The following is a 144179-nucleotide window of genomic DNA, read 5'->3' on the forward strand; positions in this document are numbered from 1 at the left end:
GCAGTATTTTGCTTTTAACTTATGATTCTATGATACCCACTCAGTACACCTCCCCTGCCCCTTCCCCTTTGTCCTCCCACTCCCCTCTTAGCCCCCCCCTCCCCCCATCTCTTTGCCCCCCCCCCCCCCCCCCCCCCACATGCCCTCCCTACCTACCGATCCTTTCCCATTCCACCTTTCTACCCACTCTTCCACTTTGTCTCCTATAAACAACGCAGTAGCTAATTGTACACAATATGATCCCTTAAACAGCAACTTGTTAATGACCAGATAATTGTTTTTTTTTTGTGGTGCTGATTGCATGTTATATAGGTTTCCCAGATGCCAGTGACAATTTCAAAATAGTGCCACAATTTTTTACATTCGCCTGAAAGGGCAGACGGGGCCTCGAATTAAAGACATCACCTCCTACAATGCAACACTAAAGCATCAGCCTGGATTTTTGTGCTCGTGTCCCTGGAGTTAGACTTGAATCCACAACTTTCTGACTCCCACGAGAGTGCTACACAACTGACTTTGAGGGCTTCCAGCACTGAACTATCACCTGGAGCACAGTTTTGAGAGAGCAGGACTTACAATTTGAGCGTCAACACTCAACCATAAAGTTCTTCTACTCTCAAAGAAACATGTATTTAGCGCATATTTAGAAATGTTGACTTTCACATAAATAGTTTTACAGTAGATGAGCTATTCACAAAATAGCAGGTAGCCACTTGTTTTCTCTTCCTAGTCGCAATCTTGTAAACTAGAGAGATATTGGTCCATTTTATTGGAGGAATATGGATGACTAGTTCTGAGTTTTGTGCAAATTTATCCTGCCCTATACAGGTTTTCTGCTGAGAAATTACATTGGAATTAGATTGCTGGGAGCTATGGATTTGTTTCATGTTTATACCACTATCTTGCAATATTGAGCATAAGCAAGAAGCCATTCATTTAAAAGATCTTTTTTTTATTTCAAAAGATAAAGATCTACAAGGTACCGATAGCTCTGGATGTCTGAGTGGCGTTGATGTTCGAAGGCGAATCCCCATCAAGTTAATCTCCAAACAGTCTAACCGAAATAGAATCTCATCTCGTGGTCAGAGGAATATGAGCAGAAATTCTTCAAAGTCACTAGCTACAGATGAAGGTGACGAAATGATAGCTTCATTGCATAACAATGATTAAAAAGTGGAGTGGATCCTGTTAGATGCAGTTGAATGGTATTTCACATAACTGACTAGGCTGGTATTGAGCAAGAGAAGAATGACATAAATGGAGAGAGTTAAAAAATGGTCACAGCATAGAAGGAAGCTATTCAGCATGTCAAGTCCTTGCCAAAGAGCAACTCAGCTAGTCCCACTCCCCCGCCCTTTCCTCATGGTCCTCCTAATATTTTCCTTCAGGTGCTTATCCAATTCCCTTTTGAAAGCCACAATTGAATCTGCCTCTACCATCCATCAAGCAGTGCATTCCAGATCCTTACTACTCACTGCATTTTTTTTTTTTAAAAATCCTCAACCCACCTTTTTTTTCCCAACTACTTTAAATTTGTGTTCTCTTGTTTTTGATCATTTCACCAATGGGAAGAGTTTCTCTCCATCTGCTCTGTCTAAACACCTCATGATTTTTGAATACCTCGATGAAATTTCTTCTCAACTTTCTTTTAAGGAGAACAGCCCCCATCTTTTCCAATCCTCCCACTCAAGCCCACCATCCTTAGAAACATTCTCATGAATCTTTTCTGCCCCCCCTCTAAAGCCTTCACATCCTTGCTAATGTGCGAGGCCCAGGATAGGCCTGAACAATTGAGGGTGAACCAGTGTTCGTGTCCATCAGAAGCTTTTACTCTCTGTCCTGTACACTACATACGAACATATGATTTAAAAGCAGGATTAGGCCATTCAGCCCCTCGAGCCTGCTCTGCCATCTAATAAGATCATGGCTGATCTGATTGTGGCCTCAACGTCACTATCCTGCCTGCCCCCAATACCCTTGATTCCCTTGTTGGTCTATATACCTCTGCCTTAAAAAAATTCAATGATCCTGTTTCTACCTTACTCTGGGGAAGAGAGTTCCACAGATTCGCAACCCTATGAGAGAAACCATTTCACCTCATCTCTGTCTTAAATGGGAAGACCCTTATTTTTAATCTGTGTCCCCTTGTTCTGGTCACTCTGACAAGGGGAAACATCCTTTCATCATCCACTTTGTCAAATCCCCTCAGGATCTTCTTTGTTTCAATAAGATTACCTCTCATTCTTCTAAACTCCAATGGATAAAGGGTCAACCTGTCCAACCTTTCCTCATGAGATAACCCCCCCCTCATCCCAGGAATTAGTAAAGTGAACCTCCTCTGAACTGCTTCTAAGGCAATTATGTCCTTTTTAAAATAAGGAATAAAATTATAAAAAACTGTACACAGTACGCCAGATGTACTGGCCCTGCACAACTGTAGCAAAACATCCTTACTTATATGTTCCAATCGCTTGCAATAAACAACAACATCCATTCGCCTTCCTAATCATTTGCTGTACTTGCATACCAACTTGTGATTTGTGTACAACCCAGATCCCTCAGTACCTCAGAGTTGTGCAATCTCTCTTTATTTAAATAATATGCTGCTTTTCTACTCTTCCTGCCAAAATGGACAAGTTCACATTTTCCCACATTATACTCCATCTGCCAAATTTTTGCCCACTCACAATCTATTTATATCCCTTTGCAGACTTTTTTTTTCATTCACTCACAGGATGTGGGCTTCGCTGGCTGGGCCAACATTTATTGCCCATCCCAAGTTGACCTTGAGAAGGTGGTGGTGAACTGCCTTCTTGAACCGCCGCAGTCCATGTGGTGTTGGTACACCCACAGTGCTGTTCCGGGATTTTGACCCAGTGAAGGAACGGCGATATATTTCCAAGTCAGGATGGTGAGTGACTTGGAGGGGAACTTCCAGGTGATGGTGTTCCCATCTATCTGCTGCCCTTGTCCTTCTAGGTGGTAGTGGTCATGGGTTTGGAAGGTGCTGTCAAAAGGTGCTGGGTGAATTATGTCCTCTTCACAAATTTCCTACCTATCTTTGTGTCATCAGCAAATTTAGCAACTATTACTATCCAAGTCTCTATTAGGAGAATTGAAGGGTTCCAATGTCACTACTCTTTAGCTGTAATCTGTAATTACTTTTCTATAATGTCCCTGCAAATGTGTTAGTCTATATCTTTTCCATGAGATAGTGGCCTATAGAATACACCCATTAGTGTAATGGCACATCTGTTGTATCTTAATACCGTGCTCGCTGATCTATATGGCTTGTGTCAAAGGATATCTTAATTTTAAAATCTTCATAATTGTTTACAATCCCTCAGTGGTCTCATCCCTCCAGATCTCTGTAATCTCTCCAGTCCCAAAACCTTCTGAGATATTTGCGCTCCTCTAATCCTGGTCTCTTGTACACCCCCAATTTTAATTCTCTACCATTGGTGGCCTAGGCCCCAAGTGCTAGAATCATATCTGTACACCTCTCTAACTCACTTGCCTCCTTTAAGACACCTCTTAAAACCTACCACTACAACCAGGTTGTTAGTCGTCTCACCTAGTATCTCCTTAATGTGGCTTGATGTTATATTTTGTTTATATTGCTCCTGTGAAGTATCTTGGGAAGATATATTCTGTTAAAGGTGCTGTATAAATATAAATGTGCTTATACAAGATGTCAGGTTGATAATACAGCCAAGAACCAGGCTAATTATAGTAATAGGGTGATAAGAGGAGGATTGGGGCTGATTAGAGACCAAAGAGGGGATTTACACATGGAGACAGGAGGCACAGCTGAGGTATTTACTTTGCATCTGTCGTTACCAAGGAAGATGCTGCCCTGGCTATGGTGAAAGAGGAGGTAATTCAGACACTAAAATGAGTTAAAATTGATAAGGAGGAGATATTGGATAGGTTATCTGTTTTTTAAGTTGATAAGGATCAGGTGAGTTGCATCAAAAGATACTGAGTGGAACTTGTGGAGGCACTGACCATAATTTTCCCCTCTTCCTTAGACTCAGGGGTCATGCCAGAGGACTGGAGAATTGCAAATGTTACACACTTGTTTAAAAAGGGATGTACACCCTAACCCTAACTCTACAGGCTAGTCAGTTTAAGTGGGGAAGCTTCTAGAAACAATAATTCCAGGACAATAGTAATAGTTAGTTGGGCAAATGCAGGTTAATTAAGGAAAGTCAGCACAGATTTGTTAAGGGCAAGTTGTGTTTAATTAACTTGCTGGAGTTTTCTGAAGAGGTAATGGTGAGGGTTGCTTTAGGATAATGCCGTTGTTGTGGTTTACATGGACTGCCAAAAGACTTTTGACACAGTGTCGTACATCAGACTTGTGGGCAAAGTTTGAAGCTCTTGGAATAAGAGGGACAGGAGCAATGTGAATACAAAATTGGCTGAATGACAGGAAACAGAATTGTAGTTAATGGATGTTTTTCAGACTGGAGTGGAGTTCCCCAGGAGCCAGTGTTGGGACCCTTGCACTTCCTTTTAGATATTAATAACCTAGACCTTATTGTGCAGGGCATCATTTCAAAATTTGTGAATGATATGGAAGCATTGTGAACAGTGAGGAGCTTGGCGTAGAACTTCAAAAGGACATAGATAAGTGGTGCAAAGAATGGACAAGTGGTAGATGCAATTCAATATATAGAAGTATGAAGTGATTCATTTTTGTAGGAAGAATGCGGAGAGACGATAGAAAATTAAGGATACCATTCTAAAGGGGGTGCAGGAGCAGAGGGACCTGGGTGTATGTGTGCACAAGTCATTGAAGGTTGCAGGACAGATTGAGAGCATGGTTAAAGCATACAGTATCCTGGGCTTTATTAATAGGGGCATAGAGTACAAAAGCAAGGAGGTTATGTTGAACTTGTAAAAGACAATTGCTTGGCCTCAGCTGGAGTATTGCGTCCAGTTCTGGGTACCACATTTTGGGAAAGATATGAAGGCATTAGAGAGACTGCAGAAAAGATTCATGAGAACGGCTCCAGGGGTGAGTTATGAGGCTTGATTGGAGAAGTTGGGACTGTTTTCTTTAAAGAAAAGAAAACTGAAAGGAGATTTGATAGAGGTATTCAGAATCATGAGGGGCCTGGACAGAGGAGACATGAAAAACTGTTCCCACTGGTGGATGGATCTAGAATGAGAGGGCACAGATTTAATGTAATTGGCAAAAGAAGCGCTGGAGACACGAGACTTTTTCACACAGCGAGCGGTTCGGATCTGGAATACACTGCCTAAGAGTGAGGTAGAGACGGGATCAATTGAGTGGTTAGGATCTGGAATACGCTGCCGGGAGTGTGGTCGATGCAGGGTCAATCGAGTGATTAGGACCCGGAATACAGAGAGTGTGGTGGAGACAAGATCAATCGAGTGGTTAGGATCTGGAATGCGCTGCCTTAGATTGTGGTGGAGACAGGGTCAATCAAGTGGTTAGGATCTGGAATGTGCTGCCTGAGAGTGTGGTGGAGACAGGGTCAATCGAGTGATTAGGACCCTGGAATACACAATGAGAGTATGGTGGAGACAGGATCAATCAAGTGGTCAGGATCTGGAATGCACTGCCTGAGAATGTGGTGGAGAGAGGGTCAATCGAGGCATTCAAGAGGTAATTGGATTATTATAAAAGGAGGAATGTGCAGGGCTACAGGAAGAAGGCAGGAGACTAGCATTAAGAAATTGCTCATTTGGAGAGCTGACACAGAAACGGTGTGCCAGTTGGCCTCTCTGTGTTGTAACAATTCTGTAATTGTGACACTAACCAAATATAATCTTTTCGTCTTCACAACTTTCTTTTCTACCTATCTTTGTATAATCAGCAAATTTTGCTGAAATACAGACGGTCCCTCATCCAAGTCTTTATTATAGACCGTAAATATTTGAGGCACCAGCATTGATTTACAATTTGCTAACCTGAAAATGACCCATTTATCCTGACTCTATTTCCTGTTAGTTAGCCAATCCTCTATCCATGCGAATATATCACCCCTAATACCATGAGGTGTGCAGTAACCTTTTGTGTGGCACCATATTGGATACCTTTTGGAAGTCCAAATACACTACACCTACTGGTCTCCCTTTATCCACCCTGCTTGTTATATCCTTAAAGAACTCCAACTAATTTGTCAACCACCATTTCCTTCTCTAGTTTTCCTGAACGCCTAGTATCCAGATATGTTTTCTATTCAGGGTAGGCCTTTTTTGAGCCAGGTCTCCATTAATGCCTCAACATCATATTCCCATGTAACATCTCGCATCAGGAGCAGAACAACCTTACTTAACACACTTTGTTTACACACATGCGCTGTAAACCTAATTTAGACCTTCTATTCCGTACATAGTACCTTACTATTTCTTACTCTAGTGCTATCTGTATCTCCCAATCCTTTGTGCACCTTGTTTCTAACACTACATTATGGTGCCTGTACCCCTGCCAAAATCATTCAATTTCTGTCCAACAGCACTAGCAAACCGCCCATGAGGGCATTGCTCCCGGCTGTGTTAAGACACGATCCGTTAGGTCTGTACTGGTCCCATTTCTCCCAAAATTGGTCCCACTGTCCCAGGAGTTTAAAGCCCCCACCCTCCTTTATCATTTCTCCAGCCACATGTTACTCTGCCCTATTCTCCTATATCTGTATTTATATTTGCAAGCATGTGGCACTGGAAGTACCTGATAAACCTCAACACTATCTATCTGTGTCATTTGTACCGATATCAACCATGTCTTATGGCTGTTCACACTTCCCCTTTGGAGTGCTCCGCAGTTACTCAGTAACATCCTTCACTTTACTACTATGGAATCCCTAATCACTATTGCTTTCCAGATCTTCCTCCTGTATCTCCTTCCCCCCTGCACCTCCATACAGCAGAGCCAACTGTGGTGCTGTGGACATGGCTCATACTGCACTTCCCAGAGGATCCATTGTCTTCACAAGTATTTGGAACTAAATATCGATTAGAGAGCGTGATCCACTCAGGAATCCTGCAGCGATTGCCAGGTGGTCATCCATTCCCTGCCTGCACACTTTTAAGCTACGGTATGACCACCTCCAGAAATGTACTGTCCATACAAAGCTCAGCCTCGTGAATGCATTGCACTAACTCCAGCTGCTGGTCATGCTCTGAAACCTGGAGCTTGAGCTCCTCCATTTGACAATACTTCCAGCACATGATTGTCCAGGACACGAGAAGCATCCTGGAACAGGATGTACATTTGCTTGGACTGAAGTGACCAGCCATGCTTCTGTTTATTAGGCTCTTAACAGAAATAAACTATGACACCAACAAAAACACTCAGCAGAAGGGATGTTGATTGATGAGGAGCTGCTGATGTCACTTCAGATGTTTTATGTCTCTCCTGCACCTCACCTCTTGGATCTCCAATTCAATTTAGCTTTAACTTTTTGTTTTTAAACTCCTTTCATGATCTACATTAAGTTTATAAGTAGGGTAACTTAAATGCTTGTCTATAAAACTTATCCCTGGCTCTCCTTATTCTGTGGCATTTTCTACTCAAACGTATTTTTAAAATTATAACATAAAATCTTCCATAAATCAGCACAACTGGTCATCATTATTTGCTCTCTTTTCTGAGCTCTGAAGAATCACAGTGCAGAAGAGGCGCTTCGGCCCATCAAGCCTGCACCGACACATGAGAAATACCTGACCTACCTACCTAATCCCATTTACCAGCACTCGGCCCATAGCCTTGAATGTTCTGACTGGTACGTCACTTGGTACAGTGCTCATCCAGGTACTTTTCAAAGGATGTGAGGCAACCCGCCTCCACCACCCTCCCAGGCAGTGCATTCCAGACTGTCACCACCCTCTGGGTAAAAAAGTTTTTCCTCACATCCCCCCTAAACCTCCTGCCCCTCATCTTGAACTTATGCCCCCTCGTGACTGACCCTTCAACTAAGGGGAACAGCTGCTCCCTATCCACCCTGTCCATGCCCCTCATAATCTTGTACACTTCGATCAGGTCGCCCCTCAGTCTTCTCTGCTCCAACGAAAACAACCTGTCTATCCAACCTCTCTTCATAACTTAAATGTTTCATCCCAGGCAACATCCTGGTGAATCTCTTCTGCACCCCCTCCAATGCAATCACATCCTTCCTATAATGTGGCGACCAGAACTGCACACAGTACTCCAGCTGTGGCCTCACCAAGGTTCTATACAACTCCAACATGACCTCCCTACTTTTGTAATCTGTGCCTCGATTGATGAAGGCAAGTGTCCCATATGCCTTTTTCACTACCCCACTAACATGCCCCTCTGCCTTCAGAGATCTATGGACACACACGCCAAGGTCCCTTTGTACCTCAGAACTTCCTAGTGTCATGCCGTTCATTGAATACTTCCTTGTCAAATTACTCCTTCCAAAGTGTATCACCTCACACTTTACAGGGTTAAATTCCATCTGCCACTTATCTGCCCATTTGACCATCCCGTCTATATCTTCCTGTAGCCCAAGACACTCAACCTCACTGTTAACCACCCGGCCAAGCTTTGTGTCATCCACAAACTTAACCCTCACATAGTCATCTATGTCGTTTTTATAAATGACAAATAACAGGGGACCCAGCACAGATCCCTGTGGTACGCCACTCGACACTAGCTTCCAGTCACTAAAGCATCCTTCTGTCATCACCCTCTGTTTCCTACAACTAAGCCAATTTGGAATCCACCTTATCAAATTACCCTGTTTCCTATGTGCATTTGCTTTCTTTACAAGTGTCCCATGTGGGACCTTGTCAAAGGCTTTGCTGAAATCCATATAAACTACATCAACTGCACTACCCTCATCTATACACCTGGTCACCTCCTCAAAAAATGTAATCAAATTTGTTAGGCATGACCTCCCTCTGACAAAGCCATGCTGACTATCCCTGATCAAACCTTACCTCTCCAAGTGGAGATAGATACTCCCCTTCAGAAATTTCTCCAATAGTTTCCCTACCACTGAGACTCACTGGCCTGTAGCTCCCTGGCTTATCTCTACAACCCTTCTTAAACAGCGGAACCACATTAGCTGTTCTCCAGTCCTCTGGCACCTCCCCCGTGGCCAGAGATGAATTAAAAATTTGGGTCAGAGCCCCTACGATCTCCTCCCTTGCCTCCCTCAGCAGTCTGGAACACAAATCATCTGGACCTGGAGATTTGTCCACTTTTAAGCCTGCCAACACCTCCAATACCTTGTCACTCCCTATATCAATTTCCTTAAGCAGCTCGCAGTCTCTCTTCCTGAGTTCGATACCTTCATCCTCATTCTCTTGGGTGAAGACGGATGTGAATTATTCATTCAACACTCTAGGGATTGTCCTCTGGCTCCACCCATAGATTGCCCCCTTGGTCCCTCATAGGCCCTACTCTTTCCCTGGTTATCCTCTTCCCATTGATATACTTATAGAATATCTTGGGATTTTCCCTACTTTTACCAGCCAGAGCTGTCTCATATCCCCTTTTTGCTCTCCTAATTGCTTTCTTAAGCTCCACCCTGCGATGTCTGTACTCCACTAATGCCTCTGCTGATTTGCTTCCCTTGTACCTGCTAAAAGTCTCTCTTTTCCTTCTCATCATATCCTCAATACCTCTGGTCATCCATGGTTCTCTGGGCTTGTTACTCCTTCCTATCACCCTAGAGGGAACATGTTGAGCCTGTACCCTCCACATTTCCTTTTTGAACACCCCCCACTGATCCTCTGTAGATTTCCCCACAAGTAACTGTTCCCAGTCTACCTTGGCCAGATCCTGCCTTATTGTACTAAAATCCACTCTTCCCCCAATCCAAAACATTTTTTTTGCAACTTTTCGATTTCTTTGTCCATAACAAACTTAAACTGTACCATGTTGTGGTCGCTACCGCTAAAACGCTCGCCCACCACCACCTCAGCCACCTGTCCGGCTTCATTCCCCAGAATTAAGTCCAGCAATGCGCCATCCCTTGTTGGACCCTCCACATATTGACCTAAAAAGTTCTCCTGTACGCATTTCAAGAAATCCACTCCATCCAAACCCTTAACACTACGTCTGTCCTAATTAATGTTGGGAAAGTTGAAATCACCTAATATAATTACCCTATTGTTATTGTTTTTGCACACCTCCACAAATTGTGCAGATATTTGCTCCTCAATTTCCCGCTGACTATCTGGGGGTCTATTAAAGACACTTTTTTTATTCCTAAGCTCTACCCACAAAGCTTCATTCAATGTCCCCTTCAAGATATCATCTCTCCTTACTGCAGTAACTGACTGCTTAACTGATAATGCAGTGCCTCCTCCTCTTTTACCCCCTCACCTGAAGATTCTATATCCCGGAATGTTGAGCTGCCAATCCTGCCCTTCCCTCAACCACGACTCAGTGATGACTACTATATCGCATTTCCACGTGTCAATCCTCACCCTTAATTTATCCTTTTTACCTGTAATACTCCTGGCATTAAAGTAGAGGCCATCCAGCCTTGCCTTACTCCCTTGAAGCTTAATGCAGCTGTACTCCCTCTGACTTGATTGTTTTACTGTATTATAATGTGTCCCTATTCTGCTAACATTCTGTGTCCCCTCCCCCTGCCGAATTAGTTTAAACTCCTCCCAACAGCACTAGCAAACCCGCCCGCAAGGATGTTAGTCCCGCTCTGGTTCAGATGTAGACCGTCCCGCTTGTAGAGGTCCCACCTTCCCCAGAAATAGTCCCAGTGATCCAGGAATCTAAAACCAACTCTTAAGCCACGTATTCATCAGCGCTATTCTCCTGTTTCTGAGCTAGCTAGCACGTGGCACTGGGAGTAATCCAGAGATTACAACCCAAGAGGTCTTGCTTTTTAGTCTACTGCCTAACTCCCTGAATTGTTGATGTAAGACCTCACCCCTCTTTCTACCTACGTCATTGGTATGAATATGTACCATGACCTCTGCCTTATCACCCTCCCCCTTCAGGATGCCCTGCAGCTGTTCAGTGACATCCCGGACCCTGGCACCAGGGAGGCAACATACCATCCTGAAGTCACGTTGATGGCCACAGTAGCGCCTGTCTGTTCCCCTGACTATAGAAGCTCCTATTACTATTGCTCTTCCTCCCTTCCTCCACTCCTGTACAGACAGGCTGCTTGTGGTACCAGAAGCTTGGCTCTGTCCACACTCCTTGGAGGAACCAGCGCCCTCATCAGCCTCCAAAATGGAATACCGATTTGCGAGCGGGACCCCAGGGGACCCCTGAACTATCTGGCTGTTTCTCTTGGACTGCCTGGTGGTCACCCATTCCCTTCCTTCCTCAAGTCCCTTCATCTTCAGTGTGACCACCTCTCTAAAGGTGCTATCCACGATGCTCTCAGACTCCCGGACGCTGCACAGTGTCCCCAGCCGCCATTCCAGCTCTGAAATCTGAGCTTCCAGGAGCTGCAGCTAGACACACTTCCTGCACACATGCTGGTCCCGGGCACTGGAAATGTCCCCGGCTTCCCACATTGAGCACACCAAAGCTTTGAGCTCTCCTGCCATGACTTACCCCTTTAAATTAAACCTTTTAAGTCAATTATTCTGGAGCCCTTCTTTCCTGATCCTCGTTACTGTAGAATATACAAACTGTAAACCAAACTATAAGCGATTAAAGTAGTAAATACCTTACCCACTACTTACCAGTGATTCCTTTCCCTTGTAGCCTCTACTGCTGCAGCACGCTCTGAAGATTTAAGAAGTTGGATAGCAAGGAAAAAATGCAAAGAGTATCTCTTCCCCTATGCACCGAATTCCTGCTTTGCACCAAATTGCCAATACCCACTCTGGCTGTGCCCCACTCAGGATGTGCTCTCTCTCCTGTTCATGTGCAAGCACACTATAGTGTGCTTCTAGATAGTCCCTTTCTTAAATAGAGCTGAGTTGACTCACCACTAGTTAAGCTTCAAATAGTAATTAACACCTATTCATACGAGTCATACGGACTCGAAACCTTAACTGTGTTTCTCTCCACAGATGCTGCTAGACCTGCTGAGCTTTTCCAGCATTTTCTCTTTTTATATTCTGTACATACAATTTACTACTTTAATTGATGTAGAGTATTCAGTCTCTTCATAAATTAAACAATTTTAATATTTAAAAACTTTTGAAAGGTACCTAATGCTCTTTTAAAAAAAAACAAGCGGTTTAATTTTAAGAGCCTGCTCAAAGGGTCACAATTAGCAGAAATTTACCATGCTGATTAATTTGATCTGGGGACATGGGCAGTTTTGTGGGTGAGGTCACCTTTCAGCAAAATATTTTTTGAAACCAGTGGAAAAGGTCGTGGAAACTCGGTCTGCAGTAGGGGTAACCTATGCTTGAGACTTGTCGACCTTTTGTGCTGGTTCGGCCCATTGAAGCACTGGAAGAAACAGCACAACCTATTGGAAACCCTACAGCATAGGAAAGGAACATTCACGCGAACCTAGCACCAGGGATGTACGTATGGTCCACATGAGCCACCGAATCATCATCTAACCTCATCAGCATAACCTTCTATTCCTTTCTCCCTTGTTTTTATCCAACTTCCACCAAAGAGCAGGTTGGAAATTGGTGAACAATCGCTAATATCAGATACATAACTATAACTATTAAGGTTTGACAAGGTTTCTCTTTAAATAAGAGTATGTAATCCCTCTTTTCCTATGTTCAGGCGTCAGTGGGCCATGTACCTCTCTGCACCTGAGTTGGTGACCTGTGTCTGGGTCTTGCCAGTGGCCCCATCCAGCTGATGACTGGCTGTGTGACACTGAGCTAGCGGGCAATCTCCCTCTAGTATTTTGTTTAAATTCTATCACCTGTGGATCGTTTCTGGCCTCTGCCCAGCACCTCCCCACAGCTTTGAGACTTGAGGTTGGAGACCAGCCGGGATGAGTGTACTGGCTTGCTTTCCTTTCATTCCTAGCAGAATGGCCTACTGCTCCTATTTCTTATGTTCTTGTCCCTAGGTTATCATAAATTGAAAACATGTTCTATTATAAAGCTTTTCGTTACTTCTGATATCTTGTAGAAGGATTTGACTATAATGAAGATGAGAACTATGAATGCAAAGGCGGAGAGGTGTTTGGAAGCCAGCGCCGATTTCCCCTGCAGTTTTTCTGGGATTTTAAGGTATTTTAATGCAGATTTAAATAAACTTATACTTAGGTATTGAAATAATTTTATAAGTCAAGCTGTTCAAACATGTTTTACAGATAAATTTGTTGGGTGAGAAAGATGACACTCCCATTCATTTCTGTGATAAATGTGGATTGCCAATCAAGATATATGGCCGCATGGTGAGTGATGTAATCTCAATATTTTGGTAAATTTTTCTGATGAAGGAAATGTGACTTTATCTGTTTCCTTCTTTCTCTTTTTTGGCATTTAAATAGTTAAATGGAAACTATTAACAAATTGCTATTTTGCTGAGAAGTATGAACTGTAATTGTTTAGTTTTCCTCTGACAAACTTACTCAGCCATCAATTTCCATGCAGATAACAAGTTTTTAAGCATACTCTTACTATAATCCAGTTTATTAACTGTGAGGTGACCGTGTACACTTTCTAACACTGTGCCATTAAGTCTGTATTCCCTCCCACTATAATTTCTGCCAAAATACATTACCTCATACTTCTCTGTATTAAATTCCATCTGCCAGTTGTTATAGAATTATAGAGTTATAGAACACAGAAACAAGCCCTTTGGCCCATCATGTCTGTGCTGGCCATCAAGCACCTATCTATTCTAATCCCGTTTTCCAGCACTTGGCCCATAGCCTTGTATGCTTTGGCATTTCAAGTGCTCATCTAAATACTTCTTAAATGTTGTGAGGGTCCCTGCCTCTACCACTCCCTCAGGCAGTGTGTTCCAAATTCCAACCACCCTCTGGGTGAAAAGATTTTTCCTCAAATCCCCTCTAAACCTCCTGCCCCTTACCTTAAATCTATGCCCCCCTGGTTATTGATTCCCCTGCTAAGGGGGAAAGTTTCTTCCTATCTATGCCCCTCATAATTTTGTATATCTCTATCAGGTCTCCCCTCAGCCTTCTGTGGTCTGAGGGAAAACAACCTGAGCCTATCCAGCCTCTCTTCATAGCTGAAACGCTCCAGCCCAGGCCACATCTTGGTGAATCTGCTCAGCACCCTCTCCAGTGCAATCACATCCTTCCTATAGAGTTGCAACCAGAACAGCACACACTACTCCAGCTGTAGCCTAACTAACATTTTATACAGCTCCAAAATAACCTCCCTGCCCTTATATTCTATGCCTCGGCTAATAAAGGCAAGTATCCCATATGACTTCTTAACCACCTTATCTACCTGTGCTGCTATCTTCAGGGATCTATGGACATGTACACCAAGGTCTCTCTGATCCTCTGTACTTCCTAGGGTCCTACCCTTCATTGTGTATTCCCTTGCTGCATTAGTCCTCCCAACATGCAACACCTCTCACTTCTCAGGATTAAATTCCATTTGCCACTGCTCTGCCCATCTTACAAGCCCATCTATAGCGCCCTGTAACCTGAGGCTTTCCTCTTCACTATTTACGATACCACCAATTTTCATGTCATCTGCAAACTTACTGATCATATCTCCAATATTCACATCTAAATCATTAATGCACACTGCAAACAGCAAGGGCCCCAACACCAATCCCTGTGGTGCACCAATCACAAAAACAACCTTTGACCATCACCCTCTGCCTCCTGCCACTAAGCCAATTTTGGATTAATTTGCCAAATTGCCCTGGACCCCATGGGCTCTTACCTTCTTGACCATTCTCCCATGCGGGACCTTGTCAAAAGCCTTACTGAAGTCCATGTAGACTACATCAACTGCACTACCCTCATCTACATAACTAGTCACCTCAAAAAATTGAATCAAATTTGTTAGATTTAATTTGTCTGCCCATTCTGCTAACCCAGTGATCATCACAATTTTTCAAGCAAGGGCCATTTTTGCAAAAACCTGCAATGTGAGAGCCACATTGACCACTTTACTAAATTATCGTTTACTACTCCTTCAGGATGCAACGTTACAGAGCAACGCGTGTAACTAAAACAAAATCACATATTATACTTAAAAATAAAAACAAATGTACAATTAAAAAAATACAGCATTTTTAAAACAATAACCAGGAAAATATAAGGAATTAAAAATGCACCTATGCAAGTAAACTTTTTAAAAGGTGAAAAATGCGAAACTTACTTTAAACACTGGAAGAGTTATATTGGTAAATTAAATAACTTTTATGTTTTTAGACTTATTTTAAAAGAAAAATGTAACTTTCTACTTACAGTACCCCCTGCCTACTACCAATCCTGCTTCCTGAATTTCCTGATCATTGCAGATCCTCCTCCTCCTCCCCATTGTGGTCTGCCCCCAGCCCCCCAACCTTTGAGTTGTGGCCTCTTAGCCCTCTCTGACTCATCCTGTTGCAGAACTTCCCACTCCTTGACTCACCCTCTCCTCGCTTCCCTCTCCTGGACTTGCGTTCCCATTCAAGACCTAGATCTGATCCAAAACCAGAGCTCCAATGTTCTGGAAATGATGGTGCAGAGGTGCCGAGCTGGGGCTGCTACAATCCATGTTTTCTTTTAAATGCTCCCACTTGCTGCTTACCTCCCCTGAAGCCTCCTGTGAGCGAGGCAGGAGCAGCTTTGACAGTCATTTTAAAATTACTCCCCTCATCTGTACTGCTGCCCACCTCTTTTTTGCCTTCCCTATCTTTTCTCTTATCCTTGAATAATGGGACTAGTCCTCACCATTTTTAAAGCCGTGTTTCTGTTATTTCCACTTCTCCATATTCCCATTCAGCTATTTGTGCTCGTAGCTCACCAACCTTATTCACCACACTCTGTTGCGTTTACCTACATGCATTGTAAACTTATCTTTGTGTTTCCTGTAGTTCTTCTTAGTCTGTGCTTCTCTAATATGGTGCTGCTTTCTTCTCTAGTACTATCCAACACACTCACTCCTTTATGCACCAAGTTGATCTTTTCTACTTCAAGATGCTGGTGCTCACCCCACCTGCCAAATTAGTTTAAACCCTCCCAACCACACCTGTGAACTCCCTGCATTGGTCCCAGTTCTGTTGAATGGGTGCCTCAAGAATTTGAAGCCCTCCCACCTGTACCATGCTTCAAGCCATACTGACCCTCCCAATCTTCCTATTTCTATTCTCACCAGTGTGTGGCACTGGGAGTAAGCTACCTTTGAGGTTCTACTTTTTAAGCATTCCCCCTTGCTCCTGAAAGTCTGACCGTAGGGCCATAATACCTGCCTCCTCTATGTCGTTGGTACTGATGTATACCACAACTTCTGGCTTGTTCCCCTTAGCAAAATACTCTTCACCCTCTCAGTGATGCCCTTTACCCTAGCACCATAGAGGCAACACACCATGCAGGACTGTCAATGATAGTTACAAAAATGCTTGTCTGATTCTTTCATTATGGAATCTCCTACAATGACTGAATTTCTATTCTTTGCTGCTCCATCCTGTGTAGTCCATAGGTGCCATGATCTGGAATGTACTCTTTCAAGGTGTCGTCACTCCTAGCAGTCTCAAAAGCTGAGTACCGGCTTGAGAGTGACACACACGCTGAAGACTCCTGCACTCCTGTCTCTTCCTACTCTTCCAGATGGCCATCCATCTGCTATCCTGAACTGCCACTGCCTGTGGGGTGACCACCTACAGGAATGTACGATCCAGGAAGCACTCATCCTCCCTGGTGCTCTGCAGCAACTCCAGCTGACCCTCAAGCTCGGAAATCCTGAGCTCGAACTGAAGCCGTTGGAGCCACTTCATACACATGTGGTCCCCCAGACACATGAAGTGTCCTGAAGTTAGGTGCAGGAATGACAAGCAACAAGCCTCAGCTGCCCATCCATATCTCCTCTTTTAGAATCTGTTTAGTAACGTGATTAAACTGTTAATTTTAAATAATGCCTCTGGACGTTAATACTCAATATTAACTCACCCCAACTGAAATTTTTAATTTCCTGACACCTAGTTTAAATGAACCCCCTAGAGAGACAAAAAAAGAAATACTCACCAACCAATCACTTTCCCGTGACCTCGCCCTTTGATTTCATTGTCTCGTTTCTCAAACGCATTTGGTTTGTTCCGAACCCCGTAGCTCTTTATCCTCCTGTTGGGCTAGCTCAGCCCTCGCTCTCACTGCTGACTTTGGGCCTGCCATTCTATCCCCCCGCCAGACAATCTCTGCTGTCCCTCTCACTGCTTGTCTCGGTCCTGCACTGCTGCTGGTCTTTATCCTCAGCCACAGGTCTCACGCTGTTCTCGCTCTTGCTGCCGATCTGTTCTGCCATTACGTTTCATAATCCCACCCATTCTCATTGTTAGACTCGGACCTACTTGCCTGTCACTCTTTATTTCCCCAACTGGTTTCACTCAGTTCTCACTGCTGGTCTCGTGCCTACTCTCCCACCATTCTTTATGCCCTCCATCCGGCCCCACTGAGCTCTCATTTTTGCTGCTGGTCTCGGGCCTACTGACGTCACACTCTGATACACTCCTTCAAGATGCTGGACTACAGCCTTCAAAGCGTCACTACTCCCAGCAGCTCTCTGGTTTGAGAGTGACATGCACCCCAGAGACTCCTGCATTTCCTGACTGTTTCCTACTATTCCGGATGGTGACCCACCTACAACTTTGAACTCTCGCTGCCTGTGGGGGACCACCTCCCGGCACATACAACCCAGGAAACACTCATATGCCCTGATGCTGCACAGCTACCCCAGCTGCCCCGCAAGCTCAGAGATCATTGTGTATTTAGAAAAAAATTCTGCAGAAAACATAAGGTAATTGGCTCAGAATCTGAATTCTTCCTCCCCCAAAAAAACATTTCACATCCTAGGATGGAGTTGAAACACTGTGGCCACCTCCTCTTGGTCTCCACTTTGCTATAACTTTACCATTTTTGTATGATGTACACAGTAAATGGGACTTTAATTTGCTGCCTCACAAACGTGCTTTTCTTCACAGATTCCATGCAAACATGTGTTTTGTTTCAACTGTGCAAGTTTGCAAGAGAAAAAAAGTGACAAGATTTGTCCTGGGTAAGATGTGTTCTAGTTGTGTTTAGATAGTAACTTTACATTGTGCCTTAGTGCCAAAAATATATATTTTTTTCACTTTGTAAGAATTGTTTATTTGCAGTGTAAGACCCAACTCTGTTAAAATCCCAGTTATTTGACAAATGTTTTCCTGTTCATTTCATACTCTATCCTGTAGACTACCTGAGCACTATACACCATGTACAACAAATGGCCACACATGAAAAGAAAGACTTGCATTTGTATCGCAACCCTCATTAGCACAGATGCCTCAAAGCTCTTTTTGGCAATGAAGTACTTTTTGAAATGTAGTCACTATTGTAATGTAGGAAAGGCGGCAGGTGTTTTGCACTCAGCAACCTCCAACAATCAGCAATGTGATAATGGCTAGAGAATCTGTTTTTTGTGATGTTGGTTGAGAGATAAATAATGGCCAGGACACTGGGAATAACTCCCCTGCTCTTCTTTGAAATAGTGCCATGGGATCTTTTACATCCACCTGAGCAGGAAGATGGGACCTCACTTTGATGTCTCTTCCAATAGATGTTGCCTCCAACAGTGTATGCTCCCTCAGTATTGGACTGGAGTGTTGTCTTTGATTTTTCTGCTCAAACCCTATATTGGGACTTGAAGCTGGAACCTTGTAATTCAGTGTGATGTGCTACCAATTGTGCCATGGCTGACACCCAGAATTTGGCATAACTGTGTGCACTGTTGAATGTTAACCATGATACCAACAAGAAATCTGGGTGCAACAATATACCGAAGAAAGCAGAGTATAGTGCCACGGTGCATTCAATAGGTCTCCTGTCGCAGTCATTCTAAAGGTAGGAGTGCTGGGGCTGTTACAACACTAACCCTCTGATTCATACTCCCATCTAGTGAGGCTCCACAAGCTCACTTAATTTGCTTCTGTATTCTACAGTATTTTCTCAATTGTAGATTGAAATAGTTTTGTACTTAAGCCGATTGTGCTACTTTTCATTCATTCCACTGAAGTTGGGGCATTTTTGATATTAGGGTACAGAAGTCACCACCTGGTCTGTTGTGACTGTGCCAACTCTGGAATAGAGCAATCCAAAAACCATCCCACTGCCTCACCCTCTAAATGGCTTTGTTTCAATCCAAAATTAACCCCAGCGTCCTGTGATCTCTTTATAGCCCTGTATCCTCCTCTGCTTTAAATATTTATCCAGTTTCTCCCTTAAAATGCAGTGATTTTTGCTTCAAACATTTCCTTTAGCAAAAATTTCAAACTCCAGTCATCTGCCACGCAAATAAACTTCTAAACTTTCCATTTACTTGCTGATGGGTTTGAAATTTGATGATCCTTCATCAAAGAATACCCCAGTAGAGGATATAGTCTATACTTTGCCCTATCAGATCCCCCCACAACTTTACAACCCTCTGTTAAATCTCCTCTTGGTCTTCTCTGCAATTGGATCCTTCTTTACTGGAAGTTCAGCCTTCATGTTTTCATATGAATCCCATATCATACAAGCAAAGGGTAAGTAAATAGATAGTGGGTCAGTGAAATTTGTCCCATACTGTCATGGTGCAACTTGGGCAAATCATGACCCTGATCACGCATGGTGACTAAGGATACATTGCCCCATGCCCACCCACTTTTGACAGTTTTACTGGGGAACCCATCGCTTCATAATGTGTGCAGCAATCCCCACTCATTAAACAACCCAGCAACCTGTTTCATAGGTAAATGACTCTGAAAATAATTACCTTGTAGCACCTAACCTCGGTCTATGCTTAAATATGTTATAACCTCTGGTCCCCCTAGCCAATCAACAGATATAACCTCATTATTTTGAAGATGTGAATCAAACATCCCCAAAATCCTCACTTTTCTCAAATGAAAAGCCCAAATGACTTGGATGAAGGGACCTCACGTATGCTAAATTTGCTTATGACAGGAAAGATAGGTAGGAAAGTAAGTTGTGAAGAGGAATGAGTTTGCAAAGGGACATAGGTTAAGCGGTGGGCAAAAATTTGGCAGATGGAGTATAATTTTGGAAAATATGAACTTGTCCACTTTGGCACGAAAAATAGAAAAGCAGCATATTATTTAAATGGTTTAATTTAGATTGCAGAAGTCTGAGGTACCAAGGGACCTGGGTGTTCTGGTACATGAATCACAAAGTTAGTATGCAGGTAAAGCAAGTGAAAAGGAAGGCAAATAGAATGTTGGCATTTATTGCAAGGGGAATGGAATATAGAAGTAGGGATGTTTTGCTACAGTTGTACAGGGCGTTGCTGAGACCACATCTGGAATACTGTGTACAGTTTTGGTCTCCTTATTTAAGAAAGGATATAAATCATTCACTCAACTGATACCTGGGACGGGGGTGCTATTTTACGAGGAAGGTTGGACAGGGTGGGCATGTATCCATTGGAGTTTAGCAGAATGATAGGCAATCTTATTGAAACATATAAGATCCTGGGGGGATTTGACAGGGTGAATGCTGATAAGATGTTTCCCTGCGTGGGAGAGACTAGAACTAGGGGACACAGTTTAAAAATAAGGGGTCTCCCATTTAAGCGAGAGATGAGAAGATTTTTTTTCTCTGAGAGTCATGAGCCTTTGTAAATCTCTCCCCCAGGAGAACAGTGAAGGCAGGATCAGTGAATATTTTTAAGGCAGAGACAGATAGATTCTTGATTAACAAGGGAGTTGAAAGTTATTGGGAGCAGGTGACATGTAAATTCTGTGGCCACAGTCAGATCAACCATGATCTTATTGAATGGCAGAGCAGGCTTAAGAAGTCGAATGGCCTACTTCTCCTCGTTCATATGTAACTCTAAGCCTATCCTGGTAACTGAGGGCATCGAAACTTGGGGTGAATCTAGTGGGTCTCCCCTAAACCTTTGCTATTATTATTAAGCACCAAGTGAGGAGACCAAAACTAGATATTGTGTCCGTAACCAACTACACAACATAGTGTAATATTTTTTGTTGCGTATTTGTCCTGGCAATACAGCCTAACACACTGTTTGCTTTTGCAGGAGCCATTTAGAACAAACCACGGGCCTTCAGATATTAATGTATGATGACACCTAGGTCCCTCTCCCACTTAGCAGTCTTAAGCCCATGAATTTCAGAAGCACAGAATGGTTACAGTGCAGAAGGAGGCCATTCAGCCAATTGTCCCTGCGCCTGCTCTCTAGGAGCAATTTACTGAGTGTCACTCCCCTGCCTTCTCATCATAGCCTTGCACATTCTTCCTTTTCAGATAATAATCTGATCCCCTCCTAAATCCTCGATTGAGCCTGCCTCCATCACACACTTAGGCAGTGCATTCCAAGTCCTAACCACTCGCAGCATGAAAAATTTTTCCTAATTTTGCCATTGCTTCTTTTGCCAATTGCCTTAGGTTCATGCCCTCTTGTTCTTGATCCTTCCACCAATGGGAGCATTTTTCCCTATCTAGTCTTTCCTGAACCCTCATTAATTTGAATACCCCTAATCAGATCTCCTCTCAACCTTCTCTTCTCCAAGGAAAACAGTCCCAACTTCTCTAATCTATCTATGTAACTAAAGTTCCTCATCCCTGGGACCAATCTTTTCTGCACTCTGTCTAATGCCATCATGCCTTTCCTAAAATGTGGCAGCCAGAACTGGAAGCAATACTCGAGTTGAGGCCAAACTAATGTCCTGTGTCACCTTGGTGTACACAACAACAACTTATATTTATATAATGCCTTTAAGTTAATGAAACATATACAGGGTCCTTCAATGGAGCATCATAAAGTATGACACCAGGTCACTTAGAGATATTGGGCCTGAACTTCTGTGGAGTGGCAATCAGAGTTGGATTGCCACTCCGTTCCTACTTTCTTAACTGAAATTTTTTCGATCCTATCTCACCCGACCTCCCAACTCAGGCTGGCCGAGATCTAGGCAGTGCAGTGCATCCCTAGGGCCCAGCATCAAGTGCAGCTCAGTCAGATGTAATGAGGCCACGCCCCTTTTTCTTACAGCACTAGCTGCCGTAAACCAGGTAAGTTAAAGGTCCAGCCAAGTTTATAAGTCCTTTAAAAGTCAGGCAATGTTATGGAAGTGGAAATGAGCAATCTTAGTGATGGCACATATATGATCACCAAGGTTGCAAACAGTTTGGTTTAATCTTGAACTGTTGCCAGGGAGAGAAATGGATTGGTACCTAGAGTTTGGAGCTGGGACCGAAAATGGCTTCAATCTTCCCAATATTCAATCAGAAAAATTTCTGTTTGCCCATGTTCAATAATCAGTCTGATAGTTTAGCAACAGTGGTGGAATCAAGAGAGGTGGTGGTGTGGTAAAGCTGTGTTTTATCAGTATGCACGTGAAAACTTAATGCTGTACCTTCAATGATGAAGGGAGGGCTTCAGATTTCTGGGGCATTGGGACCAGTTCTGGGGAAGGTGGGAACTGTACAAACTGGATGGTCTACACTTGAACACGACCAGGACAAATGCCCTTGCAGGGAGATTTGCTGTTGTTGTTGGGGAGGGTTTAAACTAAATTGGTAAGCGGATGGGAACCCGATGTTTAATAGGTGGATATCCATTTACCGAATCAGGCAGCAGAAGACATTCTGAGAATCACAACGTTGTCACCTGAAAGCAATGGAGCAGGAGACAGAAAATTAGTGGGTGGCTCTGAAAGACAGAAGAAGTAAAGGTTAAAAAGTGCACATGAATTTGGCAGTGTTGAAAGGTATATAGATAAATGCAAGGACTTTAGCAAACAAAGCTGATGAGCTGAGGGCACAGATAGACACATGGCATCATGATATCATTGCTATAATGGAAACTTGGCTTAAAGAGAAACAAAAATAGTAGCTCAACGTCCCTGGATATAGAGTTTTCAGGCAGGATAGAGAGGGGTGTAAAAAAGGTGGGCGTGTATCATTATTGTTTAAAGAATCAATTACAGCTATGAGGAGGGATGGTATACTAAATGAATAATCAAATGAAGCCATATGGGTTGAGCTCAGAAATAAAAAAAAGGGGCAGCCACACTACTAGGAGTGTACTATAAACCCCCAAATAGTGAGAGGGAGATAGAAGAGCAAATGTGTAGGCAAATTACTAAGTGCAAAAACTATCGGGCAGTAATAGTTGGGGACTTCAACTACCTTAATATCAACTGGGATACGAGCAGTGTGAAGGGCACAGAGGGCACAAAATTCTTGAGCTGCATTCAAGAGAATATTTCAGCCAGCATGTAACAGGCCCAATGAGAGGGAGTGCAATTCTAGATTCAGTCTTAGGAAATGAAGTTGGGCAAGTGGATGAAGTAGTAGTGAGTAACCATTTTGGAGATACTGACCATAATCTAATACAGTTACACTTATCATCATTATGGAAAAGGATGAAGATAGAACAGGAGTAAAAGTTCTAAACTGGGGAAAGGCAAATTTTACAAAGCTGAGACGTGATCTGGCAAAAGTGGACTGGATATAGTTACTTGAAGGGAAATCAGTGACAGGAGGCATTCAGAAGCAAGATTCTATGGGCACAGTATAAACATTTCCCTACAAAGAAAAAAGATTGTACTGCAAAACCTAGAGCCGGTCAGTCTGACTTCGTTGGTTGGCAAATTATTAGAACCCATTCTGAGAGCCAGGATTAACTGTCACTTATAAAGGAACGGATTAATCAGGGATAGTCAGTATGGGTTTGATACGGGACAGTCGTTCCTTATTAACTTAATTGAATTTTTTGAGGAAGTAATGAGGAGGATTGAGGGTAATGCAGTGGATGTTGTCTGCATGGATTTTAGTAAGGCATTTGGCAAGGTCCCACATGGCAGACTGGTCAGAAAAGTAAAAGCCCATGGGATACAGGGAAATGAGTTGGATCCAAAATTGGCTCTAACAGGAAACACAGGGTAATGATTGACAGATGTTTTTGAGAATGGAAAGCGGTTTCCAGTGGTGTTCCACAGGGCTCAGTGTTGGGGCCCTTGCTGTTTGTTGTATATATTAATGATTTGGACTTAAATGTGGGAGGCATGTTATGGAAATTTGCAGATGACACAAAAATCAGCCGTGTAGTTGATAGTGAGGAGGGTAGCTGTGGATTCCAGAATTATTCCAATGGTTTGGTTGAGTGGGTGGAAAAGTGGCAAATGGAATTCAATTCAGAGAAGTGTGAGGTAATGCATTTTAGAAGGGCAAACAAAGCAAGGGAATACATAATAAACGGGGATTGGTGGGGGTGGGGGGGTGTTGGGAGGGGTGTGTGTGAGATATTGAGAGGGATAGAGGAAGTGAGGGACCTTGGAGTGCATGTCCACAGGTCCTCGAAGGTGGCAAGACAGGTGGATAAGGTGGTGAAGAAGGCGTATGGAATGTTTTCCTTTATTGGGTAGGGTATAGAATACAAAAGTAGGGACATAGTGATGGAATTGTATAAAACGCTGGTTAGGCCACAGTTGGAAGTTTTGCTTACAGTTCTGGTCACCACATTACAGGAAGGACATAAGTGGTCTGGAGAGGGTACAGAGGAGATTTACAAAAATGTTACCAGGGCTTGAAAATTGCAGCTATGAGGAAAGATTGGGTAGGCTAGGATTGTTTTCCTTAGAACAGAGGAGGCTGAGGGGAGACTTGATTGAGGTGTATAAAATTATGAGGGGCCTAGACAGAGTAGACAGGGATGTCATGTTTTTCCTAGTGGAGAGGTCAATTACCAGGGGGCACAAATTTAAGGTGATTGGTAAAAGGATTAAAGGGGACATGAAGGAAAACTTCTTCACCCAGAGGGTGGTGGGTGTTTGGAATTCACTGCCTGGTTTAATGGTTGAGGCAGAAACCCTCAACTTATTTAAAAGGTACCTGGATCTGCACCTGAAGTGCTATAACCCTGCAAGACTATGGACTGTGTGCTGTCAGGTGGGATTAGAATAGGTGGTAAAAACAAAACACTGCAGGTGCTGTAAATCTGAAATAAAAACAGAAAATGCTGGAAAAACTTTGGCAGCATCTGTGGAGAGAGGAACAGGGTTAATGTTTCGAGTCCATAGTGCTCTGAAGAAGGGTCATACGGAATGCTCTCCTTCATTGGCAGAGGTATAGAATATAAAAGTAAGGATATAATGTTAGAATTGTATAAAACACTGGTGAGGCCACAACTGGAGTATTGTGTGCAGTCCTGGTCACCACATTACAGGAAGGGATGTAATAGCTCTGGAGAGAGTGCAGGGGGTTTACAAGAATGTGGACAGGGTTAGAAAAGTGTAGCTATGAGGAGAGATTGGACAAGTTGGGGTTATTTTCCTTAGAACAAAGAAGGCTGAGAGGTGACTTGATTGAGGTGTATAAAATTATGAGGGGAATAGATAGAGTGGACAGGATAAAATTATTTCACTTGATGGAGAATTCTAGAACCAGGGGACATAGATTCAAGATAAGTGGCAGAAGGTGTAGAGGGGACATGAGGAAGAACATTTTTACGCAGAGTGTAGTGGGTGTCTGGAATTCGCTGCCCAAATTGGTGGTAGAGGCAGAAATTCTAAACTCTTTTAAGAAGTACCTGGATCTGCACCTTAAGTGCTGTAAGCTGCAGGGCTATGGGCAGGGTGCAGGAAGGTGGGATCAGAAAGGGCACCTCGGGCTGGCATGGACAAGATGGGCCAAATGGCCTCCTTCTGTGCTGTAACTTCTCTATGGTTCTGTGGAATTGAAGTGGTTGTAGTCTGGCCTCTGTGATGGTGGGGACCTCAGGAAGAAGTCAAAATGGAACACTGACTTGGTACTTCTGGCTGAAGGTGGTTGCAAACGCTGCAGCCTGGTCTTTGCACTAACGTGCTACGCTCTGCCATCATTAAGGATAGGGATATTCATGGGGCCTCCGCCCCCTGTCAGTTGTTTAATACCCTTCCGCCTTCCCCTGTTAGCTGTTTAATACTGTGGATACAGATAAGTGCAACTGTTAGGTCCTTAGATGACAAAATAGGTTCATCAGGTTTTGATCCAATGTGGCATCAGGCCTGTGACTGCTTAATGTCATTCATACACAGAAATATGTAGTATTAAGCGCATGTCAAACACTGTTAGCTCTGGAGTCCCCCAAGGATCTATGCTATCCTACTTCTCATCCACATTGTGCCCCTTGGTGACATAGAACCATAGAAAAGTTACAGTACAGAAAGTTGCCATTCAGCCTGTTGCGTCCTAGCAGCTGAAAAATCCGGACCAATCTGCCGTGTGGGACCTTGTCAAATGCCTTGCTAAAATCCATGTACACAACATCGACTGCACTACCTTCATCAACCCTTCTTGTCACTTCCTGAAAGAATTCAATCAAATTTGAGAGGCAAGACCTTCCTTTAACAAATCCATGCTGACCATCCCTGACTAGTCTATGCCTTTCTACATGATAGTTAATCCTATCTCTCAGGATTGATTCTACTAATTTGCTCACCACCGATGTAAGATTAACTGGCCTATAATTGTTTGGCATTTCCTTTGATCTATTTTTAAACAAAGGAACTACGTTTGCATTTCTCCAGTCCTCTGGTACCTCCCCTGTATCTAGTGAAGATTGGAAAATCGTCCTCAGAGCATCTGCTATCTCCTCCCTGACTTCCTTCAGCAGCCTCAGAAACAATCCATCTGGCGACTGGTGACTTATCAAGGTTATTCAACCCTTCGAGTACTCCCTCTCTCTTTATGACTATCCTGTCCAATATCTCGCAATATTCTCCTATCACTGCTTGCTTGTCCCTACAACCACAACCCCCCCCACCCCCCCCACACTTTAAACCAGCTTATATTTCACCCCTCTCCTAATATTACTCAGTTCTGTTGAAGGGTCATGAGGACTCGAAACGTCAACTCTTTTCTTCTCCGCCGATGCTGCCAGACCTGCTGAGTTTTTCCAGGTAATTCTGTTTTTGTTTTGGATTTCCAACATCCGCAGTTTTTTGTTTTTATCAATATCTCGCAGTGTTCCTCCTAGACTACTATATCTGCATCCTCCCTTTCCTTTGTAAACACAGAGACAAAATATTCATTCAAAACCCTTCCCACAGCCTCTGCATCTACACAGAGTTTCCATCTTCATCTCTGATAGGTCCCACTTTTTCCTTAACTAATCTTTTAGCATTAATGTATTGGTAAAACATCTTTGGATTATCTTTAACTTTACTTGCTAATCTTTTTTCATGGCCTCTCTTTGATTTCCTTATTTCTTTTTTTACTTCGTCCCTGCGCTTCCTATATTCGTCTAGGCTATCTGCAGTGCTTAGTTCTTTGTGCCTATTGTACGCTTTTTTTTTCTGTTTGATCTTCCCCTGTATTTCTCTAGACAACCAGGGGGGTCTAGATTTGGCAGTACCGCTCTTATTTTTGTAGGGGACATGTCTACTTTGTACAATTAGGATCTCGCTTTTTAGTGCTTCCCTCCAGCATAAAACAGTGATCTGAACCTGATCTGAATCTAACCTATCTGATCCTTCTCCTGGGATCCCATCCCATTCATTCCACATAATATCAAGAGATGGTTGCGCACAGTGGATAAAGCAAAGTCTATGGGCTGTGACAACATCCTACCTGTCATACTGAAGACAGAAGTAGACATACCCTTAGCCAAGCTGTTCCAGTACAGCTAAGCATAGGCTTCTACCTGACAAAGTGGAAAATTTCCCGGTACGTCCTGTCCACAAAAGGTGGGATACATCCAATCCTGCAAATTACCACCACATCAGTCTACTGTCGATCATCATCAAAATGGCTGAAGGTGTTGGCAACAGTGCTATCAAGCAGCATTAAGAGAGAAGATAACCCCCTCCCATGAATGCTCAACGGCATTACGATTGCTGTATCCCCCACCATCAACATCTGGAGGGATGGGTGAGGTTACTACTGACCAGAAACTTAACTGAACCAACCATATAAATACTGTGACCGCAAGAGCAGGTCAGAGACTGGCAATTTTATGGCGATTAACTCACCACCTGACAAGTATCACGTAAGTCTTTGGCCATTTCTAATGACTCCTTCTGCTCTCAAGAAATGGTTGAGTACACTGAACACAGCAAAGGCTATCGCGGCTCTAGTTCTGAAGACCTCTGCTCTAGAACGAACTGGGCCTCTAACCAGCAAAAGCTACAACACTAGCATTTACCTGACTCTGTGGGAAATTTCCCAGTTATGTCCTGTCCGCAAAAAGGCCAAATCCAAGCTGATCGATGACCATTCTGTCAGCCTAACAAAGGAGTTCCCAAAAGTGCTTTTTTTTTCTTTATTCTTTCGCAGAATGTTGGTGTTGCTGGCTATCCCTAGCCCATCCTTAATTGCCCTTGAGGAGGTGGCGGTGAGGTGCCTTCTTGAACCATTGTAGTCCAGTGCTGTTAGGAAGGGAGCTCCAGGATCCAGTAACAGTGAAGAATGGCAGTACAGTTCCAAGCCAGGGTGCTGTGTGGCTTGGGGTGGAACTTGCAGGTGGTGGTGTTCCCATGCATCTGCTGCCCTTGTCTTTCTTGGTGATAAAGGTCTTGGGTTTGGAAGGTGCTGTCAAAGGAACCTTGGTGAGTTGCTGCAGTGCATCTTAAAGATTGTACACACTGCTGCCACTGTGTGTCGGTTTTTTTTAAAATTCATTTACGGGATGTGGGTGTCGTTGGCTAGACCAGCATTTATTACTCATCCTTAATTGCCCTTCAGAAGGTAGTGGTGAGCTGCCCTCTACAACCGCTGCATTCCCTGCGGTGTAGGTGCACCCACAGTGCTGTTAGGGAGGGAGTTCCAGGATTTTGACCCAGCGACAGTGAAGGAATGGCGATATATTTCCAAGTCAGGATGGTGAGTGGCTTGGAGGGGAACTTCCAGGTGGTGGTGTTCCCATCTATCTGCTGACTGTCTCCGTCTCCGACTCACCCCACGTGGATTTCAACTGAAATTCCATCCCTCTTGTTTTGAACCCACCCAGGATTACAGGTATCTCCGGGACATAAAACATTTCTCGGACTGCTGTTCCCGTCGCATTCTGAGATCCACACTCAGTGCCATGCACCGCCATATGAACACACTCGACCTCTCCCTCCAGCAGCACCGCCGCACCCTTTTTCAAAGCTGCGCCCCCAGTTTCATTTTATTCTTCGTCTCATCCGACACCTCAACAAGAAACTTTTTCTCTTTCTCTCAAGTGCTAGGGAACGCAAGCTCCAACAACTCATCGACACCAACACCCATCTGGGGCCCTCCACCCCTGCTTGTCCCTCCGTCCCCACCCCATCTTCCAATCCCAGCCCCAGCCGCATATTCACTATACCCCCTGATCTTCCCCTCTCTGATGCTGAACGTTCAGTGCTCAGCAAAGGACTTAATTTCATACCCTTACGTCCTAATCTCAATGAATTTCGGGCTCGGCACGGTGCTGAACTCTTCTTCCGCCGTCTCCGTCTCCGTGCTCACTTCTTTGGGCAGGAGTCCTCTCCCCGTTCAACGGATCCTTTCACCCACCTCCAATATTCTCCCTCCACCTGGACCCCTCCCTCTGGATTCTTACCTTCTCTTGACCTTTTCATTGAGAACTGTCGGCGTGACATTACTCGTCTCAATTTCTCTGCTCCTCTCCCCCATTCTAATCTGTCTCTCTCTGAACTTACTGCACTCCGTTCTCTCAGGTCCAACCCCAACATTGTCATCAAACCCGCTGACAAGGGTGGTGCTGTTGTTGTCTGGCGCACTGACCTCTACCTCGCGGAGGCTGAGCGTCAACTCGCAGACACTTCCTCCTACCTCTCCCTGGACCATGACCCCACAGCTGAACATCAAGCCATTGTTTCCAGGACTGTCACTGACCTCATCTCCTCTGGAGATCTTCCTCCCACAGCTTCCAACCTGATAGTCGCCCAACCTCGGACGGCCCGCTTCTACCTCCTACCCAAAATCCACAAACAGAACTGTCCCGGCAGACCGATCGTGTCAGCCTTTTCCTGCCCCATGGAACTCATTTCTCGTTATCTTGACTCCCTTCTCTCTCCCCTTGTCCAGTCCCTTCCCACCTACATCCGTGATTCCTCTGACACCTTACGTCACATCAACAATTTCCAGTTCCCTGGCCCCAACCGCTTCCTCTTCACCATGGACGTCCAATCCCTCTACACCTCCATCCCCCACCAGGATGGTCTGAGGGCCCTTAGCTTCTTTCTTGAACAGAGGCCCGAACAATCCCCATTCACCACTACTCCTCCGTCTGGCTGAACTTGTTCTCACACTGAACAATTTCTCCTTTAACTCCTCCCACTTCCTCCAAATAAAAGGTGTGGCTATGGGTACCCGCATGGGCCCCAGCTATGCCTGTCTCTTTATGGGGTATGTGGAATATTCCTTGTTCCAGTCCTACTCCGGCCTCCTCCCACAACTCTTTCTCCAGTACATCGATGATTACTTCAGTGCTGCTTCATGCTCTCGTCGGGACCTGGAAAATTTTATTAATTTTGCTTCCAATCTCCACCCCTCCATCATTTTCACATGGTCCATCTCTAACACTTCCCTTCCCTTCCTTGATCTCTCTGTCTCAATTTCTGATGATAGACTGTCCACCAATATCCATTACAAGCCTACCGACTCCCACAGCTACCTCGACTACAGCTCCTCACACCCCGCTTCCTGTAAGGACTCCATCCCATTCTCTCAGTTCCTTCGCCTCCGTCGCATCTGTTCTGATCATACTACCTTCAAAAACAGTTCCTCTGACATGTCCTCCTTCTTCCTTAACCGAGGTTTTCCACCCACGGTCGTTGACAGAGCCCTCAACCGTGTCAGGCCCATCTCCCGCGCATCCTCCCTCACGCCTTCTCCTCCCTCCCAGAAACATGATAGGGTCCCCCTTGTCCTTATCACCCCACCAGCCTCCGCATTCAAAGGATCATCCTCCGCCATTTCCGCCAACTCCAGCATGATGCCACCACCAAACACATCTTCCCTTCACCCCCCCGGCGGCATTCCGTAGGGATCGTTCCCTCCGGAACACCCTGGTCCACTCCTCCATCACCCCCTACTCCTCAACCCCCACCTATGGCACCTCCCCATGCCCACGCAGAAGATGCAACACCTGCCCCTTCACTTCCTCTCTCCTCACCGTCCAAGGGCCCAAACACTCCTTTCACGTGAAGCAGCATTTCACTTGCATTTCCTCTAACTTAGTCTACTGCATTCGTTGCTCCCAATGCGGTCTCCTCTACATTGGAGAGACGAAACGCAAACTGGGCGACTGCTTTGCAGAACACCTGCGGTCTGTCCGCAAGAAAGACCCAAACCTCCCTGTCACTTGCCATTTTAACACTCCACCCTGCTCTCTTGCCCACATGTCTGTCCTTGGCTTGCTGCATTGTTCCAGTGAAGCCCAACGCAGACTGGAGGAACAGCACCTCATCTTCCGACTAGGCACTTTACAGCCTTCCGGGCTGAATATTGAATTCAACAACTTTAGATCTTAAACTCCCTCCCCCATCCCCACCCCCAATTCCGTTTCTTCCCCCTCCCTTTTGTTTTTTCCAATAATTTATATAGATTTTTCTTTTCCCACCTATTTCCATTATTTTTAAATCTATAACTATAATACCCTGTCAGCCTTTCCACCCCACCCCCACTCGAGCTGTACTTTGAGTGTCCTGCCATCATTCTTAATTAGCACATTCTCTTAGATAATATCACCACCTTTAACACCTCCCTGTTCCTTTGTCTGTAACATCTTTTGATTATCTGTATCACTGCTTGCTTGTCCCTACAACCACCCCCCCCACCCACCCCAACTTCTCTTCCCCCCCCCCACCCCCGACCTTAAACCAGCTTATATTTCACCCCTCTCCTAACTTCACTCAGTTCTGCTGAAGGGTAATGAGGACTCGAAACGTCAACTCTTTTCTTCTCCGCCGATGCTGCCAGACTTGCTGAGTTTTTCCAGGTAATTTTGTTTTTGTTTTGGATTTCCAGCATCCGCAGTAGTTTTTTGTTTTTAAATCTGCTGTCCTAGTCCTTCTTGATGGTAGTGGTCGTGGGTTTGGAAGGTGCTGTCTAAGGAACCTTGGTGAGTTTTTGCAGTGCATCTTGTAGATGGTATACACTGCTTCCACTTTTCGTCGGTGGTGGAGAGAGTGAATGTTTGTGGATGTGGTGCTGCTTTGTCCTGGCTGCTTTGTCCTGGATGGATCGAGCTTCTTGAGTGTTGTTGGAGCTGCACTCATCCAGGCAAGTGGAGAATATTCTATCACACTCCTGACTTGTGCTTTGTAGATGGTGGACAGGCTTTGGGGAGACAGGAGGTGAGTTACTTGCCACAGGATTCCTAGCCTCTGACCTGCTCTTGTGGCCGCAGTATTTATATGGCTGGCCCAGTTCTGTTTCTGGTCAATGGTAACCCCCAGGATGTTGATATTGGGGGATTCAGTGATAGTAATGCCATTGAATGTCAAGGGGCAATAGTTAGATCCTCTCTTATTGGAGATGGTCATTGTCTGGCACTTGTGTGGCCTGAATGTTACTTGCCACTTGTCAGCCTAAGCCTGGATATTGTTCAGGTCTTGCTGCATTTCTACATGGGCTGCTTCAGGATCTGAGGAGTCATGAATGATGTTGATGATTGCACAAAGTTCAGCAAACAAACCCACTTCTGACCTTATGATGGAAGGAAGGTCATTGATGAAGCAGCTGAAGATGGTGGGACGTAGGACACTACCCTAAGGAACTCCTGTTGTGATGTCCTGGAACTGAGCTAATTGACCTCCAACTAGCACAACCATCTTCCTTTATGCTAGGCATGACTCCAACCAGTGGAGAGTTTTGCCCCTGATTCCCATGACTTCAGTTTTGCTAGGGCTCCCTGATACCACACCCTGTCAAATGCTGCCTTGAAGCCAAGGGCAGTCACACTCACCTCATCTTTGGAGTTCACCCATACTGCACCAGCGAGCAGGTTATTGCTAAGCAAGTGCCACTTGATAGCACTGTTGATGATCCCATCCATTACATTACTGATGATCAACAGTAGACTAATGGGGCGGTAATTGGCTGGGTTGGATTTCTCCTGATTTTTGTGTACAGGATATACCTGGGCAATTTTCCACATAGCCAGGTAGGTACCAGTGTTGTTGGTGTACTGGAACAGCTTGGCTAGGGGCGTGGCTAGTTCTGGAGCACAAGTCTTCAGTATTTGTCTGCACAGTGTGTGAAATCAGGAGTTTGAAAGTATAAATACAGGGGTTCCTTAGTGCTGCCTGTCTGCACAGAATGTCAAGTTGGGACTTTGGTGAGTGAGGGAGTTTGGGGAAGAGGGAAACTATGAATTAAGAAAAATAAATGTATTCAACATAATAAAGAAGGCAGGACAGGTGATGTGTTACAGCTGCAGCATATACGCGCTCACGAATGTGACTGTAACTCATGGCTACCAGACCTGTTGAAGTGTCTGCGACTTGAAGAACTTTGGCTCAGAGTTAATGAGCGCAGCTCTGAACTGCAGACATTATGACGCATCAGGGAGGGGGAAAGTTACCTGGACACTTCGTTCCTGAAGGCTGTCACACCCCTTAGGTTAGCGTCATCTGTTTGGTCAGTGGTCAGGGACAGGAAGTTGTGACTGAGAGACAGGCAGGTAAGGGAATCGAGAAGGTAGGAGTGTACGAGCCTGAGCGCTTGCAATTGAGCATTAAGTTCAAAGTTCTTGCAGCTTATATGGATAAGAGCGAGGACTGCAGCCTGGATGAGCAAATTGCCCATGCCACCATGGTACACAAAACCATTCAAGTTGGGGTAGTTAAAAGGAAATGTAGTGGTATTAGGGGAAAATATTGTTAAAATTTAAAAGCAGATCCTCAAAGGTTATAATCTCTGGATTATTAGCTGAGCCACGTACAAATTGGCATAGGGTAAATAAAATTAGAGAGATGAATGCATGGCTCAAAGACTGGTATGGGAGAAATGGGTTCCACTTCATGGAGCACTGCCACCAGTACTAGGGAAAGTGGGGATTGTACAGTTGGGACGGACTTCACCTGAGCCGTGCTGGGGCTGGTACCGGTGTACTAATGAGTTGTATAACTAGGGAAGTAGGGAGTGCTTTAAACTAAATAAAGGGGGAAGTGATCATGTAGGGGAAGATTGAGTAAATTAAAGGGAAATGACAAGGCAAGGTAGCAAAAAGTTAATCATAATCAGAGTATGGCAGGAAGGGACAATGATTGCAAACTTGAGAGCATGCCAGTGAATAGGACCCAGAGTTTAAAAATAGAGTAAAAAAAAAACTAAAATAGGGGCTATGCATCTGAATGCCCACAGCATTTGCAATAACACAGATGAACTGTCATCTAAAATAGAAATTCATATGTACGACCTGATAGCCATTAAGAGACATGGCTATAAGGAAGTAAAGCTGAGACCTGAATATCCAAGGGGATGCAACATTCAGAAGGACAGGAAGCTGGGAAAAGATGGTGGGCTAGCTCTGTTAATTAAAGAGCGCATTTGTACTGTTGTGAGAGATGACCTTGCTTCTAAAGATCAAGGAATCAGTTTGGGTGGAACTAAGAAACAGCAAGGGTCAGAAAACATTGGTGAGAGTTATTTATAGGCCACCAAGCAGCAGTGGTAATGTAAATCAGAGTATAAATCAGGAAATTAGTAGTACGTTCAACAATGGTAAGACAGTAATAATGGGGGTTTTCAATCTACATATAGACTGTGTAAACCCAAATGGTACTAATGTTACAAAGGATGATTTCTCGGAATGTATGCAAGATCATTTTCTAGAGCATGTAGACTAGGGTCTTAAATCTAAACAAAGGAAACTATGAGAGTATGAGGTGCAAATTGACTGATTGGGAAACTACATTAAAAGCTAGGATGTAGACAGGCAGTGGCCCACATTTGGCTAACAATGGCTAACAAGAACTAATACATAGGGCAGAATTTTCTGCTTGACATGCGAGAGGCAGGCCCCACACGTCAGCACGTAAAATTACGCGCGGTGACGTCGGGCGAGCATCCCGACATCAGGGGCCAAGAGGTAGTCCAAGGTAGAAGGGGCCTCAGAAGACGCCACTATCCTGCTGTCAGGGTAAACAGGCTGCGAAGCAGCTAGCTCAATATGACTGAGGTGCAGTGCCGAAGGAGGCCCCAACTGTCATGGTCAACTACATCTGTCAGATGATTGGCCCTGAGATCTCTCCTAACTGTGTGGGCGGACACCCCATGCCAGTGGCTCTGAAGGTCACAGTTGCCCTCAACTTCTATGCCTCTGGCTCCTTCCAGGGCTCGGTGGGCGATCTTTGCAGTGTCTCCCAATCAGCTGTCCACACTTGTGTCACAGGCGCTCTGTTCAGACGTGCATTGACCTTCATCCGCTTCTGCTGGGACCAGGCAAGCCAGGCACAGCGAGCCAGAGGCTTCGTGACCATTGCTGGCTTCCCCCGCGTCCAGGGTGCATTAGACTGCACACGTGTGGCCATCAAGGTGCCAGCAGGTCAGCCCGGTGCCTTCGTCAACAGGAAGGGCTTCCACTCCATGAACGTGCAGATAGTGTGATCACAGGATGCTGATTCTACAAGTGTGTGCAAGGTACCCAGGCAGCTCCCACGACACCTACATCCTCTGACACTCCCAGGTGCTGGGGCTCTTCAGTGCTCCAGCCCGACTGGATGGACACTCCCAGATGCTGGGGCTCTTCAGTGCTCCAGCCCGACTGGATGGATGGCTGCTGGGTGCAAGGGCTATCCCCAGAAGGTGGCTCATGACACCTCTCTGCCATCCAATATCAGAAGCTAAGCAGTGGTACTCCACAAGGGCTGTGGTGGAGAGAGCCATCGGTCTTCTCAAGATGCACTTCCGATGCCTGGACTGCTCAGTACCCCAGTACCCCCCAGATCGGGTCTCGGTGATAGTGGTTGCATGCTGCGCTCTCCACAAGCTTGCGCTGGAAAAGGGGGACGCAGTGGGTGATGAAGACATCGACATAGTGGATGCGGCTGCACATGATGAATCCAGCACTGATTCTGAGGATGAGGAAGCAGTGGGGAATGATGAGGGGCTAAACACTGACCCGGAACTACATCAAGGATGCAGGGGCACCCGGGGGACTTTAATCCAATGAACCTTCAGCTAGCTCAACACAAATGGATCAGCAGGACCAACCTTGCCTGGCACTTCCATACTCGGCACCCAAGTGCTAAATCTGCCAGGTCATCAGCTGCAACTAAAGGCTTTGGACATGAACTTGAATGTCGAAACAAACACTTATGACATTTATCTTAAACATACAAATGCAGAACAAAGGAGCCACCCTCAGCCATGGTAACACATCTGGTTTTTATTTTAACCATCAGAAGTTCTCACAAGTCTAAAACAAAACGTTAATCAAACGGAAAAAAATTATAAGGAGCTCATCTCGGGCCAACACAAAAGCACCAGTGAGAAACCTGTGGTGTGCCTAAGGTGCCTTATGCTTTCGTTGACAGGTGCTACGCCTTGGTGCCGCCCCGTCGCTCGGAGTGGCACCTGAGACAGCCTGCTGACTCTGCTGTCCTGTTGGCCTCGATGACCTTGGCAGTCGTCCTCTAGCCCGTGGAGCCTGTGCTGGGCCTGCCTGGGAGGGATCTGCCAGTTCCACAGCTGGCATCTCCTCAGTTGTCACAGCCTCACCCGATGAAGTGGTCACTGGGAGAGGGGCGGAGCAGCTGGTGCCCTCATCCAGAGCACCATGAGAGGAGCCCGCAGATACGACAGGCAGCTGCTGCGCCAATGTGAGGTTGCCCGGACCTCCCTGCTCACCGTCGATGGTTGGGCAAAGAGCTGGGAAGCTTGAAGCCCACACCATCTCCCACACTGGCACTGACCAGCTGTGGCCACTGGCGCTGTGAGGGTTTGCAGGTCTTAGCGTAACCACAGGAGAAGCTGCTTGTTCTCCTGGAGGCACCTCTTCACAAGAGTCGCCACTCTCTTTATGGAGGAAGCATGAGGCTCATTGCATCAGTGATGCTCCGCGTGGACTCCTCCACCACAGACACCAAATGAAGCATCGTCTCATACAACGCTCCCAGGTGCTCCCCCACACCTGGCCGCATTTCCTGCAGCTGCTACATCGCGGACGACTCCGGAGGCATATCATCACGCTCAGATTGAGCATGTGCCTGGTCCCTTGCAGTCCTCCGACTGCTGGCACCATCAGCACACTCTGTCTCTGCCAGCTCCTCCAGCGATTGTGAAGTGCCCTCTCCATGATGCCTTGGGACACTAGCCGATGTTGCAATGCCCACCAAGGTGCTACTATCTGCGCTGGTGCCTGTCTTGCAGAAATGGTGTGATGCAGGTGACACTTGAGGGCCCTCAGGTGTGAGAGGGGGCATCTGCAGCTCCTCCTGGCGGCCATGCTCTGATGATGCTGAAATGAACAACAAGGACAGTGGATCAGTTAGCGTGTACACAGTGACACACTTCATCCCTTTCCCCCGGCTCATTATGTGCTCAACCTTCCAGAACCTATGGACACGAACATTGGTGGGGCGGCAAATAGTGAGGAGGATAGCCTTACATTACAGGCGGATATAGACGGGCTGGTCAGATGGCCCAATGAATGCCAAATGGAATGTTATGTGGATAAGTGTGAGGTGATGCACTTGGACAGGACAAACAAGGCACGGGAATACACAATGAATGGTAGGACCCTGGAAAGTAAGGAGGATCAGAGGGACCTTGCTGTGCATGTCGACAGGCCCGTTAACATAGCAGGACAGGTACATAAGGTGCTTAGGAAGGTAAATGCCATACTTGCCTTTATTTGCTGAGGAATTGAATATAGGAGCAGGGAGGTAATATTCCAAGTGCAGAAAACGCTGCCTAGGCCACAGCTATAGTTCTGCGTGCAATTGTGAAATGCGCTTCATGGGAGGGATGTGATTGGAGTGGAGAGAGTGTAGAGGTTGTTGACCAGGATGCTGGCTGGGCTGGAGAGTTTGACTTATGAGGAGACATAGCATAGACTGGGGTTATTTCCCCTGGGCCTCAAAGGCTACCTGCTGGGTTAAATGCCCAATGTCAGCATGGTACACTCACCCTTCCAGAGTGCAACAAACCATTGAAGTGCTTACGGCACTGGATTCAGGTGCGCCGCACCACGTCGCGGGAGCTCATCACCTCCTCCCAGACACGTTTGGTCATGTGGGGGGGCTGCATCCTCCCGTCCTGGGGGACCAACACCTCCCGCCATGCTGCCACTTCCTCGAGGAGGGCAGCAAGGCAGTCATCAGAAAAACAAGGGGCGCATTGCGTTTCCCCCCCCCAACAGGCCTACTCTGCAGCCTACTTTGCTCCTGTGGCAGACCTTGCAGCCTACCCTGCTCCTCTGCCCATCCCTCCAGCGTGCCCTGCTCAGCAGACCCCCTGTGGTGTGACCTGGAAGTGGCCATTGTGAGCAGCCCTACAGGATGCTGCCAGGCCTTCCTTTAAACAGACTGCTGGGTTGCCATTGCACCCGGCGGCCTGTGCACGCCCGCCGCAGCCCGCACACTCCTGCTACTCACGGGAGTTGGCAAATACACTGGGCGGGCCTTAATTGGCCCACCCGTGCAAAATGGCGTCGCAGACCCGATCGTGGACGCTGATCGGGTCCGCGGCTGCTCCAGCTCCGCCCACCTGACAGGCAGAAAATTCTGCCCATAGTTTACCATAAAAATACATTCCTTTAATGTGCAAAAACCCAGCAAGGAAAGTGTTCCAACTGTGGCTAACAAAGTAAATCAAGGATTGCATTAGATCAAAGGAAGAGGCTTAAAAAGGTAAGCCTGAGAATTGGGAGCATTTTGGAATTCTACAAAGGGGGACCAAGAAAAAGATTAAGAAAGGGAATAGACTACAAGAGTAAACTAGCAAGAAACATAGAAAGGGACTGTAAAAGCTTCTATTGGTATGTAAAAAGGAAAAGATTAGCAAAAACAGACGTGGGTCCATTACAAGCGGAGTCAGGAGAATTTATAATGGGGAAGAAGGAAATGGCAGAGAAACTGAATAAATACTTTGTGTCATGGAGAAAAATACTAAAAGGCTCCCAGAAACAATGGAGAGTCAAGGGACTACTATACTCACCCAACTTTCCGACTCAAGCCAGGTGAGAACAGTGTAGTGCAGCAGGTTCACAAGGCCTTGTGTTAAAGAAGACTCTGAAGAAGAGTCATACGGACTTGAAACGTTAACTCTGTCTTTCTCTCCACAGATGCTGTCAGACCTGCTGAGTTTTTCCAGCAATTTTTGTTTTTGTTTCAGATTTCCAGCATCCGCAGTATTTTGTCTTTATCTTAGTGATTAATTAAGAAAGTTGCATAATGTCAAATCGGCAAGCAGGTTTTGGGGTTGGCTAGGGAATTGGTTGTATTATCATAGGCAGAAAGTCATTGGCCTGTAACTTCCGAGCTTCAAGGCATTGTACCTCAATGGGGGGGTACCTCAAAGATGCACTGGTGGACCCCAGCCCCTCACCCAGGAAATCCCTAGGTAAGGATTGCATGGCAATTGCCTGGGAAATTCAAACTTTAGTTGAGCAGAAAGTACGATATAAATCGCAAACTTCAGATAGTTTCAACTGTCTTGCAGTAATAGTTTAAAAAGTTAAAGGAATTAAACCACTTCTAATGGCCACCCCCAAGTTTTACCCACTTACCTTATACACTTACCTTCTCCCTGGCTTTTCAAAGTGAGACCTTTAAACCTATGTGTGTTACGGCAGCTAGTGCCATTTAAAAAAAAGGCATGGCTTCCTTACCTCCGACTCAGCTGCTCGCAACACAAAGCCTCGGGAACCTGCTGTACTACACTGCTCTCACCTGGCCTGAGTCGGAAAGTTGGGTGAGCAAGATGCGGCTTCGTTTCCAGGTAAGTAAGTGGGAGCGGTTTGGCAACCTGACCCTGTTACTCCACAGAAGTTACAGGCTGTTATTCAGTAGAAGTACACTGTGTAAGTTTTTTGAGGGGTGTAGGGTGGGTTTTTAACCTCCAAATCTATGAGTCTGCACTCGTTTAATATTAATTTGTTCTTTTGAGACTTTAACCATTCAAGGAGACAATTTATTGATGTAACTCAGGAAGCATTTATTAAGAAACAAAAGTAATACTTAACAAAGCTAGGCAGCAACTTTACTGGCTCAACGTGGTTCTTGCTTCCCGATTCAGCCTAGGATGCGAGGCAACACATGGTCTCTCTCTCAGTTCTCGATCAGGTTTCTGCTCCCAGCTGGAAAGCAGTCTCGTACCGTTAGTTTCAAATTCAGCGCGCGCCTGGCAACTCAAATCTGGTGCTTTTTAACTCTCTCCAAGCCACAACCCATGTGCATGATCAATGATGTTGTTGAATTCTAATAGGTTTGATTAGCACATAAACAGTGATAGGTTTAGGGGGTGTATGATCAGTTTCTGATTGGTTTCTTGAGCCTGATGGTCTATTGATGTCATCTCCTGTTGTCTCTTGACTGGCTCTCTAAGGTGTCAATTACTCGTGGCACTGTCCCCCTCATTTGCTGTTATTTCGTTAAACTTCATGACTTACTCCTGAGATAACGGGGGCCTTAAGATAATTTCGATGTCCGCTTATCTGAGGTAAGGTGCGTGATGCCTACCTCTAATGATTAACATTTTGGGCTCATCGTACCAAATGTCTGATTGGTGTATAGGTAGCAATATCACACGTCCTGTGGAACTCTCATTAAGACAGGCGTTTATCAGTATATTTTAGTTAAGAGAACTGCTTTGCTATTAATAGGTTTTTGTAGTATCTACAAGTGCTTGGCACAAGTTAATTAAAAATAGTAAATTGTACAGAAATTACACGTTACAGGAATTATATAAAGCCTTTATAAAACACGTGTAAAATCAGTGCATAAAGGTGATTGGTGTGTTAAAGTTAAGGTAATGCGATTCACTTAAAAATATAGCATGATACATTCAACTAAGACATATTCCTAAGTAATAAAAGTCAAGAGAACTACATAGTTATAAAAGGCGCTTACAGAACTTAATTCTAAACTTAAGAACTAAAGATGGTTGCATATTGTGAAAGAAAGTGTCTGATTCTTCTCTTAAAACATCCCAAGTTAAATTACAGCCTTAACGTCTTAAATTAGTGTATGTTTAACACCTGTTTTTCTTTAAACAATAGGCATTTTGAACCATAGGAAATACAAACTGATGAGTTTTAATTGCTAGGGATTTTGATGTCCCCAGACCAGAACTGTTCAACCTCTGTATCCTTGCATCACTGCCTTGGGCTCATGTGATGCTTCCAAAGATCTAGTCATGTGATGTACATTGTCCTGCATTGACTACAATTCAGCAGAATGTCATATTGGGTTAATTGATTAATATACTTCGATTTTTAAAAAATTCGTTCAGGAGATGTGGGCATCGTTGGCTAAGCCAGTATTTATTGCCCATCCCTAAGTGCCCTTGAGAAAATGGTGGTGAGCTGCCGCCTTGAACTGCTGCAGTCCATGTGGTATAGGTACACCCACAGTGCTGTTAAGGTGGGAGCTCCAGGATTTTGACCCAGCTACAGTGAAGGAACGGTGAAATATTTCCAAGTCAGGATGGTGAGTGGTTTGGAGGGGAACTTCCAGGTGGCGGTGTTCCCATCTATCTGTTGCCCTTGTCCTTCTAGATGGTAGTGGTTATGGGTTTGGGAGCTGTTGCTTAAGGAAACTTGGTGAATTCCTGCTGTGCATCGTCTAGGTGGTGGTACACACTGCTGCCACTGTGCATTGGTGATGGAGGGAATAAATGTTTGTGAATGGGGTGCCAGTCAAGTGGGCTGCTTTGTCCTGGATGGTATCAAGCTTCTTGATTGTTTTTGGAGCTGCACTCGTTCAGGCAAGTGGTGAATATTGCATCATACACCTGACTTGTACCTCGTAGATGGTTTTGGGGAGTCAGGAGGTGAGTTACTCGCCACAGGATTCCTAGCCGCTGACCTGCTTTTGTAGCCATGGTATTTATGTGGCTACTTCAATTCAGTTTCTGGTCAGTGGTAAACCCCACCCCCCAGGATGTAGATAGTGGGGATTCAGTGATGGTAATGCCATTGAATGTCAAGGGATGATGATTAGGTTCTCTCTTGTTGGAAATGGTCGTTGCCTGGAACTTGTGTAGTGCGAATGTTACTTGCCACTTGTCAGCCCAAGTCTGGATATTGTCCAGATCTTGAATCATTTGGACATGGGCTGTGGATTGGGCAGTAGCTCCTATTAATTTGTTCTTTCATGGGATGTGGGCATCGCTGGCAAGGCCAGCATTTGTTGCCCATTCCTAATTGCCCTTGAACTTAGTCACTTGCTAGGCCATTTCGGAGGGAAGTTAAGGGTCAACTGCATTGTTGTGGGTCTGGGGTCACATATAGGCCAGACCAGGCAAAGATAGCAGCATTCGTTCCTTAGTGAATCAGATGGATTTTTACAACAATCGATGATAGTTTCATGATCATCATTACCAAGTTTACCTTTCAATTCCAGATTTTATTAATTGAATTAAAATTCCACGAGCTGCCGTAGTGGGATTTGAACCCATGCGCCCAGAGCATTCACCTGGGCCTCTGGACTACTAGTGCAATGACATTACCACCTATGCCACTGTCTCGCCCTAATTCTCCTAAATATCCCCCTAATTCGTCGTCTCTTATTCCTAGTCATCCTGTCACACCTTGCTTTTAAACTGCTTCTCCAAATGTTCCCCATCTTTCTCAGGTCTTGGTTCCTATTTACTAACAATTCCTTGACTAATTCTCTTACCATTTTGTCTATGGATTGTGAATCATCTTAGGCAGTCCTTCAGAATCAAGGATGACTTGCTTCCACTCTGGTTCAATCTGTTCTGAGATGGCTGATAAATCAATTGTGCAATATGCAGCCTCTGCCATATACAGGGCAGGTGCTTCTTGAAGGGTTGGGTAGATGGGGCCTTTGGAGGTTTGTGTACTCCCTTCGAAGCCTCGACTTTCCCTCTGCATGTTTGCAACGAAGTCCCTCAATGTGTTTTGTGCCTTCCTGAATGAACCTTCTCCATTTTGGTTGGTCACAAACCAGGGTCTCCCATGCGTCAGAAGGTATGTTTGACCTCTTCAGGGATGCTTTGCCATCCTCCTGAAAGAGTATACACTGTCCTCCTGGGAGTCTCCTGCCGTGATCAAGTTCCAAGTCAAGCAGTTGCTTCAGGTGCCTGATATCAGGCAAACGAATGACATGACTCTCCCAGTGGGGCTGGTTTTGAGAGATTAGCACCTCAATGCTGGGCAAGTTAACTTGGGAGAGGACACTGCTGTTGGACCGCCTTTCTTGCCACCGGATTTGGAAGATCTTGCAAAGGCACTGCTGGTGGTACTTCTCCAGTGCTTTGAGGTGCCTGCTGTAGGTTGCTCAAGTCTCCAAAGCTTATAGGAGTGCAAGGATCACTGCTACCCAATAAACAATGACTTTAGTCGCAGGTTTGAGATACTAGTCCTCAAAATACTCTCTTCCTCAGTTGGCCAAAGACTGGGCTGTAACATTGGAAGCGATGAGGAATTTCAGTGCCTATGTCTGCTTTCATCAAAACGAAATTCCCAAGATAGGGAAAATGGTCCACGTTTTCCATTGATCTTAATCGACGTTAAGGTGCTTTACTGTGGGAGCTGATGGAAGGGGATGCCATGCACACTATGGTCCTGATCAATGGAACCGCCACAAACCCTATCTCAGTGAAAACTGAGATCAAACAAGGCTGTCACTGTAACAATTCTTTTCTCCATTTTCCTCGCTGCAATACTGCACCTCCCCTCCAGCAAATTACCCACATGTATGGAGATAATCTACAGAACAGACGGGAAACTGCTCAGCCTATGCCACTTTCAATCCAAAACCACTCCAACCTCATAGTGCTTCAGTGTGCAGATGATGCTTGTCTGCTTTCTCACGCAGAAACTGAGCTCCACCTCATTGTCAATTCCTTCTCCCAAGCAAATGAAAAAATAGGCATTTTGCTAAGCAACTGGAAAATTAATTGCGAATAACTCCCTTCACATAATCCAGTTGCCATTTTCAAACTCATGTTTAACACAACCAGTATGATTGCAAAATGCTCGTTATATAGCACACTTCCTGATTCAACTTCTTCTGAGACTTGAACTGTTTTTTGCTGGATTGACAGTTCTTTACTTTAGGCAGCATGTAATTTCTTGGTTTCACAGTCAGTTTTATCTGTGCAGGAAAGATCACACCGTCTGCCTGGTGAAGGTACAACACAGGACTACTTGTGTGCCAAACGGCATAAGTAGCAAGCGATAGAGCTAAGCAATTCCACAACCAACGGATCAGATCTAAGCTCTGCAGTCCTGCCACATTCAGTCGTGAATGTGGTGAACGATTAAACAACTCACTGGAGGTGGAGATTCCACAAATGGTGGGGAAGCCCAGCACATCAGTGCAAAAGACAAGACTGAAGCATTTGCAATAATCTTCAGCCAGATCTGCCGAGTGGATGATCCATCTCAACCCCCTCTGGAGGTCCCCAGTATCATAGATGCCAGTCTTCAGCCAATTCAATTATCAAGAAACGTCTGAAGGCACTGGATTCTGCAAAGACTATGGGCCCTGACAATATTCTGGCAATGGTACTGAAGACTTATGCTCCAGAACTTGCCGCACCCCTAGCCAAGCTGTTCCAGTACAGCTACAACACTGGCATCTACCTGGCAATGTGGAAAAGTGCCCAGGTATGTCCTGAACACAAAAAGCTGGACAAATCCAACCCGGCCATTTAGGGGAGGTGGTGGCATAGTGGTATTGTCACTGGACTAGCATTCCAGAAACCCAGGGTGATGCTACTGGGACCCGGGTTCGAATTCCACCATGGCAGATGGTGGAATTTGAATTCAGTACAAATCTGGAATTAAAAGTTTTATGATGACCACGAAACCATAGCCAATTGTCATAAAAACCCATCTGGTTCACTAATGCCCTTTAGGGAAGGAAATCTGCTGTCCTTACCCGGCCTGGCCTACATGTAACTCCAGTTCCACAGCAATGTGGTTGACTCTTAAATGCCCTTTGAGCAAGGGCATTTACGGATGGGCAATTAATACTGGCCTAGCCAATGACACCCACACCCCTTGAACGAGTAATAAAAAATTTTACCGCCCTATCAGTCTGCTCTCAATCATCAGTAAAGTAATGGAAGGAGTCATCAATAGTGCTATCAAGCGGCACTTGCTCACGGGTGCTCAGTTTGGGTTCCGGCAGGTTCACGCAGCTCCTGAGTTCATTACATCCTTAGTTCAAACATGGACAAAAGAGCTGAACTCGAGGTGAAGGAAGATTGATTGGCCTTGACATCAAGGCAGCATTTGACCAAGTGTGGCATCAAAGTGCCCTGGTAAAACTGGAGTCAATGGCAATTGGGGAAAACTCTCCACTGGTTGGAGTCATACCTAGCACAAAGGAAGATGGTTGTGATTGTTGGATATCACTGCAGGAGCTCCTCAGGGTAGTGTCCTCGGCCCAACCAGCTTCAGTTGCTTCATCAATGACTTTCCTTCCATCGTAAGGTCAGAAGTGGGGATGTTCACTGATGATAGCACAATGTTCAGCACCATTTGCGATTCCTCAGATACTGAAGTAGTCCACGTCCAAATGCAGCAAGACCTGGACAATATCCAAACTTGGGCTGACAAGTGGCAAGTAACATTCGTGCCACACAAGTGCCAGGCAATGACCAAGGGAGAATCTAACCATCGTCCCTTGATATTCAATGGCGTTACCATCACTGAATCCCCCACTATCAACATCCTAGAGATTGCCATTGACCAGAAACTGAACTGGACAAGCCATATAAATACTGTGGCTACAAGAGCAGGTCAGAGGCTAGGAATCCTGTGGCGGGTAACTCATCTTCTGAGTCCCCAAAGCCCATCTACCAACTACAAGGCACAAGTCAGGAGTGTGATGGAATCATCTCTACTTGCCTGGATGACTGCAACTCCAACAGCAATCAAGAAGCTTGACACCACCCAGGGCAAAGCAGCCCTCTTTATTGGCACCCCTTCCACAAACATTCACCCCCCTCCACCACCAATGCATAGTGCCAGCAGCATATACCATCTACAAGATGCACTGTCGGAACTCACTAAGCCCCCTTAGACAGCACCTTCCAAACCCACAACCGCTACCGTCTAGAAGGACAAAGGCAGCAGACACATGAGAACACCACCACTATTATGACATAGCAGATGGTAAATGCTGAGCTGTTCAATTTCCAGCGGGAAACTTGAAACAGCTGTCACAACTAATTTTCAATTTGGATGTTTTGAGGTTATGGGCCAAGTGCTTGGTAAATGGGATTAGTTAGGTAGGTCAGGTGTTTCTCACGTGTCGGTGCAGACTCGATGGGCCAAAGGGCTCTTCTACAGTGCGTGATTCTGTGATTCTATCTGTTATGATCTCCAGTGGGGTATATCGGTGTGTAAAATTGGAGTTTCAGGACTCTATTAATGCAATAATTTTGCACATTTGTTGTGCGCTTATAAGGAAACAAACTCACTCCAGTGAGAAAGTTGTCAGAAAATGTTTTTCTGAGATGTTACCTTCGTTTCAATATTTTGGGGTTTCCTTTTTCACATTTCTTTACCTCATCTGTGTTGAGTCTACATTGTTGCCATATTTTCTTTGTTCAATCATTTCCTAATGTTTTCCCTTATAATGCGTACCTGAACTTTGGCCCTATGTTTGTTTCAGACAAACTGATGTATATTATATAGGAGCAATTAAAGAATGGAAAGAAATTCTAATCTCGTCCCTCAGAGATTGTTCTGAAACTGTCACAGCCCCTGCTGAATCCTGTATCCTGGGTTCAGCTCCATCCAAATTTTCCTCATGTTCTGGGTTTCCCCCCTGTGTTATCTGCATTTATAAGCGTGGTTCTCACATTGAAAGTGAACTCACTGTTTTGGAATGCAGGCACAGTTTTTGGTAAGTGCTGGCACCTATATAAATTTGCTCTTGGCACCTATATAAATTTGCTCCTGTTCTACATAGATTACATAGGCTGTTTCCATACTGTATATTCTACTTGTTTGTGCACAACCAGTTCATGCCAGTGTTTATGCTCTAATTGAGCCCCCTTCCTCATCTAACCATCAGGATAACCCTCTATTCGCTTTTCCCTCACAACTTTATGTAGCTTCCTCTAAAAGGATCCATACTATTCACCTCAGCCACTTCCTTGGTAGTGAGATTTACATTCTCACCATTTTGCGTAAAGAGTTTTTTCTGAGATCCCTACTTAGTTGCTTGGTGACTATGTTAAAATGATAACCTCTAGTTTTACTCTTCCACACAAGTGGAAGCAAGGGGAGGTGAGAATGACTGCCCTTGTCAACAAGGTGGCAATTGACTGTAGCATCAAGGAGCCCTGGCAAAATTAAAGTCATTGAAAATCGGGGAAAACTCTCCACTTGTTGGAGTCATACCCAGCACAAAGGAAGATTTTTGTTTGTTGGAGGTCATTCATCTCAGTCCCAGGACTGGCTGCAGGATTTCATCAGGATAGTGTTCTAGGCCCAACCATCTTCAGCTGCTTCATCAATGACCTTCCCTCCTATCATAAAGTCAGAATTGGGAATGTTCGCTGATGATTGCACAATTTTCAGTAACAGTCATAGCTCCTCAGATACTGAAGCAATCAGTGTCTGTAAGTAGCAAGAGCTGAACATCATTCAGGGTTGAGCTGAAAAGTGGCAAATAACATTCACATATACAAATGCCTGGCAATGGCCATCTCCAACTAGAGAGAATCTAACCATCTCTGCTTGACATGGCATTATTATCGCTGAACTTCCCTCACTATCAACATCCTTGGGGGTTACCATTGGCCAGAAACTGAACTGGACTATCCATATAAATACTGTGGCTACAAGAGCAGGTCAGAGGCTGGGAATTCGGCAGCAAGTAACTCACCTTCTGACTCCTCAAAGCCTGTCCACCATCTACAAGTGTAATGGAATGCTCTCTACTTGCCTCAATAAGTGGCTCCAATAGCATTCAAGAAGCTCAACATTTTCCAGGAAAATGTAGTCCGCTTGATTGGCACCCCGTGCACCAACTTAAAGATTAAATCTCTGCACCACCGACACACACTGGCAGCAGTGTGTATAAGATGCACTGCAACAACTCACCAAGGATCCTTCGACAGCACTTTCTAAACCCATAACCTCTACCATCTAGAAGGGCAAGGACAACGGATGCATGGGAACACCACCACCTGCAAGTTCCCTTCCAAGCCATTCACCATCCTTACTTGGAACTATATCACCATTCCTTCACTGTCACGGGATCAAAATCCCAGAACTCCCTCCCCTTACAGCACTGTGACAGCACTGTGGGTGTACCTACACCACATGGATTGCAGCAGTTCAAAAAGACAGTTCACCGTCACCTTCTCAAGGACAAATAGGGATGGGAAACAAATGTTGGCCAAGTCAGCGACGCCCACATCCCATGAAAGGGTAGACTAAGTTTTTTTTATTCTATCAAAACCTTTTATAATTTTAAAGATTCCTATTAGGTCACCCCACAGATTTTCTTTTCAAGAGAAAAGATATGCAGCCTGTTCACCTTTTTCTGAGTTTTAACCTCGCACTTCTGGTACCATCCTTTTGCATCCTCTCCAGTGCCTCTATATCCTTAAAATAATGTGGCAACCAAGATTCGATACAAGCTGAGCATAACTTCTGTACTTTTCATTTATATTTCTCTGGAAATAATCACTAGTGCTTGGTTTGCTTTTTTAAATCTGCATCACTACTTATAGTGGTTTGTGTACTTGTAATTTGTGATTTGTTTCTTCACTATCTTATTTAGATTTCTATTTTCTAAATGATATCTGACCTCATCAAAATGTGATACTTTGATACTTACTGTTTTTTAAAATCATTTTGCAAGTATATGACCATTTCGCAAGTTTATTAATGTCTTGTATTTTGTCTGCTCTGATTATTCCTACCCCAGCCCAAAGTTGTCGCCAACAAATTTAGAAATTGTTTTTGATTCCAAAGTTTAAATTGTTAATATAAATTGTAAACAATAGTGAAGCCAGCACTGATCATCTTGAAAGTACACCTTGAATCTTCTGCCACTCTGAATAGTTGGACCCTTTACCCCTACTCTTTGCTTTTGTGAATGCATTCCATTAAGGCTTAGGGTTTTATCCTCTTAAATCAATTAGCTCATTTCATATTTCTTCTATTTTAAATGTGTTTATGTAATTTCTATCATTGTAGAGCAATTTGGTCAGTCCCGTTTCCCCTCTCTATCCCCAGAGCCCTGAAGGGTTTATTTCCCTCAGGTGCTCATCCAATTTCCTTTTGAAATCATTGATTGTCTTTGCTTCCACCACCCTTGTAGGCATGGAATTCTAGGTCACTACCACACACTGCGTAAAACGTTCTTCCTCACACCTCCTATGCATCTCTTACTCAAAATCTTACATCTGTGTCCCCAAGTTCTTATACCTTCCACTAATGGGAACAGCTCTTGTACCTTCCACTAATGGGAACAGCTTTTCTTTGCCTGTCTTATCCAAGCCTGTCATTATCTTGTACACCTCTATCAAAACTCATCTCGATCTCTTTTGTTGCAGAGAGAACAACTCAGCTTCTCCAACCTAACCATGTAGCTAAAATCCCTTATCTCTGGAACCCTTCTGCGCACACTCAAGGGCCATCACATCCTTCCTAAATGTGTGGTGACCAGAACTGGATGCAATACTCTAGTTGTGGCCTAACCAGAGTTTGATAAATGTTCAGCATAACTTCCTAGCTTTAATATTCAATCCCTCTATTTATAGATCTCAAAATCACACATGCTATGCTAATTATTGCCTGAATATGTCCTGCCACTTTCAAAGATCTATGTACTTGGACCCCAAGATCCCTCTGCCCCTGCACATTTTTTAGAACTGTACCATTATCTCCATATCCCTTCCAACAAATTGCATCACCCCATATTTTTCGCTATTAAATTCCATCTGTCACTCCTCTGCCCATCCTGCTAACCTATCTATGTCCTGTTGTCAGATGCTTAGTGTCACTCTCACTGTCAACCACACCTCCAAATTTGGTAAAATCAGCAAACAATTTTACTCTATTCCAAAATCCATGTCATTTATATATATCAAAATAATAATTGTTCTAGCACTGACCCTTGGGGAAAACCATTGACCACCATCCTCCAGTCTGAAAAACAGCCATTTTGAAAAACAACAAGTCACTGTTTTCTATCCTCAAAAGCAATTATCATGGACAGAATTTGTGTTTTATTATTGCCCATAATTAAAGTGTTCTAATGTTTGAGGTTAGTGTGTATTTCCTTCCCCTCAGTGTGGTTGTTCCAATTTAAATAATTTCCATCAGCAAGCTTTTGTGAATTATACGGAGGTTTGACGTAATGTCTCTCTCACACAATACCACACACACAAAGATAAGATATAGATAAATAAGGAAACATTTCAAATTGTAATGATTCATTCTCTTTTGTAGTAGCTCTGTAGTTTCTCAGTTGAATTGATACTTTACTTGGAGCGGAGGTCTTCAAAAGCAGAGAATCTCAGAAAGCTGCAATGCTTCTTGTAGTTGAATTTCCAGGAGGCAGGTTCTCAGATGAACGTGAAATCAGAATAGTTTTGGGGAGATTTCTTCTCTCGCTTTCAAGGAATTGTGGTATCTTTGACAAATGGTCCACAGGAGGCTCAGGTGCAGGTTACGATCATTTATTCAAGCAATTGCAAGGAGAGACCCACCTCAAGCAGCTTGAGGTAGCACTCTGCTAAATTACAAGTGTTCAGCATATTTATACATTACTGGTCACATACAAGAACATTTTTCAGATTCCAATCTTGTCAACATATAGGTTTACGTTAAACGGGCATCTCATCGTATGTCCCTACTTTCACCTAGGCAGAGGCCTCCCCCCACCCTATCTAAACTAGGACCACCTGTTCTTTCCTTATCTGCTGAAAACAAGCTCAACCTTAGCTGTTTTCCAACCTAAGTCTCCAGTCTGACTCCTAGGACACCTAATCTATCTTATTTCCATTCTTCTGTGTCCAGCCTGGCTCCCAGGACCTTGCTGATGATCACAGGCCCTGAGAGAGTACAAAGTTCATACGGTGGCTTTTTAACTGTTTATGTACTTGCAGGCACTGGCTGTCTGGAGATTCAAACAGTATCATTCCCTTACAATAGATTCTTACTGTACTCCTATATCCCCCCCTAACAGTCCTCCCTTTTGGCCCTTGGCCTAGCCCAAAGTAACCGATTACAATGGTCCTGTCTGCCCCCTTTACGTACCGCCACCCATTGATGCTGGCCAGGTATCCAGCTTTGGCACGTTAAAAAGCACTGGTCAGACCATCCGTATCATCTGGCCTTTCAATTCAGACCTCTGACTTGCTAAATTCCTTCTCCATCTGTAAAAACTCCCCCAGCGCCACCTTTTTTGTGACCCTTGGATGCGGTGAATCAAGCATGTTAGGTATATAATCAATATCAGCTGAAGTATAACTAGGGCATGAGAGATAATCCGAATCCTGGGTTTATCTGTACCTTTGAGCGCCAATTCCACAGATCCTCCCACCATGTGGAGGAATCTATTTGCTCGATATCCTCTTTTAAGGCTCTAACCTTTTGCTGTAGTGTATAGTAGGTTCTATACGTTTGCTGAGCCTGTCTCCGAATTGCGGTCAGGTGCTCTGGTAACAAGGGAATTTCATAGGAGAACTGGTTCAAATACTGTGTCAAGTTATCCTTAAGGCTCTCCATGACCTGAATAGTAGCCGCCCCTCTTTTGTATGTTTTGACCAGTTCCACCTTCCCCACCCTTGCCGGCACCTGTGGATGTTAGCACACTGAATGATTGTGGACGGGGCACATCCGGTTGCTCCCGTATTGGATCTTTTGCTGCCTCGTGGTGATACAATATCTCCCATTCCCCATGTATGCAACATGAGTTGGTTCTTTTGCAGCCCACATAGTTTCCATTGTACAGTTTGCTGCTGCTTTAAATCCGCACATAGCTTCTTCTGTCTCATATATCGGATGTGCGCTTACTACTACGGTGGCCTCTAAACTACACCCTTCTAACGTAGTGCTAACTATACCCCCTTCTTTGTCTACTGCATATGGCGGAATACCATGGTACTTAATAAAGATCCCCATGCTCTTGAGTCAGCACCGCACTGTAAAACCCTCCCTCATTAAGGGTATAGAGATGAAACACTTTGCCCATACAGGGCAACCCTAAGGCTGGCGCTCGAGTGAGTGCCCGTTTTAGTGCAGTATAAGCTATTTCTTGTTTCTCACCTCATTCTATACAATCCTGCAATGCTTTCTCCCCTTTGATCAATTCCTGTATGGGTGCTGTTAACTTCGCAAAATCCTCCATGAAGGTCCTACAGTAACTAAACAACCCTAAGGTTTGCCTGACCCCTCGCACATCTACGGATCTCGGCATTCTTTCTATAGCTTCCTTCCGACTACAGGGAATCTTATTTAAAACTGTATAGTCAATTGTTAGCCGGTATGACCCGTCCGGTTTCTGAACGGGCCAAATAGGGGAATTGGTGGTGTACTGGGTCCTCCTCACTATCCCGTCCTGCTCTAGGCTCTGTATGATGTACCACACTGCATTCTGTGCCTCTGATTTAATGGGATATTGTTTCCTTGGAGAGTGTTCTGGGCCCGGAATATGTATGGGAGTCATTTCAATCCTACCACAATCATGTTTGTGTCGTGCCCAGACTCTGGCAACTTGCCAGCACAGAATGCCCCATTGCCCATGTTGCTTCCATTGATCTGGGTTTGACTTGATCTGCCCCAGAGTACTGTGGGAGGCAAGGGAGGAGGTTGCTGGGGCCTTGACAGAAATCTTTGTATCCTCTCTGGCTACGGGTGAGGTCCCAGAGGACTGGAGAATGACCAATGTTGTTCCATTGTTTAAGAAGAGTAACAGGGATAATCCAGGAAATTACAGGCCAGTGAGCCTTACGTCAGTGGTAGGGAAATTATTGGAGAAGATTCTTCGTGACAGGATTTACTACCATTTGGAAGTAAATGGGCATATTAGTGAGAGGCAGCATGGTTTTGTGAAAGGGAGGTCGTGTCTCACTAACTTGATCGAGTTTTTCGAGGAAGTGACAAAGATGATCGATGATGGAAGGGCAGTGGATGTTATATACATGGATTTCAGTAAGGCCTTTGACAAGGTCCCTCATGGCAGACTGGTACAGAAGGTAAAGTCGCACGGGATCAGAGGTGAGCTGGCAGGATGGATACAGAATTGGCTTGGTCATAGAAGAGAGAGGGTAGCAGTGGAAGGGTGCTTTTCTGAATGGAGAGCTGTGACTAGTGGAGTTCCGCAGGGATCAGTGCTGGGACCTTTACTGTTTGTAGTATACATAAATGATTTGGAGGAAAATGTAACTGGGCTAATTAGTAAGTTTGCAGACGACACCAAGGTTGGAGGAGTTGCAGATAGTGAAGAGGATTGTCAAAGGATACAACGGGATATAGATCAGTTGGAGACTTGGGCAGAGAAATGACAGATGGGGTTTAATCCGGACAAAGGCGAGGTAATGCATTTTGGAAGGTCTAATACAGGCAGGAATTACACAGTAAATGGCAGAACCATTAAGTGCATCGATGGGCAGAGGGATCTGGGTGTACAGGTCCACAGGTCACTGAAAGTGGCAACGTAGGTGGATAAGGTAGTCTGGAAGGCATATGGCATGCTTGCCTTCATCAGCAGGGGTATTGAGTATAAAAGCTGGGAAGTCATGCTGCAGCTGTATAGAACCTTGGTTAGGCCACACTTGGAATATTGCGTGCAATTCTGGTCACCACATTACCAGAAGGATATGGAGACGTTGGAGAGGGTGCAGAGGAGGTTTACCAGGATGCTGCCTGGTCTGGAGGTTATTAGCTATGAGGAGAGGTTGGAGAAACTCGGATTGTTCTCACTAGAGCGTCGGAGATTGAGGGGAGACTTGAAAGAAGTTTACAAAATTATGAGTGGCATGGACAGAGTAGATAGTCAGAAGCTTTTTCGCAGGGTGGAAGAGTCAATTACTAGGGGACATAGATTTAAGGTGAGAGGAGAAAACTATAGAGAAGATGTGCGGGGCAAATTTTTTACGCAGAGGGTAGTGAGTGTCTGGTATTTGCTGCCAGAGGAGGTGGTGGAAGCAGGTGCGATAGTGGTGTTTAAGAGGCAGCTTGACAAATACATGAATAGGATGGGAATAGAGGGATACGGACCCCGGAAGTGCAAAATGTTTTAGTTGACGGGCAATATGATCGGCGCAGGCTTGGAGGGCCGAAGGGCCTGTTCTTGTGCTGTACTTTTCTTTGTTCTTTGTGCTTTGACTTCGTTACTGCAGGCACGCTGCATAGAAGAATTGGTGTTCGATTCTTCTTAAGTGGACCTTGCATAATAATCTTACCGTCCTGTGGGCTGACTACTGCCCCTAATCTTTTTAAAATATCCATTCCCATAATGCTCCCTTCATTTAGTTTGACCTACCCAAATCCGGATCAGGACAATCAACCCCTCTATCTCTAAGGGGGTAACCTCACTTTGTCTCGCCCATATGTGTATCCCTTATTCCTGTCATCATTATGGTAACACGTAGTTGGTAGGTCCAGGTCTCTAATTGAAATGAACACCCTGTAAACATTCTGCATGCCGGCCCCCTGACAGGGCGTCAACAAACATTCGTGCGTCTCCGGCCCTGGACATCCTGAGGGCGGGCGCTACCTATGCATGGCTTGACAAGTCCTGGAATAGCCCCCAGGCCTTGCCCACTGTCAGCAGCTGTTGACCCAGGTCAGCCTCAGCCCCTCGGGACTGCCTGGGGCCCCAGCCTTCCCGTCCCCCTCGTGGACACCAACAATCATTCCGGAGGTGCCCAGTCTTCCTACAGTTCGTACACCGCAGCCCCGTATTCATCGGCATCTTTCGCCGACTCCTGCATTCCCTGGCCATGTGACCCTCCTTCCCACAGTTAAAACATTCTATCCTCGAACAAACCACTGCCACTGGGGCCACTTTACGTCCCTGGGCCTCCAACTCCGTAGCCCAACGCATAATGTCCATATAATTCCCTCCTACTGAGAGGCCCGTGCTGATGACCTGATATTCGGGTCCGAACCCTTCCTTCAAAATTTTCAGGAAAATCTCGTCACCCCACACAAGACGCGGTTGTCCTGAAAATTGTACATACGTCTCCCACTTCCGTTCTTCATAGTCCATTACGGACTCACCCTTCTTCTGTACTATGGATGTTATACACCCCCAATTCGTCTCTCCCTCTCCCAAGGCTTCCTTAACTGCCACCTCAAAGTCCTTGTGCAGGGCTGACGCCTTCTCCCGATCTGGAATGTCCCCAGACTTTACCCAATCTACACTCCTAATCTGCAGGGGCAATCTTCCCCAAGGAAGCAATATCCCCTGGGCATTTGGCCATCACCAACTTAAGGGTATCAAGGGGGTGCATTGCATGGAAATCTTGTATTTCCCACAGTTTGGTCCAAAAATCTGAATTGTTATACCGAGGTTTAAGTCTCGGCAGTTCTTTCAGCAAAACCTGCTTCTCCCCCAGGCTGAATGGTACGTGCTTAACTTTCTCCACCGCCTCATCCTCTTCCCATTCTTCAGCTCCCCTATTTCTCCCTTTAGCTTTTAATCCGCCTTTTTCGACTTTACTTTTCCTAACAGTTACTGCCATAGGGGCCATGGGATTCGACGAGCACGGTGGGGCGGTTGGTACAGTGTTGTATGAGGGCGGTTTCATCCCAATTTTGTCATTGGCTTCACCTTCGGAGCTTTCCTCCTTCTGGTCAGTATCACTACAAACTGCCGCCACTGATCTGATCTGTCTTTGTCTCTCCCCCTCTAATCGACTGGACCTTAGTATTAATCTGCCTACACAACTGCAAATACAAGGTAATAATAACCATCACTCCTTTTTTTTTTCCTTATCCTTTTTCTGTTCTACCCACCACTGTTTTTTGTTCTCCGGGGTTTCCCTGCGGATTCTACCCCTCCTTCTGCATTTTCGTGATTAATCTTGACTGCTGTTCCGCTATGAACCTCGTGATGGAGTCTGCGGTTCCCCAGTCACGTTCCATAGCAGTTTCCTGTTTTCCTGACGGCATTCTGTTTTTATATTCCCGTCTGTCTCTGCGTGGTTAGTTTGCACGGCCCTAACAACTTAGTTACTTGCGGTATATGTGGTCTACTTATTTCACTGGGGTCTGGCCTTCCTGTGTGACTTCGGCTATGGTTATTTTAAACCGTAGCCTGCCAGCACCGCTCCGCCTCCTCCTAACTGGGGTCTGGCCTCCCTGCATGGCTTCGGCTATGGTTACTTCAAACCGTAGCCCGCCAGCACGGCTCTGCCTCCTATCTTCGGTAGTGGTCCGGCCTCCCTGTGCGGCTTTGGCACCGCTAGCCCACCTGCGCGGCTCCGCCTCCTACCCCAGTGCCCGTGTCTACTGTCCTGATTCCTCCTCCTGATTATTTTGGTACTCGACTGGACTGTTCTCGGGTATGCTTACTGCACTAACTACGGGTGGTAAATAAAATATACTCACCCACTTTGCAGAGCTGCCCCGAGGATCCGACCCGAGTATCCTGCCGACTACGCCAAACTGTTGTGGTATCTTTGACAAACGGACCACAGGAGGCTCAGGTACAGGTTACAATTGTTTATTTGAGCAATTGCAAGGAGAGACCCACCTCAAGCAGCTTGAGATAGCACTCTGCTAAATTACAAATGCTCAGCATATTTATACATTACTGGTCATGTACAAAAACATTTTTCAGATTCCAGTCTCGTCAACATATAGGTTTACATTAAATAGACATCTCTGGTAACAGGTACATGCATCGTATGTCCCTATTTTCACCTAGGCAGAGACCTTCCCTCCTATCGAAACTAGGACTGTCTGTTTTTTCCCTATCTGCTGAAAACAGGCTCAATCTTAGTTGTTTTCCAGCCAAAGTCTTCAGTCTGACTCCTAGGACACCTAATCTATCTTATTTCCATTCTTCTGTGTCCAGCCTGGCTCCCAGGACCTTGCTGATGATCACAGGCCCTGAGGGTGTACAAGGTTCATATGGTGGTTTTTTAACTGTTTATGTACTTGCAGGCACTAGCTGTTTGGAGATTCAAACAGTATCATTCCCTTACAATAGTTCTTACTATACTCCTATATTCCCCCCCTAACAAAGGTATAGCTGTTTTACCTCAGCTGTGTGGTCTTGCAGTTGGTTTGATTGCTTTTCAGCTAATGTCTCTGATCCGAACAGCTTTTGCTTTTATTTTTAAAAGGAACATACCTTAAACCATGCAACCATTTCAGTGTCCTTCCATAAAAAGGTTGTGGTTTTTTTTCACACCCTGCGTTTTAGCCTTTCACACATTGAGAGCTTTTGAGACTGCCAAGGTCATAATTGGGTGACCCATTCAATTCAAATTACCCTTTGAATGCCTCTCATGAAAAGAACATTGAATTTTGATGGCTCTGTGTCCCATGACGATGAGTTGGCTGATATGTGATAGTCTTGTTCTGTTTACATTTCATCCTTAAAAGAATTTGAGAGTTTCACAAGTGGCTGAAATTGTTCATATTTTAATGAGGTGTTTGCTTGGGTTTTAGTTCTGTCTGGAATCGATACTGCCAAAGTCACATTATATGTTGTCAGCCATCTTAAAAACTGTTGTCAGTTTAAGAAAATTAAAATGTGTAATATCTTCATGACTGTACTGGCTATGACAACTTTTTCTCCACGCTAGCAGTGACCCTCCTATTCCATGAGCCTCAATTTGGTTAACCAGCCTTTTATCTGCTACTTCTGTCAATTTTTTTATTAAAATCATATAGGTACTATCCATTGCATTCCCTTCATCAACCTTTCTGTTATTTCTACAAAAAATTCAATTAGTTTTGTCAAGCACGATCTGCCTTTCTCAAATCCAGTCTGACTTTCCTAATTAACTCAAACCTCTCTAGGTGCTTGCTGTCGTTTTTTCTTGATTATTGTTTCTAAAGCTTTACCTACCACTGATGTTAAACTGGCCTTGTAGTTACTAGGAATGTCCTTGCGCCCTGCCTGGAATAAGGGTGTCACAGTTGCCACTTTCCAGTCCTCTGGCACCTGCCCCCATCGAGGAAATTTTGGAAGATAATAGCAAGCCCTTCCATTTCCTTTAGCAGCCGCAAGCCATCCAGACCAGGTGACTGATCCACTCTAAGCATAACCAGCCTTTTCAGTATATTATCCATTAACTATACCATCTCCACTAAAGTCCAAATTTTATTAGAGTCCTCTTAGTTGTTACGGATATGAGGGTGTTTAATTTAAAACAGGCCTGATTTTCCCTCTTGCCACCTGTCTGAAAACTGAGGTGTTTTGATTTTGATTTCCCCCTAAGAGGTAGTTTATTTCCCAACCCCTCAGTTTTGGCATGATCCAGTTTTCTATTAATAACCCCACAGCAAACTCGAGATAGGATAAACTTAAAGGGTTAGTTTATTGTATACACATTCAAATTCCAGGAAGGGGGTTCACACCGTTTCCCCCCCTTTATGTATTTATACAGTGAAAAAGAGATTTAAAAAATCAAGAGGTACAGGGCAAAGACTTCAGAGAAAATAAGAATTATTGTTTCCCATGAGTCCAGAGTGCAGAATCAAAAGTCCAATGGTGTAGTTCATCACAAAGGTCGACAGGTTGAAAACTATTGCTGGATAATTCACTTTTCCAGTAGAGATGACTTCCACAATGGGATAGACACATAGAGATGAATTAGTCTTGTAGTCATTGATACAGAAGTTCCAATAGAAACAGTGTAGATGGGGCCAGGCATTTAAACCTGAAGAGGGCTCTGGTTCTGAGCTGTTGCTTGCTAGATGGTAGATAGCAGAGTAGTAAAGGGCAGAGAGGGACAAGAGTTCCTGGAGTGTAAGAAAATACAAAACCAATATAGTATGGCTGCTGGAGATGTAAGTAAAAACAAAAAGATGCTGGAAATACTCAGGTCACGAAACACCTGTAGCGAGAAACAGAGTTAACATTTCAGGTCAAGATGTCTGATGACCTGTGTTTCCATAAATGCTGACTGAGCTGCTGAGTATTTGCAGCATTTTTTTGTTCATATTTCCTAGCGTGTGTTCAAGAGAATTTTCTATAGCATTATGTTTTGAGTCCAACGAGAAAGGAGACATTGCTACACCTGGTTCTTGGGAATGAGGTGGGCCAAGTGGACCAAGTATCATTAGGAGAATGTGATCATTGTATTATAAAGGTTAGCTTGGCTATGGAAAAGGACAAGGAGCAATCCAGAGTAAAAAAAATCCCAGAGTGAAAAGGATAAAGATAGAACAAGAGCTAAAGTTCTAGATTGGGAAAGGGCCAATTTTACTAAGCTGAGGAATGATTTAGCAAATGTGGACTGCAAACATCTACTTGAAGGTAAATCAGTGTCAGAGCAGTGGGAAGCATTGAAAGGGGAGATTTAAGGGGGTCAGAGTAAACATGTTCCCACAAAGAAAAAGTGTGGGACGGCCAAATCCAGAGCCCCCTGGATGTCAAGGAGCTTGCAGGGTAAGATAAGGTAGAACGGGAAAGCTTATGTTAGACACTGAGAACTCAATACTACAGAAAGTCAAGAGGAGTATAGAAAGTGGAGGGGTGAAATCAAAAAGGAAATTAGGTAAACAAAGGGAGGGCATGAAAGAATATTGGCAAGCAAAATCAAGGAGAACCTAAAAATGTTTGATCGATACATTAAGAGCAAGTAGGGCCCATAAAATACTGAAAGGTAACCTATGGAGGCGGAGAATGTGGGTATGGTTCTTAATGAATAATTTGCATCTATCTTCATGAAAGAGGGAACAATGCAGGCATAGTAGTTGAGGATAAACATAGGGAGAGAGGAAGTATTAGGGAGATTTGCTTCCTTGAAATTAGATAAATCATCAGGGCCGGATGAAATGCTAAAATAAAGCAGGGAGCAAATAACCCAGGTCTGACCATCATTTTCCAATCCTCATGTGTGGCGTTGGAGAATTGGAGGTCTGCTAACGTTGAACCTTTGTTTAAAAGGGAGTGAGGGATAGACCGAATAATTACTGGCCAGTCAGTGTGACCTCAGTAGCAAGGAATTATTAGAACTAATTGTAAGGGACAGGCTAAACTGTCACTTAGAAAGGCATAGATTAATCAAAGACAGTCAGCATGGATTTGGTAAGGGAAGGTCATGTCTGACTAATTTCATTTAATTTTTTAAAGAGGTAACAAGGACTGATGATGTAGTCTACATGGATTTTAGCAAGGCATTTGACAAGGTCATACATGACAGTCTGGTTAAAAAAGTAAAAGCCCATAGATCCAGGGGAATGTAGCAAGCTGGGTTCAAATTAACTCAGTGGCAGGAAACAGAGTAATTATTGATGGATGTTTTTGTGACTGGAAGGCTGTATCCTGTGGGGATTCACAGGCTGAGTACTAAGTCCCTGCTTTTAGTGGTAGATATTAATGATTTTGACGTAAATGTAGAGGAAATGATCAAGACATTTGCAGATGACACAAAAATTGATGACATAGCTGATAGCGAGGAAGAAAGCTGTAGAATAAAAAAGCAGAGTATTACTTGAACAGAGAAAGGCTGCAGAATTATGAGGTGCAGTGGGACTTTGATGTTCTAGTGCATGAGTCACAAAAAGTTAGTATGCAGGTACAGCAAGTAACTAAGAAGGCTAATGGAATGCTATCCTTTATTACGAGAGGAATTAAACATAAAAGTAAGGATGTTATACTTGAGTGATACAGGGCATTGGTGAGACCACACCTGTAATATTATTTACAGTTTGTTCTCATTTAAGGTAGGATGTAAATGCGTTGAAGGCTGTTCAGAGGAGGTTTACAAGATTGACACTTGGAATGAGCAGGTTGTCTTGTGAGGATAAGTTAGATGGACTGGGTTTGTTCCCACTCGAGTTTAGAAGAGTGAGGGTTGATTTGATTGAAGTTTATAAGATCCTGAATGGCCTTGACAAGGTGGGTGTGGAAAGGATATTTCTTTTGGTGGATGAGCCCAGAATATGGGGGCACTGCTTTAAAATTAGGGATTGTCCTTTTTGGACAGAGATGAGAATTTCTTTCTCTGAGATTTGTGCGACTTTGGAATTCTCTGCCTCAGAAGTGGGTGGAGGCGGGATTATTGAATATTTTTAAGGCAGAGGTAGATAGATTCTTGTTAGGCAAGGGAATCAAAGGTTATCAGAGGTAGATGGGAATGTGGAATTTGAAACACAAACAGATCAGCCATGATCTTATTGAACGACGGAGCAGGCTCAAGGGGCCAAATGGCCTAATTCTGCTCCTATTTCATATGTATGTTCGTATGGCTGCAGGAAGATATCATTGGACTGGTCAAGTGGACAGAAAAGTGGCAAATGTAAGCATGGAAATATTAGGTGATGCATTTGGGGAGGTCAGACAAAGCAGGAGAATGCACAATAAATGGAAGGATACTGAGAGGTGTAGAGGAAGTGAGAGACTTTGGACTGACTGCCCACAGATCGCTGAACAGGACTAATTAGCAGGGCATGTTGAAAAGGTAGTTAAGAAGGCATATGGAATCCTTTCATTTATTAGCTGAAGCAGAGAATATAAGAGCAGGAAGTTTATGCTGGAACTATATCAAATATGAGTTAGGCCACAACTTGAGTACTGTGTGCAGCTCTGGACAGCTCATTACAGAAAGGATGTAATTGCACAAGAGAGGGACAGAGGGGATTGACGTGGATGTTGCCAGTGCTAGAAAATCACAGCTGAGGAAAGATTAGATAGGTTGGGGTTGTTCTCCTAGGAACAGAAGAAGGGGAGAGGATTGAGATGTACAAAATTGTGAGGGGCCTGGATAGAGTGGATGGGAAGGGCAGTGAGGTCAGTGATTCGGGGGCAAAGATTTAAAGTGATTGGTAGGATTAGAGATGACAATTTTTTCACCCAAACGGTTGCAGGGATCTGAAACTCACTGCCTGAAAGGGTAGTTTTTTTATATTCTTTCACGAGATGTGGGCACCATTGGCTTAGCCAGAATTTTATTGCCCATCCCTAATTGCCCTTGAGAAGGTGGTGGTGAGCTGCCTTCTTGAACCGCTGCAGTCCATGTGATATAGGCACACCCAGAGCAATGTTTGGGAAGGAGTTCTGAGATTTTGACTCAACAACAGTGAAAGAACTGCAAAATAGTTCAAGTCAGGATGCTCTTTGTCTTTTTGGAGAGCTTGCAGGTGGTGGTGTCCCCATGCATCTACTACCCTTGTACTTTTAGGTGGTAGAGGTTGCAGGGTTGGAAAGTGCTGTCGAAGGAGCCTTGAGTTGCTGCACTGCATCTTGTAGATGGCACAAGGGAATCAAAGGTTATCGGGGATAAATAGGAATGTGGAATTCATAACACAAACAGGTCAGCCATGATCTTATTGAATGGCGGAGCAAGCTCAAGGGGCCAAATGGCCTATTTCTGCTCCTATTTCATATTTTCATATGTATGTTCACATGACTGAAGGAAGATATCAATGGACAGGTCAGGTGGGGAGGTCAAACAAGGCAAGGTAATACACAATAATTGGGAGGATACTGAGAGGTGTAAAGGGAGTGAGGGACCTTGGACTGCCTTGTGCATCAGTGGTGCAGGTAGTAGATGTTGGAGGTGGTGGATGGAATGCCAATCAAGGGGGATGCTTTGTCCTGGATGGTAGTATCTGGTGCAAATGTTACTTGCCACTTATCAGTCCAAGCCTGAATGTTGTCCAGTTCTTGCTGCACATGTACACGGACTCCTTCAGTATCTGAGGAGTCGCGAATGGTGCTGAACATTGTGCAATTATCAGCGAATATCCCAAATTCTGATCTTATGATGGAAGGAAGGTCATTGATGAAGCAGCTGAAAATGGTTGGGCCTAGGTCACTACCCAAAAGAACTCTTGCAGCGATGTCCTGGAACTTAGACGATTGACTTCCAACAACCATAACCTTCTTCCTTTGTGCTAGGTATGATTCCAACCAGCGGAGAGTTTTCTCCCTGATTTCCACTGACTCCAGTTTTGCTAGGGCTCCTTGATGCCACACTAGGTACAATGTGGCCTTGATGTCAAGGGCAGCCACTCTGACCTCACCTCGGGAGTTCAGCTCTTTTGTCCATGATTGGATTGTAATGTCAGGAGCTGAGTGGCCCTGGTGGAACCTGAACTGAGTGTCAGTGAGCAGATCGTTTTTGAGTAAGTGCCACTTGATAGCACTGTCATCGACACCTTCCATCATTCCATTCATGGCAGTAATTGGCCAGGTTGTCTTGCTTTTTATGGACAGGACATTCCTGGGCAATTTTCCATATAGCTGGGTAGATGCCAGTGTTGTAGCTGTACTGGAACAGCTTGGCTAAGGGTGCAGTCTTCAGGACTATTGCTGGAATGTTGTCAGAGTCCATATCCTTTGCAGTAACCAGTGCCTTGATATCCCATGGTCTGAATTGATTTGGCTGCAGACTTGCATCTGTGATGCTGGAGAACTCAGGAGGAGGCCGACATGGGTCATCCGTCTTACTGAACCACACAGGAGGCTGCTCAGTAAGATAAGAGCCCATGGTGTTAGAGGCAAGGTACTAGCATGGATAGAAGATTGGCTGTCTGGCAGGAGGCAGGGAGTGGGGATAAGGGGGTCCTTCTCAGGATGGCGGCCGGTGACTAGTGGAGTTCCGCAAGGGTCAGTGTTGGGACCACAACTTTTCACTTTATACATTAATGATCTAGATGAAGGAACTGAGGGCATCCTGGCTAAGTTTGCAGATGATACAAAGATTGGTGGAGGGACAGGTAGTATTGAGGAGGCGGGGAGGCTGCAGAAGGATTTGGACAGGTTAGGAGAATGGGCACAGAAGTGGCAGATGGAATACAACGTGGGGAAGTGCGAGGTCATGCACTTTGGTAGGAAGAATAGAGGCATAGACTATTTTCTAAATGGGGAGAGAATTCAGAAAAGGGACTTGGGAGTCCTAGTCCAGGATTCTCTTAAGGCAGGTTGAGTCAGTAGTTAGGAAGGCAAATGCAATGTTGGCATTTATTTCGAGAGGGCTAGAATATAAAAGCAGGGATGTGCTGCTGAGGCTTTATAAGGCTCTGGTCAGACCACATTTAGAATATTGTGAGCAATTTTGGGCCCCGTATCTCAGGAAGGATGTGCTGGCCCTGGAGAGGGTCCAGAGGAGGTTCATGAGAACGGTCCCAGGAATGAAAGGCTTAACATATGAGGAACGTTTGAGGACTCTGGGTCTATACTCGATGGAGTTTATAAGGATATGGGGGGATCTGATTGAAACTTACAGAATACTGAAAGGCCTGGATAGAGTGGACGTGGGGAAGATGTTTCTATTAGTTGGAGAGACTAGGACCCGAGGGCACAGCCTCAGAGTAAAGGGAAGACCTTTGAGAACAGAGATGAGGAGAAACTTCTTTAGCCAGAGAGTGGTGAATCTATGGAATTCATTGCCACAGAAGGCTGTGGAGGCCAGGTCATTGAGTGTATTTAAGACTGAGATAGATAGGTTCTTGATTGGTAAGGGGATCAAAGGTTACGGGGAGAAGGCGGGAGAATGGTGTTGAGAAACTTATCAGCCATGATTGAATGGCGGAGCAGACTCGATGGGCCGGAATGGCCTAATTTCTGCTCCTATGTCTTATGGTCTTATCCACTTGGCACTTCTGGCTGAAGATTGTTGAAATGCCTCAGCCTTGTCTTTTGCACTGATGTGCTGGGCTGTCCCATCATTGGGGATATGCGAACATATGAAATAGGAGCATAAGTAGGCCATTTGGCCCCTCAAGCCTGCGCTGCCATTCATAAGATCATGGCTGATTTGTTTGTGTTTCAAATTCCACATTCCCATCTGCCCCCGATAACCATTGATTCCCTTGTCTAACAGGGAATCTATCTACTCCTGCCTTAAAAATATTCAATGACCCCGCTCCACCACCTTCTGAGGCAGAGAGTTCCAAAGTCAGACAAGCCTCTCAGAGAAAAAATTTCTCCTCATCTCTGTTCTAAAAGGGCGACCCCTGATTTTAGAACAATGCCCCCCACCCCAGTTCTGGAGTCACCCACAAGAGCAAACATTCTTTCCACGTCCACCTTGTCATGACCATTCGGGATCGTTTATACTTCAATCAAATCACCCCTCACTCTTCTAAACTCCAGTGGAAACAAGCCCAGCCTGTCCAACCTTTCCTCATAAGATAACCCGCTCATTCCAGGTATCAATCTAGTAAACTTCCTTTGAACTGCCTCCAATGCATTTACATCCTTCCTTAAATAAGGAGACCAAAATTGTACAAAGTATGCGAGATGTGGTCTCACCAATGCCCTGTATAACTGAAGTATAACATCCTTACTTTTATGTTCAATTCCCCTCAATAAAGGATAGCATTTCATTAGCTTTTTTGATTACTTGCTGTACCTGCATACTAACTTTTTGTGACTCATGCGCTGGAACCTGGGTCCCTCTGCACCTCAGAATTCTGCAGACTTTCTCCATTTAAGCAATGCTCTGCTTTTTTATTCTTTCTGCTAAAATGAACAACTTCACATTTTCCGACATTATACTCCATCTGCCAGACTTTCGGCCAATTTTGTGGAGCGCCGCTTCCAGTTATTTGCTTAATTGCCCAACACCATTCACATGGATGTGGCAGGACTGCAGACATTAGACCTGATCCGTCAGCTGTGGGATCGCTTAGCTGTCAATCGCATATTGCTTCCGCTGTTTGTCATGCAAGTAGTCCTGTGTTGTAGCTTCAGCAGGTTGACACCCCATCTTTAGGAATTCCTGGTGCTGCTCCTGGCATGCCTTCCTGCACTCTAAATTAAACCAGAGTTGACCCCTTGTTTGATGGACGTAGTAGGGTGGGTGGGGGGGGGTGGCGGGAGGCGGGGGGGCGGGGGGTGTTTATGCTGGGTCATGAGGTTACAGATTGTGGCTGTATACAATTCTGCTGATGCCCCACTGCACCTCATCCATGGCCAATTTTGAGTTGCTGGGTCTGTTCAAAATCTATCCCACTTAGCACGATGGTCATGCCACGCAACACAATGGAGGGGCTCCTCAATATAAAGATGGGAATTCATCCACAAGCACTGTGCGGTGATCACTTCTACAAATACTGTCATGGACAGATACACCTGTGACAGGTAGATTGGTGAGGACAAAGTCAAGTACAATTTTCCCTCCTGTTGGTTCCCTCACCACTTGCCGCAGACCCAGTCTCGCAGCTATGTTCTTTAGGACTCGGCCAGCTCAGTTAGTAGTGGTGCTACCGAGCCACTCTTGGTAATGGACATTGAAGTCCCCCATCCAGAATACATTCTACGCCCTTGCCACCCTCAGTGCTCCCTCCAAATGGTGTTCAACATGGAGGAGTACTGATTCATCAGTTGAGGGAGGACAGTACGTGGTAATCAGCAGGAGGTTTCCTTGCCCATGTTTGACCTGATGCCATGAGACTTCAGAGTCCACAGTGGATGTTGAGATCTCCCAGGGCAACTCTCTCCTGACTGTATACCACAGTGCCATCACCTCTGATGGGTCTGTCCTGTTGGTGGGACAGGATATACCCAGGGAGGGTGATGGTGGTGTCTGGGGCATTATCTGATATGCTTTCTGATATAAGATATGATTCCATGCATGCGATTATGTCAGACTGTTGTTGCCTAGTCTGCGGGATAGCTGTCTCAATTTTGGCACAAGCCTCCAGGGTTAGGAGGACTTTGCAGGGTTGACAGAGCTGAAACCCAGCCCTTGTCATTTCTGGTTCCATTCTTTTTTGTAGACTTTTTAGCAGTTTGATACAACTGTGTGACTTGCTAAGCCATTTCAGAGGGCATTTAAGAGTCAACCACATTGAGGGGGGCTGGAGTCACATGTAGGTCAGACCAGGTAAGGACAGCAGATTTCCTTCCCTAAAAGGCATTAGTCAAACGGATGGGTTTTTATGACAATCGACAATGGTTTCATGGCCACTATTACCGAGTCTTGCTTTTTTATTCTGGATTGATTAACTCAATTTAAGTTCCACTAGCTGCTGTGGTGGGATTTAAACCCGTGCTCATGTCCCCAGAGCCTTAGCTAAGTTCGGTGACATTACCTCTACGCCATTGCCCCCAGTAGTAGAGGCAGAAACCCTCAGCTCATTTAAAAGTTGTCTGGATATAGCTGAAGTGCCATAACCTGCAGGGCTGTGGACCAAATGTTAGAAAGTGGGATTAGGCTGGACTAGAGACTGTTTCTCTGCTGCATTTTCTGCCCCTTACTGAATCTGTCACTTCCACTTATTTTGAACACTTGTTGGCGGGCTGCAATCTAATCCTGTTTTAAATGAATATTTGCATCCAAAGAAGATGGTGAAAGATGAGGTAATTTGGACACTAGATGGGTTTAAAATTGACAAGGTGGTGATATTGGATAGGTTATCTGTACTAGTTGATAAGGTACCGGGACCAGATGAGATGATCCAAGGGAAGTGAGAGTGGAAATTGTGGAGGCGATGACCATAATTTTTCAGGTACCTTAGACTCAGAGGTGGTGCCAGAGGACGGGAGAATTGCAAATGTTGTGCAAAAAGGGTCTAAAGATAAGCCAGCAACTACAGGCTAGACATTTTAACCTTGGTCTGTCTGCAAGCATAACCCAGATCTTCCTGTTGCTTGCCATTTCAACACACCATTCCTGCTCTCATGCCCACATCTCCATCATTGGCCTGCTGCAATGTTCCAGTGAAGCCCAACGCAAACTGGAGGAACAGCACCTCATTTCCTGTTTAGGCACTTTACAGCCTTTCGGACTTAACATTGAGTTCAACAAGTTCAGACCATGAACTCTCTATCCTCTATCTTCAACCCTTTTTTAATCCCTTTTTTCAAAATTTATTTTTATTTTTTATCTACTTATTTTTATCAATTTATTCATTGTTTTATTCCCTTTATCATGCTCCCTTTTTTATCCCTTTTTTCCCACCACCGCCCCCTCCCCCACCCCACCCCCAGAAGGGCCATCTTGTTCCATGTTGTTCTTTCACAGAGTGCTGAACCTTGTTCTGCTATTATCACATTCAGTTTTTTACCTTTATGCCACTACTAGCACCTTTTTTTAGCCCCTACCACTACCATTAACACTCCCTTTGTCCTTTTGTTCATGACATCTTTGTCGATCTCTCCTTTGCCCCCATCCAGCTTTACCTGCTCCATCCCCCCTTAAACAGAATAAATTTCATCACGTTTCGACTTCTCTTTAGCTCTAAAGAAGGGTCATATGGACTCGAAACATTAACTTTGTTTCTCTCTCCACAGATGCTGTCAGACCTGCTGAGTTTTTCCAGCATTTTCTGTTTTCTGCACACCTTGGTGTACAGGTCACAATTTCAAAATTTGCGGATGATACAAAATTTGGAAGTTATTGTGAACTGTGAAGAGGACAGTGTAGAACTTCAAAAGGATGTAGACAAGTTGGGTGGAATGGGCAGACAAGTGGAATATGAAAATTAAGGCAGAGAAGTGTGAAATGATTCATTTTGGTAGAAAGAGCACATTTCCAGCATCTTCAGCATTTTGCTTTTACTTTAACCTCGATGTTGAGAAACTTTTAGAAATGATAATTTGGGATAAAATGAATAGTCACATGGGCAAATGCGAGTTAATTAAGGAAAGCCAGCATTAATCGTGTTTATCTAATTTGCTGGAGATTTTGATGAAGTAACAGGCTTGATGAGTGTGATGCTTTTGAGGCGGTGTGTATGGACTTCCAAAAGGCTTTTGATAAGTTGCTGCACAACAGACTTGTGGGCAAAACAGACTTGTGAGCAAAGTTATTGCTCATGGATAAAAAAGGATAGTAGCAACGTGGATACAAGATTGGCTTAGTAACAGAAAACAAAGTAGTGGTGAATGGTTTTTTGAACTGGAAGAAAGTTTATAGTGGAATTCCACAGGGGTCACTGTTAGGACCCTGATTTTCCTGATATAGATAATGACCTAGACCTTGGTGTACAGGTCACAATTTCAAAATTTGTGGATGGTACAAAACTTGGAAGTTATTGTGAACTGTGAAGAGGACAGTGTAGAACTTCAAAAGGATGTAGACAAGTTGGTGGAATGGGCAGACAAGTGGAATATGAAAATTAAGGCAGTGAAGTGTGAAATGATTCACTTTGGTAGAAAGAACTCAGAGAGATAATAAAAAATAAAGGATTCAACTCTAAAGGGAGTGCAGGAGCACAAGAATATATGTGCATAAATCATTGAAGGTGGCAGGACGGGTTGAGAAAGCGGTTAATAAAGCAAACAGTATCCTAGGCTTTATCACTAAGACCATAGAGTACAAAAGCATGAAGCTCTGTCAAACTTGTATAGTCCACTGGTTCGGCCTCAAATGCAGTATTTCGTCCAGTTCTGGGCACCACATTTTAGGAAGGATGTGAGAGGGTGCAGAAGGATTCATGACAATGATTCCAGGGATGGGGAACTTCAGTTTGTAAATAAATTGGAGAAGTTGAGACTGTTTCCTTGGAGGGTTGGGGTAGATCTAATAGATATATTTAATATTATGAGCGGTCTGCACAGAGTAAATTGGGAGAAATCAGGATAAGTGGCAAATAACATTCACGCTACACAAGTGCCCAGACCGTGACATGTTCAACAAGAGAGAATCTAACCATCTCTCCTTGATATTGACCAGAACTATAACTGGAACAGCCATATAAATACTGTGGCTGGAAGAGCGGGTCAGAGGCTGGGAATTCTGTGGTGAGTAACTCACCACCTGACTCCTCAAACCCTGCCCACAACATGTGTGAAGGAATACGCTCCACTTGCCTGGATGAGTGGAGCTCCAATATCACTCAAAATGGACAAAGCAACCTGCTTGATAGATACCTATCCATCAATTTAAACACTATCTCCACCACCAGCAGACAGTGGCAGCAGTGTGTACCATCTTTAGATGCACTGCAGCAACTCAGCAAGCCTCTGCGACAGCATCCTCTATATTTGCGACCTCTACAATCTAGAAGGATAAAGGCTGCAGGCATATGGCAACACTTCCACCTACAAGCTCCCCTAGTCATATACCATCTTAACTTGAAACTATATTCGCTCTTACTGGGTCAAAAGCCTGGAACTCCCTTCCTAACAGCACTGTGAGTATACATGCACCAGATGAACTGTAGCAGTTCAAGATGGTGGCTCACCATCACCATCTTGAGGGCAGTTAGGGATGGGCAACAAATGCTGGGCTTGCCAGCAATGCTTGTATCCCATGAAAGAAAATAAAAAAATCTAGCCTTAACCTACACCTCTGAGAACATATGAAATTCCTTGACCCTAATAGACCCTACCCCACCTCTTACTATCCGCTTACTAAAGAGTTCCATTTTAACTGCTATTATTCTCCTGCTGTCTCTTACTCTCCTGCTCTCTCTTTGCCAATCTTATTTTCTTCACTTCCCCTCTGAACTTATGGTATTTGGCCTAGTTTTCGCTTGAATAATTTACCTGACATGCATCTGACGTTTCTCCCTTGTCATCCAAGAAGTCCTGACTTTGATTCACCTACGTTGTGCTCTTGTTGGAATACCTTGTACCTGAAACATCTCCATTGAGATTACCCATTGTTCCATTACCATTCTTTGTCAGTCTATGCTTACATTTTACCTTTGCTAGTTCTTTCTCGTCACGTTGACATTAACCTTCTGATAACCTTCTCTAGGGCAGCTAGGGATGGGCGATAAATGCTGGCCCAGCCAGCGAAGCCCACATCCTGTGAATCAAATAAAAATAATGATCACTCTTACTCGAGTGTTCCTCCACAGCACTTGGTCCACTCGGCCCACCTCATTTCCCAGCATGCAGATTCAGCCATGCCTCCTTCCTTAGTTGGGCTGAGAACATATACTGGTCAAGGAAGTCTTCCTGAACACACTACTGAAACTGCCCCCCGCCTGTCCCACTCTTTGCCTTTTACTCTAACATTATCCCAGTGGATATATGGGTAATTAAAGCCCCCCCAACAACATCACTCTGTAGTTCTTGTACACCTCTGTGATTTCCCTGCAGATTTGCTCCCCTATCTCTCTCTCTATTTCGAGGCCTATAGAATACTTCCAGGTGTATGATCACCCTTTTTTTGCTTCAGTTCTAATCACATGGATTCTGGCCTTGCCCCCTCCAGGCCATCTTCTCTTTCCAACACTACCATGTCTTCCTTAATCAGTACTGTCACCCAACCAATCTTCTTTCCTTCCCTAACTTTTCTGAGATTTTGTATCCCTGAATACTAAGCACCCAGTCCTCACCATTTTTAAGTCACACTTCCTTTATCACCCCTACATCATATTCCCACACAGCTATTTGTGCATTCACCACGCTTCATGCATTTACTTACTTGCATTCTAAACTTGACTTTGAATGTCTCATAGTCCTTCTTAGTCTGTTGGTACTAATCCCTTCTCTAGTACTGCCCAACACCCTCACTTTATGCACCTTACTCCTCTTTACTACTTCTATGGGCTGGTTCCCATTCCCCTGCCAATTTAGTTTAAACCCTCCCCAACCACATTAAGTAAACCTTCCCTCAAGGGCATTGTTCTGTTGAGGTGCAACCCATCCCTTTTGAAGAGGTGTCTCCTGCCCCAGAACTGGTCCCAGTGTCTCAAGAGTCTGAAGCCCTCCTTCTTACAATATAAAGCCGCACATTGATCCTTCCTATCCTCCCTCACTCTCGTCAGTGTGAGACCCTGGGAGTAATTCAGAGATTACTACCTTCAAGGTTCTACTTGTTACACTTCCTCCCCAGCCCCTGAAAGGCTGACTGTAGGACCTCAAACCCTGCTCTCTCTGTCGTTGGTACCCACTTTCTACCACAAGTCCTGACTCGCTTTTTCCTCCTGAAGAATATTTTATACCCTCTCTGTGATGTCCTTTACCTTGACACCAGGCAGGACTCACAATGACTGTTGCAGAATCTCTCGGTCGTTAGTGACATGATCTCATTTGCACTTTCTATACATGTGGTTCCCCAAGGCACATGAAACCTCCTGAAGTTTCCAAATGGTGCAGAAATTGCAAACAGTAGGTCTCAGCTGCCCATCCATGATTGAAAAAAGATTCTACTCCCTCTTCGAATCTAGTTAATGCTTTGTTTAAACTATTAATGCCTTTGAACTCACTCTGTTGTAATACCCTTATTAATTCACTTCATGCTATACTTGAGCAATTTAAATTCTTAATTTCCAGCTCTTAGTTTAAAGGAATGCCCCCATTTAAAGAGAATGAAAGAGAAATTTTCAGCAAGCAACACTGGTCTCTCAGGCTCACTCTTTGGCTGATTAAATATCCGTTGTTTACATAACATGTTTCATTATGGCACAAATGATTAATAGCACAAATGGTTTGGGTTTTTGAAATGAAGCATAATAATATAGGGACTGACAAAACCTATTTCCTTTTTATTCTTTAGGTGTAGTGACCCAGTTCAGCGCATTGAGCAGTGCTTGCGAGGCTCACTCTTCATGTGTAGCATTGTCCAAGGCTGCAAACGGACCTACCTTTCTCAGAGAGACTTGCAGGCTCACATCAACCACCGGCACATGAGAACTGGTAAGGCTGTCATTAGGTCACAGCCAGAACCAATCCATCCTGCAATGGCACCTCCAGCAGAAATTGCTGAGCGTTTTCTGATGCCACAAGACAAGCACCATATTTCGCATCTGCCTCCTAAGCAACATGCCATCTTGATGCCACCACCCCCTCTACAGCACGTGTCACACGATCACTACAGCCAGACACATGAGGATATTCGTCCACCGCCCTCTGAGATGTCTCTTCCTCCACCACCGAGGTCGGTGAGTCAAGAAACCTTTCGAATTTCAACGGTGACAACAAGGAAACACAGCAACCTGATCACCGTTCCTATTCAGGATGACTCTGCAAGTACAGGCAGTCGCGAACCCCCAACTGCTGCACCTCATCATCATCCTGAATACCAGAACAATCCAGTGGTATCTCACCCACACCACATGCTGCCTCCACAACAGCACTATGCTCCACCTCCTCCCCCACCCCCACCAATAAACCACCCCATGCAGCACCCAGCACAGGCAGCCGGCAACCCTCATATGGTGTACAACCAGGCTCCGCCTCCACCTCTGTCAGCAGCTCCACCACCAATCAACCCACCGCCGGGGCACATCTTGGCTCAAATGCCACCGTATATGAACCATCCTCCCCATGGGCCACCCCCTCCACAGCACGCTGGTCCTCCTGTCAACACCCCTCCACCTCCCCACCATTACTCTGCCTCCTCAATGCCGCAGTATACAGAAGACCAAGGAACTCTTAGTCCTCCATTTACTCAGCCTGGAGGGCATAGTCCAGGTATTGGAGTTTGGCCTGCTCCCAGAGGCCCCCCTCCACCAAGGATTCAAGTCCCACCTCCACAGGCTCCACTGCCTGGGCCACATCACCCTGATCAGACACGATATAGGCCATATTATCAGTAAGTTGCAGGATGGATTGTATGGAAGTACTTTATAGTCCCACGGTGTGGTGTTGCTTCTTCAGATGCAAATTTCTTTACTTTTTGGAGGGAGCCTGCTGAAAGGGATTGCAGTGATTTAAAGGTTAATTGGGATGGTTTTGATGCAATAAATTATTAATACAGCTCAAACGGTTTGTGTATCAACAAAATTTGGAGTTTTCACACACAACATTTGCTAATTACATCTTTTATGAAAGTGAAAAAAACTAGTCTGTAATGTGTATTGTGCAATTTGCTCCTTGTGTGAGGAAAATCTGAGAGTATCGGAGGCAATCCTGTGAAGATTCTGCTGGGACTAAGAGTTAACTTAGTTAGGTGCTCTCAAGGCTGAAAAACAAGTGACCACGACTGTTTTTACCATATGGAGAGCATGTAGTTACAATATATTATATTATAATACATATCTTACTGACCTTTCTTTAACTCATTTGTACTTAACACTGTGATTAACATTTACAAAATGTTCTGTAAATAAATCCACAAGTGTAAGCAATTCAATATTGCAAATTTATGTTCACCTTGCTGTAAACCCTTAAAAGTTGACAACAGTAGGGATGCTGTAAGATGAGCGCCATGTAACAGGAGAGCAGGTATTCTTTTTGTTTATTTCTGTTTGAAATATATAATCTACATGCATTAGAATATTAGTGATTGTTGGCTTTTCAGGGTTTTGCATTCTCTGTATTGTGTAATATTGTGGCCTAAGGCAATGATTTGTTCGCTGCCTCCCCCACCCCACCAGCTTGTTTCAATGTTGAAAATTTTTTTTTAATTTACAAGAAAAGGATAGAATAAACTTCAGAACAAGGTTAATGGCGATTCTTTTATTTTGTATTCTTTTCAAATAAAAGTGTTGTGTATGAAATGATATAAGCAGTGAGTAAGGAAGTTTGTATCTACTTCATTGGTCATTTTTGGAAACTATTACCAAAATACAAGTGAGGTACAGTAACAGTGGCATCTATTTGAATGATGCTTGTCTTAATCAAATCCAGCAAATGAATCAACAACCCATTGATTAATTGGGAAGCATTTAACTACAACCCTGGTCTTTCACTACACATTTTACTACAGGAAGTTCCATGACATCTTGAGTTATGTGTGGGTGGAAAGTTTCATTTCATAGGCACAAATTTTATTTCAGATCTAATTTGCAATTATATATTGTCTGACCATGCATTATTTCCATACTAAGTATTAGAAAGCTCTTGAATTCACCATGGCTAGAATAACAGGCTTTTAATCATTTGAGTGATGCTCAGAAACTCAGGCTGTGGATAGAAATCTCCAAACCAAGGCCTGAGAAATCCATCAAATGCAATATTGGGTCATGTACTGCCTATTTCTGCAGCACTACGCATGTTGTTTTGGTTCCAAAACGGTATCCATTGCATGTTCAGATGTCCTGTTAGGTATGGCATTAGCATGGGAGCAGGGAGCGTGCCCCACAAGTATGTAGACTCAGTAGATCATGACGCAAATCAGTGCGCAATGCTGATTTGATATCAGCGGTGCCATTTTGGACTCAAAGTTTCACTAAACACCTCTCTTAACCTCACACAACTGGATATCTGTTCAGCAGGAAGGCTAACCCCATTAGCATTATTTAAAGGTATTATCAACTACTTTCAGGTTAGTTTCTGATTTATTCCTTGGATTGTTGTTGATTTTGTAGAAGTTTTACACAAAACACTTGCTCCCAAACATGGATGCAAAAATTTGTATCCCTCTAGGACTGCAACACGACAGAGAGAATAACCAGAGATAACATAGGACAAGTTGCTGGAAGGAGATGGAAGAGGAGGACAAAGGGCTCTGAGATAGTGTATGCATTGGTTCTAATCTTGCAAATTCCCTAGATCCTGCAAAGCTCCCAACAAATTGGAAAGCCGTAAATATAACATCTCTATTCAAGAAAGAGGGGAGACATAAAGCAGGACACTATACACCAGTTAGTCTAACATCTGTCATTGGAAAAATGCTAGAATCCATTATTAAAGGGGTAGTAGAAGGATATTTAGAAAATCATAAAATCAGGAAGATTCAACATGGTTTTGTAAACATACAAATTAGGAGTAGGCCATTTGACTCCTTAAGCCTGATCTACCATTTGATAAGATCATGGTTGATCTGATTGTGGCCTCTACTTTCCTGTCTACCCTTTTGTCTCTTATCAGTAAAGAATCTAACTAACTTAGCCTTTAAAATATTCAATGACATTGTCTCCACTGCTTTCTGGGGAAAAGAATTCCACAGACTAATCCACAGACCCTCTGAGAAAAAATTCCCCTCATCTCTGTCTTAAATGGGAGATCCCTTATTTTTAAACCATAATCCCCTAGTTCTAGTCTCTGTTCCAGCATCCACTCTGTCAAGTTCCCTCAGAATCTTATATTGTTTCAATAAGATCACCTCTCATTCTTCTAAACTGCAATGGATACAGGCACAACTTGTCCAAGTTTTCCTCATAAGATAACCCCTTCATCCCAGAAATCAATCAAGTGAACTTTCTCTGCACTGCTTCTAAAGCAATTATGTCATTTATTAAATAAGGAGACCAGTACCCCAGATGAGGTCTCCTCAATTTCTGGTACGATTGTAGCAAAACTTCCTTACTTTCATATTCCATTCCTGTTGCATTAAACAACCTCGCATTTGCCTTCTGAATCATTTGCAATACCTGCATACCAACCTTTTGTGGTTCATGTACCAGGACACCCAGATCTCTCTGTACTGCAGCATTCTGCAGTCTCTATTTAAGTAATGTTTTTCTATTGTTCAAGCCGAAGTTCACATTTCCCCACATTATACCCCAACTGCCATTTTTTGCCCATTCACATAACCTATCTATATCCCTTTGCAGACTCCTTATGTCCTCTTCACAACTCACTCATACCTATTCCCATCTATGTGTCAGCAATGTCACAATTGTGTAATTTTGAAATTATAGATTTTAAAGACAACTGGTTTAAAATACATTTTTACTTTCAACCTTTAAATTGAGTTTAAAAGCCCTTTTCAAAGTGGAAGTATGGATAGACATCTTGTCACCTTTCTGTGTTTGTTCAGACCTTGTAAGATTCTGTTATCTCCAGGGCTGTCCATTGGATCTTCTAAAGGTGTGAAGACTACTTAGCAAACAGGAGACAGGAAGATACTTCAATGCAGGCATAATTAAGCTGTTTGCCTAGTGGAACAATGGTGCATTTGAAATTAACACAGCAGCCATTTTGAGTTTGGAACTGTATAAATTCTGACTGAGAACAACCATTTTGTACAAAACCTCCAGGAAGAACTCATACGTCATCAGAGGGCGTTCTCGGCCAAGGGAGACCAAATAAGAAGGTATCCAGAAATCAGCAATGTTCTGCTGAAAAAGAATCTAAGCAACCTTCAAGTGTTGTAACCGCAAAACTATTGAACAAGAAACCCCTCTTTCCCAAAACCTGCTGATCTGCTGAGTTCACCTGAAAAGGCAACACTGACTATTCAACTACAGAGGCCATTATAGCTGCTGAACAAACTCTTCAAGTTCAATCCTTCACTCCAGGCAACCAGTACTTCAACTACAAGCTACAGCCTGCAACAATATCTTAAAGGGCTGAACTGAATCCCATCTTTATAAGTATCTTTTGGAGGTTTTTATTGAAGGATATAAATGCGTTGGAAGCGGCTCTGAAGAGTTTTACTACATTGATACCTGGAATGTGTGGGTTACCTTATGAGCTTATGAGTATTTGTCTTATGAGTTGGACAGACTGGGCTTTTTCCACTGGAGTTTAGAAGAGTGAGGGTTGACTTGATTGAAGTATATAAGATCTTGAACAGTCTCTTGTGGGTGAATCCAGAACTAGGGAACATTGTTTTCAAATTAGGGTGCACCCTTTTAGGATAGAGATGAAGAGAAATTTTTTCTCTTAGGGGGTTGTGTGACTTTGGAACTCTGCCTCAGAAGGTGGTGGAAGTGGGGTTATTGAATATTTTTAAGGCAGAGGTAGATAGATTCCCTTGCCTAACAAGAATGTAAGGTTATTGGGGGTACTTGGGAAGGTGGAATTCGAAACACAAACAGATCAACCATGATCTTATTGAATGACGGAGCAGGCTTGAAGGGTCTAATGGTCTACTCCTGCTTCTATTGCACATGTTTGTATCTTTTATCATGATCTGCATTTAATCTTTGTATGTATCTAGTTAGCAACTTTATTACTTCCATTCAAATAACTTACAGCAGTAGTTTTGTAATAAATGAACTTTTATCTTGTTTAAGATTAAAGCTTTGCTCCTGGTCATTTTTAAATTGAATCATCTGAAAATCTGAAGGGGGCTACAAACACAAACACACACACACAAATTCTTAGCTCACAGACCACTTTGAGGAACCACCTTTTACATGGTCATGACTATCAGGAAATTTAGCAACAATTCATTCATCCAAGTCATTGGTATAGATTGTAACTAGTTGAGGCCCCCACACTGATCCCTGTGGCACTCAACTGGTCACATCTTGCCATCTGGAAAATGACCATACTCTCTTCCTGTTGGCTAATCAATCCTCTATCCATGCCTATATGTTACCCCCACACCATGAACTCTTATTTTGTGTAGCAATTGATGTGGGACCTTGTCAGGTGCCTTCTGGAAATCCAAATACACATCTACAGGTGTCCCATTATCCACGTTGCTTTTACTTCCTCAAAGAACTCTAATGAATTAGTCAACCACGATATGTCTTTCACAAAACTATGTTGAATCTGCCTGGCTGCATTAAGATTTTCTAAGTGACCTGCTATAACCTCCTTAATAATAGATTCTAGCATTTTTCTCATGACAGATATTAGGTTAATTGGCCCGTAGTTTCCTTCTTTCTGTCCACCTCCTGGTGGGACTACTCCAGAATCTGGGGAAATTTGGAAAATTAAAACCAATGCATCCCCTTTCTCAGCGGCCACTTGTTTTAAGACCTTAGGATGAAACTCATGGGGGTCTGGGCACTTATTAGCCTTTAGTTTTAATAACTTTCTCAGTACCCTTTCCCTGGTGATTGTAATTGTTTCAAGCTCCTCCTTCTCTTTCACTTCTTATTGCATACTTCTTTCTGGGATAGTTCTTTGTGTCTTCTACAGTGAAGACGGACACAAAATATCTGTTTGTTGCATCCACATTTTCCTTATTCCCCATTATTAATTCCCCAGACTGACTCTCTAGAGACCAATGCTCACTCTACTGTTAGAGTCCCAACTGCTGTTAATGCGAGACTAGTCAGACCCAGAGTGAAACCTGGCTTGAAAACCTTTTTAAAAACTTTTTCTAACTTTTTTAGAAACCATGGAAGAAAGTTACTGCACAAATTCACAGGAGTCTGCTGATTAACTTTTAGTACAAAGAATAAAATATTTTTTAAAACAATAAAAATGAACTATAGTACACCAGACAAAAAGGTTGGAAAGATCTCGATACAAACACAAGAAGACGATTCAAATTCCCACCATTCCTTTATCCCAACAATATCTTTTACAGGCACATAAACAGTGAGGAATTCCACTAGCTTGACGCAAAGGCTTCTTGCTTGGGACGAACACAGTTTTCTTCCGTAGATTTCCTGAACATTCACTTGATGCTTTTCACCAAACTCATATCTCTCTCCGTGCCACCCTAAACTCAATGTTTCTTCAACTGCAGAACCAACATATGAGTTCCCTAAACTCAGTCTTCCAGTAGCCCCTCTGCTAAAATAATCACTTTACTGAGTCCTACACTGATTATTCAATTAACTACTGGAACAATAGGCTTGTAGTTTTACATCTCAGGCCTTGTTTTCTCTCTCAGACACACTCTGAACCACCCCTCTCTCAACTCCTGTCTTTCCTATGTCTGTGTCTATGGATCACTATTGCTAGTCAAAAGTAAAGCTTTTCTACCTCGTGTTTTGTTTTAAGATTCACTGAATTTTCAACCCAACTTTTTCAATTCAGGGGTTGCAAGAGCTAATTAAAAATGTATACATACAAACAAACCCAAAGGGATCAAAAGGAACATTGTGTTTGACATTTGAGTTCTTTAAGTATGTTTAAGCAGGGTGAATAAGGGGAAACATCGCAGATGTCGTATATTTGCTACAGTCCATAAAGTGCCACATACAAGATAAGAACTGATGGTGTTGAGGATGATTTTTAACATGGATAGAGGTTTGGCTAGCTAACAGGAAATAGAGAGCCGAGATAAATGGATAATTTTCAGGTCAGCAAACTAACCAGCGGAGTGCTGCAGGGATCAGTGCTGGGGCTTCAACTATTTTGGATCTATATTAATGACTTGGATGAAGACACCAACTGTATTGTAGCCCAATTTGCTGACAATGCAAAGATAGGTAAGAAAACAAGTTATGAGGAGGATACAAAAAGTCTGCAAAGAAATAGAGATAGGTTAAGTGAATGAGAAAAAATTGGCAGATGAAGCATAATGTGGGAAAATGTGAGGTTGTCCACTTTGGCAGGAAGATTAGAAAAGGAGATTATCTAAATGGAGACAATGCAGAACGGAGAGGGCCCTTGTACATGAATCACAAAAAATCAGCATGCAGATACAGCAAATAATTAGGAAGGCAAATTGAATTTTGGCCTTTTTGCAAAGCGGGTGGAGTATAAAAGTAGGGAAGTCTTGCTACAACTGTACAGGGCATTGGTGAGACCTGGAATACTGTGTACAGTTTTGGTCTCCTTCCTTAAGAAGCATATACGTGCATTGGAAGCAGTTCAGCGAAGGTTCACTGGGTTAATTCCTGGGATGAAGGGTTTGTCTGAGGAGGCGGGGTTGCGGTTGAAAGGGTAGATGCTGAGACAATATTTCCTCATATGGGGAAATCTAAAACCATGGTGCAGAGTTTAACAATAAGGGGTCTTCCATTTAAGACGGAGCTGAGGAGGAATCTCTTCTCTCATGTGGTTAGTCTTTGAAATTCTCTTCCACAGAGAGCAGTAGAGGCTGGGTCGATGATTCTATTTAAGGCTGAGTGAGACATATTTTTGATTGACAAGGGAGTTAAGGATCAAAGGGATGGGCAGGAAATTGGAGTTAAGGACACAATCAGAGCAGGTTCAGTGGGCTGAACGGCCTACTCCTGCCCCTATGTATGATTTTATGGGGGTGTGGTGCATTGAGTAGTGTGTGAGGCGGGTGGGGCATTTGGTGGGAAAAGGATTTAAGTGTGCATTGGCTGACCTTGACCACTTGGGAGGTCATCAAACTTCTTGTGGCACTACATCCAGGTTCTTGGGGCTGGACTGCTGGCATTGGCTGCAGTCTGGTCTTGCTGCCTTTGCAGAGTTCATCTAGAGGGCGTCCTGTTCCTGTCTGTATAGAGAGCAGTAGAGATCTACTGCTCTCCACTTCCTACACCAAGGCCTCCTTTTGCAGCATTTGAGAAGCTTGGAGCATACTTTCTTCCCTTTGTGCCATGAGTCATTTTCCTGCCAAGTCAGCCTCTCTTCCACAGCCACTACCAGCACCTGCTCCAGCCAGAATGTGCCTTAGCCATAAGAGGTGCAGACTGACTTTAAAGGAGTGCAGCTTAGCTTGAAGTGGGTTAGGTTGCTAATTTCTCATGATTTTGTGGCTCCTGCTCAAACAGTGCAGCCAGTCACTAGTGCATTTAGTATTGACTGCACATTTCAATCATGGTAATGAGCAGAGAGCACACGGTTTGCATGCTGCCTGCATCAAAAGCAACGAGTGTAGGTTTCTCACACATTGTGGTTTCTCACACATTGTGGTTTCTGCAACTGTTTTCAGGGGCTCATTTTGCACCAGTACAGTCTAATGTGGGACAAACTCTCCTCATTGCATGAGAGGCTTTGGTACATCCATAGTATAACCAAATAAAACTGCACAGCTTACCAGCAAAGACCAATGGAAAACCTGGTCTTTAGACAGCTAACACTCCTATGCCCATTGGAACCTATTGTGAGAAAATCCCATCAACCTGCAAGTGTACAAAATTACTTTTGAACCATTTAATATAAAATTCTTTCCAAGCAGGTACAGTTGGTTACAGGAATGTATTAAAAAAGATAATAAACATTAAAGCTTGAAAGTTGTCACATTCTATATTGATTTGCTCTGGTTTTTATGGCCTCTGCTTATTTGGAAATACCAGCGGATCCCTCTTTCCATAGAAAGTCCTTCGATTCTTATCTGTTCTACACAATACAGTATTATTATAGTTTGTTGAAATAATTGAACCAGTACATTGTATGTGGAATTAACTTGTATGGAACAAGATATCGATGGATTTTTTATGTTGTAGCAATATTTGTTCTAATACCATTCTAAATGAAAAAGAAAAATATTTTGAGTGATACAAATTTATTGTGAAACTCGTTGTTGAATTGTCATGCTTCTTTTCAAAACTTATAACCTCCTTAACGCTGACACTATTTTTAATACCTGCATGCAATTTTCTGGTTTGTTCGGTAATTCTGCTATATATTAATGAAGAAAATGTACTTTGTGTTATCTACTTAATTTACATTTATCAATTGTCTAATGTTATCCTATTGGAGAGGAATTGGTTTTAAGGTGTAATTTTTAATGTGTTCTCACAAACAATTTTAGCATTAGTTGTTTGGACCTCAGCTGTTGGTGAAAATCAATGGAATATAACCAAACCTGGCTGCTCTTGATTGAATGTTGTGCATCAAGTCTTCAGGGTAGCTTCATTTATTTCTTTGCAATTATTTTACAAATCCTGAATGAGATAGTGTTAATCCCTACAACACACTTTGAAGAAGAGTTCTGTTCATTCGGTAAACATGACCCTGAGCTTTCAATTGTCTCTGAATTTAAATCTCCATTCCACTCCCACTCTGACATCGCTGTCCACCTCTTGTAAGATGCTAAATATTTATACTTTATTCTTTCATGGGATGGGAGTATTGCTGGCAAGGTCAGCAGTTGTTGCCCATCTCTAATTGCCCTTGAGAAAGGGTGAACCGCCTTCTTGAACTGCTGCTGTCCATGTGGTGTAGGTACACCCAGAGTGCTGTTAGGAAGGGAGTTCCAGGATTTTGACCCAGCAACAGTGAAGGAACGGCGATATATTTCCAAATCAGGATGGTGAGTGACTTGGAGGGGAACTTTCTTATGGTGGTATTCCCATGTGCCTGCTGCCCTTGTACTTGTAAGTGGTAGAGGTCATGGGTTTGGAAGGCACTGTTCAATAGGCTTGGCGGGTTTTTAATGTGCATTTGTATTTACATTGCTGTGATTTTGTGTTGGTGATGCATGGGGTTCAGATCAAGTGGGCTGCTTTGTCCTGGACGGTGTGGAGCTTGTTGAGTGTTGTTGGAGCTGCACTCATCCAGGCAAGTGGGGAGTATTCCATCACACTCCTGAGTTGGGCCTTGTCGATAGTGGACAGGCTTTGGGGAGTCAGGAGATGAGTTGCAGATGCTGCTTGTAGCTACTCCTGTCAGGAGATATGCTGTCATGGTATGTCACGCTCTTGCGCCATCCTCACACAGCCATCGTAGCTTGTCTGCAACCACTCTGTGACATCCATCATCCAACTACACCTAGGTCAAACACTGTCTGCTGCCCTCCACTTTCCTTTCTAGTAGAGATCTCTGTAGCTTTTCAGTTCTGATCAAATAATCAAAATATTGACATTTTTTTTTCTAGATGTCATTTTTGAGAGTTCTTTTAGCTCTTACAATTTCAAACACTTCATTTGTCTTATAGTCTGTATGTGGAGTTTTTAGTATAAGTCTTAGCAACCACATTTCAAAGGCCTCTATTTTCTTGCACAGATCTTCATTTATTGTCCAGCTTTCTGAAGCAGACAGTAAAGTGGATGGAATGTAGTACCTTATGAATTTTTTCCTTGGAACAAGCTTGGTTTTCTTGTTATTAACACGTCCTTCATCTTCATATATTTGCTTTTGGCTATCTCCTTCTAATTTAGACATCACATCCACCGTCTTCTGTTACCATTTGCCCTAAACAGACAAACTTATCTACTTGTTGCAATGTGAGTTCCTCACCCAGATTCTAACCTGGGCTTGTAGCCACTGCATTTATATGGGTTGGTTCAGTTAAGTTTTTGGTCAATGGTAATCCCCAGGATGTTGATGGTGCAGGCTTCAGCAATGCACACAAACAGGAGAGTGAGCACATCCTCAGTGGGGCACAGCCAGAGTGGGTATTCGGAACTTGGTGCAAAGCGGGAATTCAGTGCATAGAGGACAAGGTGCTCTTTGCATTTTTTCCTTGCTATCCAACTTCTTAAATCTTCAGAGTGTGCTGCAGCAGTAGAGGCTACAAGGGAAAGGAATCACTAGTAAATAGTGGGTAAGGTATTTACTACATTAATCGCTTATAGTTTAAGGTCTTTTTGTGGTTTACAGTTTGTATACTTTGCAGTAATGAAGATCAGGAAAGAAGGGCCCTAGAGTGATTGACTAAAAAGGTTTAATGTAAAGGGATAAGTCATGGCAGGAGCGCTCAAAGCCGTGGTGTGCTCCTCATGCTCCATGTGGAAAGCCGGGGACATTTCCATTGCCCGGGACCAGCATGTGTGCGGGAAGTGTGTCCAGCAGCAGCTCCTGGAAGCTCGGATTTCAGAGCTGGAACGGCGGCTGGGGACACTGGAGCAGCCACGAGTCTGAGAGCATTGTGGATAGCACGTTTAGAGAGCTGGTCACACCGCAGATTAAGGGACTTGAGGAAGGAAGGGAATAGGTGACCGCTAGGCTGTCCAAGAGAAACAGGCACGTAGTTCAGGAGTCCCCTGGGGTCCCGTTGGCAAATCGGTATTCCATTTTGGAGGCTGATGAGGGCGCTGGTTCCTCCAGGGAGTGTGGACAGAGCGTAGCTTTTGGCACCACAAGCAGCCTGTCTGTACAGGAGGGGAGGAAGAGCAATAATAATAGGGGATTCTGTACTCAGGGGAACAGATAGGCGCTACTGTGGCCGTCAACGTGACTCCAGGTTGGTATGTTGACTCCCTCGTAGCAGGGTCCGGGATGTCACTGAACAGCTGCAGGGCATCCTGAAGGGGGAGGGTGATAAGGCAGAGGTCATGGTACATGTTGGTACCAATGACATAGGTAGAAAGAGGGATGAGGTCTTGCATGAAGAATTCAGGGAGTTAGGCAGTAGACTAAAAAGCAAGACCTCTCGGGTTGTAATCTCTGCATTACTCCCAGTGCCACATGCTAGCATGCTCAGAAATAGGAGAATAGCACAGATGAATACGTGGCTTAAGAGTTGGTGCAGGAGGGAGGGTTTTAGATACCTGGATCACTGGGACCGTTTCTGGGGAAGGTGGGACCTCTACAAGCGGGACGGTCTACATCTGAACCAGAGTGGGACTAACATCCTTGTGGGCGGGTTTGCTAGTGCTGTTGGGAGGAGTTTAAACTAATTCAGCAGGGGGAGGGGACACAGAATGTTAGCAGAATAGGGACACATCATAATACAGTAAAACAATCAAGTCAGAGGGAGTAGAGCTGCAATAAGCTTCAAGGGAGTAAGGGAAGGCTGGATGGCCTCTACTTTAATGCCAGGAGTATTACAGGTAAAACGGATGAGCTAAGGGTGAGGATTGACATGTGGAATTGTGATATAGTAGCCATCACTGAGATGTGGTTGAGGGAAGGGCAGGATTGGCAGCTCAACAATCCGGGATATAGAATCTTCAGGTGAGACAGGGGAGGGGTGAAAGAGGAGGAGGCGTTGCATTATTAGTTAAGGAGTCAGTTACTGCAATAAGGAGAGATGATATCTTGAGGCGGCATCGAATGAAGCTTTGTGGGTAGGGCTTAGGAATAAAAAAGCAACCACATTATTAGGTGTTTATTATAGACCCCCAGATAGTCAGCGGGAAATTGAGGAGCAAATATGTGCACAATTTGTGGAGGTGTGGGTAATTATATTAGGTGATTTCAACTTTCCCAACATTAATTGGGACAGATATAGTGTTAGGGGCTTAGATGGAGTGGATTTCTTGAAATGTGTACACGCAAACATTTTAGGTCAATATGTAGAGGGTCCAATAAGGGACGGTGCATTGCTGGACCTAATTCTGGGGAATGAAGCCGGACAGGTGGCTGAGGTGGTGGTGGGTGAGCATTTTAGCGATAGCGACCACAACATGGTTCAGTTTAAGTTTGTTATGGACAAAGAAATCAACAAGTTGCAAAACAATATTTTGGATTGGGGGAGAGTGCATTTTAGTAAAATAAGGCAGGATCTGGCCAAGGTAGACTGGGAACAGTTACATGTGGGGAAATCCACAGAGGAACACTGGGGGGTGCTCAAACAGGAAATGGGGAGGGTACAGGCTCAGCATGTTCCCTCTAGGGTGATAGGAAGGAGTAACAAGCCCAGAGAACCATGGATGACCAGAGATATTCAAGATACGATGAGAAGGAAAAGAGAGACTTTTAGCAGGTACAAGGGAAGCAAATCAGCAGAGGCATTAGTGGAGTGCAGACAGTGCAGGGTGGAGCTTAAGAAAGCAATTAGGAGAGCAAAAAGGGGATATGAGAAAGCTCTGGCTGGTAAAAGTAGGGAAAATCCCAAGATATTCTATAAGTATATCAATGGGAAGAGGATAACCAGGGAAAGAGTAGGGCCTATGAGGGACCAAGGGGACAATCTATGGGTGGAGCCAGAGGACATCGCTAGAGTGTTGAATGAATACTTCACATCCGTCTTCACCCAAGAGAATGAGGATGAAGGTTTTGAACTCGGGGAGAGAGACTGCGACGTTTTTAAGCAAATTGATATAGGGAGTGACAAGGTTTTGGAGGTGTTGGCTGGCTTAAAAGTGGACAAATCTCCAAGTCTGGATGTTTGTGTCCCAGACTGCTGAGGGAGGCAAGGGAGGAGATTGCAGGGGCTCTGACCCGAATTTTTAATTCCTCTCTGGCCACGGGGGAGGTGCCAGACGACTGGAGAACAACTAATGTGGTTCCGCTTTTTAATAAGGGTTGTAGAGATAAGCCAGGGAACTACAGATCAGTGAGTCTCACGTCAGTGGTAGGGAAACTATTGGAGAAATTTCTGAAGGAGCGTATACATCTCCACTTGGTGGGGCAAGGTTTGATCAGGGATAGTCAGCATGGCTTTGTCAGAGGGAGGTCATGCCTAACAAATTTGAATTTTTTGAGGAGGTGACCAGGTGTGTAGATGAGGGTAGTGCAGTTGATGTACTTTATATGGCTTTCAGCAAAGCCTTTGACAAGGTCCCACATGGGACACTTATAAAGAAGGCAAAGGCACATGCAATACAGGGTAACTTAATAAGGTGGATTCAAAATTGGCTTAGTTGTAGGAGGCAGAGGGTGATGACAGAAGGATGCTTTAGTAACTGGAAGCCAGTGTCCAGTGGCGTACCACAGGGATCTGTGCTGGGTCCCGTATTATTTGTCATTTATATAAATGACATAGATGACTATGTGGGGGGCAGGATTAGTAAGTTTGCGGATGACACAAAGATTGGCCGGGTGGTTAACAGTGAGGTTGAGTGTCTTGGACTACAGGAAGATATAGACGGGATGGTCAAATGGGCAGATAAGTGGCAGATGGAATTTAACTCTGAAAAGTGTGAGGTGATATACTTTGGAAGGAGTAATTTGACAAGGAAGTATTCAATGAACAGCATGGCACTAGGAAGTTCTGAGGAACAAAAAGATCTTGGCGTGTGTGTCCATAGATCTCTGAAGGCAGAGGGGCATGTTAGTGGGGTGGTGAAAAAGGCATATGGGACACTTGCCTTTATCAATCTAGGCATAGATTACAAAAGTAGGGAGGTCATGTTGGAGTTGTATAGAACCGTGGTGAGGCCACAGCTGGAGTACTGTGTGCAGTTCTGGTCACCACATTATAGGAAGGATGTGATTGAGCTGGAGGGAGTGCAGAGGAGATTCACCAGGATGCTGCCTGGGATGAAACATTTAAGTTATGAAGAGAGGTTGGATAGACGATGTTTTCGTTGGAGCAGAGAAGACTGAGGGGCGACCTGATCGAAGTGTACAAGATTATGAGGGGCATGGACAGGGTGGATAGGGAGCAGCTGTTCCCCTTAGTTGAAGGGTCAGTCACGAAGGGGCATAAGTTCAAGATAAGGGGCAGGAGGTTTAGGGGGGATGTGAGGAAAAACTTTTTTACCCAGAGGGTGGTGACAGTCTGGAATGCACTGCCTGGGAGGGTGGTGGAGGCGGGTTGCCTCAAATCCTTTAAAAATTACCTGGATGAGCACTTGGCATGTCATAACATTCAAGGCTATGGGCCAAGTGCTGGTAAATGGAATTAGGTAGGTAGATCAGGTGTTTCTCAGGTGTCGGTGCTGACTCAATGGGCTGAAGGGCCTCTTCTGCACTGTGTGATTCTGTGATGGCAATGCCATTGAATGTCATGGGGAGATGGTTAGATTATCACTTGTTGGATAGCATTGGTTTCTTGCGTATGTTACTTACCACTTAGCAGTCCAAGCCTGAATGTTGTCCAGTCTTGCTGCACATGGATACAAACTGCTTCAGTACCTGAAGATTCATGAATATTATGGAACATTGTGGAATCATCAGCACCCATCTCCAGTTCTGACCTTATGATGCAGGCATGGTCATGAAGCAGCTGAAGATGGTTGGGCCCAGGACACTACCCTGAGGAACTCCTGCAGCGATGTCCTGAGACTGAGATGATTGATCTCCAATAACCACAACCATCTTCCTTTGTGTTAGGTATGACTCCAACCAGCGGAGGTTTTCCCCCCTGATTCCTATTGACTTCAATTTTGCTGAAACTCTTTGGTGCCACACTTGGCAAAATGCTTCCATCATGCCAAGAGCAGTCACTCGGTGGCATAGTGGTTATGTTGCTGGATTAGTGATGCAAAGACCCAGGGTAATGCTCTGGGGGACCTGGGTTCGATGGAACTCAAAGTCTAATGATGACCATGATGTCATGTCGATTCTCGTAGAAACCCTTTAGGGAAGGGAATCTGCTGTCCTTACCCATTCTGGCCTACATATGACTCCAGACCCACAGCAATGTGGTTTACTCTTAACTGCCCTCAGAAATGACCTAGCAAACCACTCAGTTGTATCAAAAAGTCTAAAAGGAATGGAACCAGATGGACCACCCGGCATCAACCTAGGCACCAGAAACGAAAGGGGAAAACAGCCCTGTCGACCCTGCGAAGTCCTACTCATTAACATATGGGTGCTTGTGCCAAAATTGGGAGAGCTGTCTCACAGACTCGCAAAGCAACAGCCTGACATAGTCATACTCACAAAGTCATAGCTTACAGACAATGTCCCAGATACCTGTCCCACATGTCCATCACCAGGAGTGGCTCGGAGACTGGGTCTGCGGCAGGTAGTGAGGAAAAAACATACTTGACCTCATCCTCACCAACCTGCCTGCCGCAGATGCATCTGTCCATGACGGTATCAGTAGGAGTGACCACCGCGCATTCTTTGCAAAAAAAAAGTTTCGTCTTCACATTGAGAATACCCTCCATCATGTCGTTTAGTTGTACCACTGTACTCAATGAAATAGATTTCGAACAGATCTAGAAACTCAAGACTGGGTAACTGTGAGGTACTCTGGGCCATCACCAGCAGCAGAATTGTACTCAATCACAACCTGTAACCTCATAGCCCAGCATATCCCCATCTCTACCATTACCATCAAGCCAGGGGATCAACCCTGTTTCAATGAAGAGTGCAGGAGGGCATGCCAGGAGCGGCACCGGGCATACCTAACAATGAGGTGACAATCTGGTGAAGCTACCACACAGGACTACTTGTGTGCCAAACAGCATAAGCAGCAAGTGATACACAGAGCTAAGGAATTCCACAGCCAAGGGATCAGATTTAAACTCTGTAGTCCTGTCACATCCTGTCATGAATGGTGGTGGACAATTAAACGGCTCACTGGAGGAAGAGGCTCCACAAATATCCCCATCCTCAATGATGGAGGAGCCCAGCACATCAGTGCAAAAGTTAAAGCTGAAGCATTTGCTATAATCTTCAGCCACAAGTGTCAAGTGGATGATCTATCTCGGCCTCCTCCGGCAGTCCCTGCATCATAGATGCCAGTCTTCAGCCAATTCGATTCACTCCACATGATACCAAGAAATGGCCGAAGGCAGTGGATACTACAATGGCTATGGGCCCTGACAATATTCTGGCAATAGTACTGAAGACTTGTGCTCCAGAACTTGCTGCACCCCCTAGCCAAGCTCTTCCAGTGCAATGACAACACTGGCATCAACCCAGCAATGTGGAAAATTGCCCAGGGTTGTCCTGTACACATAAAGCAGAACAAATCCAACCCGGCCAATTCCCACTCCATCAGTCAACTCTCCATCATCAATAAAGTGATGGACACGGTCATCAACAATGCTATCAAGCGGCACTTGCTAAGTAATGACCTGCTCACTGACGCTCAGTTTGAGTTCCTCCAGGGCCACTCAGCTCCTGACCTCATTACAACCTTGGATCAAACCTGGACAAAAGAGCTGAACTCCAGAGATGAGGTGGGAGTGACTGCCCTTGACATCAAGGCAGCACTTGACCGAGTGTGGCATCAAGGAGGCCAAGCAAAACTAGAGTCAATGAGAATCAGCGGGGAAAACTCTCCACTGGTTGGAGTCATACGTGGCACAAAGGAAGATAATTGTGGTTGTCAGTCATCTCAGTTCTAGGACATCAATGCCGGAGTTCCTCAGGGTAGTGTCCTCGGCCCAACCATGCTCAGCTGCTTCATCAATTACCTTCCTTTCATCATAAGGTCAGAAGTGGTGATGTTCGCTGATGATTGTACAATATTCAGCACTATTTGTGACTCCTCAGATACTGAAGCAGTCCGTGCCCAAAGCAAGACTTGGGTAATATCCAGGTTTGGGCTGACAAATGGCAAGTAACATTCACAACTGCCAGGCAATGACTGTCTCCAACAAGAGAGAATCTAACCATCGCCTCTCGACATTCAGTGGCATTACCATCGCTGAATCTATCAACATCCTGGGGGTCACCATCGACCAGAAACTGAACTCAACTAGCCATTACAAATACTGTGGCTGCAAAAGCAGGTCAAAGGCTAGGAATCCTGCAGCAATTAACTCACCTCCTGACTCCCCAAAGCCTGTCCATTGTCTGAGCAGGTCTGGCAGCATCGGCAGAGAAGAACAAAGTTGACGTTTCGAGTCAAATGAAGAGTTTGAAACGGTAATAGCTAAAAGAACTCTCAAAAGTGACATCTAGAAAAGAAAATGTCAATATTTTGACCATTTGATCAGAACTGAAAAGCTACAGAGATCTCTACTAGAAAGCAAAGTGGAGGGCAGCAGACAGTGTTTGACCTAGGTGTAGTTGGATGATGGATGTCACAGAGTGGTTGCAGACGAGCTACGGTGGCTGTGGGAGGATGGCGCAAGACAGACAAGCATGACATACCATGCATGACAGCAGATCTCCTGACAGGAGTAGCTACAAGCAGCATCTGCAACTCATCTCCTGACTCCCCAAAGCCTGTCCACTATCTACAAGGCCCAAGTCAGGAGTGTGATGGAATTCTCCCCACTTGCTTGGATGAGTGCAGCTCCAACAACACTCAAGAAGCTCCACACCATTCAGGACAAAGCAGCCCACTTGATCTGAACCCTTTGCACCACCAACACAAAATGACACAAGTGTGTACATTACCTCATTAAGGATTTGTAAAATAATTGAAAAGAAATAAATGAAACTACCCTGAAGACTTGATGCACAACATTCAATCAAGAGCAGCCAGGTTTGGTTATATTCCATTGATTTTCACCAACAGCCGAGGTCCAAACAACTAATGTTAAAATTGTTTGTGAGAACCTCTGTGTTAAACATTAAATATTACATCTTAAAACCAATTCCTCTCCAATAGGATAACGTAATATAATTGATAAATAATATTCATAAATGTAAATTAAGCAGATAACACAAAGTACATTTTCTTCATTAAGATACAGCAGAATTACCAAACAAACCAGAAAATTACATGCAGGTATTAAAAATAGTGTCAGCATTAAGGAGGTTATAAGTTTTGAAAAGAAGCATGACAATTCAACAACGAGTTTCACAGTAAGTTTGCATCACTCAAAATATTTTTCTTTTTCATTTAGAATGGTATTAGAACAAATATTGCTACAACATAGAAAATCCATCGATATCTTGTTCCATACAAGTTAATTCCACCTACAGTGTACTGGTTCAATTATTTCAACAAACTATAATAATACTGTATTGTGTAGAACAGATAAGAATCAAAGGACTTTCTATGGAAAGAGGGATCTGCTGGTATTTCCAAATAAGCAGAGGCCATAAAAACCAGAGCAAATCAATATAGAATGTGACAACTTTCAAGCTTTAATGTTTATTATCTTTTTTTAATACATTCCCTATAACCAACTGTACATGCTTGGAAAGAATTTTACATTAAATGGTTCAAAAGTAGTTTTGTACACTTGCAGGTTGATGGGATCTTCTCACAATGGATTCCAATGGGCATTGGAGTGTTAGCTGTCTAAAGACCAGGTTTTCCATTGGTCTTTGCTGGTAAGCTATGCAGTTTTATTTGGTTATACTATGGATGTACCAAAGCCTCTCATGCAATGAGTAGGAGAGTTTGTCCCACATTAGACTGTACTGGTGCAAAATGAGCCCCTGAAAACAGTTGCAGAAACCACAATGTGTGAGAAACCTACACTCGTTGCTTTTGATGCAGGCAGCATGCAAACCGTGTGCTCTCTGCTCATTACCATGATTGAAATGTGCAGTCAATGCTAAATGCATTAGTGACTGGCTGCACTGTTTGAGCAGGGGCCACAAAATCATGAGAAATTAGCAACCTATCCCGCTTCAAGCTAAGCTGCACTCTTTTAAAGTCAGTCTGCACTTCTTAAGGCTAAGGCACATTCTGGCTGAAGCAGGTGCTGATAGTGGCTGTGGAAGAGAGGCTGACTTGGCAGGAAAATGACTCATGGCGCAAAGGGAAGAAGGTATGCTCCAAGCTACTCAAATGCTGCAAAAGGAGGCCTTGGTGTCGGAGGTGGAGAGCAGGAGTGATGCCCTCTATACAGACAGGAACAGGAAGCCTTCTAGATGAAGTTTGCAAAGGCGGAAAGACCAGACAGCAGCCAATGCCAGCAGTCCAGCCCCAAGGACCTGGATGTAGTGCCACAAGAAGTTTGAGTGGTCAAGGTCAGCCAATGCACACTTAAATCCATATCCCACCAAATACCCCACAGCCTCACACACCATTCAATGCACCACACCCCCATAAAATCATACGTAGGGGCAGGAGTAGGCCGTTCAGCCCACTGAAGCTGCTCTGATTGTGTCCTTAACTCCAATTTCCTGCCCATCCCTTTGATCCTTAACTCCCTTGTCAATCAAAAATCTGTCTCACTCAGCCTTAAATAGAATCATCGACCCAGCCTCCACTGCTCTCTGTGGAAGAGAATTTCAAAGACTAACCACATGAGAGAAGAGATTCCTCCTCAGCTCCGTCTTAAATGGAAGACCCCTTATTGTTAAACTCTGCACCATGGTTTTAGATTTCCCCATATGAGGAAACATTGTCTCAGCATCTACCCTTTCAACCGCAACCCCCCCCTCAGAATCTTATGTTTCAATAAGATCACCTCTCATTTTTCTATTCTTCAATGAGCACAGGCCCAACCTGCTCAACCTTTCCTCATAAGACAAACCCTTCATCCCAGGAATTAACCCAGTGAACCTTCGCTGAACTGCTTCCAATGCACGTATATGCTTCTTAAGGAAGGAGACCAAAACTGTACACAATATTCCAGGTCTCACCAATGCCCTGTACAGTTGTAGCAAGACTTCCCTACTTTTATACTCCACCCGCTTTGCAAAAAGGCCAAAATTCAATTTGCCTTTTGCTGTATCTGCATGCTGATTTTTTGTGATTCATGGACAAAGGCCCTTTCCGTTCTGCTTTGTCTCCATTTAAATAATCTCCTTTTCTAATCTTCCTGCCAAAGTGGACAACCTCACATTTTCTCTCATTATGCTCCATCTGCCAATTTTTTCTCACTCACTTAACCTATCTCTATTCCTTTGTTTAACTTTTTGTATCCTCCTCATAACTTGTTTTCTTACCTATCTTTGCATCGTCAGCAAATTGGGCTACAATACAGTTGGTGTCTTCATCCAAGTCAATAATATAGATCTGAAATAGTTGAAGCCCCAGCACTGATCCCTGCAGCACTCCGCTGGTTAGTTTGCCAACCTGAAAATTACTCATTTATCTCGGCTTTCGATTTCCTGTTAGTTAGCCAAACCTCTATCCATGCTAATATATCATCCTCAACACCATCAGTTCTTATCTTGTATGTGGCACTTTATTGACTGCTTTTCAGAAATCCAAATATATGGCATCTGCTGTTTCTCCTTATTCACCCTGCTTAATACAAACTTAAAGAACTCAAATGTCAAACACAATGCCCCTTTTGATCCCTAAACATAGAAACCTGGAGCAGGAGTAGGCCATTCGGCCCTTCAAGCCTGCTCCACCATTCATTATGATCATGGCTGATCATCCAACTCAATAGCCTGCTCCCGCTTTCTCCACATACCCTTTAATCTGTTTCGCCCCTAACTCCTTCTTGAAAGCATACAATGTTTTGGTCTCAACTACTTTCTGTGGTAACGAATTCCACAGGCTCAACACTCTCTGGGTGAAGAAACTTCTCCTCGTCTTATTCCTAAATGGTCTACCCCATATCCTCAGACTGTGACCCCTGGTTCTGGACTCCCCCACCATTGGGAACAACCTTCCTGCATCTACCCTGTCTAGTCCTGTTAGAATTTTATAGGTTTCTATGAGATCCCCCCTCATTCTTCTGAACTCCAGCGAATATAATCCTAATCGACTCAATCTCTCCTCAGATGTCAGTCCCACCATCCCAGGAATCAATCGGCTAAACCTTCGCTGCACTCCCTCTATAGCAAATACAGCCTTCCTCAGATAAGGAGACCAAAACTGCACACAATATTCCAGGTGTGGTCTCACCAAGGCCCTGTACAATTGCAGCAAGACATCCCTGTTCCTGTACTCGAATCCTCTGGCTACGAAGGCCAACATACCATTTGCCTGCTTTGCCGCCCGCTGCACCTGCATGCTTACCTTCAGTGACTGGTGTACAAGGACACCCAGGTCTTGTTTCACATTCCCCTCTCTCAATTTATAGCCATTCAGATAATAATCTGCCTTACCAAAATGGATAACCTCACATTTATCCACATTATAATGCATCTGCCATGCATTTGCCCACTCACTCAGCTTGTCCAAATCACACTGAAGCATCTCTGCATCCTCCTCACAGCTCACCCTCCCACCCAGCTTTGTATCATCTGCAAATCTGGAGATATTACATTTAATTCCCTCATCTAAATCATTAATATATATTGTGAATAACTGGGGTCCCAGCACCGATCCTTGCGGTGCCCCACTAGTCACTGCCTGCCATTTGGAAAGGACCCGTATTCCTACTCTTTGTTTCCTGTCTGCCAACCAGTTTTCTATCCATCTCAATACACTACCCCCAATCCCATGCGCTTTAATTTTACACACCAATCTCTTATGTGGGACTTTGTCGAAAGCCTTCTGAAAGTCCAAATAAACTACATCCACTGGCTCCCCCTCATCAACTCTACTAGTTACATCCTCGAAAAATTCCTGTAGATTTGTCAAGCATGATTTCCCTTTCGTAAATCCATGCTGACTCTGTCCAATTCTGCCACTGTTTTCCATGTGCTCAGCTATTAAATCTTTTATAATGGACTGTAAAATTTTCCCCACTACTGACATCAGGCTGACTGGTCTATAATTCCCTGTTTTCTCTCTGCCTCCCTTTTTAAATAGTGGGGTTACATTAGCTACCCTGCAATCTGTAGGAACTGTTCCAGAGTCTATAAAATCCTGGAAGATGACCACCAATGCATCCACTATTTCTAGGGCCACTTCCTTAAGTACTCTGGGATAATCAGGCCCTGGGGATTTATCGGCCTTCAATCCCATCAATTTCCCCAACACCATTTCCCTACTAATACTGATTTCTTTCAGTTTCTCCCTCTCACTAAACCCTGTGTTCCCCAACATTTCTGGTATGTTATGAGTGTCCTACTTTATGAAGACAGAACCAAAGAATGTATTTAGTTGGTCAGCCATTTCTTCGTTCCCCATTATAAATTCCCCTGTTTCTGACTGTAAGGGAGCTACATTTGTAAGATCAAGATGTAAAATCAGTTTGAGTAGAGATAAGGAATACAAAAGTCACTTGTGGGAATATGTTATAGGGCCCTTAAGAGCAACTGCACTGCAGTCTAGGGTATACAGGAAGAAATAATGGGAGCTTGTGAGAAACGTAAGGTAATAATCAAAGGTGATTTTACTTTACATTTAGATTGGATAAATCATATTGGCAAAAGTAACCTGGAATATCAGTTCACAGATTGCTTTCGGGACATTTTCTTAAAACAGCAAGTCGGAGAGCCAACCAGAAAGCAGGCTATTCTAGATCTGGTAATGTCCAATGAGACAGGGTTAATTAATGATCTCATAGTTAATTTAAGGAAGTTAAAGATAGAATCAAATTGAAAGGATAAGCATACAATTCCATGAAGACGAGTAGCAGGTCAGAACATTGGATGGAATATAAAAACAGATAAAAAAATGAGGGATAAATTGGAGTATGAAAGATAATTAGCTAGAAATATAAAGACTAGGTTCTACTAGGCATTTTAAAAGGGACAGAATAACTACTGTTATGAACAATGTATAATTTTAAGTTAAATTTGTACATATTATATATATTTGTATCTTAAGAAAGGCAAACATGGTTTCAGTTTCATTTATTGTTTGATGAATCTTGGTGCCTGGGTGTCTGGATAGTCATGTGACTGAAAGGTTTTGGGTCTTTTGGGTTTGTTTGTATATATAGATTTTTAATGAGCTCTTGCAGCCCCTGAATTTAAAGAGTTGGGTTGAAAGTTCAGTGAATCTTAAAACAAAACACAAGGTAGAAAAGCTTTACTTTTGACTAGCAACAGTAATCCATGGACACAGACACCAGGAAGACAGGAATTGAGAGAGAGGTGGTTCAGAGTGTGTGTCTGAGAGAGAAAACAGGGTTTGAACTGCCTGAAAAATAAAACTACAAACCTATTGTTCCAGTAGTTAATTGAATAATCAGTTGTAGGACTCAGTAAAGTGATTAGTTTAGCAGAGGGGCTACTGGAAGACTGAGTTTAGGGAACTCATATGTTTACTCGGCAGTTGAAGAAACATTGAGTTTAGAGTGCAGTTTTTGGGTGGCACGGAGAGGGATGTGAGTTGGGTGAAAAGCATCAAGTGAATGCTCAGGAATTCTCTGGAAGAAAACTGTGTGCAACTGTGTTAGTCCCAAGCAAGAAGTCTTTGCGTCAAGCTAGTGGAACTCCTCACTGTTTATGTGCCTGGAAAAGATATTGTTGAGATAAGGGAATAGTGGGAATTTGAATCATCTTCTTGTGTTTGTATTGAGATCTTTCCAACCTTTTCGTCTGGTGTACTATAGTTCATTTTTATTGTTTTAGTAAATAATTTATTCTTTATATTAACAGTAAATCAGCAGACTCCTGTGAATTTGTTCAGTAACTTTCCTTCACGGTTTCTTAAAAAAAGTTAGAACAAGTTTTTTAAAAAGTTATCAAGCCTTGTTTCACCCTGGGGTCTGACTTGTCTTGCATTAACAGCAGTTGGGATCCTAACACTAGAGTGACCATTGGTCCTTTGGAGCGTCAGTCTGGAGAATTAATAATGGGGAATAAGGAAATGGTGAATGCAATGAACAGATATTTTGTGTCTGCCTTCACTGTAGAAGACGCAAAGAACTATCCCAGAAAGAAGTATGCAATAAGAGGTGAAAAAGAGGGAGGAACATGAAACAATTACAATCACCACGGAAGGGGTACAGAGAAAATTATTAAAATTAAAGGCTGACAAGTGCCCAGGCCTCCATGGGCTTCATCCTAAGGTCTTAAAAGAAGTGGCTGATGAGATTGTGGATGCATTGGTTTTAATTTTCCAAATTTCTCTAGATTCTGGAGCGTCCCACCAGATTGGAAAATAGTGAATGCTATCCTATATTCAAGAAAGGAGGGAGACAGAAAGAAGCAAACTACAGGCCAGTTAGCCTAATATCTGTCATGGAAAAAATGCTAGAATGGAGTGACAACAATTTGTTGGACTAAAGCCCAATACTCATGAGCTGGCCTTTGGGGACATCTTCAATCCCTCATCAAAATGTCATTCTTGACATAATAATTCTCAGGGATATTTCCAGTCTCTGCCTCAGAACACACTGTCTGAGAAAAGCTCCTCAAATCAGGGTCTGCGTGCTGTACCTCAAGAAAGGAATAGTCACCATTGATAGCTTTGGAGCCTTTAACACCAACATCCTCAAAAATGGTTTCAGCCTAAAAACATTTGACTCTTGTCCTCCACAACAACGGAATCTGCCACATGTTGTTTAGCTCAATGAGCCTGGGACCTAGTCATACCACAATCTGGGAATAGTCTGGGAAATTCTTCCTGCAAATCCTCAGTTTCAACAGCATCAACTGACTTTCCTGAAACCACTGGAGGCGCCACAACTTTATCTCCAACCACATAATTCTTTAGCAAAAAATCCACCCTTTCAATAAGTAAACAAGGAAGGCACCAACATTAACAGAAGCAGTGAATACATCACATTCTACATCAGCCTTATACAAGGGAACAGGTAAATAATTTCCATCAATACCCCAAATTAACACAGGAAAAAAATTCATGTCACCTTCAAATATCAGTGATTCTCACCTCTGTATCGCTAATGACTTGTCTCTGTCAAGAGACAAATGTCAGGACAATTTACCCTCAGACAGAAAACGTCTATAGCATCCTGATTCACTCTAACAGCGAATAGGAGGAACTATCTTACAGGGTGTTGGGGTGGGTGGTGGGGGGATAGTGGGGTAGGAAGAGGGGGTAGGGGGAAACTATTTGACTGTGTACATGTGACTGTCTTGTTTTTCCACTTCCAACACTCAGCCTCCAAATGATCTTCAAAGAGCCAAATTTATATTTATTATCAAACTTCCTATCACATCAATTTCTTAGGGAATTTCAAAATTGGGGCCTGTTACTGATGTTCTTGTGAGTCAAATCATAATCATCTGCCACCAATGTGGCTTCCCTAACTTCCAAACTTTATGTTCCTCTCGGTGGGAAGCAGCATCCAACCAACCTGAGTTGCACAGGCCCAGTCTCCACCAAAATGGCAGACATTTACACAACTTCCTCAAGTCTACTCACAACGGTCTAGATGGTGTATGTAGATCCACCAATCTTATCTTCAAGTATCAAAAATAGCTGCAGCAACTGTTTACTTGCCTATACCCAATTCATGGATCCAGCCTCTGTTTCTTTAGCTTGCCTGTCCTGTACCACGATGATCATCATCTGAGCTTGAATGGTTCTGTGTCCTTTCATCTGGTTTCAACCAGTTTCAGTTTCCCTAGAAGCTTTGGTTCCCAATCTCAGTTTCAGTCTTAGTTTCCCGAGAAACTGGAAGGTTCAGTTTCCTTTTTCAGTTAGGGTCTGTATCAAAAAATACAAGTTTTAAAGCCATGGATTCCACTCTGGCTGCTAACATGAAAAGGAATCCAAGTCTTCCATAGGCAAGTACATAGTGAAAAGGTGGTAAAAGGAGGAGTGTGGGTTATTGTGGAACATAGGACTTAGGAGTAGGAGTAGGCCGTTCAGCCCTTCGAGCCTGCTTCACCATTCAATAAGATCATGGTTGACCTGGTTGTCGTCTCAACTCCACTTTACTGTCTGCCCCCCATTTCCCTTGACTCCCTCGTCTGTTTAAACATTTAACTCAGTATTAAATAAGCCAGTCTCCACTATCTTCTGGGAAGAAAATTGCACGCCTCTGTTAGAAAAAAAGTTCTCCTCAGCTCTGTCTTAAAAGGGAGATCTCTTATTATGAAACTATGTCCCTAAGTTCACATTCTCCCAGTATCCACCCTATTTAGTTCCCTCAAGATCTTATATGTTTCAACAAGATCGCCTCTCATTCTTTTGAACTCCAATGGATATAGACCCAACCTGTTCAACTTTTCTCCATAAGATAAGCCCTTCATCTCAATAATGAGTTAAGTAAACCTTCTCTGAACTGTTTCTAAAGCAATTATATCTTTTTTCAAATAAGGAGACCAAAACTACATGCAGTATTCCAAATGTGGTCTCACCAAGGCCCTGCACAGCCGTACTAAAACTTATCTATCTTTATATTCCATTCCTCTTGCAATAAATGCCAATACTCTACTTGCTTCCCAATCACTCGCTGTACCTGCATACCTAACTCTATGTGATTCATGTACCAGGACACCAAGATCCCGCTATACCACCAAGTTCTGCAATCTCTCTGCATTTAAATACCATACTGCTTTTCTATTCTTCTTGCCAAAATGGACAAGTTCACATTTACCCACGTTATATTCCATCCGCCAAATTTTTGCCCACTCACAACTTGTTAACATCCCTTTGCACACTCTTTACCTCCTCTTGACAACCTACTTTCCTACCTATCTTGGTATCATTGGCAAATTTAGTGACTATACATTCAGTCCCTTCACTGATAGTCATTGACTCAGATTGTAAATAGATGAGGCCCCAGCACTGATCCCTCTGGCACTCCACTAGTTACAGCTTAACTACCTGAAAAAGACCCATTTATCCTTGCTCTCTGTTTCCTGTTAGCTAACCAATCTTTATCCATGCCAATATGTTATCCCCTACACCAGGTGCTCTTATCCTCCTAAAACCTCCTTAATAATGAATTCTAGTGCTTTCCCTATGACAAATGTTAGGCTAACTGGCCCATACCTTGCTGCTTTCTTCCTCGCCTCCCCCCTTTCTTGAATAAAGGTGTTACCTTAGTCACTTTGGAATCCACTGGAACCCTTCAAAATCTAACGAATTTTGGAAGATTATAACCAATGCACTTACTCTCTGTGCTGCCACTTCTCTAAGACCTGAGGATGCAGGCCATCTGGTCCTGGAACTTGTCAGCCTTTAGGTCCAATAGCTTTCCTGACAACTTTTCCCTGGTGATGGCGATTTAAGTTCATCCCTCCCTCTCACCTCTTGATTTCAAATTATCTTTGGCAAGTTTTCTAAGTCTTCTACTTTGAAGACAGAGACAAAATATCTGTTCAATGCCTCTGCCATTTCTTTGTTTTCCATTATCAATTGCCCAGAGGGACTCTCCAGATGACCTACACTAGCTTTAGTTACTCTTCTCCCTATTCAACTTAAAGACAATTTATGCAAGGAGACAAGGGGCATGACTGAAGTACTAAATGACACTTTGCATCTGTCTTTACCAAGGAAGAAGCTGCTACAAAAGGCACAATCAAAGAGGAAATAGTTAAGACACAGGACAGGCTAAAAATTGATAAAGAGGAGATATTAGGTAAGCTGGCGGTGCTTTAAAGTTAAGTTACCTGGGCTGAATGAGATGATTCCAAGGATACTGAGGGAAGTAAAGGACGACATTGCAGAGACACTAGCCATAATCTTCCAATGCTCTTTAGATAAAGGGGTAGTGCAGAGGACTGGATGTTCAAAAACCTCTGAACCTTGTTCAAAAAAGGGTGTAGGGATAAGCCCGTGAACCACAGGCCAGTTAGTTGTACGTCGGTGTGGGAAAGCTTTTAGAAATTATAATTTTGGTCAAAATTGAATCACTTGTACAAACGTAGATTTACTAAGCAAGTCAGCATGGTTTTATTAAGGGAAAATCATGGGCAAAACTAACTTCCTTGAGACTATTGATAAGGTAACAGAGAGGTTTGATGAGGGTGATGTGTTGATATGGTGTACATGCAGTGGTTTGCTGTTGTCTTCTGCAATATGGATGACCAGGAAACTCTCCCACTCATCATCATGTATATCGGAAAGATTTCCAGGCTTATAATCAACCTGTTTGGCCACATTATGAACACACCTTCTATGGCTATCAAGTTCTGAAGTGGGACTTAAACCTCGAGCAACTGCTCCAGAGGTAAGGACGCTAACCACTGCGCCACAAAACCTCCCTTCTTTCTTTATCTACCTTATCTAAACCAGTCATAATCTTTTACACTTCTATCAAATCTCCTCTCAATCTCCTTTTCTATTAGGAGAACAACCCCAGCTTTTTCAACCTGACATTGGATTTAAAATCCTCCATCGCTGGTAAATCTCCTCTGCACCCACTTAAGCACCTTCCAAAAGTGCAGTGACCAGAACTGGACACAGTACTCTAGTTGTGGACTAACCAGAACTTTAAACAAGTTCAGTATAATTTCCCGGCTTTTGTGCTCAATGCCTCTATTCATGAAATCCAAGATCCCATATACTACTCTCTCAATATGTCTTGCCACCTTCAAAGGTCTATGCAGTGAACCCCCAGGGGTTGGATTTTCCTGTACAGGATTGGGCTGGAACAGAGACTTGACTGGAAGCCCCACCTTTGTTGCTGGCCACGCCTTTCTTCCTGAGGGTAGGGGAGAGCATGGTCTCCGAACTGGCCTGCGCCTATATCAGGCCAATTAAACTTGTTGAAGGCTTATTAAAAGCCCGCATCTCCAAACTTATGCAATATTTCCGGAGGGCACTGGCATTCAGCAACTGTCTGTGTCAGACCAGCTGAAGGGGCCGAAGGCCATGTTTGGGGCAAGTCATGGACACGAGAAGACTTCAACAGGATAAGTGTAAATGTTTATCAAAGGTTACATAAATTAACCCTTTGAAGTTAATGTTGCAGCAGCCCATCACAAGCTACTCTGCCAGTTTTTGGGGTTGTCACCCTCCTGGCATCATTTGGGCATAGATGCAGTGGGCCCGCCTAATTGGACCTCACCAGGAAGGGTGCATATGGAAATGGGTGCAGCACCCTCAGAAACTGACATCATTGAAGATGAGGAACAGCAGCCTGCACAGGAAGGGCAGAGCACCCAGTACCAGGTGGCTAGAGGAGAGGATCCGAGGGGCACAAAGGAGAAGGAGATACTACCTTGAGCCCAGGATCTACTGGGCAGTGGTGAAGGTACCTGAACATGACTGAGAATTAGTGGCAAAAGAGTCTGTGAATCTCTAGATAGATGGTCACAGACAGGTTTGCGGACCTCAGTGGCAACTCAAATGTGGCTGCACACCAGTGCATCACCCAGGTGACAGGTGTCCTCTTTACTAATACTGGACAGCAACACATCAGAATTACAATTGATGGGCCATCGTGGGCTCAGATGGCACTGGGTCCAGTGCCTGGTGCAGTCAGGTGGTGCCCTGCCATACCCTCGTTGCAATGATCTTGGTCATTTTGGTGGTCTCCCCACCTTTCCAGAACATGGCCCTACAGAGAGATGTGGACCTTGAGGGCGGTGAGGCCCTGGAAGGGGACAGTTCACTGGGGGGAGTAGGAGGTAAGAAAGGAGAAGGAAATAGAAGGAGGGAGATGACACTGGACAGAGAGGTGGCCTCCTCTGGGAAGAGGACCTCCTGCTTCTCCCTCATGAGTGCCAGGTCTTCAGTTCCTCTGTGCTGTCTCAGGGCTAACACTGACCCTTGGGGAACACCACTATCTACCATCCTCCAGTCTGAAAAACAGCCAGTTTATCATGACGGACTGTTTTTTGTCCCTAAGTCAATCGTTTATCCAAGCTGACACTGACCTTCCTATTCCATGAGCCTCATACATCTTTTTTTGTCTCATCATATTCACTATTTTCTTTGTCATCCCAGGTGCCCTGGCTTTGATTCCCCAAGATTTGCCCTTGTTGGGATGTATCTAACATGCTCCTTAAAAATTGTTGTTACAGTTTTTCCTGTCAAACCTTTGTTCCATTTTACCCTGGCTAGATTCTCTCTCATCCTATTGAAGTTAGCCCTCTTCCAATTTAGATGTACCACTTTAGATTGTTCCTTGCTCTTCCCCATTCCTAATCTAAACCTTAGGATATGATGATCCCTCTTATCCAAGTGTTCCTTGATGGACACACGGTCCACTTGGCCCAAGTTGGACCAAGAACATACAGGTCAAGGAATTTTAAATTTAAACGTACTTCTGAAATACTTGTAAAATTCTTTCAATTTAAATACATTTTGCGGCCTTCCGAATAAAGCTCATCATTCATCAGAAATCCTTCCGAAGATCCAGGCCAATGTATCTCTGAATGAAATGGAATAGAGGCGAGCCTTTTAACCTGCCTGGTCTGGAGTCGGTCTCTTCCAAACCTGCCTCGGGTCTACCGAAGTGGGTGGAAGACCAATTAAGGCCCTAGGGATTGCAAAATTGTGCTCTCCGGCAGCTTGGAGATAGAGGGTGAAACGTGACTCAGGTTTGGTCCCAATTCCTGATTCCCGCCTCCCACAGAAAAATTGGGACCAAGGTGCTTTCTTTGTCTTGCCGTGCTTCATGTTCATTTCCATTTGTGCCTTTTTCATAGAACGTTTACACACAGCTTAGGTATCTCACTTGAGACGACATCAGTACTCATAAAATGGTTTACTCCAGCTCTTTCACATGGAATTACAACTCTCATCAGAGACCTTAATGTGCTGACATCAACAACCCCAAGAGCAAGCTGCACCCTTACTTTCCTCAACTTTGTGTTGATCCGCATCCCATTTATAGAGTGAATCCCCAGTTAATTCCCACCACCGCACTAGAATTAAGCTCAATTAATATACAGTTAAAATGAGAAGCAGTAGGAGGGGAAGCAGGAGGGAGCTTGAATGAGCACATGGGGTGGGGGATGAGAGTTGAACCTGGTGAGCTGATATATTTGTCACTGGATGCTTATTTTTTTGGTCGAGAAGCATGGCTTCACCCCATGAATTTTTTACATCCATTGAGAGGACAGACAGGACCTCAGTTTAATGTCTCCTCTAAAAGCCAGCACCTCTGATAGTAATTAGAAGTCTATCTCTCAGCAGCACCTACTTGTTTAATTGGTTTAGCTTCCCCACATGAATAGCCAGAGAGAGGTCTGACCAAGCTTATCTGCCTAGAGGCTTACATTCCCTCAATGGGTCAGCTATGTCTTTCTTCTGTCGCTCAGATAGATGGTGTAGCACCTTATCCAGACCCTCTTACACCTCTGAACTAGCCAGTTTCACTGCAGGACGCTCAGTCTGAGAACCCTGTCTAGGGCTCATTATCACATGCATTACTTCACCATTTACATTCCCTACCACCTGAGCTACCCACTTGCTGGCTATGCTTACAGTCATGCTAACTCTTCAACATGTCCACATGACATGCCCTTTGACTCTTCCTTTTGACTGGGGTACTAAGCACATAATTCACCTCACTGAGTTTCCTATTAATAATGCAGGATGCACTAAACCCAGCTTCCAATGGTTCACCAGGCAACGGCAACAAGAATAGCAGCTCACTCCCGGTTCAAAACTACATACTTTAGAGGTTGCTCCGCTTGTGCTTTCATCACCCGCTGAGAAGCCTAGAGCTATTCTCTAGCACCGCACAAGCTTTTGAGAGCTTTTCTCAGAACTTTGACACATAATCTAGGAGAGTAGTTTCTTCCTCCTGTGCCAAAAATCTCTCCTTAATGAGTTGAAGGGGACCCCTAACCTCAGGCCCACGGACCAAGTCGAAGGGACTGACACCAGTTGAATTATTTGGTGTGTCCCTAGTTGCGAATAGCAAGCAGGAGATACTTTCTTCCCAATCACAGTGTCACAGTATCATTACAGTGCAGAAGGAGGCCATTTGGCCCATTGAGTCTGCACTGGCTCTCTGATAGAGCATTTAATTGAATATAATATAATCCTGGGGAAACTCAAGGCAATAGCTTTGAATCATACACGTTAGAATTAGGTGATATCGCTCCAAAGCACCTTGGGACTGAGAGGCATTATAAGCATGCGACTTGAGCTGCATCATTCTTAAACTACACAAGACCTTCAGCAACACACCTGGCATGAAATTTGACCTCTGGTCAGACTGAATTTATTTGGCAGCCAATACGAAGTGAAAAACTGGACCAATCTCCTCAATCATAACTTTAGCTGTGATATTTTTCAATGGCACTGCCCCTGGAAATCGACTGGAGAAATTCATGATGGTCAGGTGATACTTATGATACCAATCTGGGAATCACATCTAACAGTAGCTGTTTTGTTTTGGGTTTTGCAAGTGTGGCTGGTTGAGTACAGTCTGTACTCGGCCTATTACGAACAGCCAGAGGTTGTTTGATTCGATCATATGCCAGGACTGGGCAGCACTTGCTGAACAATCCTAAGTGCACTAGCGGACAACCAATTTATAATAACCACTTGAGCTCATAATGTGGCTCATTTACGCTTGCTAGAAGCAACATACACTTATGTGCAGGGACGCATTCTCTGCAAACAAAAGGAATATGTAGATGCTTTGTGCCTTTTTTGATTTGCCCAGAGGCTTGGTGAGCCTATAGCTCCCCATTGCTTTCTCCATGGGAACATCTCGGCTGATCAGAGTCAACTTGCAGCATAAATTTTTGTGATCATTTGCAATTAGTATTCTTGCATTTGTCCTGATGAGTGCAAGACAAAAAGTTTCAGCAACATGTCTCCCTTTTCAGCAATATTCAAGTTCTGCACCACCAAGTGACTGATTATCATCAGGACAAGTATAGCCCTGGTTCAATGAGGGGTCCAGAAAGGCATGCCAGGAGTAGCACCAGGTGTACCTAAAAATGAGTTGCCAAACTGGTGAAGCAACCACACAGGACTATGTGCATGCCAAACAATGGAAACAGCCTGCTATAGACAGATTAAGCAATCCCACAATCAATGGATCCAATCAAAGCTCTGCAGTGCTCATCCAGTCGTAAATGGTAGCAGACAATTAAACAGCTAACAGGAGAAAGAGGCTCCACAAACATCCCCATTCTCAATGATGGGGAGCCCAGCACAGCGGTGCAAATGACTACACTTTGAAGAAAGCATATGCAACCATCTTCAGCTAGAAGTGCCGGGTGAATGATAAGACCAGAAGATGTAGGAGCAGATGTAGGCCATTCAGCCCAGCAAGCCTGCTCTGCCATTCAATGAGATTATAGCTGATCTGACAGTCCTCAACTCCACTTTCCTGCCTTTTCCCCATAACCCCTGATTCCCTTACTGATTAAAAATCTGTCTATCTCAGCCTTGAATATACTTAACAGCCCAGCCTCTAGAGCCCTCTGTGGTAAAGAATTCCACAGATTCACTACCCTCTGAGAGAAGAAATTCCTCCTCAACTCTGATTTAAATGGGCACCCTCTTACTCTGATACTATGCCCTCTGGTCCTAGACTATCCCATAATGGAAGTTTCAGCAAGAATTCCATATTTTTAGACTCCATTCCCTTTGAAATAAAGGCCAACATTCCATTTGCGTTCCGTATGACCTGCTGAACTTGTATGCTGGCTTTTTGGGATTCATGCATGAGGACCCCCAAATCCCTCTGTGCTCAAGCTTTCTGCAGTCTTTCTCCATATAAATAATATTCAGCTCCTTTATTGTTCCTGCCAAAGTGCATAACCTCACATTTTCCCACATGATATTCCATCTGCCAAGGTTTTGCCCACTCACTTAACTTGTCTTTATTGCTCTGTAGACTCTGTCATCCTCACCAATTGCCTTCCCACCTATTTTTGTATCATCCGCAAACTTGGCAATAACACATTACCAGATCCAAAATAGCCTGATCCCTGGTTGGATCCACAACATATTGTTTTAGGAAACAGTCCCGAATACACTCTACGAATTCTTGCTCATGGCCATCTCTGCCAATTCGATTTCCTCAATCTACATGAACGTTAAAGTCACCCATGATTAATGTACTGCATTATTTACATGCCCTTATTATCTTCTGATTGATTCTTTGTCCTAGAGTATAACTACTGTTAGGGGGCCTAGAGACTACTTCCACCAGTGCCTTCTTGCCCTTGTTATTTCTTACCTCCACCCATATGGATTCTACATCCTCCGATCCAAGATCATTTCTTGCTATCGTACTTATTCCATATTGTACTAACAAAGCTACCCCATGACCCTTTCCTTCCTGCCTGTCCTTTCGAAAAGTCACATAACCCTGTTTACTTAGTTCCCAACTTTGATCTCCTTGTACTAAGGTCTCTGTAAGCACTGTAAGATCATACCCATGGACCTCTATTTGTGTCGTTAATTCATTTATCTTGCTCCGAATACTACATGCATTTAAGTAAAGAGCCATTAATTTTGCCTTTTTACCATTTTTCCCCCTTTGACCCTATTTGCTGCTTTTTAAAAAATGTTTGTATGCTCTGTCCCTTCCTGTCACACTCTGGGTATCATTACCTAAATAGCTGGCCTGCAAAGCTGCCAAATCCTTTTGCTTTGTAAGCCTGCGTATCCCCTCTCCAGAACCCTCTCCTATTCTAGTTAGTTTAAAGCCTTCTCTACAGCCCTAGTTATTTAACTCACCAGGACATTGGTCGCAGCACCGTTCAAGTGAAGCCCGTCCCACCGGAACAGCTTCCTTCTACCACAGTACTGGTGCCAGTGCCCCATGAACTGAAACCCATTCCTCCCACACCAATCTTTGAGCCATGCATTTAACTCCTTGACTTTAGTTACCCGATGCCAGATTGCCCATGGCTCAAGTAGTGATCCTGAGATTATTACCCTAGAGGTTACATCCATCTCAGTCTCCTCCTGAGCTCCTCAGGTGGAGGTCCTCAGTGTCATTGATGCCAGTCTTCAGCCAATTCGATTTACTCTACATGATATCAAGAAAAAGTTGAACAGACTAGATACAGCATAGAGAGTATGGACCTTGAATACATGTAGGCAGTGATACTGAAGGCTTAGCACCAGAACTAGTTGCACCAATAGCTAAGCTGTTCCAGTACAGCTACAATTCTGGCATCTCCTGACAATGTAGAAGTTTGCCCAGGTATGTCCTGTTCACAAAAAGCATGACAAATCCGATATGATCATTAACTGCCCAATCACAGTCTACTCTTGATCATCAGGAGAGTGATGGAAAGCGTTGCAGACAGTGCTGTCAGGTGGCACTTGCACAACTATAACCTGCTCACCAATGCTCAGTTTGGGTTCCATCTGAGTCACTTGGCTCCAGACTTCATTACAGCTCTGGTCCAAACATAGACAAAACGGCTGAATTACACAGGATTGTTTTTTATTCATTCATGCGATGTGGGCATTGCTGGCTAGGCCAGCATTTATTGCCTATCCCAAATTTCCCTTGAGTGAGTGGTGTTAAGCTGCTTTCTTAAACTGCTGCAGTCTAGGTGGTGTAGGTACACCCATAGTGCTGTTAGGGAGGGAGTTCCAGGATGTTAACTCAGCGAAAGTGAAGGAACAAGGATATATTTCCAAGTCAGGACGGTGAGTGGCTTGGAGGGGAATTTGCAGGTGGTGGTGTTCCCATGTGTCTGCTGCCCTTGTCCTTCTAGATGTGACTGCCCTTGACATCAAGGCAGCACTTGACCGAGTGTGGCATCAAGGAGGCCAAGCAAAACTAGAGTCAATGGGAATTGGGGGGGAAAACTCTCCACTGGTTGGAGTCATACGAGGGAGTCAGGAGGTGAGTTAATCGCTGCAGGATTCCTAGCCTTTGACCTGCTTTTGCAGCCACAGTATTTGTATTGGCTAGTTGAGTTTGGAAGGTGCTGTCTAAGGAGCCGTGGTGACTTCCAGCAGTGCATCTTGTAGATGGTAGACACTGCTGCTACTGTGTGTCGGTGGTGGATGGAGTGAATGTTCGTGGATGTGGTGCCAATCAAGTGGTCTGCTTTTTCCTGGATGGTGTCAAGCTTCCTGAGTGCTGTTGGAGCTGCACTTATCCAGGCAAGTGGAGAGTATTCCATCACACTCCTGACTTCTGCCTTGTAGACAATGGACAGGGATAAAAACAAAAAACTGCGGATGCTGGAAATCCAAAACAAAAACAGAAATACCTGGAAAAACTCAGCAGGTCTGGCAGCATCGGCGGAGAAGACCAAAGTTGACGTTTCGGGTTCTCATGACCCTTCAACAGAACGACATAGAAATAGGAAAGGGGTGAAATATAAGCCGGTTTAAGGGCGGGGGTGGGGTGTGGGGGTGGGGTGTGGGGGCGAAGAAGGGGTTGTTGGGACAAGCAAGCAGTGATAGGAGGAGATAACCAAAAGATGTCACAGACAAAAGAACAAAGAGGTGTTGAATGCGGTGATATTATCTAAAAGAATGTGCTAATTAAGATTGGAGAGCAGGACGAGCAAGGTAGCTTGAGGAGTACGGGGTGATGGAAGAGTGGATTACAGGTATCTCCGGGACATAAAACGTTTCTCGGACTGCTGTTCCGGCTTATATTTCACCCCTTTCCTATTTCTATGTCGTTCTGTTGAAGGGTCATGAGAACCCGAAACGTCAACTTTGGTCTTCTCCGCCGATGCTGCCAGACCTGCTGAGTTTTTCCAGGTATTTCTGTTTTTGTTTTGGATTTCCAGCATCCGCAGTTTTTTGTTTTTATCCCTGTCCATTGTCTACAAGGCAGAAGTCAGGAGTGTGATGGAATACTCTCCACTTGCCTGGATAAGTGCAGCTCCAACAGCACTCAGGAAGCTTGACACCATCCAGGAAAAAGCAGACCACTTGATTGGCACCACATCCACGAACATTCACTCCATCCACCACCGACACACAGTAGCAGCAGTGTCTACCATCTACAAGATGCACTGCTGGAAGTCACCACGGCTCCTTAGACAGCACCTTCCAAACTCAACTAGCCAATACAAATACTGTGGCTGCAAAAGCAGGTCAAAGGCTAGGAATCCTGCAGCGATTAACTCACCTCCTGACTCCCTCGTATGACTCCAACCAGTGGAGAGTTTTCCCCCCCAATTCCCATTGACTCTAGTTTTGCTTGGCCTCCTTGATGCCACACTCGGTCAAGTGCTGCCTTGATGTCAAGGGCAGTCACATCTAGAAGGACAAGGGCAGCAGACACATGGGAACACCACCACCTGCAAATTCCCCTCCAAGCCACTCACCGTCCTGACTTGGAAATATATCCTTGTTCCTTCACTTTCGCTGAGTTAACATCCTGGAACTCCCTCCCTAACAGCACTATGGGTGTACCTACACCACCTAGACTGCAGCAGTTTAAGAAAGCAGCTTAACACCACTCACTCAAGGGAAATTTGGGATAGGCAATAAATGCTGGCCTAGCCAGCAATGCCCACATCGCATGAATGAATAAAAAACAATCCTGTGTAATTCAGCCGTTTTGTCTATGTTTGGACCAGAGCTGTAATGAAGTCTGGAGCCAAGTGACTCAGATGGAACCCAAACTGAGCATTGGTGAGCAGGTTATAGTTGTGCAAGTGCCACCTGACAGCACTGTCTGCAACGCTTTCCATCACTCTCCTGATGATCAAGAGTAGACTGTGATTGGGCAGTTAATGATCATATCGGATTTGTCATGCTTTTTGTGAACAGGACATACCTGGGCAAACTTCTACATTGTCAGGAGATGCCAGAATTGTAGCTGTACTGGAACAGCTTAGCTATTGGTGCAACTAGTTCTGGTGCTAAGCCTTCAGTATCACTGCCTACATGTATTCAAGGTCCATACTCTCTATGCTGTATCTAGTCTGTTCAACTTTTTCTTGATATCATGTAGAGTAAATCGAATTGGCTGAAGACTGGCATCAATGACACTGAGGACCTCCACCTGAGGAGCTCAGGAGGAGACTGAGATGGATGTAACCTCTAGGGTAATAATCTCAGGATCACTACTTGAGCCATGGGCAATCTGGCATCGGGTAACTAAAGTCAAGGAGTTAAATGCATGGCTCAAAGATTGGTGTGGGAGGAATGGGTTTCAGTTCATGGGGCACTGGCACCAGTACTGTGGTAGAAGGAAGCTGTTCCGGTGGGACGGGCTTCACTTGAACGGTGCTGCGACCAATGTCCTGGTGAGTTAAATAACTAGGGCTGTAGAGAAGGCTTTAAACTAACTAGAATAGGAGAGGGTTCTGGAGAGGGGATACGCAGGCTTACAAAGCAAAAGGATTTGGCAGCTTTGCAGGCCAGCTATTTAGGTAATGATACCCAGAGTGTGACAGGAAGGGACAGAGCATACAAACATTTTTTAAAAAGCAGCAAATAGGGTCAAAGGGGGAAAAATGGTAAAAAGGCAAAATTAATGGCTCTTTACTTAAATGCATGTAGTATTCGGAGCAAGATAAATGAATTAACGACACAAATAGAGGTCCATGGGTATGATCTTACAGTGCTTACAGAGACCTTAGTACAAGGAGATCAAAGTTGGGAACTAAGTAAACAGGGTTATGTGACTTTTCGAAAGGACAGGCAGGAAGGAAAGGGTCATGGGGTAGCTTTGTTAGTACAATATGGAATAAGTACGATAGCAAGAAATGATCTTGGATCGGAGGATGTAGAATCCATATGGGTGGAGGTAAGAAATAACAAGGGCAAGAAGGCACTGGTGGAAGTAGTCTCTAGGCCCCCTAACAGTAGTTATACTCTAGGACAAAGAATCAATCAGAAGATAATAAGGGCATGTAAATAATGCAGTACATTAATCATGGGTGACTTTAACGTTCATGTAGATTGAGGAAATCGAATTGGCAGAGATGGCCATGAGCAAGAATTCGTAGAGTGTATTCGGGACTGTTTCCTAAAACAATATGTTGTGGATCCAACCAGGGATCAGGCTATTTTGGATCTGGTAATGTGTTATTGCCAAGTTTGCGGATGATACAAAAATAGGTGGGAAGGCAATTGGTGAGGATGACAGAGTCTACAGAGCAATAAAGACAAGTTAAGTGAGTGGGCAAAACCTTGGCAGATGGAATATCATGTGGGAAAATGTGAGGTTATGCACTTTGGCAGGAACAATAAAGGAGCTGAATATTATTTATATGGAGAAAGACTGCAGAAAGCTTGAGCACAGAGGGATTTGGGGGTCCTCATGCATGAATCCCAAAAAGCCAGCATACAAGTTCAGCAGGTCATACGGAACGCAAATGGAATGTTGGCCTTTATTTCAAAGGGAATGGAGTCTAAAAATATGGAATTCTTGCTGAAACTTCCATTATGGGATAGTCTAGGACCAGAGGGCATAGTATCAGAGTAAGAGGGTGCCCATTTAAATCAGAGTTGAGGAGGAATTTCTTCTCTCAGAGGGTAGTGAATCTGTGGAATTCTTTACCACAGAGGGCTCTAGAGGCTGGGCTGTTAAGTATATTCAAGGCTGAGATAGACAGATTTTTAATCAGTAAGGGAATCAGGGGTTATGGGGAAAAGGCAGGAAAGTGGAGTTGAGGACTGTCAGATCAGCTATAATCTCATTGAATGGCAGAGCAGGCTTGCTGGGCTGAATGGCCTACATCTGCTCCTACATCTTCTGGTCTTATCATTCACCCGGCACTTCTAGCTGAAGATGGTTGCATATGCTTTCTTCAAAGTGTAGTCATTTGCACCGCTGTGCTGGGCTCCCCATCATTGAGAATGGGGATGTTTGTGGAGCCTCTTTCTCCTGTTAGCTGTTTAATTGTCTGCTACCATTTACGACTGGATGAGCACTGCAGAGCTTTGATTGGATCCATTGATTGTGGGATTGCTTAATCTGTCTATAGCAGGCTGTTTCCATTGTTTGGCATGCACATAGTCCTGTGTGGTTGCTTCACCAGTTTGGCAACTCATTTTTAGGTACACCTGGTGCTACTCCTGGCATGCCTTTCTGGACCCCTCATTGAACCAGGGCTATACTTGTCCTGATGATAATCAGTCACTTGGTGGTGCAGAACTTGAATATTGCTGAAAAGGGAGACATGTTGCTGAAACTTTTTGTCTTGCACTCATCAGGACAAATGCAAGAATACTAATTGCAAATGATCACAAAAATTTATGCTGCAAGTTGACTCTGATCAGCCGAGATGTTCCCATGGAGAAAGCAATGGGGAGCTATAGGCTCACCAAGCCTCTGGGCAAATCAAAAAAGGCACAAAGCATCTACATATTCCTTTTGTTTGCAGAGAATGCGTCCCTGCACATAAGTGTATGTTGCTTCTAGCAAGCGTAAATGAGCCACATTATGAGCTCAAGTGGTTATTATAAATTGGTTGTCCGCTAGTGCACTTAGGATTGTTCAGCAAGTGCTGCCCAGTCCTGGCATATGATCGAATCAAACAACCTCTGGCTGTTCGTAATAGGCCGAGTACAGACTGTACTCAACCAGCCACACTTGCAAAACCCAAAACAAAACAGCTACTGTTAGATGTGATTCCCAGATTGGTATCATAAGTATCACCTGACCATCATGAATTTCTCCAGTCGATTTCCAGGGGCAGTGCCATTGAAAAATATCACAGCTAAAGTTATGATTGAGGAGATTGGTCCAGTTTTTCACTTCGTATTGGCTGCCAAATAAATTCAGTCTGACCAGAGGTCAAATTTCATGCCAGGTGTGTTGCTGAAGGTCTTGTGTAGTTTAAGAATGATGCAGCTCAAGTCGCATGCTTATAATGCCTCTCAGTCCCAAGGTGCTTTGGAGCGATATCACCTAATTCTAACGTGTATGATTCAAAGCTATTGCCTTGAGTTTCCCCAGGATTATATTATATTCAATTAAATGCTCTATCAGAGAGCCAGTGCAGACTCAATGGGCCAAATGGCCTCCTTCTGCACTGTAATGATACTGTGACACTGTGATTGGGAAGAAAGTATCTCCTGCTTGCTATTCGCAACTAGGGACACACCAAATAATTCAACTGGTGTCAGTCCCTTCGACTTGGTCCGTGGGCCTGAGGTTAGGGGTCCCCTTCAACTCATTAAGGAGAGATTTTTGGCACAGGAGGAAGAAACTACTCTCCTAGATTATGTGTCAAAGTTCTGAGAAAAGCTCTCAAAAGCTTGTGCGGTGCTAGAGAATAGCTCTAGGCTTCTCAGCGGGTGATGAAAGCACAAGCGGAGCAACCTCTAAAGTATGTAGTTTTGAACCGGGAGTGAGCTGCTATTCTTGTTGCCGTTGCCTGGTGAACCATTGGAAGCTGGGTTTAGTGCATCCTGCATTATTAATAGGAAACTCAGTGAGGTGAATTATGTGCTTAGTACCCCAGTCAAAAGGAAGAGTCAAAGGGCATGTCATGTGGACATGTTGAAGAGTTAGCATGACTGTAAGCATAGCCAGCAAGTGGGTAGCTCAGGTGGTAGGGAATGTAAATGGTGAAGTAATGCATGTGATAATGAGCCCTAGACAGGGTTCTCAGACTGAGCGTCCTGCAGTGAAACTGGCTAGTTCAGAGGTGTAAGAGGGTCTGGATAAGGTGCTACACCATCTATCTGAGCGACAGAAGAAAGACATAGCTGACCCATTGAGGGAATGTAAGCCTCTAGGCAGATAAGCTTGGTCAGACCTCTCTCTGGCTATTCATGTGGGGAAGCTAAACCAATTAAACAAGTAGGTGCTGCTGAGAGATAGACTTCTAATTACTATCAGAGGTGCTGGCTTTTAGAGGAGACATTAAACTGAGGTCCTGTCTGTCCTCTCAATGGATGTAAAAAATTCATGGGGTGAAGCCATGCTTCTCGACCAAAAAAATAAGCATCCAGTGACAAATATATCAGCTCACCAGGTTCAACTCTCATCCCCCACCCCATGTGCTCATTCAAGCTCCCTCCTGCTTCCCCTCCTACTGCTTCTCATTTTAACTGTATATTAATTGAGCTTAATTCTAGTGCGGTGGTGGGAATTAACTGGGGATTCACTCTATAAATGGGATGCGGATCAACACAAAGTTGAGGAAAGTAAGGGTGCAGCTTGCTCTTGGGGTTGTTGATGTCAGCACATTAAGGTCTCTGATGAGAGTTGTAATTCCATGTGAAAGAGCTGGAGTAAACCATTTTATGAGTACTGATGTCGTCTCAAGTGAGATACCTAAGCTGTGTGTAAACGTTCTATGAAAAAGGCACAAATGGAAATGAACATGAAGCACGGCAAGACAAAGAAAGCACCTTGGTCCCAATTTTTCTGTGGGAGGCGGGAATCAGGAATTGGGACCAAACCTGAGTCACGTTTCACCCTCTATCTCCAAGCTGCCGGAGAGCACAATTTTGCAATCCCTAGGGCCTTAATTGGTCTTCCACCCACTTCGGTAGACCCGAGGCAGGTTTGGAAGAGACCGACTCCAGACCAGGCAGGTTAAAAGGCTCGCCTCTATTCCATTTCATTCAGAGATACATTGGCCTGGATCTTCGGAAGGATTTCTGATGAATGATGAGCTTTATTCGGAAGGCCGCAAAATGTATTTAAATTGAAAGAATTTTACAAGTATTTCAGAAGTACGTTTAAATTTAAAATTCCTTGACCTGTATGTTCTTGGTCCAACTTGGGCCAAGTGGACCGTGTGTCCATCAAGGAACACTTGGATAAGAGGGATCATCATATCCTAAGGTTTAGATTAGGAATGGGGAAGAGCAAGGAACAATCTAAAGTGGTACATCTAAATTGGAAGAGGGCTAACTTCAATAGGATGAGAGAGAATCTAGCCAGGGTAAAATGGAACAAAGGTTTGACAGGAAAAACTGTAACAACAATTTTTAAGGAGCATGTTAGATACATCCCAACAAGGGCAAATCTTGGGGAATCAAAGCCAGGGCACCTGGGATGACAAAGAAAATAGTGAATATGATGAGACAAAAAAAGATGTATGAGGCTCATGGAATAGGAAGGTCAGTGTCAGCTTGGATAAACGATTGACTTAGGGACAAAAAACAGTCCGTCATGATAAACTGGCTGTTTTTCAGACTGGAGGATGGTAGATAGTGGTGTTCCCCAAGGGTCAGTGTTAGCCCTGAGACAGCACAGAGGAACTGAAGACCTGGCACTCATGAGGGAGAAGCAGGAGGTCCTCTTCCCAGAGGAGGCCACCTCTCTGTCCAGTGTCATCTCCCTCCTTCTATTTCCTTCTCCTTTCTTACCTCCTACTCCCCCCAGTGAACTGTCCCCTTCCAGGGCCTCACCGCCCTCAAGGTCCACATCTCTCTGTAGGGCCATGTTCTGGAAAGGTGGGGAGACCACCAAAATGACCAAGATCATTGCAACGAGGGTATGGCAGGGCACCACCTGACTGCACCAGGCACTGGACCCAGTGCCATCTGAGCCCACGATGGCCCATCAATTGTAATTCTGATGTGTTGCTGTCCAGTATTAGTAAAGAGGACACCTGTCACCTGGGTGATGCACTGGTGTGCAGCCACATTTGAGTTGCCACTGAGGTCCGCAAACCTGTCTGTGACCATCTATCTAGAGATTCACAGACTCTTTTGCCACTAATTCTCAGTCATGTTCAGGTACCTTCACCACTGCCCAGTAGATCCTGGGCTCAAGGTAGTATCTCCTTCTCCTTTGTGCCCCTCGGATCCTCTCCTCTAGCCACCTGGTACTGGGTGCTCTGCCCTTCCTGTGCAGGCTGCTGTTCCTCATCTTCAATGATGTCAGTTTCTGAGGGTGCTGCACCCATTTCCATATGCACCCTTCCTGGTGAGGTCCAATTAGGCGGGCCCACTGCATCTATGCCCAAATGATGCCAGGAGGGTGACAACCCCAAAAACTGGCAGAGTAGCTTGTGATGGGCTGCTGCAACATTAACTTCAAAGGGTTAATTTATGTAACCTTTGATAAACATTTACACTTATCCTGTTGAAGTCTTCTCGTGTCCATGACTTGCCCCAAACATGGCCTTCGGCCCCTTCAGCTGGTCTGACACAGACAGTTGCTGAATGCCAGTGCCCTCCGGAAATATTGCATAAGTTTGGAGATGCGGGCTTTTAATAAGCCTTCAACAAGTTTAATTGGCCTGATATAGGCGCAGGCCAGTTCGGAGACCATGCTCTCCCCTACCCTCAGGAAGAAAGGCGTGGCCAGCAACAAAGGTGGGGCTTCCAGTCAAGTCTCTGTTCCAGCCCAATCCTGTACAGGAAAATCCAACCCCTGGGGGTTCACTGCATAGACCTTTGAAGGTGGCAAGACATATTGAGAGAGTAGTATATGGGATCTTGGATTTCATGAATAGAGGCATTGAGCACAAAAGCCGGGAAATTATACTGAACTTGTTTAAAGTTCTGGTTAGTCCACAACTAGAGTACTGTGTCCAGTTCTGGTCACTGCACTTTTGGAAGGTGCTTAAGTGGGTGCAGAGGAGATTTACCAGCGATGGAGGATTTTAAATCCAATGTCAGGTTGAAAAAGCTGGGGTTGTTCTCCTAATAGAAAAGGAGATTGAGAGGAGATTTGATAGAAGTGTAAAAGATTATGACTGGTTTAGATAAGGTAGATAAAGAAAGAAGGGAGGTTTTGTGGCGCAGTGGTTAGCGTCCTTACCTCTGGAGCAGTTGCTCGAGGTTTAAGTCCCACTTCAGAACTTGATAGCCATAGAAGGTGTGTTCATAATGTGGCCAAACAGGTTGATTATAAGCCTGGAAATCTTTCCGATATACATGATGATGAGTGGGAGAGTTTCCTGGTCATCCATATTGCAGAAGACAACAGCAAACCACTGCATGTACACCATATCAACACATCACCCTCATCAAACCTCTCTGTTACCTTATCAATAGTCTCAAGGAAGTTAGTTTTGCCCATGATTTTCCCTTAATAAAACCATGCTGACTTGCTTAGTAAATCTACGTTTGTACAAGTGATTCAATTTTGACCAAAATTATAATTTCTAAAAGCTTTCCCACACCGACGTACAACTAACTGGCCTGTGGTTCACGGGCTTATCCCTACACCCTTTTTTGAACAAGGTTCAGAGGTTTTTGAACATCCAGTCCTCTGCACTACCCCTTTATCTAAAGAGCATTGGAAGATTATGGCTAGTGTCTCTGCAATGTCGTCCTTTACTTCCCTCAGTATCCTTGGAATCATCTCATTCAGCCCAGGTAACTTAACTTTAAAGCACCGCCAGCTTACCTAATATCTCCTCTTTATCAATTTTTAGCCTGTCCTGTGTCTTAACTATTTCCTCTTTGATTGTGCCTTTTGTAGCAGCTTCTTCCTTGGTAAAGACAGATGCAAAGTGTCATTTAGTACTTCAGTCATGCCCCTTGTCTCCTTGCATAAATTGTCTTTAAGTTGAATAGGGAGAAGAGTAACTAAAGCTAGTGTAGGTCATCTGGAGAGTCCCTCTGGGCAATTGATAATGGAAAACAAAGAAATGGCAGAGGCATTGAACAGATATTTTGTCTCTGTCTTCAAAGTAGAAGACTTAGAAAACTTGCCAAAGATAATTTGAAATCAAGAGGTGAGAGGGAGGGATGAACTTAAATCGCCATCACCAGGGAAAAGTTGTCAGGAAAGCTATTGGACCTAAAGGCTGACAAGTTCCAGGACCAGATGGCCTGCATCCTCAGGTCTTAGAGAAGTGGCAGCACAGAGAGTAAGTGCATTGGTTATAATCTTCCAAAATTCGTTAGATTTTGAAGGGTTCCAGTGGATTCCAAAGTGACTAAGGTAACACCTTTATTCAAGAAAGGGGGGAGGCGAGGAAGAAAGCAGCAAGGTATGGGCCAGTTAGCCTAACATTTGTCATAGGGAAAGCACTAGAATTCATTATTAAGGAGGTTTTAGGAGGATAAGAGCACCTGGTGTAGGGGATAACATATTGGCATGGATAAAGATTGGTTAGCTAACAGGAAACAGAGAGCAAGGATAAATGGGTCTTTTTCAGGTAGTTAAGCTGTAACTAGTGGAGTGCCAGAGGGATCAGTGCTGGGGCCTCATCTATTTACAATCTGAGTCAATGACTATCAGTGAAGGGACTGAATGTATAGTCACTAAATTTGCCAATGATACCAAGATAGGTAGGAAAGTAGGTTGTCAAGAGGAGGTAAAGAGTGTGCAAAGGGATGTTAACAAGTTGTGAGTGGGCAAAAATTTGGCGGATGGAATATAACGTGGGTAAATGTGAACTTGTCCATTTTGGCAAGAAGAATAGAAAAGCAGTATGGTATTTAAATGCAGAGAGATTGCAGAACTTGGTGGTATAGCGGGATCTTGGTGTCCTGGTACATGAATCACATAGAGTTAGGTATGCAGGTACAGCGAGTGATTGGGAAGCAAGTAGAGTATTGGCATTTATTGCAAGAGGAATGGAATATAAAGATAGATAAGTTTTAGTACGGCTGTGCAGGGCCTTGGTGAGACCACATTTGGAATACTGCATGTAGTTTTGGTCTCCTTATTTGAAAAAAGATATAATTGCTTTAGAAACAGTTCAGAGAAGGTTTACTTAACTCATTATTGAGATGAAGGGCTTATCTTATGGAGAAAAGTTGAACAGGTTGGGTCTATATCCATTGGAGTTCAAAAGAATGAGAGGCGATCTTGTTGAAACATATAAGATCTTGAGGGAACTAAATAGGGTGGATACTGGGAGAATGTGAACTTAGGGACATAGTTTCATAATAAGAGATCTCCCTTTTAAGACAGAGCTGAGGAGAACTTTTTTTCTAACAGAGGCGTGCAATTTTCTTCCCAGAAGATAGTGGAGACTGGCTTATTTAATACTGAGTTAAATGTTTAAACAGACGAGGGAGTCAAGGGAAATGGGGGGCAGACAGTAAAGTGGAGTTGAGACGACAACCAGGTCAACCATGATCTTATTGAATGGTGAAGCAGGCTCGAAGGGCTGAACGGCCTACTCCTACTCCTAAGTCCTATGTTCCACAATAACCCACACTCCTCCTTTTACCACCTTTTCACTATGTACTTGCCTATGGAAGACTTGGATTCCTTTTCATGTTAGCAGCCAGAGTGGAATCCATGGCTTTAAAACTTGTATTTTTTGATACAGACCCTAACTGAAAAAGGAAACTGAACCTTCCAGTTTCTCGGGAAACTAAGACTGAAACTGAGATTGGGAACCAAAGCTTCTAGGGAAACTGAAACTGGTTGAAACCAGATGAAAGGACACAGAACCATTCAAGCTCAGATGATGATCATCGTGGTACAGGACAGGCAAGCTAAAGAAACAGAGGCTGGATCCATGAATTGGGTATAGGCAAGTAAACAGTTGCTGCAGCTATTTTTGATACTTGAAGATAAGATTGGTGGATCTACATACACCATCTAGACCGTTGTGAGTAGACTTGAGGAAGTTGTGTAAATGTCTGCCATTTTGGTGGAGACTGGGCCTGTGCAACTCAGGTTGGTTGGATGCTGCTTCCCACCGAGAGGAACATAAAGTTTGGAAGTTAGGGAAGCCACATTGGTGGCAGATGATTATGATTTGACTCACAAGAACATCAGTAACAGGCCCCAATTTTGAAATTCCCTAAGAAATTGATGTGATAGGAAGTTTGATAATAAATATAAATTTGGCTCTTTGAAGATCATTTGGAGGCTGAGTGTTGGAAGTGGAAAAACAAGACAGTCACATGTACACAGTCAAATAGTTTCCCCCTACCCCCTCTTCCTACCCCACTATCCCCCCACCACCCACCCCAACACCCTGTAAGATAGTTCCTCCTATTCGCTGTTAGAGTGAATCAGGATGCTATAGACGTTTTCTGTCTGAGGGTAAATTGTCCTGACATTTGTCTCTTGACAGAGACAAGTCATTAGCGATACAGAGGTGAGAATCACTGATATTTGAAGGTGACATGAATTTTTTTCCTGTGTTAATTTGGGGTATTGATGGAAATTATTTACCTGTTCCCTTGTATAAGGCTGATGTAGAATGTGATGTATTCACTGCTTCTGTTAATGTTGGTGCCTTCCTTGTTTACTTATTGAAAGGGTGGATTTTTTGCTAAAGAATTATGTGGTTGGAGATAAAGTTGTGGCGCCTCCAGTGGTTTCAGGAAAGTCAGTTGATGCTGTTGAAACTGAGGATTTGCAGGAAGAATTTCCCAGACTATTCCCAGATTGTGGTATGACTAGGTCCCAGGCTCATTGAGCTAAACAACATGTGGCAGATTCCGTTGTTGTGGAGGACAAGAGTCAAATGTTTTTAGGCTGAAACCATTTTTGAGGATGTTGGTGTTAAAGGCTCCAAAGCTATCAATGGTGACTATTCCTTTCTTGAGGTACAGCACGCAGACCCTGATTTGAGGAGCTTTTCTCAGACAGTGTGTTCTGAGGCAGAGACTGGAAATATCCCTGAGAATTATTATGTCAAGAATGACATTTTGATGAGGGATTGAAGATGTCCCCAAAGGCCAGCTCATGAGTATTGGGCTTTAGTCCAACAAATTGTTGTCACTCCATTCTAGCATTTTTTCCATGACAGATATTAGGCTAACTGGCCTGTAGTTTGCTTCTTTCTGTCTCCCTCCTTTCTTGAATATAGGATAGCATTCACTATTTTCCAATCTGGTGGGACGCTCCAGAATCTAGAGAAATTTGGAAAATTAAAACCAATGCATCCACAATCTCATCAGCCACTTCTTTTAAGACCTTAGGATGAAGCCCATGGAGGCCTGGGCACTTGTCAGCCTTTAATTTTAATAATTTTCTCTGTACCCCTTCCGTGGTGATTGTAATTGTTTCATGTTCCTCCCTCTTTTTCACCTCTTATTGCATACTTCTTTCTGGGATAGTTCTTTGTGTCTTCTACAGTGAAGGCAGACACAAAATATCTGTTCATTGCATTCACCATTTCCTTATTCCCCATTATTAATTCTCCAGACTGACGCTCCAAAGGACCAATGGTCACTCTAGTGTTAGGATCCCAACTGCTGTTAATGCAAGACAAGTCAGACCCCAGGGTGAAACAAGGCTTGATAACTTTTTAAAAAACTTGTTCTAACTTTTTTTAAGAAACCGTGAAGGAAAGTTACTGAACAAATTCACAGGAGTCTGCTGATTTACTGTTAATATAAAGAATAAATTATTTACTAAAACAATAAAAATGAACTATAGTACACCAGACGAAAAGGTTGGAAAGATCTCAATACAAACACAAGAAGATGATTCAAATTCCCACTATTCCCTTATCTCAACAATATCTTTTCCAGGCACATAAACAGTGAGGAGTTCCACTAGCTTGACGCAAAGACTTCTTGCTTGGGACTAACACAGTTGCACACAGTTTTCTTCCAGAGAATTCCTGAGCATTCACTTGATGCTTTTCACCCAACTCACATCCCTCTCCGTGCCACCCAAAAACTGCACTCTAAACTCAATGTTTCTTCAACTGCCGAGTAAACATATGAGTTCCCTAAACTCAGTCTTCCAGTAGCCCCTCTGCTAAACTAATCACTTTACTGAGTCCTACAACTGATTATTCAATTAACTACTGGAACAATAGGTTTGTAGTTTTATTTTTCAGGCAGTTCAAACCCTGTTTTCTCTCTCAGACACACACTCTGAACCACCTCTCTCTCAATTCCTGTCTTCCTGGTGTCTGTGTCCATGGATTACTGTTGCTAGTCAAAAGTAAAGCTTTTCTACCTTGTGTTTTGTTTTAAGATTCACTGAACTTTCAACCCAACTCTTTAAATTCAGGGGCTGCAAGAGCTCATTAAAAATCTATATATACAAACAAACCCAAAAGACCCAAAACCTTTCAGTCACATGACTATCCAGACACCCAGGCACCAAGATTCATCAAACAATAAATGAAACTGAAACCATGTTTGCCTTTCTTAAGATACAAATATATATAATATGTACAAATTTAACTTAAAATTATACATTGTTCATAACAGTAGTTATTCTGTCCCTTTTAAAATGCCTAGTAGAACCTAGTCTTTATATTTCTAGCTAATTATCTTTCATACTCCAATTTATCCCTCATTTTTTTATCTGTTTTTATATTCCATCCAATGTTCTGACCTGCTACTCGTCTTCATGGAATTGTATGCTTATCCTTTCAATTTGATTCTATCTTTAACTTCCTTAAATTAACTATGAGATCATTAATTAACCCTGTCTCATTGGACATTACCAGATCTAGAATAGCCTGCTTTCTGGTTGGCTCTCCGACTTGCTGTTTTAAGAAAATGTCCCGAAAGCAATCTGTGAACTGATATTCCAGGTTACTTTTGCCAATATGATTTATCCAATCTAAATGTAAAGTAAAATCACCTTTGATTATTACCTTACGTTTCTCACAAGCTCCCATTATTTCTTCCTGTATACCCTAGACTGCAGTGCAGTTGCTCTTAAGGGCCCTATAACATATTCCCACAAGTGACTTTTGTATTCCTTATCTCTACTCAAACTGATTTTACATCTTGATCTTACAAATGTAGCTCCCTTACAGTCAGAAACAGGGGAATTTATAATGGGGAACGAAGAAATGGCTGACCAACTAAATACATTCTTTGGTTCTGTCTTCATAAAGTAGGACACTCATAACATACCAGAAATGTTGGGGAACACAGGGTTTAGTGAGAGGGAGAAACTGAAAGAAATCAGTATTAGTAGGGAAATGGTGTTGGGGAAATTGATGGGATTGAAGGCCGATAAATCCCCAGGGCCTGATTATCCCAGAGTACTTAAGGAAGTGGCCCTAGAAATAGTGGATGCATTGGTGGTCATCTTCCAGGATTTTATAGACTCTGGAACAGTTCCTACAGATTGCAGGGTAGCTAATGTAACCCCACTATTTAAAAAGGGAGGCAGAGAGAAAACAGGGAATTATAGACCAGTCAGCCTGATGTCAGTAGTGGGGAAAATTTTACAGTCCATTATAAAAGATTTAATAGCTGAGCACATGGAAAACAGTGGCAGAATTGGACAGAGTCAGCATGGATTTACGAAAGGGAAATCATGCTTGACAAATCTACAGGAATTTTTCGAGGATGTAACTAGTAGAGTTGATGAGGGGGAGCCAGTGGATGTAGTTTATTTGGACTTTCAGAAGGCTTTCGACAAAGTCCCACATAAGAGATTGGTGTGTAAAATTAAAGCGCATGGGATTGGGGGTAGTGTATTGAGATGGATAGAAAACTGGTTGGCAGACAGGAAACAAAGAGTAGGAATACGGGTCCTTTCCAAATGGCAGGCAGTGACTAGTGGGGCACCGCAAGGATCGGTGCTGGGACCCCAGTTATTCACAATATATATTAATGATTTAGATGAGGGAATTAAATGTAATATCTCCAGATTTGCAGATGATACAAAGCTGGGTGGGAGGGTGAGCTGTGAGGAGGATGCAGAGATGCTTCAGTGTGATTTGGACAAGCTGAGTGAGTGGGCAAATGCATGGCAGATGCATTATAATGTGGATAAATGTGAGGTTATCCATTTTGGTAAGGCAGATTATTATCTGAATGGCTATAAATTGAGAGAGGGGAATGTGAAACAAGACCTGGGTGTCCTTGTACACCAGTCACTGAAGGTAAGCATGCAGGTGCAGCGGGCGGCAAAGCAGGCAAATGGTATGTTGGCCTTCGTAGCCAGAGGATTCGAGTACAGGAACAGGGATGTCTTGCTGCAATTGTACAGGGCCTTGGTGAGACCACACCTGGAATATTGTGTGCAGTTTTGGTCTCCTTATCTGAGGAAGGCTGTATTTGCTATAGAGGGAGTGCAGCGAAGGTTTAGCCGATTGATTCCTGGGATGGTGGGACTGACATCTGAGGAGAGATTGAGTCGATTAGGATTATATTCGCTGGAGTTCAGAAGAATGAGGGGGGATCTCATAGAAACCTATAAAATTCTAACAGGACTAGACAGGGTAGATGCAGGAAGGTTGTTCCCAATGGTGGGGGAGTCCAGAACCAGGGGTCACAGTCTGAGGATATGGGGTAGACCATTTAGGAATAAGACGAGGAGAAGTTTCTTCACCCAGAGAGTGTTGAGCCTGTGGAATTCGTTACCACAGAAAGTAGTTGAGACCAAAACATTGTATGCTTTCAAGAAGGAGTTAGGGGCGAAACAGATTAAAGGGTATGTGGAGAAAGCGGGAGCAGGCTATTGAGTTGGATGATCAGCCATGATCATAATGAATGGTGGAGCAGGCTTGAAGGGCCGAATGGCCTACTCCTGCTCCAGGTTTCTATGTTTAGGGATCAAAAGGGGCATTGTGTTTGACATTTGAGTTCTTTAAGTTTGTATTAAGCAGGGTGAATAAGGAGAAACAGCAGATGCCATATATTTGGATTTCTGAAAAGCAGTCAATAAAGTGCCACATACAAGATAAGAACTGATGGTGTTGAGGATGATATATTAGCATGGATAGAGGTTTGGCTAACTAACAGGAAATCGAAAGCCGAGATAAATGAGTAATTTTCAGGTTGGCAAACTAACCAGCGGAGTGCTGCAGGGATCAGTGCTGGGGCTTCAACTATTTCAGATCTATATTATTGACTTGGATGAAGACACCAACTGTATTGTAGCCCAATTTGCTGACGATGCAAAGATAGGTAAGAAAACAAGTTATGAGGAGGATACAAAAAGTTAAACAAAGGAATAGAGATAGGTTAAGTGAGTGAGAAAAAATTGGCAGATGGAGCATAATGAGAGAAAATGTGAGGTTGTCCACTTTGGCAGGAAGATTAGAAAAGGAGATTATTTAAATGGAGACAAAGCAGAACGGAAAGGGCCTTTGTCCATGAATCACAAAAAATCAGCATGCAGATACAGCAAAAGGCAAATTGAATTTTGGCCTTTTTGCAAAGCGGGTGGAGTATAAAAGTAGGGAAGTCTTGCTACAACTGTACAGGGCATTGGTGAGACCTGGAATATTGTGTACAGTTTTGGTCTCCTTCCTTAAGAAGCATATACGTGCATTGGAAGCAGTTCAGCGAAGGTTCACTGGGTTAATTCCTGGGATGAAGGGTTTGTCTTATGAGGAAAGGTTGAGCAGGTTGGGCCTGTGCTCATTGAAGAATAGAAAAATGAGAGGTGATCTTATTGAAACATAAGATTCTGAGGGGGGGGTTGCGGTTGAAAGGGTAGATGCTGAGACAATGTTTCCTCATATGGGGAAATCTAAAACCATGGTGCAGAGTTTAACAATAAGGGGTCTTCCATTTAAGACGGAGCTGAGGAGGAATCTCTTCTCTCATGTGGTTAGTCTTTGAAATTCTCTTCCACAGAGAGCAGTGGAGGCTGGGTCGATGATTCTATTTAAGGCTGAGTGAGACAGATTTTTGATTGACAAGGGAGTTAAGGATCAAAGGGATGGGCAGGAAATTGGAGTTAAGGACACAATCAGAGCAGCTTCAGTGGGCTGAACGGCCTACTCCTGCCCCTACGTATGATTTTATGGGGGTGTGGTGCATTGAATGGTGTGTGAGGCTGTGGGGTATTTGGTGGGATATGGATTTAAGTGTGCATTGGCTGACCTTGACCACTCAAACTTCTTGTGGCACTACATCCAGGTCCTTGGGGCTGGACTGCTGGCATTGGCTGCTGTCTGGTCTTTCCGCCTTTGCAAACTTCATCTAGAAGGCTTCCTGTTCCTGTCTGTATAGAGGGCATCACTCCTGCTCTCCACCTCCGACACCAAGGCCTCCTTTTGCAGCATTTGAGTAGCTTGGAGCATACCTTCTTCCCTTTGCGCCATGAGTCATTTTCCTGCCAAGTCAGCCTCTCTTCCACAGCCACTATCAGCACCTGCTTCAGCCAGAATGTGCCTTAGCCTTAAGAAGTGCAGACTGACTTTAAAAGAGTGCAGCTTAGCTTGAAGCGGGATAGGTTGCTAATTTCTCATGATTTTGTGGCCCCTGCTCAAACAGTGCAGCCAGTCACTAATGCATTTAGCATTGACTGCACATTTCAATCATGGTAATGAGCAGAGAGCACACGGTTTGCATGCTGCCTGCATCAAAAGCAACGAGTGTAGGTTTCTCACACATTGTGGTTTCTGCAACTGTTTTCAGGGGCTCATTTTGCACCAGTACAGTCTAATGTGGGACAAACTCTCCTACTCATTGCATGAGAGGCTTTGGTACATCCATAGTATAACCAAATAAAACTGCATAGCTTACCAGCAAAGACCAATGGAAAACCTGGTCTTTAGACAGCTAACACTCCAATGCCCATTGGAATCCATTGTGAGAAGATCCCATCAACCTGCAAGTGTACAAAACTACTTTTGAACCATTTAATGTAAAATTCTTTCCAAGCATGTACAGTTGGTTATAGGGAATGTATTAAAAAAAGATAATAAACATTAAAGCTTGAAAGTTGTCACATTCTATATTGATTTGCTCTGGTTTTTATGGCCTCTGCTTATTTGGAAATACCAGCAGATCCCTCTTTCCATAGAAAGTCCTTTGATTCTTATCTGTTCTACACAATACAGTATTATTATAGTTTGTTGAAATAATTGAACCAGTACACTGTAGGTGGAATTAACTTGTATGGAACAAGATATCGATGGATTTTCTATGTTGTAGCAATATTTGTTCTAATACCATTCTAAATGAAAAAGAAAAATATTTTGAGTGATGCAAACTTACTGTGAAACTCGTTGTTGAATTGTCATGCTTCTTTTCAAAACTTATTACCTCCTTAATGCTGACTCTATTTTTAATACCTGCATGTAATTTTCTGGTTTGTTTGGTAATTCTGCTATATATTAATGAAGAAAATGTACTTTGTGTTATCTGCTTAATTTACATTTATCAATTGTCTAACGTTATCCTATTGGAGAGGAATTGGTTTTAAGATGTAATATTTAATGTTTAACACAGAGGTTGTTTGGACCTCGGCTGTTGGTGAAAATCAATGGAATATAACCAAACCTGGCTGCTCTTGATTGAATGTTGTGCATCAAGTCTTCAGGGTAGTTTCATTTATTTCTTTTCAATTATTTTACGAATCCTGAATGAGGTAATGTACACACTTGTGTCATTTTGTGTTGGTGGTGCAAAGGGTTCAGATCAAGTGGGCTGCTTTGTCCTGAATGGTGTGGAGCTTCTTGAGTGTTGTTGGATCTGCACTCAACCAAGCAAGTGGGGAGAATTCCATCACACTCCTGACTTGGGCCTTGTAGATAGTGGACAGGCTTTGAGGAGTCAGGAGATGAGTTGCAGATGCTGCTTGTAGCTACTCCTGTCAGGAGATCTGCTGTCATGCATGGTATGTCATGCTTGTCTGTCTTGCGCCATCCTCCCACAGCCACCGTAGCTCGTCTGCAACCACTCTGTGACATCCATCATCCAACTACACCTAGGTCAAACACTGTCTGCTGCCCTCCACTTTGCTTTCTAGTAGAGATCTCTGTAGCTTTTCAGTTCTGATCAAATGGTCAAAATATTGACATTTTCTTTTCTAGATGTCACTTTTGAGAGTTCTTTTAGCTATTACCGTTTCAAACTCTTCATTTGTCTTATAGCCTGTATGTGGAGTTTTTAGCATACGTCTTAGCAGCCACATTTCAAAGGCCTCTGTTTTCTTCCACAGATCTTTATTTATTATCCAGCTTTCTGAAGCAGACAGTAAAGTGGATGGAATGTACCATCTTATGAGTTTTTTTCCTCGTAACAAGCTTGGGTTTTCTTGTTTTTAACACATCCTTCATCTTCATAAAATTGCGTTTGGCTATCTCCTTCCAATTTAGACATCATATCTACCATCTTTTGTTATCATTTTCCCTAAACAGACAAACTTATCTATTTGTTGCAATGTGAGTTCCTTACCCAGATTCTAACCCAGGCATGTAGCCACTGCATTTATATGGGCTGGTTCAGTTAAGTTTTTGGTCAATGGTAATCCCCAGGATGTTGATGGTGCAGGCTTTAGCGATGGCAATGCCACTGAATGTCATGGGGAGATAGTTAGATTATCACTTGTTGGATAGCATTTGTTTGATGCGTATGTTACTTACCACTTAGCTGTCCAAGCCTGAATGTTGTCCAGGTCTTGCTGCATATGGATACCAACTGCTTCACTACCTGAATGGTCACGAATATTACTGAACATTGTGCAATCATCAGCACCCAGCTCCAGTTCTGACCTTATGATGCAGGCATGGTCATGAAGCAGCTGAAGATGGTTGGGCCCAGGACAGTACCCTGAGGAGCTCCTGCAGCGATGTCCTGAGACTGAGATGATTGATCTCCAACAACCACAACCATCTTCCTTTGTGTTAGGTATGACTCCAAACAGCGAATATTTTTCCCCCTGATTCCCATTGATTTCAATTTTGCTGAAACTCTTTGGTGCCACACTCGGCAAAATGTTGCCTTCATGCCAAGAGCAGTCACTCGGTGGTATTGTTGCTGGACTAATGATGCAGAGACCCAGGGTAATGCTCTGGGGGACATGGGTTCAAATCCCACCATGAAATTAAAAGTCTAACGATGACTACGACATCATGTTGATTGTTGTAAAAGCCCTACTGGTTCACTAATGCCCTTTAGGGATGTAAATCTGCTGTTCTTACCCAGTCTGGCCTACATATGACTCCAGACCCATAGCAATGTGGTTGACTCTTAACTGCCCTCAGAAATGGCCTAGGAAAAAGTCTAAAAGGAATGGAACTGGACAGACCACCCAGCATCGACCTAGGCACCGGAAACGTCAAAGGAAAACTCAGCCCTGTCGACCCTGCAAAGTCCGACTTAGTAACATCTGGGTGCTTGTGCTAAAATTGGGAGAGCTGTCTCACAGACTAGCAAAGCAACAGCCTGACATAGTCATACTCACAAAATCATAGCTTACAGACAATGTCCCAGATATCTGTCCCACCAGTAGGACAGACCCAGCAGAGGTGGTGGTACAGTGGTATGCAGTCAGGAGGGAGTTGCCATTGGGAGTCCTCAATATCGACTCTGGACCTAATGAAGTCTCGGCATCAAGTCTTGACAAGGAAATCTATGGATTACCACGTACCGCCCCCGCCCACCCCTCCACCCACCCACTCAGCTGATGAATCAGTGCTCCTCCATGTTGAACATCACTTGGAGCAAGCACTGAGAGTAGCAAGGACACAGAATGTACTCTGGGTGGGGGATTTCAATGTCCATCGCCAAGAGCGGCTCGGTAGCACCACTACTGACTGAGCTGGCCAAGTCCTAAAGAACAGAGCTGCTAGACTGGGTCTGCGGCAGGTGGTGAGGGAACCAACAAGATGGAAAAACATACTTAAAATACCCCCAATCGTGTTGTGTAGTACTACCGCTATGCTAAATGTGATAGATTGCGAACAGACCCAGCAGCTCAAGACTGGGTAACTGTGAGGCGCTGTGGGCCATCAGCAGCAGCAGAATTGTACTCAATCACAATCTGTAACCTCATAGCCCGGCATATCCCCTACTCTACCATTACCATCAAGCCAGGGGATCAACCCTGGTTCAATAAAGAGTGCAGGAGGGCATGTCATTAGCAGCACCAGACATACCTAAAAATGAGGTGACAACCTGGTGAAGCTACCACATGGGACTACTTGCATGCCAAACAGCATAAGCAGCAAGTGATAGATGGAAATAAGGAATTCCACAACAAAAGGATCAGATTTAAGCTCTGCAGTCCTGCCACATTCAGTTGTGAAAGGTGGTGGACAATTAAACAACTCACTGGAGGAGGAGGCTCCACAAATATCTCCATCCTCAATGATGGGAGAGCCCAGCCAATCAGTGCAAAAGATAAGGCTGAAGCATTCACAACAATCTTCAGCCACAAGTGCCGAGTGGCTGATCCATCTCAGGCTCCTCCTGTGGTCCCCCACATCACAAATGCCAGTCGTCAGCCAAATTGATTCACTTCACATGATATCAAGAAACAGCTGAAGTCAGTGGATACTGCAAAAGCTATGGGTCCTGACAATATTCCGGCAATAGTACTGAATACCTGTCCTCCAGAACTTGCTGCACCCCTAGCCAAGCTGTTCCAGTGCAGCTAGAACACTGGCATCTAGCCAGCAATGTGGAAAATTGCCCAAGTATGTCCTGTACACATGAAGCAGGACAAATCCAACCCGGCCAAATCCTGCCCCATCAGTCTGCTCTCCATCATCAATAAAGTGATGGACACGGTCATCAACAGTGCTATCAAGCGGCACTTGCTAAGTAATAACCTGCTCACTGACGCTCAGTTTGAGTTCCTCCAGGGCCACTCAGCTCCTGACCTCATTACAACCTTGGATCAAACCTGGACAAAACATCTGAACTCCAGAGATGAAGTGAGAGTGACTGCCCTTGACATCAAGACAGCATTTAACCGAGTGTGGCATCAAGGAGCCCTAACAAAACTGGAGTCAATGGGAATCAGGGGGGAAAACTCTCCACTGGTTGGAGTCATGCCCAGCACAAAGGAAGATGGTTGTCGTTGTTGGAGGTCAGTCATCTCAGCTCCAGGACATCACTGCAAGAATTCCTCAGAGAGTGTCCTGGGCCCAACCACCTTCAGCTGCTTCATCAATGACCTTCCTTCCACCATAAGGTAAGAAGTGGGGATGTTAACTGATGATTGTACAATGTTCAGCACTATTTGTGACTCCTCAGATACTGAAGCAGTCCATATCCATATGCATCAAGACCTGGACAATATCCAGATTTGGGCTGACAAATGGCAAATAACATTCACAAGTGCCAGGCAATGACCATCTCCAACAAAAGAGAATCTAACCATCGCCTCTTGACATTCAATGGCATTACCATCGCTGAATCCCTCACTATCAACATCCTGGGGGTTACCATTGACCAGATACTGAACTTGACTAGCCATTATGAATACTGCAGCTGCAATAGCAGGTCAGAGGCTAGGAATCCTACAGCAAGCAACTCACCGCCTGACTCCTCAAAGCCCAACCACCATCTACAAGGCACAAGTCAGGAGTGTGATGGAATACTCCCCACTTGCCTGGATGAGTGCACCTCCAACAACACTCAGGAAGCTTGACACCATCCAGGGCAAAGCACCCCGCTTGATTGGCACCATATCCACAAACATTCACTCCCTCCACCACTGACACACAGTAGCAGCAGTGTCTACCATCTACAAGATGCACTGCAAGAAGTCACCAAGGCTCCTTAGACAGCATCTTCCAAACCCATGATCAATACCATCTAGAAGGACAAGGGCAGCAGACACATGGGAACACCACCACCTGCAAATTCCCCTGCAAGCCACTCACTATCCTGACTTGGAAATATATCCTTGATCCTTCACTGTTGCTGAGTTAAAATCCTGGAACTCCCTCCCTAACAGCACTGCGGGTGTACTTACACCACATGGACTGCATTAGCTCCAGAACTAGATGCACTGATAGCCAAGCTGTTCCAGTACAGCTGTAACTCTGGCATCTCCTGACAATGTAGAGATTTGTCCAGGTATGTCCTGTTCACAAAAAGGCAGCTTACCACAACCTTCTCAAGGGAAATTTGGGATGGGCAATAAAAGCTGGTCTAGCCAGCAACGCCCACATCGCATGAATGAATAAAAAACAATCCTGTGTAATTCAGCCGTTTTGTCTATGTTTGGACCAGAGCTGCAATGAAGTCTGAAGCCAAGTGACTCAGATGGAAGCCAAACTGCGCATTGGTGAGTAGGTTATTGTTGTGCAAGTGCCACCTGAAAGCACAGTCTACAACGCTTTCCATCACTCTCCTGATGATCAAGAGTAGACTGTGATTGGGCAGTTAATGATCATATCGGATTTGTCATGCTTTTTGTGAACAGGACATACCTGGGCAAACTTCTACATTGTCAGGAGATGCCAGAGTTTAGCTGTACTGGAACAGCTTGGCTATCAGTGCAGCTAGTTCTGGTGCTAAGCCTTCAGTATCACTGCCTACATGTATTCAAGGTCCATACTTTCTATGCTGTATCTAGTCCCTTCAACTTTTTCTTGATATCATGTAGAGTGAATCGAATTGGCTGAAGACTGGCATCAATGATACTGAGGACCTCCCACTGAGGAGCTCAGGAGGAGACTGAGATGGATGTAACCTCTAGGGTAATAATCTCAGGATCACTACCTGAGCCACGGGCAATCTGGCATAGGATAAATAAAGTCAAGGAGTTAAATGCATGGCTCAAAGATTGGTGTGGAAGGAATGGGTTTCAGTTCATGGGGCACTGGCACCAGTACTGTGGTAGAAGGGAGCTGTTCCAGTGGGACGGGCTTCACTTGAACGGTGCTGCAACCAATGTCCTGGCGAGTCAAATAACTAGGGCTCTAGAGAGGGCTTTAAACTAAATAGAATAGGGGAGGGTTCTGGAGAGGAATACGTAGGTTTACAAAGCAAAAGATTTGGCAGCTTTGCAGGGCAGCTACCCAGAGTGTGACAGGAATGGACAGAGTGTACAAGCATAAAAAAAACAGCAGCAGATAGGATCAAAGGGGGAAGAAATGGTAAAAAGGCAAAATTAATGGCTCTTTATTTAAATATACATAGTATTTGGAACATGATAAATGAATTAACGGCACAAATAGACGTCAATGGGTATGATCGTATAGCCATTATGGAGGCATGGTTACAAGCAAATCAAAGCTTGGAACTAAATAATCAGGGGTATGTGACTTTTCAAAAGGACAGGCAGGAAGGAAAGGGTGGTGGAGTAGCTTTATTAGTAAGAATTGCTATAAGTACGATTGCAAGAAATGATCTTGGATCGGAAGATGTAGAATTCATATGGGTGGAGATAAAAAATAACAAGTGGAAGGAGACACTGGTGGGAGTAATCTATAGGCCCCCTAACAGCAGTTATACTGTAGGACAGAGAATAAATCAGGAGATAATGAAGGCATGTAAACAAGGCAGTACGTAAATCATGGGTGACTTTAATCTTCATGTAGATTGGGAAATCAAATTGGCAGAGGTAGCCACGAGCAAGAATTCATAGAGTGTATTCGGGACAGTTTCCTAGAAAAACATGTTGTGGATCCAACCAGGGACCAGGCTATTTTGGATCTAGTAACGTGTAATGAGGTAGGTTTAATAAATGATCTCAGAGGAAAAGACCCCCTAGGAAACAGTGACCATAAAATGGTGGAATTTAGCATTCAGCTTGAGAGTGAGAAACTTGGGTTGGAAACAACTTTGCTAAGCTTAAAGTAGGGTAATTACAAATGAGGGCAGCAATGGCTGGAATGGACTGTGAAAGGAGTTTGACAGAAAAGACAGCTGATGAATAACGGTAGACGTTTAAGAAAATAATAATGACTTGGAACAAAGATATATCCAAGTGAGGAAGCAGTATCCTAGGAAGGGGATAAACCAACCATGGTTAACCAAGGAAGTTAAGGATAGCATTAAATTGAAAGAAAAAACATATAATGTGGCAAAGATTAATGGTAAGCCAGAGGATTGGGAAAATTTTAAAAACCAACAGAAGATTACCAAAATAAATAAAGAGGGAGAAAATAAACTTTGAGGGTAAACTAACAAGTAATATAAAAATGGACAGTAGGTGCTTCTTTAAATATATAAAAAGGAAGAGAGAGGCCAAAGTGAACATAGGCCCCTTAGAGAAGGAGGCTGTGGAAATAATAATGGGGAACTAGGAAATGACAGAGCAGTTGAATAAATACTTTGCATGAGCCTTCACGGTAGAAGACACTAATAGCATTCCAAAAGTACTAAATAATCAAGGGGTAAAAGGTGGGTAGGAAATAAATAATAAATAATAACTATCATTAGAGAAAAAGTACTAGGGAAACTAATGGGGCTAAAGGCCAATAAGTCCCCTGGACCTAATGGGTTGTATCCGAGGATATTAAAGGAAGTAGCTACAGAGATAGAATCCTTAGAAGTCTCAGAGGATTGGAAAACTGCCAAATGTAACACTCTTATTCAAAAAGGGAAGGAGACAAACAGTTAGCTTAACGTATGTCCTTGGGAAAATGTTAGAGTATTATAAAGGATGTAATAGCAGAGCATTTAGAAATGCATCATATAATCAAGCAGAATCAGCATGTCTTCATTAAGGGGAAATAATGCCTGACAAATTTATTAGAATGCCCTGAGGAAGTGACAAGCAGGATAGATAAAGGGGAGCCAGTAGATGTAATATATTTGGATTTCCAAAAGGCATTCGATAAGGTACTGCACAAAAGTTGATTTAATAAGATAAGAGCACATGATGTTGGGATAGTATATTGTCATGGATTGAGGATTGGCTAACTAATAGAAGACAGAGAGTTGGGATAAGGGGGGCATTTTCAGGATGGCAACCTGTAACTAGTGGAGTGCCACAGGGATCAGTGCTGGGGCCACAATTATTTACAATATATACTAATGACTTGGATGAGGGAAGTGAATGTACTAAAGCCAAGTTTGTGGATGACACAAAAATAGGTGGGAAGGCAAATGGTGAGGATGACACAAAGAGTCTACAGAGGGATATAGACAGGTTAAGTGAGTGGGCAAAACCTTGGCAGATGGAATATAATGTGGGAAAATGTAAGGTTATGCACTTTGGCAGGAAGAATAGAGGACTTGAATATTATTTAAATGGAGAAAGACTGCAGAAAGCTGCAGCACAGAGGGATTAGGGGGTCCTCGTGCATGAATCCTAAAAAGCTAATATACAAGTTCAGCAGGTGATAGGGAAGGCAAATGGAACATTGGCCTTTATTTCAAAGGGAATGGAGAATAAAAATAGGGAAGTCTTGCTGAAATTATACAAGGCACTAGTTAGACCACACCTAGAATACTGTGAACAGTTTTGGTCCCCTTATCTAAGGAAAGATATATTGGCATTGGAGGTAGTCCAGAGAAGATTCACTAAGTTGATCCCAGGTATGGAGGGATTGACTTATGAGGAGAGGTTGAGTAGGTTGGGCCTATACTCACTGGAGTGTAGAAGAATGAGAAGTGACCTTATTGAAACATATAAGATTCTTAGGGGGCTTGAGGGGGAAGATGCTGAGAGGTTGTTTCCCCCTGTGGGAGAGTCTAGGACCATAGGCCATAATCTCAGAGTAGGGGGTTGCCCATTTAAGACAGAGTTGAGGAGGAATATCTTCTCTCAAATGGTAGTAAATCTGTGAAATTCTTTACCTCAGAGGGCTGTAGAGGCTGGGTTGTTAAACATATTCAAGGCTGAGATAGACAGATTTTTAATCAGTAAGGGAATCAAGGGTTATGGGGAATAGGCAGGAAAGTGGAGTTAAGGATTATCAGATCAGCCATGATCTCATTGCATGGCAGAGCAGACTCACTGGGCTGAATGGTCTACTTCTGCTCCTACATCTTCTGGCCTTATCATTCACCCGGCACATCTAGCTGAAAATGGTTGCAATTGCTTTCTTCAAAGTGCATTCTTTTGCACTGCTGTGTTGGTCTCCCCATCATTGAGAATGGAGATGTTTGTGGAGCCTCTTTCTCCTGTTAGCTGTTTAATTGTCTGCTACCATTCAGGACTGGGTGAGCACTGCAGAGCTTTGATTGGATCCATTAGTTGTGGGATCGCTTAATCTGTCTACAGCAGGCTGTTTCCACTGTTTGGCATGCACATAGTCCTGTGTGGTAGCTTCACCAGTTTGGCAACTCATTTTTAGGTACATCTGGCGCTACTCCTGGCATGCCTTTCTGGACCCCTCATTGAACCAGGGCTATACTTGTCCTGATGATAATCAGTCACTTGGTGGTGCATAACTTGAATATTGCTGAAAAGAGAGACATGTTGCTGAAGCTTTTTGTCTTGCACCCATCAGGACAAACATTAGAATACCAAATTTCAAATGCTCACAAAAATGTTGTCCTACAGGAGAAAAGGTGTGATTGGCTAGCAGATTGACTCTGATCAGCCGAGACATTCCCATGGAGAAAGCAATGGCAACTATAGGCTCACCAAGCTCCGAGGCAATTCAAAAAAGGCACAAGGCTTCAACATACTCCTTTTGTTTGCAGAGAATGCGTCCCTGCATATAAATGTATGCTGCTTCTAGCAAGCGTAAATGAGCCACATTATGAGCTCAACTGGTTATTCTAAGTCGGTTGTTGGGGTAGCTATTGGTGCACTTAGGATTGTTCAGCAAGTGCTGCCCAGTCCTGGCGTATGATCGAATCAAACAACATATCCCTCTGGCTGTTCGTAATAGGCCGAGTACAGACTGTACTCAACCAGCCACAGTTGCAAAACCCAAAGCAAAACAGCTACTGTTAGATGTGATTCCCAGGTTGGTATCATAAGTGTCACCTGACCATCATGGATTTGTCCAGTCGATTTCATGGGGCCGTGCCATTGACAAATATCACAGCTAAAGCTGTGGTTGAGGAGATTGGTCCAGTTGTTCGCATGGTATAGGCTGCCAATTAAATTCAGTCTGACCAGAGGTCAAATTTCATGTCAGGTGTGTTTCTGAGGGCCTTGTGTAGTTTAAGAATGCTGCAGCTCAGGTTGCCTGCTTATGATGACTCTCAAACCCAAGGTGTTTTGGAGAGATATCACCTAATTCTAAAGTGTATGATTCGAGGCTATTGCCTTGAATTTCCCCAGGATTATATTATATTCAATTAAATGCTCTATCAGAGAGCCAGTGCAAACTCAATGGGCCAAATGGCCTCCTTCTGCACTGTAACCATACTGTGACACTGTGATTGGGAAGAAAGTATCTCCTGCTTGCAATTCACAACTAGGGACACACCAAATAAATCAACTGGTTTCAGTCCCTTCGAATTGGTCTATGGGCCTGAGGTTAGGGGTCCCTTTCAACTCATTAAGGAGAGATTTTTGGCACAGGAGGAAGTAACTACTCTCCTAGATTATGTGTCAAAGTTCTGAGAAAAGCTCTCAAAAGCTTGTGCGGTGCTAGAGAATATCTCTAGGCTTCTCAGCAGGTGATGAAAGCACAAGTGGAGCAACCTCTAAAGTATGTCGTTTTGAACCGGGAGTGAGCTGCTATTCTTGTTGCCTTTACCTGGTGAACCATTGAAAGCTGGGTTTAGTGCATCCTGCATTATTAATAGGAAACTCAGTGAGGTGAATTAAGTGCTTAGTACCCCAGTCAAAAGGAAGAGTCAAAGGGCATGTCATGTGGACATGTTGAAGAGTTAGCATGACTGTAAGCATAGCCAGCAAGTGGGTAGCTCAGGTGGTAGGGATTGTAAATGGTGATAGTGATGCATGTGATAATGAGCCCCAGACAGGGTTCTCAGACTGAGCGTCCTGCAGTGAAACTGGCTAGTTCAGTGGTGGTGGAGGGTCTGGATGAGGCTACAACTAATTGACAGAAGAAAGACTAGCTGACCTATTGAGGGAATGCAAGCCTCTAGACAGATAAGCTTGGTCAGACCTCTCTCTGGCTATTCATGTGGTTGACGTAGGGGAAGCTAAACCAATTAAACAAGTAGGTGCTGCTAAGAGATAGACTTCTAATTACTATCAGAGGTGCTGGCTTTCAGAGGAGACATTAAACTGAGGTCCTGTCTGTCCTCTCAATGGATGTAAAAAAATCATGGGGTGATTTTCAACTGCCAACCACCTGCTTCTCGACCAAAAAAATAAGCATCCAGTGACAAATGTATCAGCTCACCAAGTTCAACTCACCTCCCCCACCCCATGTGCTCATTCATGCCACCTCCTACCCCAGGTGTTCCTTCCCCCTCCTACTGCTCCTCCTTTTAATTGTTTATTAATTGAGTTTAATTATAGTGCGGTGGTAGGCATTAACTGGGGATTCACTTTATAAATAGGATGCGGATCAACATAAGGTTGAGGAAAGTAAGGGTGTGGCTTGCACTTAGGTTCGTTGATGTCAGCACATTAAGGTCTCTGATGAGAGTTGTGATTCCATGTGAAAGAGCTGGAGTAAACCATTTTATGAGTACTGATGTCGTCTCAAGTGAGATACCTAAGCTGTGAGTAAACTTGCTATGAAAAACGCACAAATGGAAATGAACATGAAGCATGGTAAGGCAAAGAAAACACCTTGGTCCCAATTTTTCTGTGGGAGGCGGGAATCAGGAATTGGGACCAAACCAGAGTCACGTTCTCCCCTCTATCTCCAAGCTGCTGGAAAGCACAATTTTGCATTCCCTAGGGCCTTAATTGGTTTTCCGCCCACTTCGGTAGGCCCGAGGCAGGTTTGGAAGAGACCGACTCCAGACCAGGCAGGTTAAAAGGCTCGCCTCTATTCCATTTCATTCAAGAATACATTGGCCTGGATCTTCGGATGGATTTCTGATCAATCATGAGCTTTATTGGGAAGGCTGCAAAATGTATTTAAATTGAAAGAATTTTACAAATATTTCAGAAGTATGATTAAATTTAGAAACCCTTGATCTGTATGTTCTTGGTCCAACTTGGGCCAAGTGGACCGTGTGTCCATCGAGGAACACTTGAGTAAGAGTGATCATCATATCCTAAGGTTTAGATTAGAAATGGGGAAGAGCAAGGAACAATCTAAAGTAGAATATCTAAATTGGAAGAGGGCTAACTTCAATAGGATGAGAGAGAATCTAGCCAGGGTAAAATGGAACAAAGGCTGACAGGAAAAACTGTAACAACAATTTTTAAGGAGCAGGTTAGATACATCCCAACAAGGGCAAATCTTGGGGAATCAAAGACAGGGCACCTGGGATGACAAAGAAAATAGTGAATATGAAGAGACAAAAAAAGATGTATGAGGCTCATGGAATAGGAGGGTCAGTGTCAGCTTGGATAAATGATTGACTTAGGGAAAAAAAAGTGCGTCATGATAAACAGGTTGTTTTTCAGACTGGAAGATGGTAGATAGTGGTGTTCCCCAAGGGTCAGTGCTAGGCACTGGTTTTTTTGCAATATATAAATGACTTAGATGTTGAAATATAAAGTAAAATTTCAAAATTTGCCAATGGTTCCAAAGTTGGAGGTGTGGCTGACCATCAGGATGATATCAGTCAACTGCAAGAGGGCATAAATAGGCCAGCAGAATGGGCAGACAAGTGGCAGATGGCAAAGCAAAATACTGCAGATGCAGGAAATCTGAAATAAAAATTAAAAATGCTGGAAAATCTCAACATCTGTGGAGAGAGAAACAGAGGTAACATTTCAGGTCAATGGCCTTTCATCAGATGAGTGGTAGATGGAGTTCAATACAGGAAAGTGGGAGGTGACACAGTTTGGAAGAATGGATAAGGAGTGCAACCAAGACTTAATGGCACATTTCTAAAGAGTGTGCAGGGACCTAAGGCCGAATTTTCCCATTGAATCCTGCCTCGAGTAGGAAACTGATTGGATTTAGGATTTTCCTGGGGCTGAACCCTTAATTAATATGGAAATGGATTTCCTATCTAATTAAACCTAGTGCAGGCAGGAATGGAGACAGGTTTCAGAGACCCATAGCAGCCATCACTGAGCCTTCTGGATGTCCTGATGGAGAGAGTTTGGGCCAAAGCCTTCCACTGCACCACAGGGACCTGGGACAGCACAGAGGAACTGAAACCTGGCACTCATGAGGGAGAGTCGGGAGGTCCTCTTCCTAGAGGAGGCCACCTCTCTGTCCAGTGTCATCTCCCTCCTTCTATTTCCTTCTCATTTCTTACCCCTACTCCCCCCAGTGAACTGTCTCCTTCCAGGGCCTCACTGCCCACAAGGTCCACATCTCTCTGCAGGGCCATGTTCTGGAAAGGTGGGGAGACCACCAAAACGACCAAGATCATTGCAACAAAGGTATGGCAGGGCACCACCTGACTGCACCAGGCACTGGACCCAGTGCCATCTGAGCCCACGATGGCCCATCAATTGTAATTATGATGTGTTGCTGTCCAGTATTAGTAAAGAGGACACCTGTCACCTGGGTGATGCACTGGTGTGCAGCCGCATTTGAGTTGCCACTGAGGTCTGCAAACCTGTCTGTGACCATCTGTCTAGAGATTCGCAGTCTCTTTTGCCACTAATTCTCAGTCACGTTCAGGTACCCTCACCACTGCCCAGTAGATCCTGGACTCAAGGTAGTATCTCCTTTTCCTTTGTGCCCCTCGGATCCTCTCCTCTAGCCACCTGGTACTGGGTGCTCTGCCCTTCCTGTGCAGGCTGCTGTTCCTCATCTTCAATGATGTCAGTTTCTGAGGGTGCTGCACCCATTTCCATATGCACCCTTCCTCGTGAGGTCCAATTAGGTGGGCCCACTGCACCTATGCCTGCTTGATGCCAAGAGGATGATAACTCCAAAAACTGGCAGAGTAGCTTGTGATGGGCTGCTGCAACATTAACTTCAAAGGGTTAATTTATGTAACCTTTGATAAACATTTACACTTATCCTTTTGAAGTCTTCTCGTGTCCATGACTTGCCCCAAACATGGCCTTCAGCCCCTTCAGCTGGTCTGACACAGACAGCTGCTGAATGCCAGTGCCCTCCGGAAATATTGCATAAGTTTGTAGATGCGGGCTTTTAATAAGCCTTCAGCAAGTTTAATTGGCCTGATATAGGCACAGGCCAATTCGGAGACCATGCTCTCCCCTACCCTCAGGAAGAAAGGCATGGCTAGCAACAAAGATTGGTCTTCCAGTCAAGTCCCTGTTCCAGCCCAATCCTGTACAGGAAAACCCAACCCCTGGGGGTGCACTGCATAGACCTTTGAAGGTGGCAAGATATATTGAGAGAGTAGTTAGCAAAACATATGGATGAACATGAATAGAGACATTGAGCACAAAAGCCAGGAAATTATACTGAACTTGTTTAAAGCTCTGGTTAGTCCACAAATAGAGTACACCGATGTACAACTAACTGGCCTGTGGTTAATGGGCTTATCCCCGCACCCTTTTTTGAACAAGGTTCAGAGGTTTTTTAACATCCAGTCCTCTGCACTACCCCATTATCTAAAGAGTATTGGAAGATTATGGCTAGTGTCTCTGCAATGTCCACATTCACTTCCCTCTATATCCTTGAAATCATCTCATTCAGCCCAGGTGACTTATCTTTTAAGTACAGCCACCTTAACTAATATCTCCTCTTTATCAATTTTTAGCCCGTCCTGTATCTCAACTATTTCCTCTTTGATTGTGCCTTTTGTAGCAGCTTCTTCCTTGGTAAAGACAGATGCAAAGTGTAATTTAGTACTTCAGTCATGCCCCCTGTCTCCTTGCATAAATTGTCTTTAAGTTGAATAGGGAGAAGAGTAACTAAAGGTAATGTTGGTCATCTGGAGAGTCCCTCTGGGCAATTGATAATGGAAAACAAGGAAATGGCAGAGACATTGAACAGATATTTTGTCTCTGTCTTCAAAGTAGAAGACTTAGAAAACTTGCCAAAGATAATTTGAAATCAAGAGGTGAGAGGGAGGGATGAACTTAAATCGCCATCACCAGGGAAAAGTTGTCAGGAAAACTATTGGACCTAAAGGCTGACAAGTTCCAGGACCAGATGGCCTGCATCCTCAGGTCTTAGAGAAGTGGCAGCACAGAGAGTAAGTGCATTGGATATAATCTTCCAAAATTCGTTAGATTTTGAAGGGTCCCAGTGGATTCCAAAGTGACTAAGGTAACACCTTTATTCAAGAAAGGGGGGAAGCGAGGAAGAAAGCAGGAAAGTATTGGCCAGTTAGCCTAACATCTGTCATAGGAAAAGCACTAGAATTCATTATTAAGGAGGTTTTAGGAGGATAAGAGCACCTGGTGTAGGGGATAACATATTGGCATGGATAAAGATTGGTTAGCTAACAGGAAACAGAGAGCAAGGATAAATGGGTCTTTTTCAGGTAGTTAAGCTGTAACTAGTGGAGTGCCAGAGGGATCAGTGCTGGGGCCTCATCTATTTACAATCTAAGTCAATGACTATCAGTGAAGGGACTGAATGTATAGTCGCTAAATTTGTCAATGATACCAAGATAGGTAGGAAAGTAGGTTGTCAAGAGGAGGTAGAGAGCGTGCAAAGGGATATTAACAAGTTGAGAGTGGGCAAAAATTTGGCGGATGGAATATAACGTGGGTAAATGTGAACTTGTCCATTTTGGCAAGAAGAATAGAAAAGCAGTATGGTATTTAAATGCAGAGAGATTGCAGAACTTGGTGGTATGGAGGGATCTTGGTGTCCTGGTACATGAATCACATAGAGTTAGGTATGCAGGTACAGCGAGTGATTGGGAAGCAAGTAGAGTATTGGCATTTATTGCAAGAGGAATGGAATATAAAAGTTGAAAGGTTTCAGTGCAGCTGTACAGGGCCTTGATGAGACCACATTTGGAATACTGCGTATAGTTTTGGTCTCTTTATTTGAAAAAATATATATTTGCTTTAGAAGCAGTTCAGAGAAGGTTCACTTGACTCATTACTGTGATGAGGGGCTTATCTCACGAAGAAAGGTTGAACAGGTTGGGTCGATACCCATTGGAGTTCGGAAGAATGAGAATGGTCTTATTGAAACATATAAGATCTTGAGGGGATTGAATAGGGTGGATACTGGGAGAATGTGA

General features: G+C 43.9%; 1 protein-coding gene across 3 annotated transcripts; it reads left to right on the top strand.

Moving 5' to 3' along the window:
• Positions 1–969: 969 nt before the first annotated feature.
• cbll1 (Cbl proto-oncogene-like 1, E3 ubiquitin protein ligase) lies at positions 970–74612 on the top strand. Of its 3 annotated transcripts, none has more exons than XM_078535492.1 (5): positions 970–1132; positions 13037–13137; positions 13200–13304; positions 18017–18090; positions 72714–74612. In XM_078535492.1, the coding sequence occupies exons 1-5, from the start codon at positions 1093–1095 to the stop codon at positions 73753–73755; spliced, it is 1362 nt and encodes a 453-aa protein (XP_078391618.1). In that variant the 5' UTR covers positions 970–1092; the 3' UTR covers positions 73756–74612. The 3 variants fall into 3 exon arrangements, with proteins under 3 accessions (XP_078391618.1, XP_078391620.1, XP_078391621.1); XM_078535494.1 differs by having other exon boundaries at positions 13221–13304; XM_078535495.1 differs by lacking the exons at positions 13200–13304; positions 18017–18090 and having other exon boundaries at positions 993–1132.
• The last annotated feature ends 69567 nt before the right edge of the window (positions 74613–144179 follow it).

This window comes from Cetorhinus maximus, unplaced genomic scaffold (genome assembly GCF_964194155.1).
Source record: "Cetorhinus maximus unplaced genomic scaffold, sCetMax3.hap1.1 HAP1_SCAFFOLD_491, whole genome shotgun sequence".
Taxonomy (NCBI): Eukaryota; Metazoa; Chordata; class Chondrichthyes; order Lamniformes; family Cetorhinidae; genus Cetorhinus; species Cetorhinus maximus.

Bases quoted from the DNA above. Each gene is read 5' to 3' on its own strand.
- cbll1 (XM_078535492.1), top strand. From the start codon at position 1,093: ATGAGCAGAAATTCTTCAAAGTCACTAGCTACAGATGAAG. The intron at 13,305-18,016 runs GTGAGTGATGTA...TTTTCTTCACAG, and splicing joins TCAAGATATATGGCCGCATG to ATTCCATGCAAACATGTGTT. The intron at 18,091-72,713 runs GTAAGATGTGTT...TTTATTCTTTAG, and splicing joins AGTGACAAGATTTGTCCTGG to GTGTAGTGACCCAGTTCAGC.